This window comes from Hippopotamus amphibius, chromosome 7, assembly GCF_030028045.1.
Source record: "Hippopotamus amphibius kiboko isolate mHipAmp2 chromosome 7, mHipAmp2.hap2, whole genome shotgun sequence".
NCBI classification, from domain to species: Eukaryota; Metazoa; Chordata; class Mammalia; order Artiodactyla; family Hippopotamidae; genus Hippopotamus; species Hippopotamus amphibius.
In genome coordinates, this window is record NC_080192.1 from 79,539,348 (window position 1) to 79,683,526 (window position 144,179).

General features: G+C 40.9%; 1 protein-coding gene, 1 non-coding gene and 1 pseudogene across 8 annotated transcripts; 1 reads left to right on the forward strand and 2 right to left on the reverse strand.

Annotated features, from left to right (window-relative positions):
• Window positions 1-5,038: 5,038 nt before the first annotated feature.
• On the forward strand, window positions 5,039-87,951 carry IL1R1 (interleukin 1 receptor type 1). Of its 7 annotated transcripts, none has more exons than XM_057741465.1 (13): window positions 5,052-5,329; window positions 54,485-54,636; window positions 57,032-57,135; window positions 60,424-60,490; window positions 67,240-67,474; window positions 67,576-67,765; window positions 68,524-68,692; window positions 70,813-70,878; window positions 74,661-74,778; window positions 75,512-75,663; window positions 84,203-84,346; window positions 85,077-85,244; window positions 85,779-87,951. In XM_057741465.1, exons 4-13 carry the CDS (start codon window positions 60,430-60,432, stop codon window positions 86,195-86,197), a joined length of 1,722 nt encoding a protein of 573 aa, XP_057597448.1. In that variant the 5' UTR covers window positions 5,052-5,329; window positions 54,485-54,636; window positions 57,032-57,135; window positions 60,424-60,429; the 3' UTR covers window positions 86,198-87,951. The 7 variants fall into 7 exon arrangements, 5 of the variants coding, with proteins under 5 accessions (XP_057597448.1, XP_057597453.1, XP_057597451.1 ...); XM_057741468.1 differs by lacking the exon at window positions 5,052-5,329 and adding an exon at window positions 43,999-44,110; XM_057741467.1 differs by lacking the exon at window positions 5,052-5,329 and adding an exon at window positions 44,411-44,523.
• On the reverse strand, window positions 6,019-6,103 carry LOC130857936 (small nucleolar RNA SNORD86). Its single transcript, XR_009054930.1, has one exon. It is a non-coding gene; the product is annotated as a small nucleolar RNA SNORD86 (small nucleolar RNA).
• A 17,644-nt stretch (window positions 87,952-105,595) lies between the features above and the next one.
• LOC130857645 (elongation factor 1-alpha 1-like) lies at window positions 105,596-106,733 on the reverse strand (annotated as a pseudogene).
• Window positions 106,734-144,179: the final 37,446 nt, after the last annotated feature.

The following is a 144,179-nucleotide window of genomic DNA, read 5'->3' on the forward strand; positions in this document are numbered from 1 at the left end:
CTTAGTGATGCTAGTTAACTTGTGTCAAAGAATAACCAAAATCAGTGTTTTCATGTAAAATTTAATGACACAATAAGTCAGGCATATTTATTGGGTGTGACTCATATTTAGTACTTGACACATGGTAAATATATCATCTTACCTTATTAAAAACAACGACGACTTCCTTGCTCACTGGAAGAACTGAAAACGGCACCCAAAGTTCACAGAAATACACAGCGAGGCACTGTGGATGGGGTAATCAGGAAAGGTGTTGAGGTTTGCAGATCTGAATTCTAGTTTTGGATTTGTCCCTACTGGCCCTAGTTTCCTGTTTCAGCACGAGAAGAGTGAGAAAATGCGCTGCTCGGCATGTTGATTTGCCATTGGGGCAAAACAAAACAACACAAAACCCATAACCTGAATGCAAAATCAGAGGACCAAGTAGAGGTGGAAGGAGAGATGCCTGCTAGATGCTCATGTCCACCCAGGTGGCCTCTGTTTGAGCACTTCTGGGATGGGGCAACACACCCTCTGTGGATTTGACCTACTTCACTGCTGAGAAGAGGCAGGAGTTACAAAGATCTTTCTTAAATGGGCTTCCAGAACGTTCTATCCCATTGTCCTAGTTCCACCTCTGGGGTAGGGTCTGGGGTATGAAGAGTGAGCGCCCTCCCTTGTATGAGAAGTTAGGCTTCTACCAGAGCAGCTGAACATGCAGTGTCCCATCACACTTAGGGTTCACAGAGGACATCTTAGTCAATCAAGACCCTGACATTTGTTTTGTCTTGTCCTCCACCCAGGCTTTTGTTTTTTGTGTGCCTTGTCCTGTACTTACAAAATGAGGTTTGGGAATTGAGAACAGGACTTTAGATTTGTCTCTGCTGCCTTTCATATTGTTAGATTTGGCCCATGGTTCCATCTTCATGGGATCTTTTGGGATCCTGCTTTGCTCACTCTATGAATTCAAAGTCTGTTTTAAGTCTCGGTCTCCCATCACGTGGTGAGCTGTGCCCTTATGTTGTAAGAACTCGCTCTGCAGTTCCCCGTTCCCCTCCCAATCTCTGGCTTGGGTATGTGGCCCTCTCTTGTCCTGTATTCATGGCTCCTGGCAATATTATCAGGATCCACTTCCACACTCTCTGGTTATTTTTGCCAATGCTCACTTAGTAATTTTTTTTTTTTTGGCTTCAGATTTTCAGTTTTGCTTTTTAATCTTGAATTTGCTTTTTTGGCAAGGGAAAATATATTCCTTCCAAGCATCCCTACCTCCTCTGCTCTTGACTTGCTACAGCTGGAGGTTGACCATGAACTTGTCCGCACCCGGCCTAGCTTCCCCTTTCCTGGGAGGGACCAAGTATGGTGCCTCCACTGGTGACCCTTCTTCAGATGAACCCATTTGTCATGGAGTGTGGGTGTTTAGGCAAGTATCCAGCTCTACTGACTGCATCCTGCATCTGGCTCACAAGAAAGAGGTTTGACATGCTTTCATGAAGTCCTGATTCATCACGGTTGCATTCTTCTGCCTAATCTCCTCATCTGTAACCCCCTCAAACAGAAGACTCAGTGAGCTTCTCCAGAACTGGCTCACTCTCAGTCAATTCATGCTTCCTCTTAGCGATCATGGCTTCGTGAAGCGCTAAAGACGATCACTGTGATAATTCACCTGGAGTCCTTCCTGTTCACTGATCGGAGCTTGCACAACCCCCCAGACACAGTGATGGCTGTGGGAGCTGTCTGGAGGCAGGGAGCATTAGGAGTTAAGTATTAAGTATCGTCCTAAGAGGCTTGGTAGGAAGCTGGAAGACAGAGTGTGACTTAGTGGTATGGGAGAGTCATGGAGATGATCTGATCTGTTTACGTGTCATTGCCTGGAACAGGAGTGAAGTCAGTCAGATGCTCCCAGGGCATAACCACAAAGGTCACAGGCGGCCATTGGGCCTGGCGTGCTAACTCTCTAGCCGAGAGGACAAGGGTTAAACTAACAACATGTGTCCCTGGGAGGCACTTCAGAGAACATTCAGACCCGTGCTCCTCACACTGTACCGTGCACACGAGTCACATGGGGAATCTTATTAAAATGCTGATTCTGATTCAGTCGTTCTGGGGTGGGGCCTGAGATTCTGCATTTTTAGCACGTTTGCTGATGGTGCCCCTGCTGGCCTGTGGCCACACAGGGTATAGCAAAGATTTAGATGATACTGTATTTCTTTTCCAGATGTAGAAACTGAAGTCCAGAGAGGTGAAGTGATTTCCCCAAAGCCACATCCGTGAGGTTAGAGTAGCCTCTTTCACCCAGGTCTCCTGGGGCCCAGGTCAGTGTCTGTTTAATTACAAAATTAGGTATCAAATTGTTGGACCTAATAAAACAGGGTTTCTTAAGGACCCACAGTATGTGGCAGGAGAGGCAGGGTCAGATTCTAGGTGTGGACATGCTGCCTGAAAGCACACACGCATGCACATGCATGCACATGCACATTGTACATGTATCTTCACATCCTCCTTTCTCCTCAGTTATGACGTGTAGGAAACACATGGAGCCCACGGGTTACAGTCATATTAAAGATGTTCTTAAAAGTAGATCATTCTGCATGTGTAAACTTTTCCATAAAAATATTCTGGGAAAATATGAGTTATTTCTGACCTATTAATACAGGTCAGAAGTACAGATGTTCTGGAGTCCGGCAGAGACCATGTCATTGATAAACTCTTGTCATAATGACGTCTTCTGAGAGTTTTCATGGTAAAAGCTCCAGGCTTGGCTTAGTGAGTGCTGTGCTTCATCCTTTGCAAAGGACCCTGGAGTTTGGAGGTTTTCCATGAACTTCTGGTATTGAATTTTTATTGCCAACTATGACTATTTGTTTTCCCTGAACTCTGTTGGGGGGTACTAAGCAACTTAAAGCCCAGGCAGGAGAGTGTGTGTGTGTGTGTGTGTGTGTGTGTGTGTGTGTGTGTGTCTGTCTGTCTGTCTCCTTGCTGAGAAGCGGAAATGAGGAAGGGAGACGTTGTCTGGAGTAGAAAAGAGCATCAGAAAAATCCTGGAAACAAAACCTTTCCTCTCCGCTAAATGTTCAGTAAAGATAAACTGATTAGGGAAGATTTGGGTCACAAGCTCCTATTTTAGGAGGCGAATACCTACAGTGGGTTAAGGCTGTTAGTGTCTTGTCCTTGGCCTCCCCATCAACTGGGTAGTAACTTTCTTGGGGACAAAAGCTGGGTCTTCCTGATCTTTTTGTTGTTGTTCTTCCAAAGAGCATGGAGAGGGTCTTGCGCCCAGTGAGAACCAGAAGCATCTCTTCAGTGAAATATCATTCATCCTCCAGCATTAGTAGCAGCTGGCCAGCAGCATGGACAGTACTAGTGTGTTTCTAAGGATCTAACCGCTCAGACCCGCAGGGCTGCCCCTAGAGCTGGGAGTAGCCTCAGCTACTCCGCATTGGAGGAAGCGTGGAAAGCTCCCCCAACCCCGACCTTTGAGGGTATCTCAGCTGTTTCAGTGAGGTCATATTTTTACCAGTCCATTGATGCACCAAATGGCCTAGGTCTGGTGAATACTCACATGACAGGTAGGTTAAAAGTGTCATCAAAACCTCTACAGGAATGTTGCCTTAACCTCAAGACCATTCTGCTTATTCCTAATGGTGAAAGACCTGTCCACGGCTCAGGTGGAAACATTTGTTCTCTCAATTAAATCTCATTAGTCTACTAATTAATCACAGCTACTTGTAATTACCTAGCACAGGAAGGCATTCTGGAAGGCCTTCTGGAAAAACTAACGAGAAGGGTGAGGAAACTGTACTCTCCCCAAGTACATTCTTCCTGTTCCCAAATATTGAAAATAGCACTGGTCCCTGGAAAGACTCAAAGAGCAAGGCCAGGCTGGGCTCCACCCGGGCTCCACCTTGCCTGGCTGAGGGAATCTTGGGGAAAGTACTTACCTTTTCCATGCCTCAACTGCCTTCTCTGTAAAATGGGCTTAAATAATTTAAAGTTCCTAGAAAAACGCCTGACACATAATGAGTGACCATTCTCGCTGTCTCTGTTTTTATTATGGAGAAAAGACGAGGATTCAGAGCAGAGAGCATCACCCCAGGATGCAGTAGGGGGTAGGCGTGAGTGAACCGTGGTGAAGATCAGAAGGGCGGGGAGGCAGGAGAGGAGAGGGAGTGTTGTGCGTGTTGGGGCATCACATTCAAGAGGAGAAGGGAGATGGCAGGGTGGTGGCTGCAGAGCACTCGCCAGCACAGATTTGACTGTTGTCTTCTGGAGTCACTGGTGGCCCTTCCGGGTTGGTGCAGGGGGTTCTTTTAAAGGGCAGTGGGGACAAGACTGAAAGGTATGCGGAGGTAGCTGCCAGAGGGCCTTGGATGCCGGGGTAGAGCTTTGGCCATTTTGGTCCTTGTGCTGCAGACTTTGAGTAGGGCTCTGATAGGCGGGACCCCTGCTGTGTTGAGACCTTGAATCTGGATGTGGAACACAGGAGGGGCTGTGAGAGAGAAACAGAGGAGGGATTCGGCAGCACCTTCTCTTGTGGCTACGGCCCTGTCTCCCCAGATTCTCCCTGCCCTGCTGCATCTTGAACCCAGGGGTGACCACTGGGTCTCCTTGCCTCCAGAGTGCTGAGAAGAGATCCCTGCAGTGCCCCCAGGGCACATGGCAGGGGCAGTGGGCAAATTAGGAAGAGGCCCAGCATCTGAAATATGCAAAGATCTAAATGAAGGGTCCTGCAGCATCGCCAGGAGCTCACATCTGTGGATGGCGTTACAAGAAGGATCCAGAGCTTGGCAGAAGAGGGAGGAGGTGGAAGACCCCAGGCCTGACCTTGACTGGTGCAGACTTTGATGACAGGAACTGTGACAGACTGGACGTCTGTGGGCCAGCCTTGCCTGGGTTTACAGCTCAGTCATTTGAGAAGAGAGACACAGCCTGTGAACTGTTAGGAGTGAATGTTCAGTGGAGAGCATAGTATTTCGAAAGGGCTTGGCACGTTTTCTGAATGCTTCTGGCTGTCTGCCGGGCTCTGAGTTTCCTGTTCATAGTTCCCCACATGTGTCACAGCTGAGGATTAAAGTCCTAACAGGCATCACCAGAGCCCACTTTCTCCTTTCTCTCGGCCTCCTCACAGTTTGGTCTCCTGACAAGATATGAGACATCCCTCTCCTGTGCACGGACCAGACCCAAAGCTCATTGGAGAAAGAAAAGCACAATTAGCAGCTCCATCCAGGGCTGACTTTGAGATGCACTTTTGTTTTTAATAACCACCGTCAACTCAGCGGCCTCCAACCCTGGGAAAGAAACCCGTGGGGCCAGCCGTTCCCAAAGCCTCCAGCCATGAGGAAGGGAGACGGTAAGATGATTGATTTGCACTGTGGTTTTCGTTTCTGTATTTTTTTCCTCCTTTTCTCTTTGTTTACTTATACACTGATGAAGTATTTAGGAGGACAAGTGGAATCTGGTAAAAATGACAATGTCATGTTGTTTGTTGAAACAAAATTCGAAGGATTTCTTGGAGTTAAGTGGCTCTGTAGGCGTATTTAACCCTAAGTGTGTCTGTGAGCCCAAAAAATCACCTGTGATTACATATGTTTTATTCTATGGAAGATTCAGTATGAAATATGTGGGAGATATAATTTATTGACTATATACTACCCATAAGCCATCAATAGTTTTGTGGCTTTTGGTAAATCACGAGGTTTAAGTAAAGGATATCGTGAAGCCCTTTTAAAATGCTGTAGCTGATGTTAGAATGAAGACTTGTGACTTTCCTTTATGCTTCTACAGTTCTAGAAGGGCATAATCTGGGCCCGTGTTTGGCTGAAGGCCTTGCGTTACTGTAAACAGACATCACTGATTGCATTTAAAATAATAATATATTGTATTAGCAGCACTTGGGCATGCTTCCTTCCACAAGGGCTTACAATGGAAACTTAAAAGCTTGAGCATGTTTTTGTTGTTGTTGTTGTTGTTGTTGCTGCTGTTTGTTTGCTTTTATTTTTATTGGACTCTGGAAACTTGGTCCCTTTGCTGGCCCCATGGAGTTACTCAGACACCAGGACTGGCTATCACCCCTAGAGCCGAGGCCTATGTAAGTCAGGGAGCCTTGGTCAGCCATTAATGAATTAAGCATGCTTTTTCAGAGACTTTGCAAATGTTACACCTGGAGTTGTATGGGAAACTGTAGGCTCTCAGGGGATGGCCAACATTGCCTTGTATTTCTATTGGACACCCTTGACCTCCATACGTCCTATAATAGTGTCGTCATGTGAAAGAATAAGAAAATGGGACAGAATCTGAGATATTAAAGACAGGAAGGAAGAAAACAAAAATGAGGTTAACCATTCAATTCAATTCAACTTAAAACTCCCTCTTGCTCTTATGGCAGATGCGACTTTGCACTGTGGCTGTGAGGGTGTGAAGGGCTGGATGGTGGGAAGGACATTTCAAAAGGTGCGGCGAGGGACTAGCTGGTTTGATGAATCACTGTGTCTACCCACCGGCGACTGGAGGCCACCATGTGTGCTGGGAGGGTGGGGGGAAATCTGTGCTCACTGGAAATGTGTGGATAGTTGGGGAAAGGCAGGACACGTGCTGTGTGCAAGAGGTAGGGACACTTCTCGAGACGAATTTGATCTTCCTAATAGTGGTGATGAATTTTATTTTTATTTCTGTATTTACAAATGTATTTTTTTAGAGTTTCTTCAACATTTATTCCAATTTGGCTTTGTATTATTATACTTTTAATACTTTTTCACAGTCAAAAGTTCACTTATGTATTAGCATATTTTATTTTTAAAAAAATTTTTTGTTGGAGTATAGTTGATGTACATTTCTGCTGTACAGCAAAGTGAATCAGTTATACATAGGTATCCACTCTTTTTTAGATTCTTTTCCCATATGGGCCGTTATAGAGTATTAAGTACAGTTCCCTGTGCTTTACAGTAGGTTCTTATTATCAATTTTACATAGAGTGGTGTGTATATGTCAGTCTTAGTCTCCCAATTTATCCCTCCCCTCTTTGCCCCCTGGTAACCATAGGTTTGTTTTCTACATCTGTGACTCTACTTCTGTTTAGTAAATAAGTTCATTTGTACCTAACTATTTTTTTAGATTCCACATATAAGCAATGTCATATGATAAAGACGTATTTTTTACTGAAGTATAGTTGATTCACAAAGTTCAGGGGTACAGCAAAGTGATTCAATTATAGATAAAATATCTGTTCTTTTTAAGATTTTTTTTATTATTGATTATTATAAGATATTGAATATAGTTCCCTGTGCTATAAAATAGGTCTTTGTTGTTTATCTACTTTATATATAGTAATGTGTATACATTAGTCCCAAATTCCCAGTTCATCCCTCCCCCCTTTCCCCTTTGGTAGCCATAAATTTGTTTTCTATGTAAGTGAGTCTCTTTCTGTTTCATAAATAAGTTCCTTTGTATCATTTTTTAGATTCCACATGTCAGTGATATATGATATTTGTCTCTGTCTGACTTACTTCACATGGTGTGATAATCTCTAGGTCCATCCTTGTTGCTGCAAATGGCATTATTTCATTCTTTTTATGGCTGAGTAATATTCCATTGTATAAATATACCACATCATCTTTATCCATTCATCTGTTAGTGAGTAGTGATGAATTTTAAAAGATGGTTATGGCCTATATACTCAACATTCAGTTTTTAATCTTTAACGCACAAACCTTTTTGGGCACTGTTAACTTGCTGAGGAGAGAAACTCCACAGGTAAGGTCATGGAGTTGCTAAGATCTACTTCTAAAATATAACCTTTAAAAAGGTACACAGACAGCACATGCTCAAGGTCAAGAATAAAATAAAAAAAGAATACATAGAGATAAGTGAAAAAGATGAAACATAAAAACCTAACATTGTGAGATAAATACTGTTCGTATTTTGGTGGGGATGGTTTTCTCTGAACACACTTTCATTTTGGAAAAAGCATGCTTGGATTGTACATGCTGTTTTATCAGCTGCTCTTCCCTTTCAGCAATATGTTGTGAGCATCTTGCCGTGCTAATGAATTTCTTCCTACAAAAGCTTCTTAATTGCATTACGCAGATGATTTGTTAAATCATGTTGGTATACTTGATTTTTTTCTTTTCTATTATTAACATTCCCCAAACTATCATTCTTGTAGGGAAACTTATGCATCTCTTCCTGATTTTTTCCCTTGGAATAAATTCCCAGAGGTCAAAGGGCATGGGCGTGTCTGAAGCTCTTGATTCTGTTACTAAATTCATCTAGGAAAGTGCTCTTCATGTACACTCCCTCCAGCACTGTATGAACACCCTATTCTCACACTTTCACCAGCATTGGGTTTTGTACTTTTTTTTTTTTTTTAAGTGTACTCATCTGATAACTGGCAAAGAGTTATTTTGCTTAATTTACTTTAACGACACTTTTTGTGAAACCTTCCGGCTTCCCATTTTGCCCCTTTGGGTCCAGCTTCTTGTCTTTTTTTGGGTTACATTATCAAATCAGTCCTCTCTCACAGGAACTTGCCAACCTAATTTCTGAGGCCTTTGACCTCGTTTGATGTCTCTCAGAAAGTCCGCCCAGAGTGTGGGGGAGTCGAATGCTTTTGCTCTGACTCTTTACGGTTTGAACAACCGAGGGCAAACTTCAGTCTTTATGATTTTTATCTCCTTCTTCTCTATAAAATTTAGAGATAAGGACCAACTTTCTACCCCACCACATGATCGTACTGGGAACATAAAGAGAAGCGCTAGAGGAATGTTCTTTAAATAGAAATAAGGTAAAAATACCCAATGGTACGAGTACTATTGTTAATATGAGGTTTATTTATAGCCTTACCTTATACAGTATCTAGTTTTTGGAGAGCTGTGTGCTGACATTTTGACAAGGTCTTCTAATTGTAAACTTGGAAAGTTGTGTGTTACAGCATATTTCTTGGTTCTTAGAGTCAGTAGCACATGGACCTACTTTAGATTAAAAACGGGTTTTATTTTGTTTCTTATTTATCTCATCTGCACACGGGATAACATGCCATTCTTCTCATATCGCATTGTCACCATCCACTTGCTTTGCTCTGAGCCTCAGTGAGAGCCTCTGAAAGGCAGGGGCTAGTTTCATGCGTTTCTCTCTCCCCAGCGCCTGGTTTGGGGTCTGACACCCTGTAGGGGCTCCATAAACGTTTCTCTCATGAGTCAGCAGAAGGGAGCTAGGAACATTTCTACCCAACTCAGCAGGGAAATGAATATCCCCAAGGGAATGAAAGAGGGTTTAAAAATGGAGCTTTATTTGGGGCATGTTGATTGTTTTTTTGGTTAGTTTAGTGTGGTCTGGTTTCTGTTTCTATTGAGTAAAGCTTTAAAGCTCTTAATGGTTGTTAAGCAAATGAATACAAACCAGGGGTAGAACCAGGAAAACGGAGATCGCAGCTTTTGTAAGTGCAAGTCCCATGGAATTGGCATGAGTATGGAAAGCTTTACAGGGGGTCCAGAGTTTCACTCTGACCCTCAGCTCAGTGGTCGGCTGTTGAAATCGGGATCAGATGCACGTTTAGCAATGGTTTGAACCTGGTATTGGATAAGTAATGATGACGGCAAATGATTAATAGAGCCCATGTGGTTGTAAGTGCCCTGTGTATGAGGTAGTCCTTATTATTCTCTTACTTTGCAGATTAAGAAGACACAGTCTCAATTCTGGAGAAAATAAATGAATAAAACACAAACACATAGTTTGTGTGCTTTTGAATGGACAACACACAATTAAAAAGGCTTTAAGAAGGTTATTCAGGGAAGTCTTTCCCTCTTTCTCACCAATAGGTTGACAGTTTCTTCCACCTCTTTGACACTGTATTAGTCAGGGTTCTGTCTCTGAAGAACAAATAGGATACCGATATGTATGTAGATATATCAATATATAGGTACCGATATAGCTATAGCAATCTCCTATGGGTTATATATGTGTCTATCTATCTGTCTATCTAGGAAGAGACTTATTATAAGGTATGGATTGGCTCATGCTATGATGGAGGCTTGAGAAGTCCCAGGATCTGCTATCTATAAGCTGTAGACCTAGGAAAGCAGATGGTGTAGTTAGAAGGTGAGAGCCAGAGAGCAATGGTCCGGACCCCTCTCCAGTCTGAAGGCCTAAGAACCAGGAGTGCCAAGGGCAGGAGTAGGTTGACGTCCTAGCTCAAGTTGTCAGGCAGAGTTAATTCAACCTTCCTCTGCCTTTTTTGCTCTATTCAGGCCCCCAAAGGATTGGATGAAGCCCATCCACACCAGGGAGGGCCATTTGCTTTACTCAGTTCACAAGTTCAGGTGCTAGTCTCTTTCAGAAACACCCTCCCAGTCATCTGGGCATCCCACCACCCATTCCAGTTGACACACGAAATTAACCATCACACATGCCAACAATGTACACTCTTCTGTACCCGGTTCCAAATCTGCATCTAATGAGCTGCCTTTTAACCTTACGCTGACTTTTAAGTTGTTTGCAGTCTTTTGCTGTTACAACCAATGTTGCCTGCCATGAATAACAAACAGCCGTGCCTGTATCATTTTGCAGAGGTGCTAGCAAGCATATTTGTTGGCTGGATTCCTAGAAGTGGCGCTACTGGATTCAAGGGCGTGTGCATTTGTGATTTGATATGTATTTCAAAATTGTCCACTCACCTCCCCGTCAGGTTATAACAATTAACACCTCTGCCAGGAATGCTTGAGAGAATGTTTCCCCATGTGCCTGCCAACACAGTATACCAGCAAACTGTGGTTTCTTTTGTTTGTTTTGTTTTGTTTTTTAGCTTTGGTGATCCTTTTGGGGGAAAAGATTAACGCAGTGTGTTTTTGAATTTTTCATATATCATATCATAACTGAGACTTTATGACTGAGACTTTTTTAGATGATTTTTTTCTTGTTTTAAACATTTTTAGTAGAGTATAGTTGCTTTACAATGTTGTGTTAGTTTCAGGTGTACAGCAAAATGAATCAGTTATAGATATACTTATATCCACTCTTTTTTATATTCTATTCTCATATAGTTCATTACAGAGTATTGATAGAGTTTCCTGTGCTATACAGTAGGTCCTTTTTAGTTGTCTGTTTTATATATAGTATTCTGTGTATATCAGTCCCAATTTCCCAATTTATCCTCCCACCCCATCCCTGGTAATCATGTTTGTTTTCTACATCCATGATTCTACGTCTGTTTTGTAAATAAGTGCAATCGAAACACTTTTTTTTAAAAAAGATTCCACATATAAATGATATCATATGATATTTGTCTCTCTGTCTGACTTATTTCACTCAGTATGGCAATCTCTAGGTCCATCCGTGTTGCCGCAAATGGCATTATTTCATTCTTTTTTATGGCTGAGTCATATTCCATTGTTTGTATGTACCACGTTGTCTTTATCCATTCCTCTGTTGATGAGCATTTAGGTTGCTTCCATGTCCTGGCTATGGCAAATAGTGCTGCAATGACTATTGGGGTGCATACATCTTTTTGAATTAAGGTTTTCTCCACGTACATGCCCAGGAGTGGGATTGCTGGGTCATATGGTAGTTCTATTTAGACTTTATTGTTTAAGAGCAGTTTTAAGTTCACAGCAAAATTGAGGGGAAGGTACAGAGATTTCCCATATACGCCCTGCCCCTCACGTGGATAACCTGCTCCATTATCAACCCCCTCCCCAGAGGGGTACATTCGTTACAAATGGTGAACCTCACTGACGCACCATCACCCAAAGCCCATAGTTTACCTTGGGGTCCACTCGGTGTTGTGCATTCTGTGTTTTTAGGCAAATACAGAATGACATGTATCCATCATTATAGTCTCCTACAGAGTATTTTCACTGCCCTAAAAGTCCTCTGTGCTCTGCCTGTCCATCCCTCCTCCCACCCACCCCTGTCAACCACTGATCTTTTTACTGTCTCCATAGTTTCACCTCTTCAGAGTGTCATATGGTTGGAATCACACATTATGCAGCCTTTTCATATTGGCTTCTTTCACTTAAGATTATGCATTGAAGGTTTCTCCATGTCTCTTCATGGCTTGATAGTTCATTTCTCTTTAGCATATTCCATTGTCTGGATGGACGACAGTCGATTTATCCATTCACCTGCTGAATGGTATCTTGATTGCTTCCAAGTTGTGACAGTAATTAATAAAGCTTCTGTAAACATCCATGTGCAGGTTTTTGTGTGGATATAAGTTTTCAACTCTTTTGGGTAAATATCAAGCAGCGTGATTGCAGGATTGTATGGTAAGAGTATGTTTAGTTTTGTACGAAACTGTCAGACTGTCTTCCAAAGTGGCTGCACCTTTTTGCCTCCCCAACAGCAGTGACCGAAGGTTCCTGTCAGCTTTGTGGATTTTGGCCATTCTAATAGGTGTGTAGTAGCACCGAGATTGTTTTAAAACTGGCTGTGATCATAACGATTGGTTTTTGAGCCTTGTGGGTGTCCAGCCATGGGATGAGACAGTGGGGCAGGGCAGTCTGCCTACTGCTACTTTCAAGGGCCACACAGAGGGGCTGGGCAGTAGCACGAGCGGAGTGTGTGATTTGCATCGTGAAAGATACAGACAGCTGCTGAGATGGTGGCTAAGGGGCTGGGTCTACATCACCTGGTGATGCGGGGTGCTTGTTAGGAAGGGTGAGATCCGAGGCAGAGGGAACAGCAGCATTTGAGCCCTGTGGTGGGGCAGAAGGAGGTCTGTGCGTGGGGGCCGTGTGAGTGGGAGGGAGCTTGGAGATGGAGGTGGGGCCAGATCACGGTGGTGGAGACAGAGGTGGGGCCATGGTAAGGAGTGTGAGTTTTATTCTGGATTTCCCATTCGCAGTCTGGGGAGATGGTGCCAGTGTGTAGAGTCTTACCCCCCAGACCACGCGTGCTCGCCTGTGTGGTATTCGGGAGACCCAGTCCCTATGCCCAAGCACCAGGGGACGTTGTTGTATTTACTATAAGAGGTGGTGGCAGGGTGGACATTTCCACGGGGCTGGCACGCAGGACCCTGCTCTCTCTGGCCCAGCCCTGAATTCTTGGATGTGTGACAAGCGACAGGTGCTTTGCCAGAACATAGCCATGGAGACATTCCACAGAAACACACTCTAACTCTCCAGAACGAAACTTGGTGTACAAAGGGCGTTCTTGCTCATCGTATGCTCAGCTAAATTAACTGAGGGTTTTGAGAAATGGTTCTTGAGTGCCCTGTGGTGAGAGGAGGAGGAGGAGGAGAAGGAAGGGAAAACAGAGAGAGGAGGAAAGTGAGCAGCGGCTTACAGTCCAGTTTCGAGACAGACTCAAGTGTCTATGATCAAAAGGCAGGCAGGAGGGGGCAGTGAAGAGGTGCAGCCACTTCTGGTTCCAGATGAGAACTCGGGCCTTGCAGACCACCGCAGGGGCCTGCTTGGTGCTGGGAAGCCTGCAGGGGCTGGAGCTTCCTATACATCCTTCTCTGGAGGTGCAGGTAGGGTGTTCATTCTGTCTTTAGAGGTGAAGAATCAAGAGCTTTCCTCAAGGCCACGGGGTGGGCTAAGGGTGGGGCTGAGACTGGCCCCTGACTCTGAGCTATCTGGGCGCCCAAATGGGGCAAAATTCCTCAGACTCATCAACGGAGAAGGTCTGGAGAAGAGGCTGTCTCTCTACCCCACATCCTCTTTCACTCTGGCCCCTCTGGTTCTATTATTATGGGGCTGCTTGGCTTCCAAGCCTGTAGCATTGGCAGGGGCCTGCAGAAGGGCTGGACCACACCCTCAGGTGCCTGATGATAGGGCTCTAAGCCCAGAGATGCCTCCATCTTGTGAAGAAACCTAGGGGACAGAGGCCAAATATTGTTGGTCAGGCTCTCAGGCCCCTCTCTAGGGCACAAATGCTCATTTGTGGCCAGAGCAGAGTGGGGATTAGAACGCACGTGTGTGTGTGTGTGTGTGTGTCTAGGTGATGTGTCTGGGATGAAGGCTTCGGGAACTGCCAGCCCAGAAGATGTGTTCGAGCATGCGGGTTTTCATGGAGATAGGACCACCTGGGCTGGAAGTGTGATGGCTGGGACATCAGTTAACACCTCAGGGAGCTTTGCCTCCTGTTCCAGGGAGAAGAGGGCAGGGTTTGCTCCTGAGGAGAAGGGACTCCACAGGTGAGTTCCAGGTGCTCAACCCAGACAGAGTGGCCCAAACCAACCCAACATGGGGTGGGTTTGGGACTTGTCTAGAGAGAACAATAAAGAGGTAAAGGAGGCTGAAGGAATACTTACAAAGGAAGAGTCCAGAAATATACTTATAAAACTTGAACTGTATCTGTGCTAATCATAATTGAAATAAATATTTTAGGATTCATGGAGTTTTTAGGTTCTTGGATTTCCAATATCTGTGTTCAATCTGCCCATGACAGTGACTAAAATTTCAGTGAGAACATTAGCAAGTTTGATGTCTGAAGGCTTCAGACATTCACTGAATCAATGAAGAAATGAATGATGACATGCCTGTAGAACTAGGTGCTGGTGTGATTGTGTCTTTTGTGGAGGTTTGCGTTTTTTATCATTTGAGGGGAAATTATTAGAAGTGGACACACGTATACATTATCCTCTGTCTTTTTTCTAAAGATGCTGAACCTCTTGACAATGGCTGAGGTAAGCAGTGTTGCTTTTTTGACTGTATCCACTCAGTCACTTATGCCAACAATATATTCCAACATGGCTGCAAAACCCACACATTCCACAGCCATGAGTATGACCTCAATGACTGATGTGGTTTCCCTCATTCTATTCCTGGACTTAGTGAGAGGGTAGAACTTGACTGGAAATCATGGGACGACTTTCCTCAGACCTTTTATTACCTGGATTCCACTGGCAGACCCTTTGATCTCTTTGCTCTGGGCGGATTTGCTGCCGTCCTATCCCGGAGGGGCCAGCAGGGCTCTGCCTCCAGCTCCTGAATGACCAGGCTCAGCTGTCATCCAGCTCCTCTCGGCCACATCTGAGTGCTTTACAGGCATTACCTGTGCTCCGTACACAGGCTTTCCTGTTTTCAATGTGTCCCGAAGGAAGTTGGGGTGCAGAGCTAGCAGAGATGGCCGGGCACCATCTCCAGATGGTGGCAGATGAATGACAGAGTCCGGATTTGTACCTGGGTCAGTTGGGCCCCCAAACCTCTTCATGTATCATTGTGCTGAAATGATAACGGGATCCAAAGAAGGGAGATGCCAGTTGATGAACAGTTCTTTTTGAGGTGTATTATATTTGAACTCATATTTGTATGCGTGCTGAAGCTTTCAGAGTTCGTTCATATGAGGAACACGATTAAGGCTCCCTTCTACCATTTCTGATGGGAATTTATCATCCAAGCTGGCACACGTTACCATGTGCAAAGATTATTTTCTAGCCTTGGAAATGATCTGTAGATAATATTTAAGCTAAAACCAATATAATACATATAATAAAGTAAAAATTCAGCTATAATAGGAACTCAACAGATATTTCTCTGGAAGGATTAAACATGCCCTGCCTGAAAGAGGTGGGAGAAACCTGATTTCACAAATTGTGTTATCTATCTGTTAATGAATAATCTGTACATCAATAAGATAACAGATAACAAATGTTAATGAGTATGTGGAGAGAAGAGAACCCTTGTGCACTGTTGGTGGGAATGTAAATTGCTGTAGCCACTTTGGAAAACAGCATGGAGGTTCCTCAAAAAGTTAAAAACAGAACTACCATATGATCCAGCAATGCCACTTCTGGGTATATATTCAAAGGAAATGAAATCAGTATCTCAAAGATACTGCTTTGAGTATCTTCCATGCTCACTGCAGCGTTATTTATAATAGCCAAGATATGGAAACAGTCTAAGTGTTTGTCAACAGATGAATGGATAAAGATGTGGTATATACTGGACGTACAATAGAATATTATTCGGCCATGAGAAAGGAAATCCTGCCTTTTGCAAGAACATGGATGAAGCTTCAGGGTATTAAGCTAAGTGAGATAAACCAGACAGAGAAAGACAAGTACTATACGATATCACTTACATGTGGAATAAAAAATGAAAAGCTGAACTCAGAGAAACAGACAGTGAAGTGGTGTTTGCAGGGGCTGGGGAGTGAGAGAAATGGGGTCAAAACTTGTTATATATGTTTTCCATTTATAAGCTTAACAAACTTCTAGTTATAAGATGAGCAAGTTTGGGGATCAAATGTGCCGCATGGTGACTGTAGCTAATATATTGTACTACATACTTGAAAGTCGCTAAGAGAGTGGATCTTAAATGTTCTGACCACAAAAAAAGAAGTGGTAGTCTGTGATGGGATGGAGGTGTTAGCTAACACTATGGTGGTCATATCTGGCAGTATAAAAATGTATCAAATCAACACGCTGTCCACTTTACTTACACAATGTTGTATGTCAATTATATTTCAATGAAGCTGGGAAACAAACAAAATAATAACTTGTTAAACTGCATGCAAAAAATCACAGCATTTCTTTCCTGGAGAGAAAATATATGATTCTAGTCAGGGGTGATAGAATGGGTACTTTGACTTCTTGATTTAAAAAAATCTCATGTGATACTTGCCATGACAACCTTTTTTGAACAAATTTCCCTCAAGGTTTAATCACTTATCTAGATTAACACAGTGGGTTACTGAGCTGACTCATAAGGAGACAGAGAGGTTACATTTTTGCTACTGTGATAATGTGGGAAATTACACCCCACGTCCCTCACCACGCCTGACTATTTCTCATCAGCCTCGAACTCTGAGATTTATTTAACTGCAAGATTAGAGTTCTCAATTTTCTTTCCCAGTTGAAATGTTTAAGAAATGTAGGTAATGTGACATCGTATATAAAAACTAGGTTCATAGGAAAGAGAGAAAAGCTGAGGGTGGGGCAGAGGAGGGGTGGTGGAGACAGACACTTCCTTTAGTCTGGAACTGATGTCTGGATCATGAATTATTGCTTTAGGGAAAACTGCTGTGTGTGAATAAACCCCCGAAGCTGGACTGTCTTCCTCTGCCTGGACCTTGTCTGCCCAGTCAGTGTATAAAATGGTGTTGCTACATTAGGGGACCCACTCAGCTACATACAGGTAGAACAAACCTATGTGGAATATGATCACCCTCTATGATCTATGTCAGCGTTTGTCCATCTTGATTGCATGTTGGAGTCACCTGGGGAGCCTTAAGAACTACAGGTACCTGGGCCCCACCCCCAGAGGTTCTGATGGCATAGGTCTGAGATGCAGCCTGGGGAAAGGGATTTTTTTAAAAACCCAGATGCAGCTGGTATAATGCAGGCTGAGAACCACTGACCCGGGAAATAAACAGCCATAATTTCCGTAAATTGCCTAAGTCAACAAGAAGCTGGCTAGAGCAAAGCTGTCCTGAATGATTGCCAAATCCCTTTACTGGGGGAATTTAAGTCCATTTCCCAGAAAACTTTGTCCCTGAACGTGATCACAGGCTCTTTGTGTTGTCTGTGTGGTTTGAATTTTTTAAGGGATGGTAGGGGTAAGTAGTGTAAATGGAGCTGCTTTCATTTATTTGGCAAAGATCTAAACGTCTGCTCTGCTCAGGCCTTGGCCAGTCAGGGAAAGAGCTTACCTCTCAGCATCTGATGAATCTCAGGGAGAGAAGAACTCAGCCATACAGATTTTGGGGTGCTGGGGCCACCAGGGAGAAGGAGGTAAAGCTAAGGGCTCAGAGGAGGTGTAGATAGTCACCTGTTTCCCCTGGTTGGAGGGGTGAGAAAACCCTAGAACACCCTCTAAAAGGAGCGTACAGTATTGAGGATGGGCCTGGAAGGAGGAGGAGGAAGTCCTGAGCTTGAGGAGGAAGAAGGGTGACATTCTGGGCAGAAGGAACGAGGGAGCAATGGGGAAACTGGCAGGTCTGATTTTGTCTGATATTGTAGTAATGTGGGAAATTACACCCCACATCACTCACCACACTTGAATATGTCTCACGAACCTCGTATTCTGAGGTTTGAGTGCAAGGTCAGAGTTCTCAATTTTCCTTCCCAGTTGAAAAGTTTCAGAAATTTACTAAGACTGATTTTGAATTATCTCAGAGATAGGACAGATTGGTGGTTACCAGAGGCAGGGGGTGGGGAGGGATGAAATGGTTGAAGGGGTCAAAATGTACAAAGCGCCACTTATAAAATACATAAGTCCTGGGAAGTGATGTACAGTGTGATGACCATAGTTAAGAATATCTTCTTGTATATTTGAAAGTTGCTAAGAGATCTTACACATACTTATCACAGGAAAAGACATTTGTAACTGCGGGTAGGTTGGTTGTTCACTAGACTTATTGTGATCATTTTGAAATATACACAAATATTCAATCATTATGTGGTACCCCTGAAAGTAGACTGGTTTGTGATTTGACCTCAGCCGAGAAAAGCATCAAGGCGAGGAGGAGACCTTGTCAGAAAGATGGAGTTGAAGGAGGCAAGGTGGGTCTGGAATGAGAGCCCGTGGTCTGGGCTTCATCCAGGGGAGTGGGAGCCCTGTGGGGGTGGGTTCTGACTGCCAAAGCCTAAGCAAAGGGCAAGTAGGGGCTTGCCTAGCACTATTTATCCAGCTCACCTGTGTGCTTTAGAAGAAAAGTCTGCGTTGGTCTAACCATCTCATTTGACAAAGTGGGAAAAACACGCATGTAGGTTCCACACGTCAGTTTTGCATCCGCAAGGTGGGTGGGTGATTGCATTAGGGTGGTTCCCACTTTTCCTGGTTGCTGCCTTATTCATCTCTCCTTTTCTCTAGCTTTGAGCACTTCATTTATTCTTTCCCCAGTCCTCCTTCTGAGGGAGATACTGAAGAGCCTCCCACGTATATATCTTGCCATTTCCAGTGGTGACAGAGAAACTCTGAGTATAAAAAGATTCTCTGATCATTAAGAGCTTTGAAGGTTCTCACGGTATTTACTTCGTTTTTACCCACATTGGCACTTAAGTAATACGGTAACTGCTTGTTTAAAAATTCTTTCCACAATACAATAATAACATTGAAAGGTCAGCCAGGTTTCGGCACAAATGGCCAACATTCTTATGTCAAAGATGTTTCTGGATTAATTTTATTGCTTCTAAATGTTCTTCAGTGTTTTTTGAGAATTTTATTTATAGGAAAGTGCTGCTAGTGATTCCGTCTAAAAGGGGAGGAGAGAGAGAGAGCGATTTCCCTATAACTGAAATAGCTCTAAGTCCGATTTTGAATTATCTCAGAGGTAGAACAGATTGGTGGCTACCAGAGGCAGGGGGTGGGAAGGGGCGAAACGGGTGAAGGGGTCAAAATGTACAAAGTTCCAGTTATAAAATAAACAAGTCCCAGGATATCATATACAACATGGTAACCATAGTTAAGAATATTGTCTTGTATATTTGAAAGTTGCTAAGAGATCTTACACATTCTATCACAGGAAAAGACATTTGTAACTGCGGGTGGGATGGTTGTTCACCAGACTGATTGTGATCATTTCAAAATATATACAAATATTCAATCACTATGTTGTACACCTGAATCTAATATAACATGTCAATCACATTTCAATTTAAGATGTATTTATTTGCATTGTGTTGGACACAGAGGATCTCTCCCCTCCTCCCCCAACACACACACACACACACACACACGCACACAGGAGGATGTTCATTGTCCTGAAAACTCTTGGGTTCACTTTTTTTCCCACTGGAAGAAAAGGGTGAAATCACATTAGCAGACTTTCTATGCTTGGTCCTAGGTTTTCTATATGACAAGGCTAACATTTTTCTAGATAAAATTTGTGTATCTATGGTTTTTCAGTTCCGCTTCTTACTGTTCTCACATTAATTCATAATCCCATTGCAATATGTGTTTGACCTTGTTTGAAAAAATCTGATCATAAAGGAGAAAGGAAAAAAAAATCACTTTTTAAAGGCTTATTTGTGCATGAATCTTATCTCCTGACGTTGTCATGTATCTAAAATACTGAAAGGTCTTAATTTTACATATTGGGCAGTGTTGTCTCATATCTGCAGCTTTTCTCATCAAACCACAGGTCCAGTTTTGGACTGGGAAGGCATCCTTACTCCATGCTTGAAATCGTAACACCTTCCCTACCTATCTTTGGGAACCAAAAATAACAGCACAAAGCACCAACTATGTGCCCACTACAGCAATGAGCACTTTACCTGTATGTTCACCATCTTGGCCGGGGGGCTCTGGTTTCCCCACATGACAGATGGGGAACTGAGGCTGACGAAGCATAATTGGCATTCCATCGGTAGAGCTGGAGGCACCTTGAGCCTCTCCTGTCTATGATTTAATGCTGCTCATGGCATTCTCAGCACATACATAGTGACGCCCCCACCACGCACACTTATGGCACCCCAGCGCATATGTTAATCGCATCCTCAGCACATACATTAGTGGCATCCCCAGCACACGTTTGTGGCTTAGCTCTCCTGGTGACATCACAAAGTAAAGTGCCTGTGTATGTTACTGTTAATTACCTCCAACTTCTCAGATCTTTAAACAGCGGCCAGCGTTTCATTTCAGTCACTTCTACGCTCACAGAACCATCTTTGAGTATCCTAACTATCTTCTGGCATGTTCCCCGCTTCTTTCTTTGTTTAGGTGAATCTCACCTTGTTCCAAAAAGGACTTGAGGCAGCTTGTTGCTTGTTTAAATGTTTGTCCCAGTCTGTAGGGCCCCTTGGGGATGTGTGATACAGGTTTCTCAGAAAGAGCGCTTGTGTGTGGGAGACACTGCTGGGCAGAAAACATTTACTCTGAGCACTTGAGTTTCAAGAGTTACTCTCATTTATTCAGACCTTGAAAAAGTGCTAAAACTGCTACCTCCTGGGAGTTTTTCATCACAATCATGATAAAGAACGTGTTTGGAAAGTATCATGAAAAGAAACACATATATATATGTGTGTATATATACATACACACACACACACACACACACACACACACACACACACAATTCTTTTACAGTTGCTCAAAATAAGTATGCAGCTCAGCCAGCACCAAAGAACATTTGTCAGAGGGTGATGGTAAAAGCTGTAACTTCGTGCCATAGGTAGATTGGAATTTTCTTTCAATAATTCAAGCATACCTAGTTAAAACGTAAGCTCCTTATTGCACTTCAAAGATATGCCTTTGACCACAGAGGGTTTTTCCTCTCAAGACACTTTGTGCTGTCGTGCAAAGCTGGGATATTCACTATGGAAACCAAATTGCACTTCCTTTGATCCGCTAAAAGTTAGAAAACAAATTTCGCTCTGTCGGCAGGTTATTGTTTTAAATTTCACTGCATCAGACTAACTTCTGGAAAGGAAACCCCGATGACACAGTTGCATGATGTGATTGTAACATATACTGAAGCACCAGGTATTGAGAGAGACATGGGTACACGTGGTGCCAGGTGGCTCTCTCAGCCCTGCAAGGACAGAGTCTAGAGCATCTTAAAGAAATTACATAACGAGAGCAGACCCTGAGCTCTTGATTGTAGACAACTTTCGTGGTCATAAATTGCTCCTCAGAGCCTGTAGGGGCACCTGCAGGAACTCGGGACTCCCAGGGGTTGTCCTGAGGTAGCTCAGTAGGGACCCCCTCCCTCCGCCCAGGTCTCAAGGCTTTCGTTTTGTTCAGCACCTCCGTGCGGTCACCTTTCACCTGCCTGGTTGTCCTCACCAGCCTGCATCTCTGTCCTGGGGTCTTTTACATGAAGACATTTTAGCCCGGATAGTTGGATGTGTGTGTTGTGTGAGCATGTGTGTTGTGTGTGTCACGTGTGTGTTGTGTGTACGTGTATATTGTATACTGTGACTATTTTGTATATGTTGTGTGAGTGTGTGTTTTTTGTGCGTTGTGTGCATACGGTATGTTGTGTGACTGTCTTCTGTGTGTGTTGTGTGAGGGTGTATTATTTGTGTGTTGTGTTTGTTGTATGTGTATATGTTGTGTGTTATGCTTGTTGGGTGTGTGGTGTGAATGTGTGGCTGTTTGTGGTGTGCATGTTTTGTGTTTGCGCTGTGTGAATGTGTGTGTGAGTGACTATTCTGTGTGGTGTGCGGTGTGAGTGCAGGTTGTTTGTTGCGTGTGTTTTCTGTGTGGGTTGTGTGTGCTTTGTGAATGTCTTATGTGTTGTGTGTGTGAGTGTGTTGTGTGAGTATGCAGTGCCTGGCACACATTTCACTGGGTGTTTGGTAAACATTTGTTAAATGAAGGAAAGGACACAGTTTCAGCCCCGTGAAGCCCGTGGTGCATGCTCACAGGCTGGGCTGTCAGGTCCTCGAGGACACAGCCTGCCTTGTGTTCATCTTTCTGTCCTCAGGGTCCTTCAGAGAGAGGCAGCGCTGCACAAACAGGTGTAGGGGCGCCAGTGGGGATGGATAGCGTGTAGCTGGACATGGTTTTGCTCTCAGGCCCAGATTCCTTGAGGCAGACATTTATTTTCCAGGTTCGCATCTCACAATCCGTGTAAGTCCCTTCTTTACTGTCGTCACAGTTTACTGTATGTTCACCCCCTGCAGAACGTGGGCTCCACAGCAGGGCTTTTGTCTGATGGTTCAAGTACCTAGAATGCTGCCGGCAGGTAGTGTGGGCTCCATCAGGGTGTACTGGAGGAATACACACCGGGATCAATGTTTGGTCCTAGCATGCTTGGTCCAGGTCCAGGTTTTTAGCGCAGTGCAAGCATGACTATGTCTGTCACTGAGTCTATTTTAAGTCTCAGTAACTCTTGGGAAATGGCCTTTCAGGGCATCCCTCTCTGGCTCCCTCTGGTCCTCTCCCTCAGGTTGGTGCGGCGTCTGCAGGGGTTGTGGAGGGGGTCCCAGCCTGCCCCCTACCAGGGGAGATGTCTCTTCCTGCAGGCCGTGTGGTAGCCCCTGTCCTTGGGTCCTCGCAGCCTCCTGTGTGTCAGCTGTGGTGGGACAGGTCTCACCGAGTGTGGGCCATGAAGCTGTCGGTGCCAACAGCCACGGGCCTTGCCATTGCCCCAGGTGTGAGGCCCCCAGACTCCAGCCCCTTGGTCCCAGGGACACTCAAGTGGCTTCACTCACTCTGCTGGTGCCAGCTTCCAGGCTCTGGGATCCTCCTGTGCCCATTTGTCTGGGAGCTGGGTCTCACTTTATACCCACCTCTCTGGGGGAATCACCACCTCCTGGGATGCCCCAGGGGAGGAGGCCACCAGCCCAGTGACCATAGTTTCTATCCCTCCTTCCAGACTTGACCGTCAGAGCCTAGCTCTGCTTCCTCTTTTTCTCTTTCTGCAGACTCTTTGCATCAGCCACGGGCCGTTCCTCCCCAGGCTGGGTAGAAGGCCTCCCTGTCCTAGTCCAGCCAGGCTCAGTCTCTGGAGAGGGGGTCCACTTTTGCTCCACGACTCTTGAGAAGTAAAGCCCAGTTCGAGGAGTTCCAAATAAATCTCTCTTGTCTCTCGACAAAGACTGGCATATTTTCTGCCACATTTTAAGATACATCTTGCAATAGATGATAGGTCATAGTTACTTGTCAGCATTTTTTTTTTTCTTTCCTATTGCACCTGTTACAATTAAGGACACTTTAGCTTAAGCTATTGTCTGTCCATGTCCTTAAACTCTACTCTGGAGTTCAAAGATGAGCAATACCTCCTTTGTTCTAGGCTCCGTCTTTCTCTTCCCAAGGTAATGGATGCCTTTTTCTTCAAAGGTAGGAAGCTACCAGGCAACCAGGAACAATTGAAGGGTGACCCAGAAGGAATATACATAGTTTAATACATTCAAGAAATAGAATTCTCGGTATATAAGATCACCCTTTTAATCATTATAAATGGGATTAGACCATCTTCATGCAATAGGTTGGCTTCCAGGCTATACCCTGGAATACAGTTAAAGAAAATGTGTCCACCTCAAAGAGGCTGAGGCTGCCGTGGAGCAAGACATAGGAACTCCCGGACAAATGGGACAGTGCCCACCCCGGCTGAGGACAGGTCACAGCCACTGAGAGGTGCTGGTGCAGGGCAGGGACGGAGCCCCCCAAGACCGATGCCATTTAACCCTGGACTCACCCTCCTGTCTGATCCCTTGATTGCTAAGGACACTTCTGAGGCTATCTTGGTTTCCCAGTGTGTCCTTCCTGGACGAAGAAAACATGCTGTTCGTAAATAATAACACCTTGTCCCTTTGGAAGTTATAGATTTTATTTGAAGCTAAAAAATCAGAGTGTCCCTGTGGACTTACGCATCTGTCTCACAAGAACACTGTACATGTGATACACCACGAAACCTGAATTCCTGAGTCTGTGCAATGAGAGGCAGGCCCGAGGGCTAAGTGGATCCAGAGGTGAAGGCCATCTTGCAGGACACTTCGGGGTTCGCTGGACTTCCTTTCTAGAAACAGGTTGACCTCAAGCAATGCCTTTCTTTGAAAACGTCTGTGCTTGGGTCAGAGCTCTGTTCTCTCTCTGTCTCTCTCTGTCTCTCTCAAATACACAAACATACACACAGACAAACACACACACGATGATGAATGGATGGACGTAAAGTAGACAAGGGCCGAATTGTATGATAACAACCAAATCTGAGAAAAGAATTCACGGTGAAGTGTGAGATGCACTCAGATGTTGGTGATGACAAGTGATAGGATCTGGTCATGGCGAGCACCATGAGCTTGTTGAAATGAGCTACCTTTGCTCAAGCAAAAAAAAAAAAAAAGAGAGAAATTGTAGCCAGCATTCAGGGGTGCCTCCTGGCACCCAAAGGCAGGGGTGCCCACTTGGCTTCCGGAACAGCCTGGGAAGTTGCCTGGCAGAATCTGAAGGAACCTCTCTCTCTTCTTGTCTCTACCTCTTGCTTCCCTCTTTCTAAGAAAACTGGCTTTCTTTGTGTCTCTGGTGCACATGGAGGAAAACATAGTCACCCTGCATGTCCCAAATGAATTTCAAAGCAGAATAGCATCTTCTTTGTTTTGACTCCGTCCACGACTCATAGGATGTGTGTTTCAGGTTGGATGCAAACTTTTGGGGAGAAAGTGAATGCTCTAGCTTTGGGTCTAGCAAACACTCTTGGCCCAACCAGTCATGTCCAAGGGTATCATCCCTAGGCCCACATCTATAGACTGGAAGTGGGGGACAGGGAAGTTGGTTCCCTTTCCTGAGAAATACGGGTACACTATACTCTGAGTAGACACCAACCCAAAGACACCATATAAATGGAGAAAGACTGAATGCAGCCTGAGTTAAATATTCAAGTACATTCCGTCTGTTTCTTTAAGGTGAGATTGCATTCTAATCCAAGGCGTGCTTTTTTTTTCTTTAAGAACTTTTATTGAGATACAATTGACATACAATAAACTGCATATATTTAAAGTGTACAATTTGATTTTTTTTCTTGTTAGTAATGTATATATGGCAATCCTAATCTCCCAATTCATCTGCCCCCACTTTCCCCATTTGGTGTCCATATGTTTGTTCTCTACATCTGTGTCTGTATTTCTGCCTTGCAAACTGGTTGATTTGTACCATTTTTCTACAAGGTGTGTTGATTCAAAGAATTTACATAGTAAAATGCCAAATTTCATCAATCGAAGACTTTTACCCTCAGATGTTCCAATGCCATGCTATCCTTATTACATGTAAAATTGTGTTTATATCTTATGGGGAAAAGCTATTATTGGCCCAACTTTGAGAAGCAAGCTGAGTTTTCTTACAAATGCATTTAGCTTTTTTGGAATGACGTATTCCCAGAATTCTAGGCTTAAAACAAATTAGAGTAAACCAGAGCAGAATTTACCATAAATATTAATGGTAAGTGAAAAGGCTGGGGGGGAAGAGTTCTGAGTTATATCAATACTTTACGTATATACAACAATAAAATGTTACAGTTTAAAATACAGTACGTTGATACAATTCCAAGAAAATATAGAAATATGGGTAGTGTCTCTTATGGGTCTTTCTTGGTCGATGGAGAGCAAGGAAAGAGACTTGGAAGAGATTGCAGGGGGAGGTGAAGGATTAGAAGGACAGGAAGAGGGGGAAAAGGATGGAAGAGAAAGAGGGAGAGGAAAGGTCATCTAAGTAAAGCACTCAGATGCAACCCCACTATTGAGGCAGGAGAAGTTTAGCTGAGGATGGAGAGGAAGATGGTGGAGTGGCCACCCTCATATTTCTGGAGGATGACGGCTGGGAGAATCTCCTGCTGGCTCTTTCTCCTACTCCCGAACCATCTAGAACCCACTGATCATTCAGTGGGTACCATCTTTTCTCTGCAGAATAACTTGGTAGGAAAACTATGCTAGAGGATTTTCTCTTGCAAATTTCCTAATCATCGCTGCATGAAAAATAATTCTTAGCTGGGATCTAGTCTGGCACAAACAGTATCTCCTTTCCCCCTTGGTCATAGGTCTTGGTAACCATATTATTGTTTCTTGGACCAAGGGCTTCCCCAGGAAGTAAAGGGAAGAGTTTCTGACGTGCATTGGGAGCAGTCACCAAGGTGGGTTCAGAATTGTCACATTTAGCTGCCAGAGTGTACACTATGGCACACAGGTGATAGGTGGGAGTAAGGGAGATGTTTGAAAAGGAGAAGCACTAAACGTTAAGAGCTTCCAGCCACACTGCGACACTTGTTGCTTAGCAGCGTCAGCCAGTGTGGTTGTGTCAAGTCCTTCTTGTGGTCTTGGCTGTAAAAGATCAAAGCAGAGTTCACAGTAATAAAAACAAGTTCTAAAAAATAAGCTCATGCTATCTGTGCTTCAAAAGGAAAGCTGAGCAAAGCTGAGAGGGTCTCTTGGGGGCCTGTCCATGAAAAAAGACCTCTTTTGTAATGCTTGAGATGCTACAAGACTTGGCATTTGAACTTGTTCTACTGGAAGACTTATTACTAAAGCCTGGAGGAGGAATGGGATCAAGTCAAGGGTGAACAAGCCGGCAACAAGAATGAACCAAAGAAAATAGTGTTTTCTTCTCCAACTAGTAGCTTTGTTCTGAGGGAGGAGTTAGGAGGTTTATAACCATTTTTTTTTAAATTGAAATATCATTAATTTACAATGTTGTGTTAGTTTCAGGTGTACAGCAAAGTAATTCAGTTATACATATATACCTATTCATTTTTGGATTCTTTTCCATCATGTTATTACACAGTATTGAATATATTTCCCTGTGCTGTACAGTAGGACCTTGATGTTTATCTATTTTATGCATAGTAATGTGTATATTTTAATCCCAACCTCCTAATTTATCCCCCCACCCATTCCCACTATCCCCTTTGGTAACCATGAATTTGTTTTCTATGTTTGTGAGTTTGTTTCTGTTCTTTTTTTAAATTAATTAATTTATTTCTTGGCTGTGTTGGGTCTTCATTGCTGCGCATAGGTTTTCTCTAGTTGTGAGTGGGGGCTACTCTTCGTTGTGATGTGCGGGCTTCTCATTGCAGTGACTTCTCTTGTTGCAGAGCACAGGCTCTAGGTGCTCAGGCTTCAGTAGTTGCAGCGTGTGGGCTCGGTAGTTGAGGCTTGCGGGCTCTAGAGCACAGACTCAGTAGTTGTGGCGCATGGGCTTAGTTGCTCCGCGGAATGTGGCATATGGGATCTTCCCAGACCAGGGATCGAACCTGTGTCCCCTGCATTGGCAGGTGGATTCTTAACCACTGCACCACCAGGGAAGTCCCGTGTTTCTGTTTTGTAAATAAGTTCATTTGTATCATTTTTTTAGATTCCATAAGTAAGTGATATTATATGATGTTTGTCTTTATCTGACTTCACTTAGTATGATCATGTCTAGGTCAATCCATATTGCTGTAAATGGCATTATTTCATTGCTTTTTTTTTTAATGACTGAGTGGTGGCTTTGTTTGGATGGATGGGTTAAGAGGTTTAGATCAGTGGTTCTTGGCTTCAATAGACTTCATGCTCTTTTTCTTAATACGTATTTTATTTATTTATTTATTTTTAATCTTTATTGGAGTATAATTGCTTTACACTGTTGTGTCAGTTTTGGCTGCACAACAAAGTGAAGGAGCCACATGTTTACATATATCCCCATATCCCCTCCCTCTTGCCCCTCCCTCCCACCCTTCCCATCCCACCCCTTTAACTCTTTACAGAGCATCAAGCTGGTCTCCCTATGCTCTGTATTAGCTTTCCACTAGACATCTATTTTACACTTAATACATATTTTATAACATTCCTTTTACTATTGGGTAATGAAATTCATTGATAACGTAACCAACCTACACGTGATATCAAACATGCAACTATATTACACTAAGCATAATGTGAAGGAGAAATGAAAGATATTTCGTATTCAGTTCAACATGGACATTTGTGGGCACCACTGAACAAGGAGACAGAAGCCACCAGATGCACAGATACACACAGACAGTCTGTAACATGACAGCTGTGAATGCAGATGGAGACAGTCTGTCCCTCTGTGGAGATTCAGATATTGTGAGTGGTGGAGATTTCAGTGATTTTTCCTGTGGTGAAAAATCTTTTTTTAAATTTCAGAAAGAAAGGTTCTACTTCCCCTCAATTTTCATGGTAGCAACATTTCTGCAAAATTCAGTATGTAATAAAACTGCACAAAAATACTTCCTGTTTCTATGAAAAACAGAGTTTGGCCCCAGGCTTGGATTTTACCTACATTCAGGTCGTATGGGATGTTTGAAAGTTTGGTAGGATGGGGGGCAGTTTGTTGTGTGGTGCTGTCCTGGGTGTTGGAGAACCTCTAGAAGCTCCAACTTCTGTCCACTAAACAAGGCACCATCCCCAACACAGGCAAACCAAAGTATCTCCACCTACACTTAAAACTCCCCCGGGCCACTTCTCACCTCTCTGGAGGCCTCCGTGTCTCATTGTCATGGGTAGAAAGGGCCCTTAGTGGTCTTCTCGGCTTGTTGGTTACCAAGGGTTGGTCTGAGGAGCAGTTGGTAGCTCACGAGACATACAGATTCCCAGGCACCACCTATAGAGATTCTGCTCAGGTGGTAGGACTGTAGAATGTCTGGGATACTCTGGTGCACAGCCAGGTATGGGGCCTCTGACCCAGGTATCCCTCGCTCTGATTCACAAGGTCCCTTTTTCATATCTGGGGCCAGTGGCTGTCCAGCCTGGTTTTGAAGGCACCATGCTTCAGCAAATAGCGTCGACAGTGTCATTTCTCTTCCCAACCCACCTGTCAGCCCAGGAGGCAAGCCAGGCTTGGGAGCAGCTGGTCTGAGCTCCTGCACACATGCCTTCTCTGGGCCTTTGCCTGCAGCCCTGCTCTGCTCATACCCTCGCTGCATCAAGGGTGAGAAACACTTTGCTCCAGGTCTCCATCCTGTGAAGTCCCATTGGCTGAGTCAGCTCCCCGCCTGCCTTTAGAAGGATCCAGTACAGGACATTTATCCTAAAACTCAAGACCTGCACATTCATGGACGGTGCACGGTGAGATGAAACAAAGACAGCTGGAGAGTCCTATCAAGGGCTGTGAAAAAGAGTTGAGTAAAGAAGATGAAGTATTATTAAATGGAAGGGATGTAAAATGCTGAAACCAAGTACAAGAGCTTTCGATGTGCAGAGTTAAATGATTCATTTTACATAATGTAAAATGCGTCTACCACATATCAGGCTTTCTTCTAGATAATGATAATATGACAGTGGATAAAAGACCAAAATCCTATCCTCCTGGTGCACACATGCTAGTAGAAATAGATGGGTAATAAACAAGATCATGAACCTAGGGTCTATCATACAGAGTAAATTAAGTCAGAAAGAGAAAAACAAATACCGGATGCTAATGCATGTATCTATGGAATCTAAAAAAAACGGTACTGAGGAACCTAGTGGCAGGGCAAGAATAAAGACACAGAGGTACAGAACAGACTTGAGGACATGGGCGGGAGGGTGGGGGGAGGAGAAGCTGGGATGAACGGGGAGAGTAGCATTGACATATACACACTACCAAATGTAAAATAGATAGCTAGTGGGAAGCTGCTGCCTAGCACAGGGAGATCAACTCCATGTTTGGTGGTGACCTAGAGGGGTGGGTTAGGGAAGGTGGGAGGGAGGTTCAAGAGTGAGGGGATATGGGGATATATGTATACATATAGCTGATTCACTTTGTTGTACAGCAGAAACAAATACAACATTGTAAAGCAATTATACTCCAATAAAGACAAATAAAAAAATAAAATAAGATCATGAAGGAATATGTACAGTTAGGTGGTGACTCATGGTATGAAGTGCCAGTAGGGACTTCAGGAGTGTAGGAACCTGTGTGCAGGTGTGTGTGTTTGTGTGTACGTACATGTGCACATGACATCTCACAGCTTGGAACGCTTATTTGGCAATGAGGAGGGGAATTTCTTTGACAGTGGTAATTGGGAGTTTAGTTGTGTAGGAAGAACGGGAAAGAGAGATTGCAGTTGTTGAGACAGGAAATGATTCAAGTTTGGGTAAAGCTTTTTAACAATGAGAAATGAGAAACAGAACTCCTTTGGCATGGCAATAATTACATTTCTGAGTTTGCGTAAGGAATATTGAGAAACTTCTGGTTGCAAACCAACGTTCTGTTTCCTTGAAGCCCTTCACGATCTTTGAGGACTGTTTAGATTTCGGTTCCTGAGAGTTCTTCGTGATATTGACTAAATTCACTGTCCTATCACGTGGAGACCAAGGTATTTGTATACCTCACACCTGGTTACTTTAGACTGGAGTATTTGTGCAGAAAAACCCTGCTTCTTAGATGTGGTTTGGGTTGGTGTTTTGGGAATGAGGAACTTCCCACCTGTGGTGTATATACTAGTGTATATCGTCTTTTAGCCAGAAATATTGACCCACTCTTGACCAGAAATATCCCTGTTCCAAAATGATATCACGTTAGGAGTTTATGGCCAATAAAGCTTCAGTAATATTTGCTAATTTGTGTGATATTATTCAGTTAAAAACAGGCACATTCATTATCTGTAAGTTTTTCAGTAACTCTGTGGTTACCAGGGCAGGAACGTTACGTCCTTTGCACAGACTCAGAGAGGCTGAGCTAGTTACCCAGGTGTAAGTAACGTATGGCAAATAGTGATCCTCTCTGCTGTTGACTCCATGTCAGACAATGTTTAAATGTTTTTTACATATTAACTTATTCAGGCCTCACAACAACCCAGCAAAGTGGGGACTATTTATAACATCATTTTACCGTCAAGAAAACTGAGACACAGAGAAGCTGTGACTTGCTCAGCCCCACAAAGCTCGAATGTGATGGAGCTCTGAACCAACAGTCTGCACTCAGAACCACCAATGTCTACACTCAGAACCACCAGTGTCTACACTCAGAACCACCCATCTATCCTTCTTTTGTTCTGGAAAGCAGGTCTCCCAGCTCCTACCTATTTTGGGGTGTTTTTCTTTTTTCTTTTTACTTTACGAACAACACTCCCGCCACAGTGACAAGTGTTGGAGCACTAAAGGGCTGCAGTGTGGGTGGCAAAGGTCATCAGCTTTGGAGAGTGAGCTGAGTTCCCGTTCCGTTGTCTTACAGCTGGGTGAGTTCCTTAAGCTCCCCAGAAAGTCTGTTTCTGTCTATAAAACACGGGGGTCGTGATACTGTTCACAGCATGGTGAGCACTGAATGGCTGTCCTATGAAAGCACCTAACTCACTGTCGGACATGTAGTAGATGCTTGCTGCTTGTACATTTCCTTCTTACACAAAGGATCTGTCACCAGGCTTGGGTCAGATGAACACTTAGGGACGTGGTGGTGAAGCAAACTGTAAGTGGCACTGGCTATTTGCATAGCCTTTGAGAAACTCGGGGTGGGACTTGTGCAACCTAAGAGAGCAGTGAAGATCGCAGCGGTGAGCGAGGGCACAGTTCCCCGGGGGTGAGGCTTAGAGTGGCTGCTGTTCAGTGAAATTCCGTGTCAAAGTCTGGGTAACAGGTGAAGCAGCTGGTGTGGGGGCGATTCTCCCTTCTGACCTCTTTTTTTAAAAAAAAATATTTCTTTGGCTGCATTGGGTCTTTGTTGCTGTGCAGGGGCTGTCTCTAGTTGCAGAGAGTGGGGCTACTGTTTGTTGCAGTGTGCAGGCTTCTCATTGCACTGGCTTCTCTTGTTGTGGAGCATGGGTTCTAGGCACACAGGCTTCAGTAGTTGTGGCACATAGGCTCCGTAGTTGTGGCCCACGGGCTTAGTTGCTCCAGGGTCATGTGGGATCTTCTAGGACCAGGGATCGAACCTCTGTCCCCTGCACTGGCAGGGGCATTCTTAACCACTGCGCCACCAGGGAAGTCCCCCTTCTGACCTCTTGATCTGCCCTTGGTCCTTACTTCTGGGAAGATGCGTCCCTGAACTACATGGTGGTCTCCATAGGGCTGCCCAAGCTTTATATAGAACAGAAGTTCTCAGACTTTTGATTTAAGGATCCCTTTCACTCTTAAAAATTATTGCAGACTTTAAAGAGATTTGTTTCTGTTTATAACTATTGATATCAACCTTTTTAGAAATGAAAACAAATTTTAAAATGAATTTTTATTGATCATTTTAAAATAATAACTTCATTACTTGTTAACCTAAGTAACGTCTCTTTCATAAAAATGATTAGGTTTTTAAAACAAATGGAAAAAATAAACTTTTTTTCCTGGCATTGTTTACATTGTTCTGGAAATCTCTTTAATATCTGGCTCAACAGGAGACAGATGATTTCTATCTGCATCTACATTCAGTCTTTGAGATATTAGACATCACATAGTTTCTTGTGAGAGAATGTGTGTGGAAAAGGCACAGACCAACTTTGAATTAGTATCAAAGTAGTTTTTTAAAATAAATTTATTTATTTACTTATTTATTGCTGTGTTGGATCTTTTTTGCTGCACACAGGCTTTCTCTAGTTATAGCGAGCAGGGGCTACTCTTCATTGAAGTGTGTGGGCTCCTCATTGTGGTGGTTTCTCTTGTTGCGGAGGATGGGCTCTAGGCACATGGGCTTCAGTAGCTGCGACGCACAGGCTCAATAGTTGTGGCGCACAGGCTTAGTTGCTCTGTGGCATGTGGTATCTTCCTGGGACAGGGATCAAACCCATGTCCTCTGCATTGGCAGGCAGAGTCTTAACCACTGTGCCACCTAGGAAGTCCCTTAAAGTAGTTTTGACCTTGTGGGGCCCCTGGAAGGGTCTTAGGGACCTTTGAGAACCACTAATGTAGAATATATTTTTCTCTTTACCTTCTTTTTTTCAACATTTTTACAATTTCCTCTCAACATCTCCCTACTGATGCCTGTATTCAAGTGATCACGATTGCTAATAATTTTTCTTTCAGCATTCTTGGGCTTGGCAAGCCTGGAGATAGTGGATTAATAGGTCTCCCTCCTGCCTGGCCTGCCTCCCTCCCTCCCTCCTTCCTTCTCTCCCTCCTTTCTTCTCTCCCTCCCTCTTTCCCTCCCTCCCTCCCTCTCTCTCTCCTTCCCTCCCTCCTTTCCTCTTCTCTTCCCTTCTTACCCTCCTTCCTTCCTACCTTCACAACATGAGGAGCCTTTCTGGTGCCTCCTGACTGGTCTCTCTGCCTCTATGCCTCTAGAACCTGACAGTTGCCAGGCTGTCTTTTACTTGACATCATTCATAATGGACTTCCTTCCTCAAAAGTCTTGGTCTTGGCTGACATTTATTAATTCTGGCTTATGTTTTACAAATATTTCAAAAATGTTTCCAACAAAAATTAAAGAAAACTTTTTGAGATGTGTAAAGAATCTGAGGCATGTTCATGTCTGACTGTCATATCTGTGAACTTCAGAAACTATGTAGCAGAATTCTGCTGCCAGCCAAGATTGAGTCATTGTGCCTGGATTTATTTCCTCACTGGAGACAACAACAAAAAGAACTATATAAAATACATGAAACCAGGGTGTTTAAAATACTGGACAGCAGCCAATGAAGGACAGTGATCCCTGAGAGGCAGAAGACAAATGAAGTGGACCTTATGAATGCTCTTGGCCACTGGCTTGAGAGAGATTTCAGACCATGTGAGGGTGTCCAGCCAATTCCCCAGGAAAGGGGGATCCAGGCAGAGTTCAGCCAACTTCCTGATTGGATAAGATGGAGCTGAGAGCCAAGGGAGACCAAGGCGGCTACAGTTCACAGAAGGACGCCAGAGGAGAGGGAGTGGAACAAGAGAGAACTTCAGATCTGCAGAGGGCCCCCTTTAAGAAACCAGCAGAGTACCAATCTGCACGTGTATGTGAGGAAACTACCTGAGGCTAGAGAAGGTACCACCCTGAAAGGATTAGATGGTGCACAAGGCAAGGAATAATTTCTGTTCTTACCAGCCAGGCTGGAAGACCTCCTAATTTGCAGGCATTTGGTGGAGGACTAAGAAGGATGATGCTTCAGCAGTGGGACAAAATAAGCCCTAGACCCAGTGCTGTTGTGCTCCTGCCTAACAAGTCACAATGCAAGACCCTAAATCATAAAACATTTCCAAGAACTCAAATGCATCCCAGAACACAAAAATACCCAGCATCCAGCAAGTCAAAATCCACAATGTTTGGCATCCAATAAAAAAAATTACCAGGTATGCAAAGAATAGGAAGATAATGAGGAGAAAGATTAATCAATCAAAACCAACAAAGAACTAATACAGGTGTTAGAATTAGCAGGTGAGGACCATAAAAGTTTTTTTTTTTTTTTTTTTAAATCACTGTATTCCATATGTTCAAAGAAGTAAGTAGTGGAATGGAAGATGTGGAAAAATAAAAGACCCACCTCTAATTTCTAGAGATGAAAACTACCATGTCTGAGATGAAAATATACTGGATGAGACTAACTGCAGGTTAGATGCTGCAGAGAATAGATTAATGCATTTAAAGACGCAGCAGTAGAAACTGCTGTGTTTCTACTGGAACACAGTAAGGATAGGACACTGCATCAAGATGAAACAGAGGGGAAACAAACAAACAAAAGAACAGAGCATCAGTGAACTTGGGACAATTTCAAGCAGCCAAATACACATGTAATTGAAGTCCCCAAAAGAAGGAGAGGGGTGACGGATGAAATATTTGAAATTAATGACCAGAATGTTTCCAAATTAGATGAAAACCATAAAACCATAGATCCAAGAACCCCAACAAACACAAAGAAACATACACCAAGTTTTATCATAACCAAATCGCTTAAAGCCAGTGATAAAGAATAACGTCTTAAAACAGAGAATAAACACACCTGCAGAGGGACAAGGGTGACATGGATGGCAGATTTCTTATAGAAACAGTGCAGACTAGCAGACTTTGGAGCCTTATTTCTAAAGTACTGAAAGGAAAACAAACAAACAAACCCCGTCAACATAGAATTCTGTACATGATGAAAGTATTTTTCAGAAACCTGGCAATCCAGTGGTTATGACTCCATGCTTCCACCGCAGGGGGCAGAACTAAGATCTCACATGCTGTGTGGTATGGCAAAAACAACAACAGCAAACAAATAAACAAACAAACAAAAAACAAAAAAACCCAAAGGCAAACATAAACTGTTTCAAACATAAAAAGCTGAATTCATCACCAGAAGATCTGTAGTAGAAAAACATTAAAGGAGATCTTTTAGGCAGAAGGAAAATGATGATATATAGGGATCTGTATCTATCCAGAGGAATAAAGACCATGAGATATGGCAATGGCATTATGACTTAAACTTCTTTAAAAGAAAATTGACTATTTAAACAAAATAATAATAGTACAGTGCAAGGTTTATAACATACATAAAAGTAAAATGAATGACAAAAATAGCACAAAGGCCAGGCAGGGAGAAGTGGAAATGTTATTGTAAAGTTAATATACATGGAACGATATATCCCTGATGGAGAAATTTTCATCACAAAATGTCTATTTAAAAAAGCAGAGAAGTGTCAAATCAGTAACTTCAGCCTCCACTTTAAGTAACTAGAAAAAGAAGAAAAAATTATACCAGAAGCAAGCAGAAGACAAGAAATAATAAAGATCAAAGCAGAGAGCAATTAAATAGAAAACAGAAATGCAGTAGAGAAAATCAATGACACTAAAAGCTTTGAGACACTCAAATTCTTTGAGATCAATAAAATTGATAAACTGCTAGCCAGAATGATTAAGAATGAAAGATAGCAGACAAATATCAATAGCAGGAATTAGGTGGTGTCATTGCACTACAGGACAAATATTAAAAGGATAATAACAAAATATTAGGAACAAAATTATGCCAAAAAATATTGACACTTAGATGAAACGGTTAAATTCTTTGAAAGACACAAACTACCAGCCTCAGTCAAGAAGAGAGAGATAACTTGAATAGCCCACTATCTATTCAAGAAATTGAATTTGTAGTTAGAAATCTTCCCATGTAGGAAGCTTGAAGTCCAAATAATTTCCCTGGTAAATTCTATCAACATGTTGGTAAGAAATAATATCAGTTCTGTATAAACTCTTCCAGAGAATTGAAGAGCATTAAATATTTCCCAAAGCATGAGTTTGTCCCAACTCTAAGAAGCTAGCATTACTTGGGTATCAAAACCAGAGAGAACATTACAAGAAAAGAGAACTGTAGATCAGTATTCTTCACAAACACAGATATGAAAGTTCTAAGCAAAATAAAATCGAATCCAACAATGTATAAAAAGGCTAATATGTCATGGCCAAGCAGGCTTTACCCCAGGAATGCAAGGTTGGCTTAGGATTGGAAAATCAAAAAATGTAATTCATCTTATTAATAAAACTAAAAAAGAAAAACCATATATCATCTCAACAGATGCATAAAAAGCATTTAACAAAATCCAACATTGATTCCTGATAATAATTCTCAGAAAATTAGGAATACAGGTATACTTCCTCAATCTGATAAAGAGCATCTATGAAAGATCTATAGTTAACATCATACTTGATGGTAGAAGATGGAAAGCTTTCCCCTACGATCAGGAACAAGGCAAGAATATCCACTTCTCTCGCTTATATTCGGCATTGTACTAAAGGATCTAGCTGGTGTAAAAAGTCAAGAAAAAGAAATAAAAGGCATCCAGATTGGAAAAAAAGAAGTAAAACTGTCTTAATTTGCAGACAGCATGTTGGTCTATGTAGAAAATTCTATGGAATCTATTAAAAAAAACTATTAGAACTAATAAGTGAGTTTCGTGGGCCACAAGATCAATGTACAAGTATCAGTTGTACGTCTGTACACTAGTGATGAACATCCAGGAACTGAAATTTTAAAGTAATACCCTTTACAATAGGATCAATAGTATGAAAAACTTAGGGATAAATCAGATGAAAGATGTACAAGATCAGCATGTGAGGTGATAGCGATGGCGGGGGGGAGCTGTCCTACCCCTGAGCCCATGGTGGGCATGGCACTGCACGTGTCTGTGGTCTCGGATCCCTGCCCTCCCTGCCTTATGCTCCTCTCTCTGCAGAGGCTGTTTCAGGGTTTTTCCCAAATTTCTGGCTTTTACTGGGTCTGTCAGGTACCTACCTCACGTCTAAACATGGAGCAGAGAAAGTAGAAAAAAGCACTTCATCCTTTCTCAGCCATGACCAATGTATTCCTGAGATCCTTCCCTTTTCATGAAACAACATAGGGGAAAAACTCTCATCCCAGGAAACATAGGGCTTTCCTCTGCGTTCAAAACAGTAAGCACTGGGACCTGTTCCTCCTGCTCTTAGGAAAGCCTGGGTTCTAGGCGTGCACCTGCTCCCTTGCGCACCTGCTCTCTGAGGCTGTTTCTGTGTGTCATCATGGCCGGGTTTAGTTGGGCAACACCAAGTTACTTGATAAGCACATGGTTCACATGTCAAAGCAACAGAGCAAAGCACTATACGTGATTATTATTTCTTAGAAAATAACAAAAAGGAATGACAAAAATATAGAGTGTGGTAAGATCTTATGATTTCATTTATTAGCACAATTGTGTTTAAAATCTTTGGTCCTTTTTTTAAAGTTGAAAAGTCATAAATGTTCTGTTGCTGATTTTATGACCCTGTGACTAGGGACCACCGTGTTGCCTCTGCTAGAATTCATTGCAGGGCACTGGAAGTTCGGGGTGGTATTTGCTATAAAAACTCCTCTACACCCACCTCCTTGGCTGGTCTGTTGACTACTTCTTTACATTCAGGGTACTGATGTGGTTGATATGAGTGTTTTGGGACAGAGGGTGGAGAGATTCCCCACCCTCTCCCCAAAATACATGGTTCCTATCCCCAAAGATCTTATATTTACTAGAGAAATAAGAAATACAGACATGAAATGATTATGGGCAAAGTATGATATTGGTGAATGTAAAGTGATTATAACAGTGTACAAACTGAGGACATAAAATATAGAGGGAAAGTGTGAGCAGGTATGGTTGAGCTGAGCTGTGAAAAACAGACTGTATGATGACCTGGCTGATTGAAGGAAAAGAGGGAAGTGTGAAGAGGATTCTTGCTTAGGTGTGGATTTAAAATGAGCAGATGAAAACCAGCTTGCCAGAGAAGGACCCCTATTCCAGAAGCCCTGAATTGTTTAGGCTTTAGAGCAGCAATGTCCAATAGAACATTTTGCAGAGATGGGGACATTCTATGACTGTGCTGTTCAATGTGGCAACCACTAATGATGTGGCTAGTACAACTGGGGAACCGGATTTTTAATTTTATTCAATTTTTAATAATGAAAATGGCTTCGTGTTTCTAGAGGCTATACATATTGGATAGCACCGATCTAGAAGAATACAAGAGGGACTCTTTGGTCCTGAGATCCCATGTAGAAGTCACACTCAGGGCAACTTCTCCTGCCCAAAAGTGTTCCCAAGTCTGGATCTTGAGTCTTTTATGCAGTTATTGGGGAGTTGAGATCATAGGCTTTTACTGTTGTCACTCTCAGGAGGACTCAAGGCCCAGTGGCACTGGCCTTCTCTGAGGACAATACCAGCTACATTCTTGATCATAGGCTGAGCTCATCAGCGGGTCTAACCATCCCAGAGTTGGGACAGCTTAGCATCCACCATCGAGACTCTTAATTCAGTGACTTACTAGTAAGGATGCAAGAGGCAAAGAAGGAGTCAGTAGTACCACGGCCTCTTCTCCCAACCCTTGGACCCAGCTCTCCTCCTCGCTCGGGGCAGTCAAGGATAACAGTGATTACTGTTGGACAGCAGTTCACCAGCTGCTGAGTTGTTGCCAAATTGTTTGTTCTGAGGAAAGAGAGGAGAAAGGAACAGGTGAGTGTTAATATGATCTTTGGACATTAGGGAAATGATTCAACAGCCAGGCACTCCTGAGTCTGTCCAGATTTTCCTTCTGCTTCCACTGTCAGAAGTCGTGGTCTGCTCTTACTCTTCCAAGTACCTTTGCTGGCAGAGATTTACTTCCCATGGGTCGCACTATTTCTTGGAAAATCATTAAAGAACAACACTAGAAACTAAATCCTTGCAGTTAGCATTTGCAAAGTACAAGTTTACTTCTTTTGCTCAAAATAGTATACTTAAAGTTAAACCGATTTGACTATCTCAAAACTCTCATTTTTCCTTTATTTGCTGGTGAGATAGTCATAATCATAATCTTAAGGAATTCTGTAACTGGGCAGTGTTCAGAGGTGATGCTGGAGAAGGGAGATAGGCATCATTCTAATTCTTAGAGACTTTGCATGCTGGGTTCACTCTGTATGGTCCAGGACTGGCCATGGAGAATCATGACACATTCCTGAGTGTGGTCATTGCTTTGCTTGCCTGTTATTGTGCTACAAACTCAGTGACTTAAAACAACAGCGTGTTATTATCTCTTATGGTTCTGGGGTTGGTGGGACTTAGCTGTGTGGTTCTCCTTTGGGGTCTCTTCTGACTAGGATTGACTGGCTTAACATCCAAAATGGCGCTCCCATGGCTGGGGTAGGTTCTGGCTGTGGACTGGGGTGCATCCGTGCAGCCTTTATGGGGCTTAGGGTTTCTAATAGTGTGGCAGTCTGAGGAGAGTAATACTTCTTACTAGGTAGCTTTGGGCACCAAGAGTGAGTGCTCCAAGAGACCCAGGAAGAAGTTGAAGGTTTTTGAAGATCTTGCCTCAGAAGTCCCAGAAATTCAATTCCACCTCATCCTATTGGTTGGAATTGGTTGAGTAAGTCACCAATGCAGGTGGGGGGTGGGGGGCAGATTCAAGGGGAGGGAATCTGACTTTGCCTCTTAATTAGAGGAGGAGTGAAGCATTTGTAGCTGTCTTTAATGAACTATAGTGATCGTATTAAAAGGAAACCACTTAGAGAAATTAAATTGGCAGTTATATTCAGAAAGGATCCAAGAGTTAAGAGGCTGCAACATGAAAATCTGGATTTTGGAAGGTGCTTGGGGAAAAGGGAAAGTGACACAACTTAGGGACGAATTACAGAAACTTGCAGAGAACCAAAGGTGGTGGGGCAATATAGAATTACAAGGAAAGAATATTATATTTAAAACTGTGCTTAAGGAACGCAGCACTTTTTTTACGTGGCTTGCATATGACTAAGCACAAAGGTTTCAATCGGCCCTTCTTGGATGACGTGGGGAAGCTGGTCATGGCTGCCTTTTGGATGGTGATGGATGATTTGGTCATCAGTGCTTTCAGTATTGTGTTGAAGCAATCATCAAATCAAAGACAGCTGGTATAAAAGAGAAGGCCTGCCAGTCTGGTTCTGTTAGGTTAGTAACAGTTCTTGGAAGTTACTATATTGGCTTCTGGAACTTGCTGTACTCCTTCTGTGTTAACGTGGGAGAAACCAGGTACATGAAGCCTCTGTGGTCACTTGCCTTCACTGAACAAGATGAAAGCTGCAATTGGAACTAAGAGTTGGCAGGGCCATGTCTATCTTTTCTTCTTCATAAAGGAGGTTAAGAAATAGTTTACTGTCTGTGGAAGTCTTATGATATTTTATACTTTCTCCCCAGCTCTCCTCTCTAGTTCACACATGACTGTCTGATTGGTAAAGGTCTTACAAAATCAGAGGAACTTGAGTAGAAAGATGATCACAGAACCCACACATGACTGCTTAGAAAAAGGGAGCCTTCAGCCAACTAGAACTGCGAAGTTGTAGTGATGGGATGTAGACAGAGACATAGATTTAAAAAGTGATTATTTGGAGGTCAGTGGATGGAAAATGTGTGAAAGGAGTAAAAAACTAGGCCGTAGAAGGAAGTCCATCTAGGACAGTGGTTTTTAAATCTATCTCAGGGAACACTGTGGTTCTCTGAGCGCTTACTGGCAGTTCCATAAATAACCAAAAAATAGGCGTAGCCAGAATCACAGAAGCCCTGTGTGTGAAAATGTATTTTAAAAATTTTCCACAACTGAAGTCAACTCAGCTCATGAATCCTCATTTCCACCTGAGGCCAGAAAAAATCTTGCCAATGCAGAGTTGTTTAGTCTCCGCTGGGTCAAGTCTCGGTCGCTTTGGGGCAACAGCACAATCTATTCAGAATTCTTCCCTCTTCAAGCGGCTCTTTTTCTCTGGACAGTAACTGCGGTTCTTCGGAGGTGGTAGAGGTGGAGGTTTGGACTGCTTGAGGCTTGTCTTGGCATCCGGATAGGGCTTCTGCCTGTAGGTCAGTCCTCTGGACTTACAGCCCTCAGCTGAGATCCCGCTTGCTCTGTGGTCCCCAACTGCAATGGCTCACGTCAGCCCCTCTAAAGCCCCCTTGGAGGGTCTAGGACTCTGAACACTTGAGGATACATGCACTTAGTGAGGCAGCCTGGCCCCAGGTCCAGGCAGTTCTGCTGTCGGGCTGCCCCTCAGCACAGGCTATGCTGGACCCCAGACTTTGCTATGACATGGGTGGTGTCCAGGGCTACACCAAGCGGAGCCCAGGGATGCCCCTTATTTCCAGGGTCCCCTCAGTATCCTCTCTTGGGAGGAGGCTAGGGTGTCTCTTGTGTGGTGGTGGTGGAGAATAGGGGTGCTGGGCCACCTCTCAGAGACTTTCCAGTGTCAGTAAACAGCAGGCGCCACCCCTTTGCTTTCCTTCTCATCTGCCAGTTAACTCTGCTCCTCTAGGTGGGAAAAATACCTTTCATTCTTTACATGAACATACATCCTTCTGAACTGGATGGTTTGTGATATATCAACTCTGGGCTCAGGTTTCTCCAGCACTTTGGCTTTGGAGATTCAAGGAAACGAGCGAACAAATGCTCTTTACAGCTGTCAAGTCTGGTGTGAATGTTTATAATGGACAGTCCTTCAAAATGTTGTGCCTCAGGCCACGGGGAATGTCTCGTGTTTCAGATCCTCAGAGCATGCTGTACTGGTCCACAGGGTGTTGTTTCTAGTGCATTATTAGACATTCCTCCCAAAGAGGGTCATGTGATCTGAGCAGCTTGACAGGTGGGGGAGAGACTGAAAATCCTTAGGGGTTATGGTCTCTCCTAAGGAAGGTGGCCCAGGGGTGGCAGACAAGTAAGTCTTCCAAATAAGAGTTTCAGAGATGGGAGGGTAGTGAGGGAAACACACTCCAGGAGGTGTCCTGAGGCTCTGGATGTTATTTCTGTTTCTCATACACTTTTGTCAAACACACCTATCATCATTTTCATGAAGTAGTCTCTGCACTGAAGCACACGCCCACATCCAGAGTATTTGCACGGTGCTGAGACCAGAGCGGAGAGTGATGTAGAGTGACAGTCTCCATCTCGTGAAGCCTCCAACCCAGGGTGGAGCGAGACAGGTGGACACACCTGTTACCTAGGAGAGGAAACAAATGGAGGAGAATCCAGGGAAGATGGTCCGCATGGCTGAGTGAGGGAGGAGGTGAATTCAAGGTCCCAGTATAATGGTGGTTAAAGGTGAGAAGGGCAGGTCTTCAGATCCCATCCCCATAACGGGGGGTGTTTGAGGGTCCCACCTGGGTCTAGGGGCCCCAGTGTCTAGTGCAACAACTGGGGTAGGGGTAAGTGGGAAGCATCAGAACACAAAGAAAAATAAAAGGAAAGTGTAATTTTTTACTTATATTATTGCACAAATCAACTTTATTTTCTACCTGTAAATTATTCAAAAACCTTCATTGTATAAACAGTAAGACAGTTTATCACTTCTGGGATAGTTCTGCGGTGTCGAGCTGGGACCACCCATGTTAGCGTCTCTGACTGCTACTCGGACACACAAATTAAAGTAGTTTCTGGTGGAGGGTACAGAGGACAGGCATCGCTGTGGGAGCTTGGATGCACACTTGTTCGCAATCCTGCATGCACGTTGGAATCACCTGAGAGCTTTAAAACCCCTGATGTTTGGGCCTCAGCCGCAGAGTTTCTGATGGGACTGATCTGAATATCAGGCGGTCCAGATCTCCTTGGTGATTCTAAGATGCGGGCCAAATTTCGAGAACTGCCATCTAAATAGGAATATAATGAGATGGGACACGTGATGAGTTTTCATAATACTATGTCACCGGTCCCAGATTTGAGCCAGTTCCTCTGAGAAAGAGGAACCATAAATGCTCTGGAACCAGATAAAATAAAATATGAGAAAATGTCATCACTCGAGGAGCTATTGCTGCTGGATCCTTTATGCTTTCTTTCAGTTCAGAGTTATCTGGGGCAGCTGAGGCCCAGGTTATCTCAATTCTTGAGTTTCCGTTGTATATGAATATCAAGGGATGGGTTAGGGAAATGAGCGCCTGCCCAGCCTGGAAGGGATACAGGAAGGGGTGGTGTGTTCTATTGGGAAGGAAGCAATCATCATTTACTCCGTGTCTCCTGGGAGGGTGGCCCGTGAAGTCCTCAAAACAAGCTGGGGGCCAGTCACTTGCTGGAGGCACGGATTGGAAGGGGAAGGGCCGCTTGGAGCCAAGCCAGCTCCTCCAGGACGCCAGCGTCCTTCCCCCCACCCTCCCCACAGGGAGGTCTAGGTGTGATCCATTCATTGCATTCTTCTCAGTTCAAAACGAACTGGTGGGGGTACGTTGGTTTTAAGCTTAAAAGCACACGAGGTCTGGCCAGGAAGTTTGGTATCAAGGCTGTACCACTTGCACTGCTGCTTTTCCGTCCACGCGCATAAGAGTAACAATAAAAGCAGGTGATTCGTGGCGTATCAGCTCTGCGCCTGGCCCGGATTTACCACATTAGCTCCTTTAATCCTCCCAACCGCTCCACAAGGTGGGTGCTGTTACGATCCCTTTTCGCAGAAGAGGAAACGGAGGTTCACAGACGTTCCGACTCGTCCAAGTTGACAAAGCTCCGGAGGCTGGCCACCAGTCAGGCTCGGGGACAGAAGTGTGAGTGTCGCTGGAGCCTGGGAGCCTGGCGGGTCGGGAGCTCTGTTGGAAATCGTGCCCAGGGACCCCGCCGTGAGGGGCACCCGGGTGGCGAGGTCTCCGTGAGTCGCCCCATCTCAGTCCGGGGGGCGCATGCGCGGCAGCCGTCCAGGGTCCTCCGCGGGGATACCCAGGGAGAGTGGCGCCGGAAGGGGCTGGCGGTCTCCCGGGCTCCCGGGGTTGGGAGCCGCCCCCGCCCCCGCCCCCGCGGGGCCGAGCCGGAGCAGCTCTGGAGCCTGAGCCGCGCCCCGGGGGGTGGAGCCGCCTAGGAGCGCGCGCACCGGCCCAGAGCGCAGGGATGTGATGCCGGCTGGGCTCCCGGGGCGACCCCCGCCCTGTCGGCCTCCCCGCTCGGCAACCCACGGGGCGCCCAGGTAGGAGGACGCTGGGACGCGGGGCAGGGTCTCGGGCGGGTAGGGTGGGCGGTGGAGACTGTGGTTTTGGCACCTTTGCGGCGTCCCCTTTCCCTGTGCATTGCGCAGAAAGCGTCCTTTCTGTTAGGTTGTCAATTTGTTGTATAAGAAGGTGATGGCAGTTCAATCTGTGGGTTTTTTTTTTTTTTTTTTTTTGGAGGGGGGTGGCGGTGTTGTTTTTATTCCTGTGTGAAGCAGGAGTAAAAGTTGTTCAAATCTGTCTTTGGAGAATTGGGCAATCTTTCTGGAGGGTTGTTCTAGGGTGTGTCTGTAAATTGCTTCCAGGCGTTTTAATCTGGCCAAGTTCAACTGGTTTGGGAGTATCCCTCTTAGGGGCTTCAGCTCAAAAGGGTTGTCTCCTCCAGAAGATAAGGTATGAATGCCCTAAACACAGTGAGGAAGAGTGGCTTGTGGCCCCTCCAGCTGAAGGATGATGCTGGGTCGTTTAGCTACAGACACCGGGAAGACATTCACACAGGCATGCCAGCACTTTGCAGTATATAAGGCCCTTTACACTTACTGCTTTTTTATCCTCCCAGCAGTCTTGTGAAAGACATGCAATTATCAACCTCCTGTTACAGCGGAGGAAGCAGAAGCTTAGATAGGGTGGTTAACTTGTTGGAGGGCTGGCACCCAGGAGACAGAGACCTCTAGACTTCACACCCTGTGCCTTCTACTTTACGGCATGGCAGCTCCCAGTGGTCCTGGCTTCCAGGGCTTTCTCCTCTGCGCTGCCAGGGGGGTGTGCATATTCTTGCCGGGGGCAGCTGTCCGCACAGATTCGTGGAGGCTGGGGTACTCGTTTCCAGTGGTTTTAGCCTAGGAACCCAGGCAAGGGGAGTGTCTGGGCCAGTGGTGCCACGGAGGAAAGGTGAGTGGAGAGCCAGGCACTACTGGAGTGTGATGCCTGGGTCACCCTGACTGAGTGCCAAGCTTCTGGAAGGCAGATGCACAGAAGGGGACACCGGGACTGTTAAGGACCCAGGAGAACCACGGGTGGTGCTGGGGAAGGTGGCTACCCTTTCCCCACCCAATTTGCTATGCAGCTACGGACGTCTTTTTCTCTCTGGATTCCTTTTAATTTCTTATCTATTTTATGTGCTATTTAGTATTTCATTTAATATTCTGTATTTGTATCCTGCCTTAAGTTTTGTGCTAGACAGACATGTGGGGCCTTTGGGGTGGGATTTGATGGAGAAGGGGTGTGGGAGCCCTGATTTATTGTCTTATTTGGGCTGTCTGCCATGCTGCTGTGTGTGAAGCATCTGCACCTGATGTCCTCAGGGGGTCTCCCTGCAGTTCCAGAAAGGGCCCTTGACCTGAATTCTCACATGATCTTGGCAGAGGCAAGACCAAACCCTCCCCATTTCTAATAGGCTCTACGGGGCCCTTTGTGGTCTGGTGTGGCATGAAGGTTTTCTTTATGGCTCTGAAACATGTAGCATCTTGAGTAATTCCTTCACTGCTGGTGAAACACTATTTAATATTAGACTCACTTACCAAATGTTTATGGAATGTCTGCTGTGTGCCAGGCACTGTTCCAAGTACTGAGGAGAGAGCAGAGAACCAGATAGACGCAAATCCCTGTCCTCTAATGGACGGGAGTCCTCTTGGTGATGTCATAGGACATCGGAGGTCTCTCTGCGTAATGGGACTCTTGGAAGTTTGCCCCTTTGGACAAGGTGTGGGGACCCTGACTACCCACAGGCAGGACATCACTCGATGTGTCCTGGCTCAGCCATGCTCTTGGACCAGGACAGATGGAGAGCCTGTGACTGGGCTGCATCCGTGGGAGATGTGTCTACCTGGAAGTAGGTAGAGAGGTTCTGGAGAGAGCGTGTCACTGATCAAAGTGGCAGCGCTGGACAATTGCTGTGAAGCTACTATAGCATAGGGGGTAGGGAAGCACAGAGGTTATTTTTATTATGCTGTACGATAGGCTCAATGTGAACTTACCGCTTCGAAGGACAGAAGCCCTCAGGGGCTCTGCCCCCGAGTGCTGCCCGTCTGCTGCCGTCAGTGGGCACTTGTTTGTGTTTTTTTTGGCCGACAGGATCTGCAGTGTCAGCAGCTCCCCGCACTGCTGTTGCCTGCTGGGGCCCCAAGCGGCACTGCTGCAGCCTCCTGGCTGCGGCACTCGGGAGCTTGCAGAGTGATCGCACTCAGTGTGGGAAGGGGCTGGGTGGGTTCCTCAAGGCTGCAGGACACCAGCGTTCCTTTGGATGCAGCGCCGTCCCCTCTTTTCATGCCTGGGACAGAGTAATGGAGACAGCGTTTTCATTCCTACCTGTTCTGGAAAGGATTTGTAAGATGCTATGAATTAAAAGTAGGAAAAAAGCAAAACAAGGGTGGAGATAAAGTGGAGTCTAGAAATGTATCAGAGGTAAAAAGCTTGATGGACTATGTATATTTTTTTAATTGAAGTATAGTTGATTTACAATAATTCAGGTGTATAGCAAAGTGATTCAGTTAGTCACATACATATATTCTTTTTCATATTCTTTCTCATTATGGGTTATTATAAGATATTATAAGATATTGCTATACAGTACAGGGAACTGTACTGTATCTATTTTATGTGTAATAGTGTGTATCTTGTAAAGTGACCCCAGTGGGGCTGCAGGGCTGGAGGAAAGCACAGTGCTCAGCCCTGCTGGCTTCTCAGCACTGCCCAGGGCCCTCCCAGCACTGCTGGACCAGATGGCAGAGCAGACTCACGAACATCTCAGGGTGCGCCCGGGCACTGGTGTTCCTAAAGCCCCCAGGGTGGTTCTAATGAGTAGCCAAGGCCGGCAACACCAACACACTTTCCTGCAGGCAGTGGGAGAGAGGACACGAGGCAAAGCACAGTTACCCGTGTCTTCGAGATGGAAAGGAAGTACTCGGGAGAAGCATGGGCATTCCTGGTAGAGAGAAGGGGGAACGCTTTCCTGAAGGTCCCCATTTAAGAGGTACAAAGAGCAAATTTCAGGCCATCGCTTAAATGATCCCCGCTTAAGTGCAGTTTGGTAACAGCGATTCAGCAGGATGCAGGGCGCTGTCGGTGGGGGTGGGAGAGCATCTCAGCATTCTGAGCTCTGCATATCCAGCTTCCCAAACTGGAGAACTCATGGAGCTCTGACAACACAGCCAATGGCTCCTGACAGAGAATCAAATTAAGAGTTAGATGCTGTCACTTTAGACCAGTGCTTCTCACCTCATTCAAAACCCAGTATCCCCTTTTAATGCAAATATTTTAAACAGCCTTTTACAATTCTGAAACAATATAATAAAACTTACCTACAATGTAATTTCCAAATAATCAACATAATAGTAGATGTAAAGAATAAGTAAAGTCATTGGGGTTAAAATGGTGTATTTCGGTGTGTGAATGCTTGGGCAGAGCAAACCAGGACCTGATGAGGTCAGCAGTGCTTTATGCAGACCAAGTTCGGGGTGTGGGGCGCTGCCTGTGCAGCCTGGAGCAGATGCCTTCTGGTGGAGATCCGCAACCACTAGATGAGGACTGACTTCTGAGCCAGGTCTAAGTGGTGGTCGAAACCCAGTTTGTTTGCACAGTGGTTGCATCCCTGGAAAATTCAGTATCTGTGAAACTGGGCCAACAAAATATATTTTATCTAAGTGGATGATGGAGAGGGGTGCCAGGCTCCCAAAGAGATAAATGATGCTTCCGTGCGCATGAATGTCTGCAGGAGCCTGGGAGTCAAGCAGGACGAGGGACAGGTCTTCACTGGGTGGGCTGTTCCCGATGTGTAGCATCCGTGGTCTCTGCCACTAAATGCACCTCCACTGAATGACCACCCAGAGTGTCCCCTTCCCCACAGTTTCCAAAATGGTCCCTCAGGGGAAATGGTGACCCCATTGAGAACCAATGCTTTTGCTGCATCACTTGGCAGTAAGTGATGAAAGCGCTGATGCAGGTGTTAACTGTCAGAGGGTCACAGAGGAGGTGGTAGGGGCCGCGTGCAACAGGTGGGGGGTGGGGGTGGGGTGACTGCTCAGAGGCACCCAGGAACTTTGGCGGGGATAGAAATGGTCTGTATCCCAAGGGAGTTGTTCCAGGTGTATACAGTTGTCACAGTTTATGGAATTGTACACGTAAGATTCGTGTGTTTCACCGTATGCATGTTTTACTTCAGTGAAAAAAAAACCCCATAGGTGTGAAAACTGGAAGATTCTTGTAGAGACTGTCTCGTCCTCTGAGACTCGCCTGTAGACCCCACTCTGAAAAGTGGGACTGTGCTCAGCTGACCAGAAGGCAGTGCTCAGGGCATTCTCTCTCTTACCACCCACTTTTTGCAAGTCCTGTGTGGCTGCACTCAGTCTCAGAGCCTTTGGCAAGTGTCTGGGTTGGAGCTGTGCTGCAGGATGAGATTCTGGAAGGGGCAAGGCACTGTACTTGGAAGGCCACCAGGGATGGAGACCGGAGTCACTCCCATCACCGGGTCTAGTTTCTCTTGTCCAGGAGCCTGTGGAAGGCAAAGTGGAGACCGTGCCAAACTCCAGCCTAGCAGTCAAGCCCATTCCTGCCTGCAGCCTTCCTGTGACAGTAATCACTTCCTTCTGTGCCTCATTTTCTCCTTTGCCCTTAAAACCCACATGGCACCACCAATCTGGTGGCTTTGTGCCATGTAAGAGCTGAATAACTCAGATTTCCTAGCAAGACCGGAAACCTCTGTGGCTATTTTTACTTTATCTTCATGTCCTGTACATGATACCATTATGATAAAACAAAATAAAACAAAACCCCAAACCAAAAAACTTTCCTTGCCCTGTTTGTTTGAGTAAATAAGTCAGATAGTTCTGTGAGCTAGGCTTTTGGATCTCTGCTGATAGGAAGATCACCAATATTTCTGGGGAGTTTTTGGATTTTCTGAGAGGATGAGTGTTCCTTTTGTCTCTGTGGTAAGAGTGGTTTTGTTTGCTCTGAGTCGTAGAAAGCGTTTTCTTGGGGGAAGATCAGTGACAGCCATGCCGACCACATCGTCAGGGTTTAGGATGTCCGTGTGTTGTGCATCTCTGCAGGATGGGACAGTCGTGTCACATTGGGAGCACATCGTGGCGACCCCCGGGCAGTCATGTCCATGTTCCCCTTCCCTGTGTGTCCTGGGGCCCCCTCCATCCTTGGAGTTGGGCTGTTTTGCATGTCTGGCCTTGTGGGTGAGTCAGGGGGACTCTGTGCTTCTGTTTCTTGTGGTTGGGACTGAATAGAGATGACTGCGGTGCTTACACAGGACAGTGTCGCTCCGATTTTACCTCCAAAATCCTCCTCTTGTGTAATGAAGAGTAGATGCCCAACCCAGCACTCCACCATATCACCGTAAAGGATAGTTCTTTGCCTCATGTTTTATCTTTTAGAGACTTTTCTTTCCTCTTCATGGCATAGCCCTGTATCTTCTAATATAAAAATAACTCCCCCCCCAGAAAAGCTTCAGGGAGAATCCTTACCCCAGGAGGATAGACTCTCAGTTCCCTGTCTGTCTGCAGCTTCTCTGTGGGGGATTTGTGGCTCTAGTTTAAGAAACAAGAACTCGTGTAAACACAATTCGAAAGTATTTTCCACCATCGTGTAGTTCCCTGGCTTTATAAGTTCCTTTTTGCCTTGTCTTTAAAACTGATGTTTTTGGTCTTACCACTATCGGTGGTTTAATAGCTGGTTGAGTGCTTGTAACAGGTGAAGATCAAATTTATGGGCTTCATTTTAATATTGTAATCCATTTCCGCCCAGGTGCATGTGTCCACGGATTTTCAGTAGAACATGTGGATGGTGACATTTCAAGAGCTGAAGAACCTCTTTTATAGTCCTCGCTTTCTCCAGGGACTGTCCCTTCTGTCCCACTGTCCCTTCTTAGTTATAGGTGAATTAGTTGGACTGTCATTCCCTGAGTATTTTCCACTATATCCCATATACACGTAGGTCATGTTGGTTAATGTTTGGGACGAGAAGTTGTAGTAAGTGATGCCCTCCGTGTCTTTACGAGGCACTCAGTGTGGACAGTGAGTTGACCTGAGATGGAAACTTGGAAAGTACCGTTAGGATTTCCTTCTCTATTTAAGAGGCAGGGCTCTGCTACTTAAGGTCCCTGGAAGAGAGAGAGGCCCCTTAGTGTCTTCATCTCTCTCCTGGAGGGTTTCTGCAGAAACTTCCCTTAGAGCTGGGCAGGAGAGATCTCACCCACGTCCTGTACTTTAGAGGGTTCTATCCTGCTTCTCAGAGCTGGCCACAGGCCTCGGCATGGCCTGGAGTCTGTGGGGCCAAGAGGATGGTTCAGGGTCCCCGGAGCCCTGGAATTCCCTGCCCAGATAGCCTGGGCTCGGGTTCCGGGGTGTATGCAGGCCTCTTTCCTGGGTGGGCCACTGTGGACTCCAGTGCCTCAGGCCCTCCCTGGTCTACAGAGTGGCCAGGGCCATACAGGAGGAGGTCCGCCTGTGTGCACACTCAGGGCCGTCACCACAGGGGGTGGAGCTGGGGGTGGGCCGGGGCGTCAGGCTTGGCGGGTGCTGTGGATAGAAACCCCGGGGCGCTGTCCCCTGTAGACCCTGTGTGCCATGGTGCCGCCCGGACGCTGGGCCACGCAGCACGGGTGTCTTCACGCGTCTGCTGTGCGTCTGCTGTGTGCCGCCTCTATCCCGTGCCTGGCTTCTGTCCAGCAAGCGTCGCAATGAAGGGGAATGTCTCAGAAACAAAAAGGGAATTCCTCAGAAGAAGGAAATTCCTCAGGAATAAGAAGGCCTTAATAGATGTTTTGTGGCCACAAAGTAGGAGCAAATGTGTCGCCCCCCTGCACTGGGGCTCTGGGCCTTGAGGAAACCCCTTGAGTTCTCGTGCCAGCAGCCCTCCCCCCCATCACTTTTCCTTTGTCTGTGCTGGATGTGGAATTTCTCTCAGTCACAGGAAGGCTCTATGGATGAAGTCAGTCCTTCCCAGAAGGGGGCTTTTGTTGGGGCCAATACGTATGCTGTAAATGCTGGTACTTAATCTCTGTTCTTACAGTTTAGCTCATGTTGAAGTTTCTGGGTCTAGTGGGAAATTGCTTTATGCCTTAAATTTGCATTTCCACTTTGTCTTTAATACACCAGTAGCTTTGTATGTATGTTCTGTGTACTGCACAGTCATGCTGCCATGTGCATGTTTCCAGATGTTCTCACCAAAAAGCAATGGCAGCTGTGCCTGGGGAGTTCACAAGGGCTCGCTTTTTCAGTGAGTGTCACAGAAAGCAGGGCCTCCTGTTTTCACAGCGTGGTGCACTGCAGTGAATGGACCAGGCCGCTGGAGGTGGGATGAGTAGCCGAGGCTGGTCACCCCAGGTCCCCCATGACTGCCCTGGGTCAGGCAGCGAGGAACCTCGTGCACCCCTGCACGTCAGCTGGAAGCTGCTATGGAGAGGTTGTTGGCAAGTCTGGGAAATTTCATATATAATATAGACATCACTGCATCAAGGCAGGAAAGGGGAGTGGTGTGGCAGGGCTTGTTAATTTATTGGGGGATGTAGTCATCTTATTTTATGTGGAATATTCATCTGAAAAATAGTGGAATAATTCAGTGACTCTTTGTGTCGATGTTTTCTAAAAGGATATTTTGAATTTTATTACATATCAATTTCAGAATTCTCCATGGACTTTGCTAATTGCCTCTGGGTAAGGGGGGTGATGGGTACCCAGTATTCCTTCTGGCATTAAAGTGCTCCGTCTCTAGTCCTGCTCCTCTCTCCCTCAGAGCCAACCCCGCCTTCCAGCTGTGAACCTGTGTCCCACACCTTAAGTAGTGGTCCACCGTCTCCGGGATGAATCTTAGCTGTCTCCAGCCCCCACTGACGGCTTCCCTCGCATTTCTGTTCTCTGCCTCACATGCGGTACCCGTATCCCATCCTCCCCACCCTCGATTCCAGGCGGGTTTTAGTCCCTTTTTGGTCTAGTGCAAAGATGGTAGGTGCGTTCCTTCCTACCCTCCCTCCCTCTCTCCTTCCTTCCGCCCTTTCTCGCACAGGTATTTGTTGAGCTCTTCATATGTGCAGGATATGTAGGAGTGGGCCCTCCTCCCAGGAGTTTGGGAGACAAGTGGGTCTGCCCTGTACCTTTCTCCCCTGGCCAGGCAGGACAGTCCAGCGACCAGGGGAGCCGCCCAGCGTGGCTGGAGCCCTGTATCCCACCCCCCCCCCCCAGATGTCAGAGGCACCCGGTGCAGAGGCACCCCTGCAGAGCACCAGGGAGAAGCTGTGGACTTGGTGCCCTTGGCTGTGGAGGAAGGAGGGTGTGCAGGGGCCCCTGAGAGAGGCTGTTGATCAGAATCTGCTCAGAGCTAGGCAGAAGTCTCAGGAGAAGCTGGCCGACTAGGAAGGGTGGAGTTGAATGGCAGTCCTGGGAAGCACTGTATGGGCATTGCGGAGGCAGAGGGCACAGGGCCTACAGATGCGCCCGGAGAGGAGACGGCCAGGAAGGTGATGGAGGAGAGGGGGTGGGGCCCTCATCCCAGGGAGTGAGGAGAAGTGGTGGTTGGTGGGGCCACGTGCTGCAAAGCCTTCCAGTAAGATGGGGCCTGGGGGGACCCTTTGCATGGAGCAACCAGGAGCGTGTGGTGGCCTGGGAGACATGTTTCACAGGGGCCATGAGACTGAGGGTGCAGAGGGCAGGCTGTCCAGCGATGGATATGAAAATTCTTTTAAGAAGTTTCTGGGGCAAAGAGGAAGAGGGAAAGTGAAGTGGTTAAGGGGATGTGGGGTATCAACTTCCCTGCAGAAGGTTTCCTGGGCCTTCCAAATAAATCCATTCTGCGTGCCCATCTGCCCACTCCCCCACTCTGTTAATTTCTCCCCGAGTTCGTCCACAGGACTCCCATCAGCTGCGGTCATTCTGGGCCACACGACTGGAGGTGGGGAGGGCCCTGTGCTGGGCCTGGGGACAGGAAGACCTGGGAGGCTTGTCTTTGATCTTGTGTCCTGTTGTGATTCATTTTGACAAGCTCTGACACCTTGATGGGATGCCCTGTACTTTCTCATGAGTCCAAAGTGAATAACAAGGGTAGTATTTAGTACATTTAGTCTAAGCAGAATGTTTGGCGTTGAATTAGACTGTTTTATCCATTGGGCATTAAAAGGCCTTATGCTGAGGCCTTACAAGCTTCTCGGAGGCCTGAGGAAGTGATTCAGACCTAAGAAAAAATATTAGAATCCAAAACACTAAAAGGAAACTGTAAAACCAGGGAATGAATGGTGAAATGTCTACAGGATGTCACAGTAGGGCAATTTCAGCTCAGCTTTTTGGAAGTTATCTCAAATTATGTAACTTGGAATAAAGGTGTGCTAATATGCTTGGTGCAAAGGAGGAGTGAGGATTCTGAGAAGATGCCTGTTATTAAATAAGGCCTGGAAGTTTTTCCTGGCATCTGGTGTGTTTTGCCGAGCGTTACTCTCCAGCGTTAAGTGGTGGGCTCCCCGAGGTGGTTTGACACATCCCTGCATCCCTGTGTGCAGCAAAGTGCCAGGTGTGTACAGTTTAAACAAACAAGGGGTTGTCATATATACACTATTGATACTATGAATAAAATAGATAACAGAACCTACTGTACAGCACAGGGAACTCTACCCTATGCTCTGTGGTGACCTACATGGGAAGGAAATCCAAAAAAGAGGGGATATATGTATAGCTGATTCACTTTGCTGTCCAGTAGAGACTAACACAACATTGCCAATAAAAATTAATTAAAAAAAAACAGAACTAGGGGTTGTCATCCTCTGTATTCCTCACCCCTGACTTGATTTTATGAAACTGTTTTCTCAAAGGAATGTGGAACACATGCTCTTTAAACAGCTGGCTCACCTTTGTAAGCTTGTTTTGTTTTTTTTGGACACCTTGAGATCTGTGCAGGGGTGGGTGACTTAACCTTCATTCAAGCTCAAACTCATATGTGCGCTTCCTTCCCCAGGTAGGTACGCCTCTTGAAGATGGTGACTCCCTTCTGAGAAGCAGGACCACTTCCTACAAGAGAAGGCTTTCTCCACAGTGACTGGGCTGCTTCACCCCAGGGGCCCGCCGGCCTTTTCTGAGCCACAGCTGAAGGCCTCCACCCTGTTTCAGGTAGTTCTGGGCTTTCTCCTCTGGTACACAAAATATTTTGTTTCTGTTGGTACATTTTTCTTTGGGATGGCTCCGTGGTTTTATCTGATTTCTGAAGGGGTCAGTGACCCCATTAGCAAGCACCACTCACCCGCTTTCCCAGGGTCACCTCCCCTTCAGCTTCAGCTGTGACCATGTGACGAGGCTCGCCGTGCAGGTCTGAGCTGTCTCAATTCCAGATCATCCCAGTCCCATGTCCATTTCACTGAACTTTCACCTCACTCTCGAATTCTCAACTTCTGTCACGTGGTCCCAGGAGACCCCGGCTGGTCGTGCAGTGAGTGCCACCCCCTGGGCATCTCCTTGGCTGTGGGGTGCCAGAACCTGCCCTCCTCACCTGCCCTGCCCTTGGTGGTCCTACCTGGGGGAATCAGGGGTGGTGGGTCCCAGATCCACTCAGTCACCTTCCTCTGGCTTGCCTCTGAGTGGGTCTCAGATTTGCCCCCTTCTGTCTGTCTGTCTGTCACAACTGGCCATTCACGCCTGCATCCCAGCTCATCTGGACAGTCGCTCCCTGGCCGCCTGCTCTCCCCGCCTCCCCCCTGCACTCCCATTTATATCCCACATGGGTGCCAAAATCTCCATAAAAAATGAAAGTCTGATTGGACATCAATCTGTGGCTTAAAACCTTTAAGTGACTGTTTTGCCACCTACAAATGGCCGTCCCAACTCTTCAGCAAGGCTCTTCATGTCCTGGGCACTTTCCGTCTCTCCAGCTTTGCCACTTGGCACCTCACCTTTCTTTTTTGGCTGCACCCCACGGGGCATGTGGGATCTTAGTTCCCTGACCAGGAATCGAACCCATGCCCCTTGCATTGGAAGCGTGGAGTCTTAACCCCTGGAGCACCAGGGAAGGCCCGGCACCTCACCTTCGGCTTGTGCTCCGGGACACGATGACTCTCCTCCACGCTCTCCCCCCATCAGGCTAAGCTGGTCCAGGAGCTCTCCTCCAGGGTGTGCTAGGCCCTGTCTTCCTGCACGCCTGGGGCTTCTCTCTCCCCATGGGCAGTCACACATCGTGGTGTGACTCTGAGGACACACCCACTTTCCCCGCTGGCCGGTGAGCTCCTCGGGCTCCTAGGTCATTATTCAAGTTTTGTTCCCAGGACCAAGTGTAGCCACAGACATGTAGTAGATCTTCAATGTACAGTTGTTGATCCAGCAGTGAATGAGTAAAGAAATGAATAGCTATCTGAGAACATTTTACCAAAACGTATATCTGTCATCAGAGCATGGGGTGACTTATAATAGCTAATTCAGGGTGTGACCATTTGCCAGACAGTGTTCTCAGCCCTTCACGTGTGACAGACAGCTCATTTAATCCTCACAACATCCTTCAAGGACAAATACTGTTACCAGCATCCCCATTTTATCCAAAGGGGGAACTAAGAGACGGGCACTGAGCTTCTATCCAGTGTGCCATTGATGGGTATATGGGATGTGTCTCATGGTTACCTGTGGCCGATGTGTACGTTGTGACCATCCTAAAGAGCAAGTTCTCATTTTATATTTCACTTTACTTTGAATTTTTAAAATTATCTTTGTCTCTGGCACTCACACTCTGCCTGGCATCCAGCAGAGGACACATGTCATTGAGGAATTCCCTGATCTGGCCAGCCTTTCAAGGACTGGCAGGGTGAAGGCTAGTCAGGTTTGGCTTCACCCTTGCAATTTCTGTGTTGCTTGGGGCATAAGGGGCTTTTATTCACTTGTGTTGGGAGCGTGTTTAGTTTGGTCTTGGGTGGTGCCCCTGCCTCCTCTCCACTGTCCTCAGCCATGTGACTCAACCCCCATCCCTGGCCCGGAGCTGACCCCCTTGTCCTAGGGTTCTGCGGACTGACAGGGATTCAGAAAGTCCCCTGCTAATGGGAAGGGGCCTCTCCCACCCCCCTGCTTTTTCCCGGAGCAGTTCCAGAGTAGGTGAAGTAAAACCTGGACCCCTGGGGCCGGGCTCCTGTGTTTTATGAACTGTTACATAGGAAGGGGTCTGAAATCATCCAGCTCATTGCCACCTGTATAGATGAGGAAACTGAGGCCCAGGAGGAGTCATGTCCAAGATCACCCTGTCCTTGGACTTGTGATTGTTAAACATTGTTTGCGCACAGTTAATTTGGAATTACATCTCGAGACACACTCTGTATGAATTCAGCCTGGTGGTCTTCCTTGTTTTCTCCCCTGCCTACTCATCAAACAAGCCAGAGCTTGTGACTAAGTGAACTAACACCTGGTAGAGTTCAGTTGATTTCGTGGTGGCCTTATTTTTTTTTTTTTTTTTAATGAACTAATGTGAGTAATGGATTGGCCTGGAACAGGTAATTGGGAAATGTTTTAACCCTTTGTTTTCTTCCTCTCATAGAAAATTAAAACATACTTCCTCGGGGTTACAGAAAGAGTTAATAAGCCAGACTGCAAGACGTCAAAGCCTTCTATCTTATTTAATACTCTGAATACAGTTGCAAGGTAAACATGATCATAATACTATTAATCGAGACTAATTTGGGAGAAGGCTGATTTATGTGAGTGAAATGTCAGAATTACAGGATACTTAAGGAATGTGGTCTTACGGCTCTGAGGTAGGTTTCAAGGCTTTGAATCAGGTACAGGGATCCCTGTCCTCGTGCTTGGGGATAAACGGAGGAGAATGCGAATGGGAGTGTCTCTCGTGCTTAGATTGTTTTTTTTTTTTTCCCTGCATTTGCAGGCACACCTTGGAGATACTGGGTTTGGTTCCAGATTGCTGCAATAAAGCTTATATCGCGATAAAGCAAGTCACATGAAATTTTTGTTTCCTAGTACATATAAAAGTTATGTTTACACTATACTGTGGTCTATTACATGAATAACATTATATCTAAAAAGCAGTGTACATACCTTAACTAAAAAAATACTTTATGGCTAAAAAATGCTAACCGTCATCTGAGTCTTCAGCAAGTTATAAGCTTTTTGCGGGTGGAGGGTTTTGTCTCAGTGTTGATGCTGCTGACTGATCAGGGTGGTGGTTGCTGAAGACTGGGGTGACAGTGGCAATTTCTTAAAATAAGATAACAATGGATTTTGCCACATCAGTTGACTCTTCCTTTTGCTTGAACACGTAGAGGCCGTTGTAGGGTTATTAGTTGGCTGAATTTCATTATTGTTGTGTCTCAGGGAATAGGCCCAAGGAGAGAGTTGGGGGAACAGCCAGTTGGTAGAACAGTCAGAACACACAGAACATTTATCAGTTAAGCTTGCTGTCTTATATGGACGTGGTGCGTGGTGTCCCCAAAACAAATGACAATAGTAACATCAAAGATCACTCATCACAGATGAACATATAATAGTAATGAAAAAGTTTGAAATACTGTGAAAATTACCAAAATGTGACACAGAGACGTGAAGTGAGCAAATGCTGTTGGAAAAATGGTGCCTACAGACTTGCTTGATGCGGGGGTGCCACAAGTCTTCAGTTTGTTAAAAAACACAATATTTGCAAAGTGCAATAAAGCAAAGCGTAATACAACAAGGTATGCCTGGATTTAGAAAGCACATTGTAACATTTCTTTATACCTTCTAATACCACTTCTTAAACAGAACATTTTCCAGCTAATATTCAAATGACTGCATGTTATTAGAATCTGGAATTGTGATGTCTTAGTTAAAATATTTTGTGTTTGCAGTTAACTTATGGCTACAAAAGAATACAGGCAAATTTTATCTCCCGTAAAATGGAAAGGACAGCTTTTTTTCAAAGCATGAAATTAGATGGTCTGCCCTGGGCATTGCCCCTGAGTTAGGTAAGAGGGGATAGCTGTTTCTTTAGCTCATTTTTTCACTCATTCTGTGAGCACTTAGTAAGGGCTTCTGAGTTCCCAGCACAGTGTTGGATGCAGTGATAGGCGAGTCGTGGTTCCTGCCCCCATGAGGCTCCCTGTCCTGGGGTAACTGCGGTGAAATGTGCTAAGGCATTAGCACAGGTTGCTGTGGGGGCCCAGAGAAGGAAGGTCTAGCCAGGCAAGGGTTCTGGGGGCTCCCTGGGGCTGCTGGGAGGAGGGCTCCCCCAGCTGAGACCTGATGAATTGGGAAGTACCTTCACCACCAGGTGAAGGATGGAGGGAATAGCAAAGGCAGAGGCTCTAAGGTTGGAGAACAGGGCAAGGGGAGGGCCGATGTATGGACTGCGCGCAGGGAGAGGGAGGCAGAGGGTTGAGTCTGGAGGGAGCAGTCAGAGCCCCAGCACAGAGGACTTGTGTGCTTTGCTGAGGGATGTGGACTGTTTGGAGTGCACTGAGGAAACCGTAGAAGTGTTCTGAACCAATCACTTGGTAACTATGAGTTTATAGCTCTCTGGATTGAATGGAAGCAGTAGGTCTATAGACAGAGAGACTGATAAGGAGCCAGTTGGCACAATTAATCCAGACAGGCCAGTGATTGCTGAGCTGAAGAGGCATCGGCAGTGGGAGTGTGAACCGGGATGGTCTGGTGATTTCCGGAGCTGGGCAGGTGAGAGCAGCTCTGAGGATGGCGGGCGTCAGGGTCACTGAGCCTGGGTCTCTGGTTAGGTGGGTGGCTGTGTGGCAGTGCTGTTCCCGTCACTGAGGTGGAAGCAAGGTTGCTGGGGAGAATGAGTTTGGTTTGGGGCCTATGGAATATGAGGAATACATAGGTGGATGAATAGACTTGTGCATGAGTTCATTGGAAGCACGAGACTGGAATTCATTGCATGTAGCTGTAAAGTCCCCCTTCAGGAGTACCAGACAGGAATGTTCCAGAAGGAAAATGGGCCATGCTGAGCATTAACTTCATTTGGGCTTGAGAAGTTTAGAAAGGTAGGCAGAATGGCGTATTTTTTTCCTTTTTCAATTTCAGTTTCTGTTATTTTAGTGACTTTTATGGGTAAGGCCATGTGCGTGCTTTCCTTCCAGCATCAGTCAAATGCCTGGTCTGATTACACCCCTGTCACGTATATGGACAGAGTGTTATTAGGACTTTGAAATCGTAGTTTACCAGGACCTCAATTTAATGTGTAGCCCTGTGGCTGATCAATACCTGTTGTAGCTGCTGCTATGTTGGTGTGGCTTCTGAACTACTCAGAGGGGCTGTGGAGGTTTTGTTTTTATTTTTGTTTTTCTTTGTGGTAAGATTAATACATGCTTCTTGTAGAAATTTTAGATAGAGAGCCCCAGCAAGCCCCAAAGAAGAGGCCAACCAACCAACCACAAGAACCAACCCAATTTCAATATATTATTATTATTTCTTTTAGTCTTTTTGGTGCATTTCTGTGCAGCTGTACCACTTCATAGAAATGGTTTAGTGTCTGACCGTATAAAGTGAAGGTGTGACCTTTCGCAGGATCTGGAAGTATGGGGACACTTTGCAAGTGGTCCTGGCAATGGGTACAGTCCAGGTGGGGAACAGGTCCATGTAAGAAGAGGCAAGATGGTTCAGGGTCTAGTGGGTAGTCTACCTTGGGTGTAGCACAGATTAGATCTGGGGGAAATTTAAATGGAAGTCAGTATTGGAACAGATGATGGAAATTTTGTTAATCTTATGTTCTGTGAGTTTGTCCCCTATTCTGTTAAAAATCTTCAACCCTCCTTTTCCCCATTTTGCATCCGGAAGCATGATCACATAAATGATGTAGGCAGACTAACCCATCAGTGTGACTTGGGGGTGAAGGTGGGGCCAGGTGGGGAGTTAACGTATGTAGTTTTAGAGATATTTTGGGAATAGTAACATTTTAAATTTTTCTTTCATTCCTTTTTTCTCCAGGAGAATATGAAAATATTACTCAGGCTTCTTTGTTTCATAGCTCTACTGACTTCTTCTCTGGTGGCTGGTGAGTTAAGCATTTCCTTGTGTTGCAGATGCTAAGAAAGTCTGCTATTTAGAGTACATGAAGTACTGTGCTTCACGGAGTCAGTTTTCTCATGTGTGTCTGTGGACTCCCAGGCCACAGGATTGTGTTGCTGGATGTCCTTTCAAAATCTTTACTTTTCATTCTCTCATTTATATATTGGGACACTGAAGCCCAGTGAGGTTAAGAGCCCAAGGTCATGCAGCTCGTTTCAGAGCAAGAGCTGTAATCCACATCACCAATGTCTAGTCCAGGCCTCTTCCCACTTTGTTGCTGCTTGAGGGGTGTAATATGAGAAATCCTGGCTTTCATTCAGAAGAGCTGTTAAATGCAGTCGTTATGAACCCACAGCTGACAGTTCTTTGTTTTCTCCATTTATTCATTCTCTCTTCCCCTCTCCCTCTCCTGCTGCAAACGCATTTAGCTCCTGCTGTGCACCAGGCACTAGCTGCTTGTGAATAATCCGGGCAGAAATATCTGTCTGCATGGGGTTTACATGCCAGTAGGGGAAAGAGACTATACGTTAGATAATATACATTATGTCATATGGTGATAAGTGTAGAGGGGAAAAATAAAGCAGAAAAGAAAGGTGTAAACTTTTGGGATTGGGGTGGGCAGGAAGTTAAATTTTTTGATACTGTGGCCAGAAAAGGCCTCAGAGAAATTGACTTTTGAGTTGAACCTGAAGGAGGAGGTGGAGGGAGCTATATAGGTATCAGGTTGGGGGTGGGGAAATATTATAGGCAGCATGTGCCAAGGCCCTGAGGCCAAGAGTACCGGCATGTTCCAGGGACTGAAATCTGCTGTGACTGGAGCAGAGTGAAAGGTGAGGGATTGATAAGGGGTGAGGTCATTCAGGCAATGGAGGACAGGGGAGGGTTGACTGTTGAGAACCTTGTAGACTTTTCTAAGGATCTTGGCCTGTATGCTGAGATGGGAAGACTGTGTAGGTTCCCTGTTTAAAACCAGAGAGGTAATCTAACTTCTTTTTTTTTTTTTGGCCATGATGCATGGCTTGTGGGATCTAAGTTTCCCGACCAGGGATCGAACCTGGGCCCTTGGCAGTGAAAGTGTGCAGTCCCAACCACTGGACTGCCAGGACATTTGCATATTTTACAGGCTCATTCTGGTTCTTATACTGTGAACAGATCATAGGTAGGCAAAGGGAGAAACAGACTAGTTAGGAGGCCATTACAACAGTCCAGGCAAGCTATGATGGTAGTTTATTTGAGGGTGACAAGAAGTGAGTAGTCAAAGTTTGGATATACTTTGAGGACAGAGCCAACAGGATTCGCAGATAGATTGGATGTGGGTGTGAGAGACGAAGAATCAGCATGACTGATGGTTTCAGCCTGAGCACATGCAGGGTGGAGTTGCTGTTGATGGGAGGGGGAAGGTCATGTGTTCAGACTGGACATGTTAAGGTTAGCTGTCCATTAGATGTCTAATAGCGATGTTGACTAAGCAGTCTGGAGCTGGGGGTTGGAGGTATAAAATTGGAGACCTTGGCAGGCAGCTGGTATTAGGACCCTGAGACTAGACAGGTCCACCTGGGGAACAAGTGTGGTTAGAAAAGAACAGAGATTGAAGGAGTGAACCCTGCAGCCCTCCAAGGATGGGCAGTAGGGCTCACACCCATCCAAAAACCAGTGAAAGACTGGCCTGAGGTGTAAGAGGAGAACCAGATAAATGTCCTGAAAGCCAAGTGGAGAACGTGTTTCAAGGATGAGAATAACACGGGTCCGATGCAGATGTGCTAAGTAAGATGATGTCTGAGAGTTGTCAATTTGATTTAGCAACTTAAAGGTCATAAGTGACTTTGATCAGAACAGCTTTGGTGGAGTGGTGGGGCAAGCCCTAGATTAATAGGAGAGTGTGTTGAACTGAGACCTTAAGGTTTACTCTTTTATTACTGTTGTTGTTTCTACTGTTACTCCTAGGAGCTAAATACTTACCAGTCCTTGCTCAGTGCAGGTAACATGCTGAGCGCCGAGCCACTTTTATTTCCATTCTGTTCTTAAACAGCTTTATTGAGGTTATAATAGACATACAATAAACCACGTGTTTAAGGTATACAAGTTGATGTGTTGACATATTGGGTTGGCCAAAAAGTTCATTCTGGTTTCCGAATGAACTTTTTGGCCAACCCATGTCCACCCCTGAAACCATCATCACAATGAAGACAATATTGAATTGAATATAAATTGGTTTGGAGAGATCTGGATAACTCAACAGTATTGCGTCTTTTGATCAATGAATGAAGTATAGATGTCTTTATTTTTTTAGATCTCTTAAAATTTATTTAAATAAATTTAATCTTTATAAATTTATTTTGTAATTTTCATTGGATCGGGCTGATGCATTTTTGTCAGATTTAGCCTTAATTATTCATATTTTTTGATAGTATTATAAAAGGTATTTAAAAAAAATCCAGTTTCTAATTGTTCTTTGGTAATATATACAAACACATTCAAATTTGCATATTCATATTGTATCCTACAACTTACCCTTCTAGGTCTTTGGTAGATTTCATAGCATATTCTGCAGAGATAATCATGTTGTTTGAAAATAAAGACATTTTACTTTCCCCTTCAATCTGGACGCCATTTCTTTTTCTTGCCTTAATGCACTAATTAGATCTTCTAATACAATGTTGTCTAGAAGTGGTTAGAGGGACATTCTTACCTTGTTTCTAATCTTGTATATGACAGCTGTAAGTTTTCTATAGCCGTCCTTTGTTAGATTTAGGAAGTTCCCCTCTATTCCTAGTTTTGTTTTGGATATGCACCCAACTTTGCATTCCTAGGATGTTATGTACGTCATAATGCATTGTCCCTTTTTGATATATTGTAGCATTTAATTTGCTAAGATATTTTAAAGAGATTTTGCATCTGTGTTCATGATGAAGATTGCTTTGTGGTTTTCTTTTCTTGGAATGTCTTTGTTTGGTTTTGGAATTAGACTAATACTGACTTCATAGAGTGACTTGGGAAGTGTTACTCCAGTTTTCTGGTAGAGTTTGTGTAAAATTGGTGTTGGTCCTTCTATGAATATACCAATGAAGCCATCTAGGCCTGAAATTTTTTTGTTGTTGTTGGGAGGTTTTTAACTACACTTTCAGTTTCTTTAATATCTATAGGGCTCTTCAGGTTATCTCTTTCTTCTTCAGGCAGCTTTTATAGTCTACTTTCAAGGAATTTGCCCATTTCATTTAAGTTGTTGAGTTTATTGGCATTAGGCTGTTTGTAATATTTCCTCATTACTCTTTTAAAATCATTTTAATGAGTGATGTCACCTCTGTTTTTTTCCTGATCAGTCTGGCAAGAGATTTATCCATTTTATTGATTTTTCAGAAAGAACTAGCTTTTGATATCTTTGATTTTTTTTCTCTGTTGTTCTTGTTTTCCATTTCATTGATTTTTCTCCTGGATCTCTATAAATTTACTATCTTCTGCTTACTTAGAGTGTATTTTTTTTCTAATTTCTTAAATGGAATCTGAAGTCATAATTTGAGATTTTTTTTTCTTATACAGATGCTTAGTGCTATCAATTTTCCTTTAAGTATTGTTTCCTTTTCATGCCGTAAGTTTTGATATGTTGTGTTTCCCTTATCATTCAGGTCAAAAGACTTATCCCCTAATCTCCTCTTTTATTTCTTTGATGCATGGGTTATCTAAAAATTTTTCTTTGTTTTATTTATTTATTTTTTTAGCTTTTAAATACATGGGTGAATTACTAGATATTTTTCTGTTACTGATTTCTAATTTAATTTAATTAACACCAGAAAACATACTTTGAATTCTTTTAAATTTGTTGACTATTGGGTTATGAGCAAGAGTACGGTATATCTTGATAAGTTTTTGTGTGTGCAATTAAAAATAATGTGTATTCTGCTCTAGTTGAGTAGGGTTTTCTGTAAATATTGCTTATGCCAAATTGGTTGATGGTATTGTTCAAATCTTCTATATCATTCCTGATTTTCTGTCTAATTTTTCTACTTGTTCTACCAGTTATCGTGAGGAGAGTGTTGAAATCTCAGACTGTAATTGTGGGTTTCTCTATTTCTTTTTACAGTTCTATCAGTTTTTGCTTCATGTGTTTTGAAGCACTGTCAGTAGGTGAATAAACATCTAAGGTTACAGTGTACCTCTTGACAAATGACTCCTTTATCATAATTACATGACTCTTTTTATCCCTGGTAATATTTACTGTAAAATCTACTTTGATAACAATATAATAAACATTCAAACTTTCTTTTGATTAGTTTAAGATATTTCTCTCCCTTCCCCTGTTTTTACTTTTAACATATTTGTGTCTCTATACTTAAGTGTGTGTGTGTGTGTGTTTGCGTGTATGTTAGCATATAGTTGGATCCTTTTTCTTTATCCAGTCTATCTTTGCCTTTCAATTGGGTTGTTTAGACCATGAAAAAAATGTCATATGATTGTTAATATTTGGGTTTTATTTTCTCCTTGTACCATTAATGCTTTATCTTTTTTCTCTTTTATGCTGCCTTTTGGATTATTTTCATGATTTATTTTGTCTTCTGTGTTGGCTTATATTAATAACTTAAAAAATAATTACTCTAGTGCTTTATGGCATCCATCTATAATTTATCACTGTTTACCTTCAAGCGATACTATACCAATTCACAAATAGTATAAAAAAACTTAAAACAGTATATATCCACTTCTCCCTTCCTGAACTTTGCCGTATTGTTTCCATACATTTTACTTCCTTATATGTTATAAATCTCACAATACATTATTTTTGCTTTAAACAGTTATTTTTAAAGAGATTTAAGTAATAAAAATTATTTTATGATTACCTATGTAGTAAACATTTCTGGTGCTATGTATTCCTTTATGTAGATTCATTTTTCATCTGATATTATTTTCTTTCTTTCTAAAGGACTTCCTTACATTTTTTTGGCAGTACAAGTGTATTGGTGATAATTTTGATAGCTTTTATAAATATGAAAAAGTCTTTACTTTGCCTCTGTTTCTGAAAGGTACTTTCCCTGGATATAGAATTCTAGGTAGATGATTTTCTTTCAGTACTTATCTTTATTCTGCTTTCTTCTGCCATGTATTGTTTCTGGCAAGAAGGCTGCATCATTTTTGGTTTTGTTTGGTGTGCTGTTCTTCATGCTTCTTTTGCTTGGGGTTCTTGGTAATTTTGGGGTCTTGTGGCTACATCATTTTCATAGAATCTTAAAAAATTTCATCTTGTATTTCTTCAGATATTTTTCCTGTTCTACCTACTTCTCCTGTTCTTCAGGGATTCTTATTACATATTCTGAAGTTGTCCTGCAGCTAACTAGAATGCTGTTTATTTTGTTCTGTTATTTTTCTTTAATTTTGAAGAGTGTCTAATGCTATATCTTGGAATTCAATTAGCTTTTCTTCTGCAGTGTCAAATCTGCCGTTAATTACATGCAATTTTTTTTTTTAAGTCAACATTGTAGTTTTCATCTCTAGGAGTTTGACTTAGGTTTTTAAAAATAATCTCTTTCATTCTCTACTCAACATGCTTAATCTGGCCCCTTGAAAAAGTGGAACACAGTAATAATAACTATTTTAATTTTTCTATCGTATTATCTTTGTCATTTATGGGTCAGTTTGATAGCACTAATTTTTTTCTCTTGATTATTGGTTGTCTTATGCTGCCTCTTTGCATGCCTAGTAATCTTTGATTAAATGCTAGGTATTGTAGACTTTACCATGTTGGGTGTTGGATATTTTTTTATTACTAAAAATGTTCTCGAACTTTGTTCTTTTACAAGGTTGTTACTTGGAAATGGTTGGTCCTTTTAGGTCTTGCTTTTAAGCTTTGTAAATCAGGAGCAGAATAAGGTTTATTCTAGGCCTAACTTGCTCCATCTACTGAGTCAGAACCTTTCTGGGTTCTCTACCGGATGCCCCATGATTGATAAGGTTGTCCATTCTGGCTGCTGAGAACAGCCAGTATTCCCAGCATGTGTGTGCCCCGGGTATTATCCACTCTAATCCTTTTGGCAATTCTCACTCTGGTGTTGGGTAGTTTTCTTTCCTGCTTATGCTAATCGATGCTCAGCTGACAACTTGAGGGCGACTCTCTGTAGACCTCCAGAGTTGGTGCACTCTGTGCAGCTGCGACCTCGTTGGTACTCTGCCCTCCACGCTCTCGGTTTAGCTGGATTCCCAGCTCCAGCTCCTCAACTCAAGAGAGAACACTGGGTTTTGCCCACATTTCTTCCCTGCAATGTCATGGCCTAGAATCGCTTTTTACACAGTAATTTGGGAAAAACCCTAGGGCTCCCCTCCTTTGTGTCCTGTCTTTCTGGTATTTCTGTCCTTTGTTCCCTGATGTTTGATGTCTTGAACATTGTTGTTTCATATAATTTGTCCATTTTTTAGTTGTTCAGGTAGGAGGGTAAATTATGGTTATTCCATCTTTTTACTGAAGCAACTATCTTTCCTGCCACCTTATCCCTATATTTTAGCTGAATAAAGAGGGGATGAGAGAGGTTAAATAACTTGCTCAAGGCCACAGGTAGTAAGTGACATCCTGGATTTGACCAGAAATCTTTTAGACTTCTGAGACAGTTCTCTTAATCATAAGGCTATTAACACTCTCAAGTATAACAGAAATTAATGTATTTAATAATTGGTGTGTTTATATTTAGATATACATTAAGAAACATTGACAAATTTCTTATAGAAATGACTTTCGCTTTCTCCCTTTTAAAGACAAATGTGAGGAACGTGAAGAGAAAGTTATTTTAGTTTCATCTGCACATGAAATTGATGCTCGTTCGTGTCCTCTTACCCTAAGTGAACATAAAGGCCCTGTAATTTGGTATAAAAATGACAGCAAGACACCCATATCTATGGAAAGAGACTCTAGAATTCATCAGCACAAAGATAAACTTTGGTTTGTTCCTGCTAAAGTAGAGGATTCAGGATACTACTACTGTGCAGTGAGGTAAGAAAGGGATTATTAATCCGTACAAACATGCACTGTATGTACCTGCGGTAGTTAAGCACAGAAAAATCCTTTAATAAACCTGTTTTGATTTATTTTAGAAATTCAACTTACTGCCTCAAAACTAAAATAACTGCAGAGTTTGTACAGCATGAGCCTAACCTGTGTTACAATGCACAAGCTGTATTTACACAGAGACTACTGATTCCAGGAGATGGACAACTTGTATGTCCTTATTTGGATTTTTTCAAAGATGAAAACAATGAGTTACCCCAAATACAGTGGTATAAGGTAATTTTATATTACATATGACGTTACTCCTCTAGTAAATAGTTTTGTATCATAGACAATAGGATGAGTCTGCAAAGTACTTTTTCCTTTGGCATATTATTTGCTTTTGCATGGTATAACTTAATAGGATGTTTTTAAAGTGTTAAGACTGTACACATTTAATTTGCAGCTTAACTAAAAATCTGTTTTTTTTTGTTTAATTTAATAAGGTATAGTTGAGAAAAGTATAGTAGGCATAAAAGATGTTTAAAGATAAGGATGGTTATAAATTTAGGGTTTTTAAGAGATAACTTTGTTATAAAATATATTGTTTTGTGTGTTATTACAAATATTAAGCGGTCCTTAGATAACTTAGTGGTTTCTGTAACTGTCTGAAAAGTGATTGGCCAGCACTCCACGGATACATCATATCCTGGTATCTTTGGTCCACCTGGCTTGTTGAAGCTTACATGGAGAATCATCTTGTAGGGGTTAAAAAATACAAAGTAATATCAGTGAAGAATGAAAGTATAGAATTACTAAGAAATTATAGCATTAGCATTCTCTCAAATGTGTTTCTCTTGCAAAGTAAATTTGTCTTCACCTGTCTTCAAACTGCAAGGCTCATAGGCATAAAAATATAATACCCTGGGAATGTGATGATGACTTTGCAAAAAAATGCAGTATTAAAACTTGTATGCAAGGAACCTTTCTATTCATATATATATGAATATAAATACGAATAATTGGTTTTCCATACTTCCTCTCCCTCTGTCTAGGATTGCAAACCTCTACTTCTTGACAATATAAACTTTGTTGGAGTAATGAATAAGCTCATCATCACGAATGTGACTACGGCGCATAACGGGCACTATACGTGTCATGCATCCTACACACACTTGGGAGAGCAGTATCGTATCACCCGGGCGATAGAACTGATTACTCTAGGTGAGTCAGAGCTCCAATCCTAGGAGTTTAAATCCAGGAAGGCCCAGAGACCAGAATTCTAATATCACCTTCATTGCCTATGGAGGGACTAAATCCAAGAGAAGCTTGATGACTTGCCAGATGTCACCTGGCTTTAGTTTAGTTTTTGTTACTTTGTGCTACGTGTATGTTTTTCATTCCTACTTCAGATGCAGTGCTGATTAAATAGACGGGATGAGCTATGTTTACCAGCTGAACTAGGAGGCGTGTTCTTTGGTGTGGCCAGAGGTGGTTCTCCAGAGGGTTCTGGGGCTCCTCTGGCTGTTGTTGGAGGCAGGACAGTTCTGAGACCCCTCACGTGGGTGTCTGAGTGTCTAGCTGTCATTGGAGTGATGGATGGATGCTAATGGACTTTGGAATAAGTTGCACTCTTGTTAGATCTCTGTTAGCCTAGTCACTTAACTTCTCTAAGCCTGTTTCCTCCTCTGTAAGAAGATTCAAGCTTCTGAGGTTGTTGTAAAGGTGAGAGATCAGGTGTGCTCAGCTTGCAGTCCTGTGCCTAGTGCCAAACAGATGAGAAACGAGTAGGTGCATGATGACTATTCTTGGTAGTTTTCCTGAGGCTTCTGTTAGCCACATTTCATATTAAAAACTATTTTACAACAAAATAAAACAAATGCACTCCTACAAGTTACCCAGGGATGGGCAGAATGCTCAATCTTTCTGTAAATACCAGGGTTTTCTAAGCTTTCAGTAATAGAAGAATAGAGTTACTCTAACCAGGACTTTGAACATCAGAGTGGTCTCTATTAGTAATTATTTTGGGACAACAGGCATAAATAGGGACTGTCCCAGGTAAACCCAGATTATGATCACTTTTCAGATAGCTATGTTTTCTCAATTCTACAACAGTTTATCTTTTTTCAAAGGTTAATATTATTGTCTCAGAATCAATTCCTTGCCTACATCCTACAAGCATCAGTGACTCGTAAATTTCAAGAGTCCTTTAATTTATTTATTAATTAATCACAAGCATCCTGAGTTCCTAAGCAGCACCTCTCTGGTTGTTATGTAGCTCTGATTGATTTTTCCTGGGATACTGCAACCAGACTAGCAGACCAAATTTTAGGGAAAACAGGGCAGTACAGAATTTAAAAAATAGGTCAAATGGGTTTTAAATAGTTTCTGCCATCTTTTCTGTTCCCATATGTAGAAATAATATACTTAATCAGACATGAGGTTGTATTTTGTTTTCTTCTAAAGGTGTATTTATAAATATTTATTGAGCTTCTGCTATGTTCCAGGCACTGTTCTAGGTATACATTAGGGAACAAAAGAGACAATATCCTGCCCTGATGGAGCTAACTTTGTTGTTTTTTTTTTTTGACTGTATCAGAATGAATACTGGGCATTCAAATTCATAGTTTCTCAGGCTTGGCCCCAGATCAACCCTTGAAGCCAATCTTCTTGTAAATAAAAGTCAGATTAATTTCTGGAGCTTCTTAGCTCCTCTACTTATTTTAATAAATTATACCAAAATGTTTGGCATTCTTTAATAACTGTGGCTTTCACTCTTTTGTCCTTGTGAAAATGACTAAATACAAGCAGGTCTAGCACTAGATGGCCTTCTGGTTAATAGTGCTCCATCCAGGGACCTTGCTGGTGGTGCAGTGGTTAAGAATCCGCCTGCCAATCCAGGGGACACGGGTTCGAACCCTGGGATGGGAAGATCCCACATACCGGGGAGCAACTAAGCCCGTGTGCCACAATTATTGAGCCTGTATGCCATAACACAGCCAATAAGTAAATTTATTAAAAAAAAAATGATCCATCCAGGGAAGTCCCTTTCCACAAAGACTCATTTTTCTTGACTTGCATAAAGAGAGGCACTTGTCTGGAGATCCAGGGCCTGGTGATGTGTGTGTGTGTTTTGCAGCACCAAACTCTGTGGGTTCAGGAGGGCCAAGGTGTTATGGTTTTGCTGTAGTCTCTGTGTCTGCCTTCTGTCTCCTGCCGTATGTGCTTGGGCAGTGGAGGGAATATCGGGCAGGTGTCTTGTCGTTTGTATTTGGTGTATTTTGTCAAGTGTTATCACTTGAGATTCTGATCTCTAAGGGACCTTGTGGATGTTTTACTTTCAGTGAAAGCCAGGAACACGAGACCTGAGATTGTGCGTCCAGCTAATGAGACGTTGGAAGTGGTCTTGGGTAAGTGGGCTTCAATCAGGATATGCTGAAATCAGTATTTTTTGAACCTGAGATGAAGATAAAGTGTACCTTTACCGCACACAACCTAAGCTGCTTACTGGATATATCTAAAGTTAGAGGGAAAGTGGCACAGATTATGTCTTAAGTGTTTCTTTGGATTTCTTGCCTCTTTTGGCAAACATCTAGCCATGTCTGGTTGGCCCACCCGTACTTTGCTATGGACCTTATTAGTCTTGAAGACATCAGCCAAAGCCCACGTTCAGGGACTTCCCAGGTAGTCCACTGGTTGAGACTTCGCCTTCCAATGCAGGGGATGCTGGTTCAATCCCTAGTCGGGGAGCTAAGATCCCACATGCCTTGTGACTGAAAAACCAAAACATAAAACAGAAGCAATATTATAACAAATTCAATAAAGACTTTAAAAATGGTCCACATCAAAAAAATCTTAAGGAAACAACAAACAAAACAAAGACCAAGTTCAGTAGGCCTAGGAATAAGAAATGTAATTTATTTGGCACAGGATGGATTTCTTATGAGCAGAGGTAAGCTTTTAGGTAAGACTACAGGCCAAAAAGAGAATTATTCTATGAAATTATTTTTCCAAGTTAGTGATAATGTTTTATTTCAAGAATAAAGATGTAATACTATAAGCAATTCAGATCTAAGCTATGCAACACAGTAGCTGCTAGGCACGTGTGACTACATATGTGTAAATTTAAATGAAGTAAATTTAGTTTAATTAAAAATTAGTCCCTCAGTCAAGGGCTGAATAGTTACATGTGATTAGTGACTACGTATTAGCACAACTATAGAACATTTTTGCCAACAATGAAAGTTCTGTTGGAAACACTGGTCCAAACATAAAAACAGATTTTAGTATCAGAGGATCAAAAATCAGGCTGGAGTATAGAATTCTCTTCTGTAATAGTAACTGCATGAAGACAAAGAACAATTATACAGAGATTAGAAGGTAAAATTTGTGACCTTTGAATTCTGTACTTGGCCAAGTTATTCTTCAGGGTGGAAGGTAATATAAAGACATCCATAGATATAAACAAAGATGTGAACACTTTAAATATTGGCCAGTAGAATTCAGAGCAGTGTTTTCAACCTTTTTTCCCCATTATTCCTCCCCTGTAGTGCCTAACAAGACTTTTTTTTCCCCCTAATCCTCTTTACTTTCTCAGATATTTAATACCTGGATATATTATATATCTGTCGATGTACTGTGGTGCTTTTGGAGGGCCACAACCCATTGCAATAGCTAAGGTTTTCTTGCTCTCCTCGCCAAGAAACACATTTTGCCCTGTTGAGAAGGTACGTTCTAGGAATGTATACTTCAGAGTTCTAAAGCCTAGATTTGATCTACAAATCTAAAAATAACTTTACATTAGGAAACAATTATTTTAATATATCACGTTGATCAGAGCCCTGATCACTGTGGCATATGATTATCTTTTAATCAGACATTTACTTGATAAGATTTCATATGGATTACCAATAAAATGACTTAAAAAAATTGGAATTGAGGGATACTTTCTGTACTTAATAAACAACATCAATTCAAACCAATCCTCACCAACATTTTTAATGGTGAAACACTATATAGTGTTAAACCTTTAACAGGTCTCGACCTTCTCATTGAAGTCAAGAGCAAGGCAAGGATGCCCACATAACCAGTTTACTTCACATGTTCCAGAAGTACCCACTAATGCAAAGATAAAAGAACCAAGGCATGCCGACTGTAGGGGAGAAAAGAACTTTATTATTTTCAGATCATGTAATTACATACCTACAAATTTCAAGAGAATTACTGCGGAAAGTTAGAATAATTATTGTATCAATTGGCCAGATATAAAATTAATATTCTAAAATATTAGACTTGTTTAGCAAAAACCAGCAAGAAAACATAATGGGAAAAGAGATCCTATTTGCAACAGTAAATGCCATAGAGATGTCTATAAAATAGCTTAGCAAAATCTTTAAAAAATACGTTGGATTTATAAGGGAGAAAAAACCAACCAAACAAAACCCCACAAGCTCTCACTTACAAATCTCAAAAAATTGAGAGATTTAAAGCATACATCCTTAAAGGGATTTGGGGGTGGGGGGGGGATGTTGTCTGCAATGGGAAGAAAATTGCTTCTTAGGGGTGAAAAAATTTAAATCAATAGATATAGTGTATATCTGTGGTATTAAAAATTCATGGGGAGGTAGGCAACAGGGATTAAAAACATCCAAAAAAAACTCCAAAGGGAGCAATAATGAAAACAATCTTGAGAAACACCAGTTTAAGAAAAACTGTAATAAGGATATGTGTGTTTTTCCTATATGAAAAACTGGAAATTGTAAAGATATAGACTCTCAGTAGTAAGTTATAGGTTTAATGGAATTCCATTAAAAACATGAATGGACTTAAAAATTGGCAAGTGATACTGAAATTCACCTGGGAGAATAAAATGGTGAGATTACTAAGATAATATTGGGAAGAAAAGCGCTAAATGATCTGAATATTTGCCTTAAGACTGCAATAATTAAGAGTGTGGTACCCCTGCCGTCAGTATACACATTCATATGAACTGAGAAGGTCCCTAATAAATAAGAAATTATTTTATAATTCTTACATTACATTATGGATTAGCAAGGAAGAGATTTATTATTCAATAAGTGATCCTGAAATGATCAGTCAACTATTTGGATAAAAGCATTGTTAGAGCTTTCTCTCATACCATACCCAAATTATATTCCAGACAGATTAAAGAACTAAAACAGTCAAAACAATACAACAATGCAAACATCATATATACCTGAAAGAAAAAGTATATGGAATATTTTCCTGATTTAATGGTAGAGAGACCTTTTTGAAAAATAATAGTGAAAACAGATAAAACAATTATAAATTTGGCCAAATAAAAAATATATATACAATAAAGAATTTCCATAAACAACAAAATTAAAACTGAAAGATATTTGCAGTAGTTTTCCTGGATAGTTACTATACTTGATAAAGAGCTTCCACGCATCATAAGGTTAATAACATGAGAATGCAATTAAGTAATGACCATTAGGCATAATAAGCAGTTCTTAAAAGAAAGGCAAATGAATACTAAGTTTATGAAAAACATGTTAATTCACCATGAACTCAAGAAATGCAGATGAAAATTTAAATGGAATTTTTTTCTTCTTTCAATTGGCAATGACTAACCAAAAACACTTGGTTCTGGGGGTTTGGGGGATAAATGACTCTTGCATACTGCTGGACAGAGTGCAGAGAGGTACAGTCTCCCTTGGGAGAGGGCATTTGGCTTTTAAAAGTATGGATCTCTTTTAACTCATTTCTTCCAGATTTTTATTCAGAGTAATTCTTCAGAATATGTACAATGTTGATGTACAGGAATGTTCATTGGAATATTAATTGTAAGAATGAAAAATCAGAAACAAATTATGTTTAGCAATAGGAAAGGAATTCATCATAGTATGTCTGTATGATGGGATGCTAAAAGGTCATGAAATAGCCTATTTTGGAAGGCTAATAATGTGAGCCAAAATTATCAATGCACAATAATTACAAGTAGACAATAACACCTCATTTTTAAAAAAATTGCATATGTGCACAGAAAGGTAAGGAATGAGATATGTAAAGTTACTAATAGTGGTTATCTCTCAGTGGTGGATGCAAGGGCAATTTCTTTTTCTTTTTGCTTTCCTATAATTTAATAAATGACTGTTGAATAAAAATTTTAATCTAGATAGATCAGGTAAAAGTCCACTAATGTTTGCAGGATCCTGGCTCCAATTAATCTGCAATGTTACCGGCCCATCAAGTAACTTTGTCTACTGGAGGTGGAATGGGTCAGCAATTAAGGAATATGAGCCTGTGATGATGGAAGAGTTTACATAGTAAGTATGCTAAGAGCCAGGCATGCCATAGAGACATTTTGGTATTAAATTCCATGTCATACTTTATATAACCATTATGATTGAATCCAGTAGCAAGGCTTAGTTAGTCATTGATTGGTCCTTAACACTTTGCTGCCCATGTTGAGTTTTGTTAAGCTCAGCAGGATTCATAAGTTCTTGTCCAATGAAGGTGACAGTACATGTCATTATGGTACAAATTCCAGACCACTTGGAAGGCTTTCTCTTAAATTCAGTTTAAAATGTTGCAGCATTTCCATGAAGCAATTGTCCTGAACTATCCTTCATGTCATTCCATTTTTAAAGTAGTTTAGAAATGACTTGTTAAATGTGGCCAAGAATCAGGCACTCCCCTGCTGCAGTCTCTCATGGTGCCTTATTACCTCTTAGCATCACCTGCGAACCCTTTCCCATCTGTCCTGATCTACTCGTTTCATATATTCTTTGTACCCCGTGAAGACTGGAGTGCCTGTGTCCCCATTGCCTTCTTGGAAGCTGGTAATTTTATTTCTTTCTGCTACTGAGTCTTCTACTAACAGTGGTCTTAGGGCTATAAAATATCAGATCAGCGTTGCTTACAGCCTGATTCTTATACCTGGGCTTAGGGCTGGTGATTATTTCTGCTGCAGTTTATGTGACAGCGATAAACCAGGGATGCATGTCATATCTATAATTGATGCCATTTACACAATTTTATTTCCTCTCTTTTGAACAGTGTGCAGAATCCTGTCAACAGGAGAAGGAGTACAATCATTGCACAGCTTAATATTACAGTAGTGGAAAGTAAATTTTTGCTACATCCATTTATCTGTTTAGCCAAGAATGCAGAAGGAAAGAGTACAGCATATATCCAATTAATACATCCAGGTAAACAACACAGCTGTTTATTTGAAATGCAGTTTTGTTTTCCTGTGGTAAGGTTTCATGACCTTGAGGTTTACAAAGCTATTTCCTCTGCCCAGAATGCTCTTTTAACCTGGGGACTTCCATTCCTTGTTTACTTCTCAGCTGAACTATCTTCCTCTAGGAAGTTTTTCTGTCCTGCTACCTACACTTAACCCATCTCTCTGCCCAAACAGATGAGGTCTTAGGGCCTCTGCTATGCACTTCCATATCTATCTTAGTTTTCTTTGCTTGATTATAAAGTCTGTGATGCTGCAGACAGTTACTAATCATTCTATTTCCAGAGCTAGTAACAGCTTAAGTCTGGTCATCCTAGGTACCTAATGAATATTTTTAGGTAAATGACTACGTGATGAATGCACAGGGGAAGCCTAAATATCCACTTTCCATAGAGGATGTCAGAAGTTATTGGTTTTCATGAATTGTATAATCAAACACAATATTGCCAGTATTTGTGTTCCAGCTTACTGATTCATTTTTCTGCCTTGTTTATTCTGCTATTTTTATTCCTTCTAGTGTATTTTTCATTTCAGTTATGGTATCCTTCAACTCTGGTTGTCTGTTTTTTTTTAAACTCTGTTAAAAACTTCTTTTAGCTTCTTGCTGTGTGCATCCATCTTTTCCTGAGTTCTTGGATCATCTTTATGATAATTACACTGAACTCTTTCTTGGGTAGATTGCCTATCTCCACTTCACTTAGTTGTTGTTCTGGGGTTTTATCTTGTTCTTTCATATGGAATATATTCCTTTGCTGTCTCATTTTGTTAAATTTTTATTTGTATTCTTATGTATATGGAAGGGTAATTGTATTTCTTGACCTCGGAGAAGTGGCCCTCTGTAGGGAATATCCTATGTGTCCCATCAGTACATTCCCCTCTTGTTATCCAATGGCCAGGGACCAGCTGGTCCCAGGGTAGATTCTGACCTGTTTGTATACTCAGTTCCACAGGCTCTCGGATGATAGTTTTCTTGCTTCCGGTGTCTGCTCTTTGGTGGGAGGGGTCAGTGCCTGCCCACTGGTGGGTGGAGCTTGGTCTTGGCCCACTGTGGGGACAGGGCCATATCTAGAGCTGGCTGTGGGCTCAGGAAGTCTTTAGGCGGCCTGTCTGCTGATGGGAAGTCTTTAGGCAGCCTGTCTGCTGATGGGTGGGGCTGTGTTCCTGCCCTGTTGGTCTTTTGGCCTGATTCAGCTGAGCACTGGAGCCTACAGGCTGTTGGGGGGGTGGGGGCAGGTCTTGGTGGCAAAGATCCAAGCAAGATATCTGCCTCTAGCAACAATTCACATAGATGAACACTCACAGATATGTCTGCCACCAGCTTTTATGATCCCAGAGAGAGCCACAGCTGCCTCCCCAGGAGACCTTCCAAATGAGCAGGTAGCTCTGGCCCTAGGTCTTGATGCACTCTCCAAGAGTGGAATCTGTTTCCCTTAGTCCTGTGGAGCTCCTGTAGTCAAGCCCCATGTGCCTTCAAAGCCAAATGACCTGGGGACTCTTCCTCCTGATGCCAGACTCCTGGGTGGGGGAGCCTGACTTGGAGCTCAGAGGTCTCCTGTGGGAGAGCTTCTACAATGTAATTATTCTCCAGTTTGTGGAATTATTCTTGTGATTTCTTCTTTAATTACTTGGATGTACAATATCTTTTTTGGTAGGTTCCAGTCTTTTATTGATGGTGGTTCAGCAGTTAGTTGTGATTTTGGTGTGCTCATGAGAAGAGGTGAACTTAAGATCCTTCTACTTTGCTGTCTTGTATCTCTTGTTCTTAAAAGGCTTCAGTGATTCCTCATGGCCTACTGGATACTTCAAGCCTTTTACAGACTCTTTCAAGTGTTATTCAGCTTCCTCTCCCTCCTCATTTCACTGATACTCTGCAGCATTTGCCAACTCCCCTTAAAGTACAGGAAGCAAAGAGTAGAATTTTATCTTACTTCATTGTATCCTTTTCTTTTTCATTGCACAAAAATTATTATTTTCCTCAAAATTTTGCCATTAGTGTTCTTTATTTGCTCCATTAATAGTTTGTAAAATTGGTCTTGAGACCACTTATTTTCAGAATCATACAGGTTGCTTTTAAAAGTTCAGACTCATTGACCTACCATGAGGCTGCAGAATTAGATTAGGAAAACACAGTGGTGGAAGTCACTGCTATAGAACAGACTAAAGAAACAAGAATGAAAAAAATGAGGACAGTTTAGGAGACCTTGGGGACAATGTCAAATGCACCAATACTTGCATTTGAGGGGTGTCAGAAGGAGAAGAGAAAGAAAAAAGGACCTGAGAAAATAATTGAAGAAATAATAGCTGAAGTTTTCCTTAACATGGGAAAGGAAACAGTCACCCAAGTCCAGGAAGCACAGAGAGTCCCATACAGAAGTAAACCAAGGAGGAACATGCCGAGATACATAGTAATCAAACTGACAAAAAATAATGATAAAGAGAAAATATTAAAAGTGACAAGGGAAAAACAAAAAATAACATACAGGGGAATCCATGTAAGCTTATCAGTTGATTTTTCAGCAGAAATTCTGCAGGCCAGAAGAGAGTGGCACTATATATTTAAAATGATGAAATGGAAAAACCTATAACCAAGAATAATTTACCCAGCAAGGTTGTTCTTCAGATTTGATGGAGAAATCAAAGGCTTTGCAGATAAACAAAAGCTAAAAGAATTCAGTACCACCAAGCCAGCTTTACAAAAAATGCAAAAAGAACTTCTATAAGCAGAGAAGGAAAGGCCACAACTAGAAGCAAGAAAATTATGTAACAGGAAAGCTCACCAGTAAAGGCAAGAAATCATAGACCCACAAATATAAGAACCAGTAATCATGAGAAGAGGCAAGTACAAATGCAGGATATTTAAAATGCATTTGGAATTAAGAGATCAGCAACTTAATACAATACTGTATATATATAGGTTGCTATACCAAGACCTCATGTTAACCACAAACCAAAAATCTACAATAGATATACACACAAAAAAGGAAAAGGAAACTAACACTATAGATAGTCATGAAATCTCAAGAGAAAAGAACAGAAAGACCTACAAAAACAAGTCCAGAACAATTAACATAATGGCAGTAAGAATGTACATATTGATAATTACCTTAAATATAAATAGATTAAATGCTCCCACCAAGAGACATAGACTGGCTAAATGGATACAAAAACAAGACCCATATACATAGTCTACCAGAGACATGCACAGACTGAAAGTGAGGGGATGGAAAAATGTATTCCATGCAAATGGAAATCAAAAGAAAGCTGGAGTAGCAATACTTATATCAGACCAAACAGACTTTAAAATAGATTGTTACAAGAGACAAAGAGGGAAACTACATCATGATCAAGGGATCAATCCAAGAAGATTTAACAATTGTAAATATATATGTACCCAACGTATAATGAGAACCTCAATATATAAGGCAAATGTTGTCAGACATAAAAGGAGAAATTGACAGTAAGGCAATAAAAGTGGGGGACTTTAACACCCCACTTACATCAAAGGACAGATCATCCAGACTATCAATAAGGAAACTCAGGCCTTAAATGACACTGTAGACCAGATGGACTTAATAATTATATAGCATTCTGTCTAAAATCAGCAGAATACACATTCTTTTCAAGTGCGCATGGAATATTCTCCAGGATAGATCACATGTTGGGCCACAAAGCAAGGCTTGGTAAATTTAAGAAAATTGAAATAATAGCAAGCATCATTTCTGACCACAATGCTATAGGATTAGAAATCAACTCCAAGGAAAAAACTGCAAAAAACACAAACATGTGGAGGCTAAATAATATGCTACTGAACAACCAATGGATCACTAGAAAAAAATCAAAGAGTAAATAAATAAAAAAAAAACCGTAGAGACAAATGAAAAAAACATGTCCATCTGAAACCTTGGATGCAGCAAAGGCAGTTCTAAGATGGAAGTTTATAGTGATGCAGTCTTACCTCAGGAAAGAAGAAAAATCTCAAAGAAACTAAACTTATACCTAAAGTAACTAGAGAAAGAAGAACAAACAAAACCCAAAGTTAGTAGAAGGAAAGAAATAAAAGATCAGAGCAGAAATAAGTGAAATAGAAATGAAGAATAGAAAAGATCAATGAAGCTAAAAGCTGGTTCTTTGAAAAAATTTATCAATTTTGTTTACCTTTAGCCAGAGTCATCAAGAAGAAAAAGGAAGAGGGCCCAAATTAATAAAACTAGAAACGAAAAAGAAGTTAAAACTGACACTGCAGAAATACAAAGGATCATAAGAGACTACAACAATTAACTCTATATGCCAGTAAAATGGACAACCTAGAAAAAATGGACAAATTCTTAGAAAGGTACAGTCTCCCAAGACTGAAACAGGATGAAATAGAAAATATGAACAAACCAATTACAAGTACTGAAATTGAATTTGTGATGAAAAAACTCCCAACAAACAAAAGTTCAGGCGAATTCTACAAATACTTAGAGAAGAGTTATGCCTGTCCTTCTGAAACTATTCCAAAGAATTGCAGAGAAAGGAACACTTCCAAACTCATGCTATGAGGCCACCATTACCCTGATACCAAAACTGGACAAAGATACCACAAAAAAGAAAATTACAGGCCAATATCCCTGGTGAACATAGATGCAAACATCCTCAAAAAATACCAGCAAATTGAATCTAACAATACATTAAAAGGATCATACACCATGATTAAGTGGCATTTATCCCAGGGATGCAAGGATTTTTCAGTATCTGCAAATCAATCAGCATGATACACTACATTAACAAATTGAAGAATAAAAACCATATGATCATCTCAATAGATGCAGAAAAAACTGTTGACACAATTCAATACCCATTTATGATAAAAAAAAAAAAAAACTCTCCAGAAAGTGGGCACAGAGGGAACATACCTCAACATAATAAAGGCCATATATGACAAACCCACAGCTAACATCATAATCAACACTGAAAAGCTGAAAGCATTCCCTCTAAGATCAGGAACAAGACAAGGATGCCCACTCTTGCCACTTTTATTCAACATAGTTATGAATTCTTAGCCAGAGCAATCAGAATTCCTAGCCAGAGCAATCAGACTGAAAAAAGAAATAAAAGGAAACCAAATTGGAAAAGAAGTAAAACTGTCACTGTTTGCAGATGACATGATACTATACATAGAAAATCCTAAAGATGCTACCAGAAAGCTATTAGAGCTCATCAATGAATTTGGTAAAGTTGCAGGATAGAAAATTAATACATAGAAATCTATTGCATTTCTATATACCAACAACAGTAGATTAGAAACAGATATTAAGGAAACAATGCTGTTTATCATCACATCAAAAAAGAATAAAATACCTAGGAATATATGTACCTAAGGAGGCAAAAGACCTGTACCCTGAAAACTATCAGACACTGATGAAAGAATTTGAAGATGACACAAACAGAAAGATATACAATGTTCTTGGATTGGAAGAATCAACATTTTCAAACTGACTGTACTACCTAAGGTAATCTACAGATTCAATGCAATCTCTATCAAACTACCAATGACATTTTCCACAGAACTAGAACAACAAAAATTTTAAATCTGTATGGAAACACAAAAGACCCCAAACAGCCAGAGCAATCTTGAGAAAGAAAAACAGAGCTGGAGGAATCAGACTCCCTGACTTCAGACTGTAGTGCAAAGCTTCAGTCATCAAAACAGTATGGTACTGTCACAAAAACAGAAATATAGATCAATGGAACAGGATAGAAAGCCCAGAAATAAACCCACACATCTATGGTCAATTACACTACAACAAAGGAAACAATAATATACAATGGAGAAAAGACAGTCTCTTCAATAAGTGGCACTGGGAAAACTGGACAGCTACATGTAAAAGAATAAAATTAGAACATTCTCTAACATGCTATACAAAAATAAACTCAAAATGGATTAAAAACCTAAATGTAAGACCAGATACTATAAAATTCCTAGAGGAAATCATAGGCAGAACACTCTTTGACATAAATCATAGCAACATTTTTTTCAATCCATTTTCTAGATAATGGAAGTAAAAACAAAACCAAATGGGACCTGATTAAACTTAAAAGTTTTTGCATGGCAAATGAAACCATAAACAAAATAAGACTACCTATAGAATTGGAGAAAATGTTTGCAAATGATACAACCAACAAGGGATTAATCTCCAAAATAGTCATACAACTCAATAACAACAACAACAAAAACAACCCAATCAAAAAATGTGCAGAAGACCTAAATAGACATTTTTCCAAAGAAGACATACAGATGGCCAACAGGCACATTAAAAAATGCTCAATATCACTAATTACACTAATTATTAGAGGAATTCAAACCTAAACTACAAGAGGTATACCTCACCATGGTCGGAATGGTCATCACCAAAACATCTACAAATAATAAATGCTGGAGAGGGAATGGAGAAAAGGCAGCCCTCTTATGTTGTTGGTGAGAATGTAAATTGGTACAGCCACTATAGAGAACAGTATATGGCAGTTCCTTAAAAAACTAAAAATAGAGTTACCATATGACCCTGCAATCCCACTCCTGAGCACAGATCCAGAGAAAACTATAGTTCAAAAAGATACATGGACCCCAGTGCTCATAATGGCACTATTTTCAATGGAAGCAACCTGAATATCTATGGACAAATGAATGGATAAAGATGTGGTATATATGTGCAATGAAATGTTACTCTGCCATAAATAGAATAATTCCATTTGCAGCAACGTGGAGAGACCTAGAGATTATCATGCTAAGTGAAGTAAGCCAAACAGAGAAAGACAAATATATGATATCGCTTATATGTGGAATCTTAAAAGATACAAATGAACTTGTTTACAAAACAGAAATAGACTCACAGACATAGCAAACAAACCTATGGTTACCAAAGTAGAAAGGGATGGAGAGGGATAAATTATGTGGTTGGGATTAATATATATATACTACTATATATAAAATAGATAACCAACAAGCACTTACTATATAGCACAGGGAACTATACTCAATATTTTGTAATAACCTATAAGGGAAAAAATCTGAAAGAAACCTATATAACTGAATTTTATATATCTATATATCTATCTCTCTCTATATATAAAACTGAATCATTTTGCTATACACCTGAAACTAACATTACATTATAAATCAACTATACTTCAATAAAAATAAAATTAAAAAAAGTAAAATATCTTAAGATAATTTGTAGTTGAATGAAAATACGGTATTTATGAATGTGTACATGGAAGAAAATCTAAAAGAACCTATGGACAAACTATCAGTATTAGTAAATGAATTTAGCAAGATCACTAGTGTATATGTGTGTATATATATAGTATTTCTATGTATCTCTATAAATAACAATGAATAGAAATTAAGTTTAAAAAATAACATTTACAGCAGCATCAAAAACTATCAAATAGTCAATACTTAGGAATAAATCCAGCAACAGCTGTTCAAAATCTGTGATAGGAACTAAGTATATATTATTGAGATAAATTAAAGACCTAGTAGATGGAGGGATATACAATATTCATAGATTGAAAGACTGAAAGGCACGGTATTATAAATATGTTAGTTCCCTTCAAATTAATCTATAGATTCAAAAGAATTCCAATCAAAATCTCAGCAATATTTGTGCAGGTGTGGGTGGGTGTGTGTATGGGTGTGTTGTTATGAGCACATTTATTCTAAAAGTCATATTGGAAATGTAAAGGGCCAAGAATAGTCAACATGGTCTTAAATAAAAACAAGTCTGGAAGATTTACCCTTCAGATATCATGATCTCATACAGAGCTACAGTAATTAAGACTGGAAATGTGAACTATCAATTGGGCCACTCGGATACTGGTCTGTCTTGATTTCCACTTCATACCCAGTTCAACTGCAGGTGGATTAATGACCGAAATTGGAAAAGCAAAATAACAGAGCTTTTAAATTCTCTTTCCAGGATGCCTCTTTGGCCCCTGACATTTAGAAGGCTCCTTCTTTCTACACCCTCCTCCCCCTTACCTCTCCACCCACCTCCTCTGCAGTCATCAGATGAATAACTAACATGTGAAGCTGGGAGAATGTGGAAGTGTGAAACACTCTGGCATCTCTAAACCCTTCTTTCCTTTCCCTCAGTCTTCAATTTTCTCCACCTTTCTCCACCGGACTCTTCTACTTTTGTAGGCTTTTGGGTGACTTTGACTTTACTCATATTCCTATGGAGTGCTCTATCCTATGGCCTCTGGTATTTTTTCTGTTATTACATACTACTTAGGTGGAAATTTAATATGATGCACCTTAGATTTATACAGTATCCATTCTCAATGACTTTGTACATTAGTATCCGTTAATAAGAGATGATAACGAATGGGTGAATACTGTCTGGGATTTGGGATTACAGGCCAGTCCCAAGTATGGTCTCTCTGGGATGATAATGTTTAATTTGTTATGCTCAGTTTTTAAATTATTTGGGTTCTAATCTTTTTTCCCCTATTTTCTGCTATAGTCCCTGATTTCCAGACGCCCACGATTGGTATATTTGTCATGTTAACCTTGGTAATTACGTGCTCTGTTTTCATCTATAAAGTCTTCAAGGTTGACATTGTGCTTTGGTACAGAGATTCTTTCTATGGTTTTCTCCCGAGAAAAGGTATGATTTTGTATTCTATGCCGTATTTTCTTGTTGGAGATTGGGGATAGTTAAGAGATGTCAAAGCTAACTGAGATGGTTTTTATTTAAATTTAAAAATGAAAGGTGGCATATACAAAATAACATTTATACATAATTATAGTTTCATAACCAAATAGACTGAGTAGTAGTATTTTCTAAGTTACTGCTCTAGTGTTCATAATGGTGGGATATACAGGCATTTAGAGCATCTGCTTATAAATCCAGTTATTCAGAAGCTGTGGCTGAGGACTTGCTCTGTGCTGGGTAGAACAGACATCACCCCATGATCTGCTATTAAGTGGAGGAAATGATGCAATTTTCATGCACCAGGGGAGAACTCTTTTGTTTAAACCTTGGGAAAAGCTAATACAACACTAATGTATAAAAGGAAGAATAGATAGAATGCAGGGCTGAGACATTTGGGGAAGATGAGAACAAGGAGATAAAGATAGTTTCCATACTGAGGGGTAAAGAATCTTTGCATATGAGGGGACCATCGAATAATATAAGAACAACTTTGCAGTAAAACACAATAAATAGAAGCTTGTTAGAGATGAACACTTTACAAAGGCGTTATACTTTTGGTATTGTTGCTTCATACCATTTTACACAAAATTAATAATTCACTATAAAATGCATGCTTGCAATATTGACTCTACCAAATCTTCTTTTTCCTTTTCATTCTAAATGTATTGCATTTTTCCTTTAGCTTCAGATGGAAAGACGTATGATGCATACATACTGTGTCCAAAGACCCCTGAGGAAGGGTCCACCTCTAACTCAGATATTTTTGTGTTTAAAGTCTTGCCTGAGGTCTTAGAAAAACAGTGTGGATATAAACTGTTCATCTGTGGCAGAGATGACTTCGTTGGGGAAAGTATGTATGCAAAGGAAAAAAGTAAAAGTCTTGTAGAACTAATTACTAAAGTTGGGTTTCCTCTTTCTGGAAGGCTGGTGGCCTGGGTGTACATATTTGACAATTTTAAGAGCCTCTTAGGTGGTGCATGATGATGATTTTCATATCAAGTGCAAAGCGTATGCTTTTCTCATATTCTTTTGGGGCAATAATTAACTAAGTTTTATTTCATTTTGGAAAACTTAACTAGTTAAATCCAGTAGTTACTTTACAACTGATGGTAAAATAGGAGTGATGTAGATCCAATGGTTTAACAAGAAAGTTCATAAATTTCTACTTAAAGTACTCTCCTACATGAAATACTCACCTTTTGTGGGTCAGTTTTGAGCTGTTCTATAAAGTGAGAAACTCCTTCAATCTTAGGTAAGGCAAGAAAAAAAAAAGCATTAGGAGACTTAGGCAATGGGGTGGGAAGAACCTTGAGGGGTTTTGGTTTTGGAGAGAATAATTATAAATCGAAAATTTACTTACTATGCTGTGCTTCATGTTTTTCAGGCATTGTTGAGGTTGCTAATGAAAACATAAAGAAAAGCAGAAGACTGATTATCATTTTGGTCCAAGAAGTATCGGGATTCAGATGGCTGGGGAATTCATCTGAAGAGCAGATAGCCATGTACAATGCTCTCATTCAGGAAGGAATTAAAGTTGTCCTGCTGGAGCTGGAGAAAATCCCAGACTATGAGAAAATGCCAGAATCCATTAAATTCATTAAGCAGAAACAGGGGGCCATACGCTGGTCAGGGGACATTAGAGAGGGGTCGCAGTCTACAAACTCAAGGTTCTGGAAGAAGGTCAGGTACCACATGCCGGTCCAGCGCCAGCCACCTTCAGCCAAGGACCAGCTGCTGTCCCCAGCCACTCAGCCGGACTCCAAGGAAAAACAGCCACTGGAGACCCATGTGCCTCTTGGGTAGTGGAGAAGCTCGGCGGAGAGTTCTTTGGTGACTCCTGTCTTTGGGTATAGCAGGCTGGGCTGGGCCTCACTGACTTGTACAGTCATACCACACACCTGTATAGTCCCTTATCCCTGAGGTCACCTAGAATCAGATTGTTAAGGGAGCAGGATGTGGTGACAGTTGCCCTGTGGCCAGGGCAACTCAGAGCAGAGGGCTTGGGAAGTCCTTTAACAAGGCAACAGATGCCGTCTGAATGTTTGAACTGCTGAGAAAAGGCACTAGGCCAGCAGACGAGGAGTGAACATGCAGGAACTATTCACCATCTATAGATGGCTTTAGGAAGTCACCCATAGTCTGAGGGCAGGGCTGTGGCCCAGTCTGGGGACGGCAGGGTCACTGGTCCTTGAGTGGGTCTCCTGGACATTGCTGCAGGCACAATGCAACACATACTTCCCAGAGAAATTAGAAGCATTCTTGGAGAACTTTCCATTTGCCTTGCATTTCCCATACCCCTTAACACAGTCACTTTCCAAAGACAATTTCCTTTCACAGACCATTAAAACTGTCATTTCAATGAACAAAGGAATTCTCCAGGATTTGAAGGGTTTGAAATAACCTTAGCTTTTTGTAGAAGAGAGAGGATTTTGAGAACAAGAGTAGCAGAGAATTGGACCACCTCTTAATGCCTTCCCCCTGGAATAACCATTCGGTTCCACCTTATTCTTCTGCATTTTACTTGACTTATTTGGAAGGACAACTTCCAAGTCACCTCCTCCTTACACTCTGTCACACACACAGCCCACAGATGAAGCATCCTTCATACAATACTGCCCTAATCTCATCCTGCCCTTACCAGAACACCTTCATGGGCTCCTCCTGATTGAGGAGCTAAAGTCCACATTCCCCCACTAGCATCTCCCCACCACCCCACACAGCTGGGCTCCTCAGTTCTGCTGTGCGAATCCCCAAGTTGTGCACCTTTACACTTGTCCCCAGTGCTTCTCTATCTCTGCCTCTCATTCCTGTCTCCTCTGACTGGAAATCCTCCTTGCATTCTCTCCAGTGGACCAGAATTTTACTGAAGCTCAAAATTTACTCCTAGTCACTTCCCCCAAGAGATTGCCCCAAGAAACTGCCCTGAGGCACTTGCTCTCTTTTTCTCAGTTTGATAGTACTCCAGCTAGGAGCTCTGCTCTCTGCAGGAGAGGTGTGGGTCTGTCTTTTTTGTCAGTGCCTTTAAAAGTAATTTGCACATATAACATAGATTTGTGTAGTGCTTTATTGTTTAAAAATGTCCACAGATTATCTTATTTAATTTCTGAAAACCTCTTTTAAGGTTTCCTTTCATCTCTTCCTTTCAGGCCTTCCCCATTAATTAGATTTTACTGCATTATCTGATGGGTTTTGTTTGTTTGTTTGTTTGTTTTGGTCATCCTAAGTGTTTAAGAAAAGTTTGCAAATGCAATGATGTGTTTCATTTCTAGTTCTTAAAGCTGGCTTAATGGAATTTTTATTTTCTCCCTTCTGCTTCTATTTTAATTGCAGTAGAAGAAAGATTGAGCCATTTTTTAATGACATTTTTGATAAATTATGTTTATACTGGTTAATGATGAAGGTTTTTTTTCTTTAAACCTGTTTGTATAATTCTGCAGCAGATACCAAATATTTTTATATAGTAAGACACCAAATTCATGTACAGCACGCATCATTGATCAATGGACTGTACTTATTTTCCAGTAAAATTGTCAAAACTTGATATTGACTGTTCTTCAGATCTGTTTCTTTGCTGGCCCTCTCCTGAGTTTACCTGCACACTCCCAAGTCAGATAAAGACTGAGGGTCACCTTCTGCCTGGGGAGGTCAGAGATCATTAGCTAACCAGTGAGGGCTGAATCCCCTTTGTAAGCCTCAGCTGTATGCCATCTATTTGCTTGCTCCTAAAATGGATTAAAATGTGAATCTTCTTATTAACCCTTTACCAGTCCAAAAACTGATAAGGGCAACATTTGTATAGACTTTTACATTTTACAGAAGGTTTTATTTATTTTCTTCTTTGACCCAGGAGGCTAACAAAATTGACAGATTTGGTGTCCAAATGCAAGCTCTAATACTCACAAACTAAGGATCAGGGTGCCTTTCACACCCAGTCAGTGCTTCTTTCTTACCTATTCTAGCAAGCAGGTGGTTCTGTCAGTACCTGAGGAGAAGGACAGAGGTAGCAGGTCACCTTAAAGTACACGGGGCCAAGCAGATGGCAGGTCATCAGAGAATGGTAGCTTTCTCTCTAGTAATCTTGTGAAAAAACTTGGTTTTTCTCAAGTCATATTGAAATCTGCAAATAGAATGGATAGAGAATCATAAAAATGGCATTTGACACCAAGGGAGGAAGCAAAGCAATGTAAAAATAAGGACAAAGTACAGAACAGGCAGGTGATGTGTGGAGACCAGAAGCCCTGCTCACCCCTCAACCCAGATGTTTCTGAGTTGCTCAGGGCCAATGACTGTGTCCCTGTGACCCTCTGCCAGCCCCAAACTTTAAAGGATGTTCAGTGGTCTAAAGACAGATGGGGATTTGTTTAACATATTCTTGAGGGTTTTTTTTTTTTTAACAAAAATTAAAAATGCAAGAACTTAGGAAAATTGAGGAGTCAGCTATCCAGAAAACTTGCCTAGACAGACTATTTCAGTGAAAGAATTCAGAGAGATTTCACCATATTTTGGTTATTTTACCAGTTAATATATTTTTAGCAAACAAGAAAAAAAATCAGTTCTAAGAGCAATTGTCTTTTTTTTTTTGTCATGAGAATTTTTAGTCTTCTCTTTACCACATAAATTTTCCTCAGAATAGTTTTTTCACTTTTGTCTCTGGAATTATTTCTCAATAGAGTTGCCATTTGGTGGAAAGAGACCTGAGTATAAGTTTCTGTGCTGTCACAGTTTTGAAACGTGTACACAGCACATGGTTGTTTTGACCCTCTATTTTCTCATCTGTGAAAAAGGACTTCCTGTATCTCAAGGTTTTAATGTGTGGAAATATTACCAAGTCCAAGCTTGTACTGCTTTCCACATGACAGGCCAATAAATCAAGAGGCAAATTATTGGGAAAAAGAATAGCAAATTTATTCGGAAAGCCAGCAGACCAAGAAGATGGCAGACTCGTGTCCCAAGAAACCATCTTGTCTGAGTTAGAATTCAGGCTTCTTTTATACTAAAAGGGTGGGGAGTAAAGTTAAACATTTCCTGGTTCTGGTCAGACTCTGGAGGCAATGTGTTAATTTCTTTCTTCCTGCAGGCATTCACAGGTGGGCCTGGTCAGGAGGTTTCCTGTGAGCTAAACAAAGGTATTTTTAGCTTAATGCTCATTACCTGGAAGGCAGGTTTCCTAGAGATGGGCCTTTACGTATAATTTAAGCTTATAGGCAACTCCCTTTAGTGATTAACTTATAATAGAACACAAAGGTTTTTCCCTATTACAACTCACCACTGTCAATGACCACGTCACAATCTTGTGGGGAAAGGGATGAAGACTGCTCTGACTACTTCCTGCTGAATTGGGGTGATGAATATTCTTTAGAATCTTTAGTCAATAGTAAAATTCTCCTTTTTAAAAAATCTACAACTATTTGAACCTGAGGAAACCCCTTAGCACTTTGCTGTCTAATTTGTAATTGAACTTTTGTAATTGAACTTGGGGTTTTGTTTCCAGTTCCTGACACATACACCAAATCCCTGTGCTATTCATCTGAACAAAATTAAACAAATAGATTGAGACTTTTCCAGCTATAATTAAATTACCATTTACTTCAGTTGGCTAGGCAGATCTATTGGAGGCAACTGACAAACAGATGTTGTTATAGTCCCCAAAGTTTTAACATAATTAGCAACTGCTATGCCTTTCAGAGTATTTGTAGACTTCTGCCATCTGGGCAGATACTTGGAATGGCCTACCATATAATATTTCAAAGGGGCTTATTTTAAGCCAGCTTCTGGGAGCCACTGATCTGTAGCAGGGCAACAAGAAAGGCCTTATCCCAAGTTAAATTAATATTCATTTTCTTGTTTTTCCTGTTGATTGTGGTCTCTAAGATGAATGTAGTTCTAGTGCCTTAATCTGAAGGTTTTATGATGTATTGTTATCGTTAACCAATCTTTTACCAACTTAATTGGCCAACTAAGACAAACAGTTCTGAGACTGTTCTTCCACCACTGATGAAGACTGGGGTGGCAGAGGACATTTGGGACAAGATGGCAGAGTAGAAGAATCTTGAGCTCACCTCCTCTCACGAGTAAACCAAAATCACAACTAACTGCTGAACAACCATTGATAAAAAAGAGTGGTGCCTGCCAAAAAATATATTCTACATCCAAAGATACAACACAAGAAGAAACCACACAAGTAGGAGGGGTGCACACACAATAAAAATCAAATCCCATATCCCTCAGGTAGGAGAACCACAAAATGGAGAATAATTACACCACAGAAGTTCTCCCACAGGAGTGAGAGTTCTGAGTTCCACATCAGGCACCCTAGCCTGGGGGTATAGCATCAGGAGGAAGATTAGTATTTGGCTAATCAAAGCATTTGTCTTTGAAGGCCAGTCAGTCGTGATTGCAGGAGGTCCACAGAACTAGGGGAAACAGACACCAATCTTGGAGGGCACATGCAAGGTCTTGTGTGCACTGGGAGCCAGGGCACAAGCAGTGATGTCATAGGAGCCTGGGTCAGAGCTACCAGCTTGTTTGGAAGGTCTCCTAGGGAGTTGGGGTAGGGGACAGCTGTGGCTCACTCTGAGGACGAGGTCACTGGTGATGGAGCTATTGGGGAGTATTCATTGGTGTGAGCTCTCCTGGAGGCTGATATTTTGACAACAAAATCTGGCCCCACCCAACAACCTCTAGATTCCAGTGCTGGAACACTTCATGCCAAACAAGCAACAGGGTAGGAACACAGCCTCACCCATCAGCAGACAGGCTGCCTAAAAACTTCCTGAGCCAACAGCCACCTCTAGACACACCCCTAGATATGGCTCTGCTCACCAGAGGGCCAAGAACCAGCTCCACCCACCAGTCGGCAGACACTAGCCCCTCTCACCCAGAAGCATGCACAAGCCTCTAGAAGAGCCTGCTCACCCACCAGGCAGCAGACACCAGAAGCAAGAAAACTATAATCCTGAAGACTGTGGAAATGAGTCCCCAAGCACATGTTAGAATCTACCCAGGGATCAGCTGGTCCCTGGCCCTTAATGATGAGGGGGGAGTGCATTGATAGGACACATAGGACATTGCCTACAGAGGGCCACTTCTCCAAGGTTGAGAAACATAACTAACCTTCCACAAACATAAAAATGCAAACAGAAATTTAGATAAAACAAGATGGCAGAGAAATATGCTCCAGATGAAGGAAAAGATAAAACCCCAGAAGAACAGCTAAGTGAAGTGGAGATATGCAATGTACCCAAGAAATAGTTCAGAATACTGATCATAAAGATGATCCAAGAAGTCAGGAACAGAATGAGAAGCTACAGGAAGTTTTTAACAAAGAGAAAATATAAAGAAACAGAGTTGAAGAATACAATAACTGAAATGAAAAATACACTAGAAGAAATCTATAGCAGGATAAATGAGACAGAAGAACAGATAAGTGAGCTCAAAGGCAGAGGGGCAGAAATCACTGCCACAGAACAGGAAAAACAAGAAAGAAAAAAGAATGAAAAGAAATGAGGACAGTCTAAGAGACTGCTGGAACAAGGTCAAATGCACCAACATTTGCATTATAGGGGTCCCAGAAGAGGAGGGAGACAAAGGGCCTGAGAACACATGTGAAAATATAATAGCTAAAAACTGCCTTAACTTGGGAAAGGAAACAGTCACTCAAGTCCAGGAAGCACAGGGTTCCATATAGGATTAACCCAAGGAGGAACAAACCAAGACACATAGTAATCAATTTAACAAAAATTAAGGATAAAGGCAAAAAATTAAAAGCAACAAGAAAAAAGCAACAAACAACATACAAGGGAATCCCCATGAAACTATCAGCTGATTTTTCAGGAGAAACTCTATGCCAGAAATGTGTGGCATGATATATTTAAAATGATGAAAGGAAAAACATACAACAAAACTATTCTATCCAGCACGAATCTCATTCAGAATGATGGAGAAATCAAAAGATTTACAAACAAGCAAAAACTAAAAGAATTCAGCACCACCAAACCAGCTTTAAAACAAATGCTAAAGGAACCTTTGTAAGCAGAAAGGGCCACAACTAGAAACAGACAATTACGTAATGGGAAAATTGACTGGTAAAGGCAAACATACAGTAAAGGTAGGAAATCATCAAACACAAATATGATATGAAAAACAGTATTTGTGCAGAAGGAGACTACAAATGCTGGATATTTAAAATGCATTTGATACAAACTACTATATATAAAATAGATAACAAAAAAGGAAATAAGGACCTACTATACAGCACAGGGAACAATACTCAATATTCTGTAATGACCTATATGGGAAAAGAATCTAAAAAAAGACTATATGTATCTATATATCTGTATCTATAAAACTGATTCACTTTATTGTATAGCAGAAACACAGCATTGTAAATCAAGTATACTCCAATAAAAAGTTCTTAAAAAATAAAATGCATTTAAAATTAAGAGGTCAGAAACAAACCAATCATGTATATATACAGACTGCTATACTGAAACCTCATGGTAACTGCAAACCAAAAATCTATAACAGATATACACACAAAAAAGAAAAATGTATCCAAACACAATACTAAAGATAATCAAAAAATCACAAGAGAACAAGGAGGAAAGGAAAAATAAAACTTAAAAAAAATCTAAATTAATAAAATGGCAATAAAAACAAAGATTGATAATTACCTTAAACGTAAATTGATTAAATGCCATAAACAACCAAAATACTTAGGCTGGTTAAATGGATACAAAAATAAGATCTGTATTTATGCTGTATACAAGAGACCCACTTAACATCCAGAGACATATACAGACTGGAAGTGAGGGAATAGAAAAAGATATTCCAAGCAAATGGAAATCAGAAGAAAGCTGAGTAACAATACTCATATCAGGTAAAATAGACTTTAAAATAAAGACTGTAACAAGGGACAAAAAAAGGACACTACATAATGATCAAGGGATCAATCCAAGAAGATCTAACAATTGTAAATATATATGCACCCAATATAGGTGCACCTCAACATATATGGCGAATGTTATCTGACATAGAGAAGAAATTGACAGTAACACAGTAACAGTGGGGGATTTAAAACTCCACATACGTGAATGGACAAATCATCCAGACAGAAAATCAATTAGGAAACACAGTCCTTAACTGACACAGTAGACCAGATGGACTTAATTGACATTTATAGAATATTCCATCCGAAAACAACAGAATACACATTTTTTTCAAGTGTACATGGAACGTTCTCCAGGATAGATCATATGCTAGGCCAGAAATCAAGCCGTGGTAAATTTAAGAAAACTGAAATCATATCAAACATCTTTTCTGAGCAAAATGGTGTGAGATTAAAAATCAACTACAAGAAAAGAACTTCAAAAAAAGCAAACTCCTGGAGGCTAAACAATATGCTGCTAAACAACCAATGAATTACTGAAGAAATCAAAGAAGAAATTTAAAAAATACCTAGAGACAAAGCAAAAACATGAGAAACCAAAACCTCTGGGACACAGCAAAAGCAGTTTTAAGAGGGAAGTTCATAGCCATACAAGCTTATCTTAGGAAAGAAGAAAAATCTTTTTTTTTTTTAAAGCTATTTATTGGAATATAATGGCTTTACACTGTTGTGCCAGTTTTTGCTGTACAACAAAGTGAATCAGCTGTATTTATACATATATCACCATATACCCTCTCCCCCCCCGACTCCCTCGCACCCTCTCTATCCCTGCTAAGTCATCACCCATCATTTCAGTTGATTTCCCTGTGTTATGCAGCAGCTTCCCACTAGCTATCTAGTTTACATTTGGTAGTGTATATATGTCAATGCTACTCTCTCACTTCGTCCCTGCTTCCCCTTCCCCTCCCCTACCCCATGTCCCCAAGTCCATTCTCTACATCTGCATCTTTATTCTTGCCCTCTCACTGGGTTCATCAGTACCATTTTTTTTTAGATTCCATATATATGAGTTACCATACAGTATTTGTTTTTCTCTTTCTGGCTTGCTTCACTCTGTATGACATACTCTAGGTCCATCCACCTCACTACAAATAACTCAATTTCGTTCCTTTTTATGGCTGAGTAATATTCTACTGTATATATATATATATATATATATATATATATATATATATATGCAACATCTTCTTTATCCATTCATCTGTTGATGGACATTGAGGTTGCTTCCATGTCCTGGCTATTGTAAATAATGCTACAATGAACATTGTGGTTAATATTTCTTTTTGGATTATGGATTTCTCAGGGTATATGCCCAGTGGGGTCATATGATAGTTCTATTTTTAGTTTTTTAAGGAAGCTCCATACTGTTTTCCATAGTGGCTGTACCAATTTACATTCCCATCAACAGTGCAGGAGGGTTCCCTTTTCTCCACACCCTCTCCAGCATTTATTGTTTCTAGATTTTTTGATGATGGCCATTCTGACTGGCGTGAGGTGATACCTCATTGTGGCTTTGACTTGCATTTCTCTAATGATTAGTGATGTTGAGCATCTTTTCATGTATTTGTTAGCCATCTGCATGTCTTCTTTGGAGAACTGTCTATTTAGGTCTTTTGCCTACTTTTGGATTGGGTTATTTGCTTTTTTTCATATTAAGCTGCATGAGCTGCTTGTATATTTTGGAGATTAATCCCTTGTCCGTTGCTTCATTGGCAAATATTTTCTCTCTCATTCTGTGGGTTATATTCTGGTCTTCTTTATGGTTTCTTTTGCTGTGCAAAAGTTTTGAAGTTTCATGAGGTCCCACTTGTTTACTTTTAATTTTATTTCCATTGTTCTAGGAGATGGGTCAAAAAGGATCTTGCTTTGATGTATGTCACAGAGTGTTCTGCCTATGTTTTCCTCTAGGAGTTTTATAGTGTCTGGCCTTACATTTAGATCTTTAATCCATTTTGAGTTTATTTTTGTGTATGGTGTTAGGAAGTGTTCGAATTTCATTCTTTTACATGTTGCTGTCTAATTTTCCCAGCACCACTTATTGAAGAGGCTGTCTTTTTCCCATTGCATATCCTTGCCTCCTTTGTCAAAGATAAGATGCCCATGTGCGTGGGTTTATCTCTGGATTCTCTATCCTGTTCCATTGATCTATATTTCTGTTTCTGTGCCAGTACCATAGTGTTTTTTTTTTTTTTAAACTGCTGGGCCATCCACACCTGCTGCTGCAGGGGCCCCACCAATGCCATGAGCTGCCGCCACACCAGGGCTGGGCAGGCCGCCAGGCAAGGCCGTGTGGAGCAGGGCTCAGGACGGCAGCTGGGGGTGGAGGCGAAGGTGGGTGACTCCACCCCCACCCTCCCTCCTCTCCTGCCTCTCTCATGGCCTGCCCCCCCCACCCACTTGTGTCTCTCAAGCTGGAGCAGGCGGCAGAGGCAGCAGCAGCAGAGGCGGCTCCCAGGAGGCCTGTGGGTGTTGGTGTTTCTGGCCGGATATGGTCTGGCTCCTCCTCCCTCTACCACCTCCCCTGCCCGTGGAGCCACCATCTTGACCTTGCCCGCCTGCCTCTGCCATTGCCGCTGTTGCCAGGCCAATAGACTGTGGCTGTGGTTACATGAGACCATGGACCATACTGCCTTGATCACTGTAGCCTTGTATAGTTCGAAGTCAAGGATCCTGATTTCATCAACTCCATCCTTCCTTCTCAAGATTGCTTTGGCTATTTGGGGTCTTTCATGTTTCCATGCAAATCATAAAATTTCTTGTTCTAGTTCTGTGAAAAATGTCATTGGTAATTTGATAGGGCTTGTGTTGCATCTATAAATTGCTTTGGGTAAGATAGTTATTTTCACAATGTTGATTCTTCTAATCCAAGAACATGGTATATCCCCCCATCTGTTTGTATCATCTTTGATTTCTTTCATCAGTATCTTGGAGTTTTTTGCATACAGGTCTTTTGCCTCTTCAGGCAGGTTTATTCTTAGGTATTTTATTCTTTTTGTTGCAATGGTAAATGGGAGAGTTTCCTTAATTTCTCTTTCTGCTCTTCCGTTGTTAGTGTATAGGAATGCAAGAGATTTCTGTGCATTAATTTTGTATCCTGCTACTTTACTAAACTCATCAATTAGTGCTAGCAGTTTTCTGGTAGCATCTTTAGGGTTTTCTATGTGTAATATCATGTCATCTGCAAAGAGTGACAATTTTTACTTCTTTTCCAATTTGGATTCCTTTTCTTTCTTTTTCTTCTCTGATTGCTGTGGCAAGGACTTCCAAAACTATGTTTAATAATAGTGGGTGAGAGTGGGCACCTTTGTCTTGTTCCTGTTCTTAGAATGCTTTCAGTTTGTCACCATTGAGAATGATGTTGGTTGTTGGTTTGCCATATATGGCTATTATTATGCTGAGGTAATTTCCTTCTATGCCCATTTTCTGGAGAGTTTTTATCAAAAATGAATGTTGAATTTTGTCAAAAGCTTTTTCCACATCTATCGAGATTATCATATGGTTTTTATCCTTCAATTTGCTAATATGATGTATCACATTGATTGATTTGTGTATATTGAAGAATCCTTGCATCTCAGTGATAAACCCCACTTGATCATGGTGTATGATCTTTTTAATGTGCTGCTGGATTCTGTTAGCTAGTATTTTGTTGAGGATTTTTGCATCTATATTCATCATTGATATTGGCCTGTAATTTTCTTTTTTTGTAGTATCTTTGTCTGGTTTTGGTATGAGGGTGATGGTGGCCTTGTAGAATGAGTTTGGGATTGTTCCTCCTTCTGCTATATTTTGGAAGAGTTTGAGAAGGATAGGTGTTTGCTCTTCTCTAATATCACATCATCTCTAAATGTTTGATAGAATTCACCTGTGAATCCATCTGGCCTGGGGCTTTTGTTAGTTGGGAGACTTTTAATCACAGTCTCAATTTCCATACTTGTGATTGGTCTGTTCATATTTTCTATTTCTTCCTGGTTCAGTCTTGGAAGACTGTGCTTTTCTAAGAGCTTATCCATTTCTTCCAGGTTATCCACTTTATTGGCTTATGGTTGCTTGTAGTAGTCGCTCATGATCTTTGGTATTTCTGTGCTGTCAGTTGTTACTTCTTTTTCATTTCTAATCCTATTGATTTGTGTATTCCCCTTTTTTTCCTGATAAAACTGAGAAACCATTAGCCAGACTTATCTTCTCAAAGCTTTTAGTTTTATCAATTTTTGCTATTGTTTCCTTCATTTCTTTTCCATTTATTTCTGATCTGATCTTTATGATTTCTCTCCTTCTGCTCACTTTGGTTTTTTTTTTTTGTTGTTGTTGTTCTTTCTCTAATTGTTTTAGGTGAGGTTGTTTATTCAATATTTTTCTTGTTTCTTGAGGTAGGACTGTATTTCTATAAACTTCCCTCTTAGAACTGCTTTTGCTGTGTCCCATAGGTTTTGGGTCATTGTGTTTTCATTGTTATTAGTTTCTAGGTATTTTTTGATTTCCTCTTTGATTTCTTTAGTGATTTCTTGATTGTTTAATAACATATAGTTTAGCCTCCATGTGTTTGTATTTTTTACAGTTTTTTTCCTGTAATCGATATCTTGTCTCATGGCATTGTTGTTGGAGAATATGCTTGATATGATTTCAACTTTCTTGAATTTACCAAGGCTTGATTTGTGGCCCAAGATGTGATCTATCCTGGAGAATGTTCCATGTGCACTTGAGAAGAAAGTATATTCTGTAGTTTTTGGATGGAATGTCTTATAAATATCAATTAAGTAAAGATGGGCTAATGTGTCACTTAAAGCTTGTGTGTCCTTATTTATTTTCTGTTTGGATGATCTGTCCATTGATGTAAGTGGGGTGTTCAAGTCTCCTACTATTATTGTGTTACTATCAATTTCCCCCTTTATGGCTGTCGGCATTTGTCTTATGTATTGAGGTGCTCCTATGTTGGGTGCATAGATGTTTACAATTGTCATATCTTCTTCTTGGACGGATCCCTTGATCATTATGTAGTGTTCTTCCTTGTCTCTTGTAATAGTGTTTAAAATTTAATTTGTCTGATGTGAGTATTGCTTCTCCAGCTTTCTTTTGACTTCCATTTGCATAGAATATCTTTTTCCATGCCTTTACTTTCAGTCTATATGTATCCCTTGGTCTGAAGTGGGTTTCTTGTAGGCAGCATATAGAAGGGTCTTGTTTTTGTATCCATTCAGCCAGTCTGTGTCTTTTGGTTGGAGCATTTAATCCATTTACATTTAAGGTGATTATTGACATGTGTGTTTCTATTACCATTTTCTTAACTGTTTTGGGTGTTTTTTTGGTAGGTGTTTTCCTTCTCTTGTGTTTCCTGCTTAGAAAAGTTCCTCTAGCAATTGTTGTAAGGCCAGTTTAGTGGTGCTGAATTCTCTTAACTTTTGCTTGTTTGTAAAGCTTTTGATTTCTCCATCAAATCTAAATGAGATTCTTGCTGGGTAGAGTATTCTTGGCTGTAGGTTTTTCTCTTTCAGGACTTTCAGTATATCCTGCCACTCCCTTCTGGCCTGCAGAGTTTCTGCAGAAAGATCAGCTGTTATCCTTATGGGTTTTCCCTTATATGTTATTTGTTGCTTTTCTCTTGCTGCTTTTAATATTTCTTCTTTACATTTAATTTTCATTAGTTTGATTAATATGTGCCTCAGTGTGTTTCTCCTTGGGTTTATTCTGTGCTTCTTGGAGTTGATTAACTACTTCCTTTCCCATGTTGGGGATGTTTTCCACTATAACCTCTTCAAATATTTTCTCAGACCCTTCCTTTTTTTCTTCTTCTGGGATGCCTATGATTCAAATATTTGTGTGCTCAATGTTGTCCCCGAGGTCTCCGATACTCTCTTCCATTCTTTTTATTGCTTTTTCTTTTTCCTGCTCTGTGGCAGTTATTTCCACCATTCTATCTTCCATCTCACTCATTCTTCTGCCTCAGTTAATCTGCTGTTTATGCCATCAAGAGTATTGTTCATTTCAGTTATTGTGTTGTTCATTACTGTTTGTTTACTCTTTAGTTCTTCTAGGTCATTATTAAATGTTTCTTGTATTTTCTCTATTTTGTTTGAGATTTTGGATCATCTTTACTATCATTACTCTGAATTCTTTTTTAGGCAATTTGCCAATTTTCTCTTCATTTATTTTGTCTTGGGGTTTTATCTTGCTCTTTTGCCTACAAGGTGTTTCTTTGTTTTCTAATTTTGTCTAATTCATAATATTTGCTGTCTCCTTTCCCTATGCTTCCTAGTAGTATTTCCCCTTGTTTCTGTTCTCTGCCCCCTGTGGTGGGGTTTGTCCAGTGTCTTGAGTAGGCTTCCTGATGGGAGGGTCTGGTGCCTGCTTTCTGGTGGGATCTACGTCTTTTCCCTCTGATGAGCAGGGCCGTGTCATGTGGTGTGTTTTAGGGTATCTGTGAGCTTAATATGGCTTTAGGTATTCTGTGTGCTGATGGGTGGGTTTGTGTTCCTGCCTTGTTTCTAGTTTGGTGTGAGGTATCCAGTACTGGCAGTTGTAGGCAGTCAGTTGAAACCAGGTCTTAGACTCTGATAGAGGCCTCCATGAGAATTTTCCATGGTTAATCTTCCCTGTGGCTGAAGACTCTCTAGTAGTCTAGCATCCTGGACTTGGTGCTCCCTCCCCAGAGCCTCCGACTTGACTTCTGGTCAAAGAACCCAGACTCCAGAGGTCGCTCATCCCTGAACAAGTTCAACTTCAATTTGTGGTTCTTATTTCCCCTGTAGGAGCTACATGGTATTAAAGATACTGTGGGAGGAGTATATTTGTAGCTACCATGTCTTGGGTCCTGTGGATTACCTGTTCCTTCAGCGGCACCACCTTCCAGCAGGTTCTGAGGAGGCTGTGCTCCTGTCAGGGTACTGGACCTCACAATGTCCCAAAGCTGAAGCCCTGGTGGGTCCTGTGGACTTGGCCCTGGGTTGTCCCAAAGCCCAGGCCATCAGCATGGACTCACCCCATGTTCTGGAAGCCAAAGCCCCAGCAGGTCATCAGGAGATGGGCAACAAGAAAAATCTTAAATAAACAACCTAACTTTACACCTAAAGCAACTAGAGAAAGAAGAACAAACAAAATCCAAAGTTACTAGAAGAAAGAAATCATAAAGATCAGAACAAAAATAAATGAAATGGATACTAAGAAAACAATTGAAAATATCAATGAAACTAAAAGCTGGCTCTTTGAAAAGATAAAAAAAATGGAAAACCTTTAGCCAAACTCATCAGGAAAATAAGGGAGATGGCACAAATTAATAAAATTAGAACTGAAACAGGAGAAGTTACAACTGACACCACAGAAATTCAAAGGATAATAAAAGACTACAACAAACAACTATATGCCAATAAAATGGACAACCTAGAAGAAATGGATAAACTCTTAGACAGGTACTATCTCCCAAGACTGAACCAGGAAGAAGGAGAAAATATGAACAGACTAATTACAAGTACTGAAATTGAATCTGTGATTTAAATACCCCTAAGAAAAGTTTAGGACCAGATGGCTTCACAGGCAAATTCTACCAAATATTTAGAGAAGAATTAACATCTATCCTTCTGAAACTATTCCAAAAATTGCAGAGAAAGGAACACTTACTAAACTTATTCTATGAGGTCACAATCACCCTGATATCAAAACCAGACAAAGATCACAAAAAAAAAAGAAAAAGAAAAAGAAAAAAAAAATTTCAGGCCAATATCCCTGATGATTATAGACTCAAACATCCTCAAAAAATTCCTAGCAAACCAAATCCAACAATACATTAAAAAGATAATACACTGAGTAAGTGAGATTTATCCAAGGGATGCAAGGATTTTTCAATATCTACAAATCAATCAGTGTGATACACCACATTATCAAATTGAAGAATAAAACCACATGGTCATCTCAATAGATGCAGAAAAAGCTTTTCACAAAGTTCAACACCTATTTGTGACAAAAATCTTCCAGAAAGTGTGCATAGAGGGAGACTACTTCAACATAATAAAGGCCTTATATGACAAATCCACAGCTAACACCATACTCAGCACTGAAAATCTAAAAGCATTTCCTCCAAAATTAGGAACAAGACAAGGATGTTCACTCTCACCACTTTTATTCAACATAGTTGTGGAAGTCCTAGTCACAGAAATCAGAGAAGAAAAATAAAAGGGATCCAAATTGGAAAAGAAGAATTAAAACTTGTCACTGTTTACATATGACAGGATACTATACATAGAAAATCTTAATGATGCTACTGGAAAACTACTACAGCTCATCAATGAATTGAGCAAAATTTCAGGAGACAAAATTAATACACAGAAATCTGTTACATTTCTACACCTAATGACAAATGATCAGAAAGAGAAATTAAGGAAACAATCCCATTTACCATCACATCAAAAACAATAAAATCCCTAGGAATAATCATACCTAAAGAGGCAAAAGACCTGTACTCCAAAAACTATAAGACATTGGTAAAAAAATTTACAACACAAGCAGATGGAAATATATACCGTGCTATTGGATTGGAGGAATTAATATTGTCAAAATGACTAAACTACCCAAAGAAACCTACAGATTCAGTGCAATCCTTATCAAACTACCAATGGCATTTTACACAGAACCAGAATAAAAATTTGTATAGAAACACAAAGTACCCCAAATAGCAATAGCCAAAGCAATCTTGAGAATGTAAAACAGAGCTGAAGGAATCAGGCACCCTTACTTCAGACTATTCTACAAAGTTACAGTAATCAAAACAGTATGGTACTGGCAGAAAAACAAATATAGATTAATGGAACAGGAAAGCCTAGAAATAAACCCATGCACCTACTGTTAATTAATTTATGACACGTGAGGGAAGAATATACAATTCAGAAAATACACTCTCTTCAATAAGTGGTGCTGGGAAAACTGGACTGCTAGATATTAAAAATGAAATTAGAACATCATCTAACACCATATACAAAAATAATCTCAAAATGGATTAAAGACCTAGATGTAAAATTGGTTACTATAAAACTCCTAGAGGAAAACAAAGGCAGAACACCCTTCGACAAAAATTGCAGGAGTATCTTTTTGGATCTTTCTCTTAGAGTAATGGAAAGGAAACAAAAATAAATAAGTGGGAAAAATTAAACTTAAAAGCTTTTGCACAGCAACAGAAACCATAAACAAATTAAAATACAACCTATGGAATGGTAGAAAATACTTGCAATTGATGCAACCAACAAGCAATTAATCTCCAAAATATACCAACAACTCATATAACTCCATATCAAAAAAGCAAACAACCCAATCAAAATTAGGCAGAAGATCTAAGAAGTATCTCTCTAAAGAAAGCATACATATTCCAAAAGTTACATGAAAAGATGCTTAGCATTGCTAATTATTAGAGAAATGCAAATCCAAACTACAATGAGGTATAACCTCAACCAGTCACAATTTCCATAATTAAAGTGTCTGCAAATGATAAATGCAGGAGAGGGTGTGGAGAAAGAGAAACCCTCCTACACTGTTGGTGGAAATGTAAATTGGTGCAGCCACTATGGAGAACAATATGGAGATTCTTTAAAACTATAAATAGAGATATGGTGTGATCCTGCAATCCCACTCCTGGTTATTTATTTGGAGAAAACCATAATTTGAAAAGATACATACACCCCAAAAGTTCATAGCAGCATTATTTACAATAGCCAAGACATGGAATCAACCTAAATTTCCATCCATAGATGAATGAACAAAGACGACGTGGTGTATATATATACAATGAAATATTACTCAGCCATAAAAAAGAATGAAACAATGCCATTTTCAGCAACATGGATGGTTCTAGAGCTTATCATACTAAGTGAAGTAAGCCAAAGACAAATATCATATGATATCACTTATATGTGGAATCTAAAAAAAGATATAAATGAAATTATATACAAAACAAAAATAGACCCACAGACACAGAAAAACTTATGGTTACCAGGACTTCCTAGGTGGTGCAGTGGTAAAGAACCCACCTGCCAAAGCAGGGGACACAGGTTTGAGCCCTGCCCTGGGAGGATTCCACATGCTATGGAGCAACTAAGCCCATGTGCCACAACTATTGAGCCTGTGCTCTAGAGCCCATCAGCCACAACTACTGAGCCCATGTGCTGCAACTACTGAAGTGCGTGTGCCTAGGGCCCATGCACCACAACAAGAAAAGCCACCACAATGAGGAGACTGCATACCACAATGACGAGTAGCCCCCGCTTGCAGCAACTAGAGAAAGCCCGTGTGCAGCAGCGAAGACCCAATGCAGCCAATAAATAAATAAAATAATAATAAAAAAAACCCAAAAAACTTATGGTTACCAAAGGGGATGGGGGGGGAGAGGTATAAATTAGGAGTGGGGAATTAAGATATACACACTACTATATATAAAGTAAATAACCCACAAAGACTACTGTATGGAATATATAAATACATATATATGTGTGTGTATATATACATGTGAGTCAAAATTATCCACACTCTGAATATAGAATTTATTTTAATTAACTTTCAGAAAAGACAAATACACCATTTTTCAACTTAATTGCCTTGATTTTCAACACACTTTGTCCACCTGTCAACAAGCTTTCATATTCCTTCATTAAGAAAAGTTTTAGGCTGAACCGCAAGCCACAAATGCACAGCTGTCTTCACTTCTTCATCAGAAGTGAATTTTCATCCTTGTAGGGCTGCTTTCAGGGGACCAAACAGGTGAAAGTCTGATGCAGCAAGATCAGGACTATAGGGAGGATGCTTTAACACCCCAAAATGAAGTAATCCATGACAGACTTAGGTTTCAAAAAGTTTGTGAGATGAGTACTGAAACAACTCACAGAAGAGCATAAACAGAAGCATTTAGATATCTACAAACAAAATTTGGACCAATACTCTAAGGAAGGTGAAAGTTTCTTAAACAAAATCATTACTGGTGACGAGATATGGATTCATCACTATGAGCCTGAGAGTAAGTGGCAGAGTATGGAATGGAAACATCCTCAACTGCTTACCAAGAAAAAGTTCAAAAGTCAACCATCAGCTGGAAAATTGATGTTTATAGTTTTCTGGGATTCTCAAGGGCCAGTATTGGAATATTATCAGGAAAAAAGTTCAACAATCAACAGTGCTCATTACAGTGAGATGCTTATGGAAGAGCTGAAGCCTAAACTTCAGATTAAATGCAGAGGACTGCTATTCAAGGGTGTTGTGATCTTGCATGACAATGCACATCCACACACTTCTGCCCACACTGTCGACACTCTGTAAAAACTTCGTTTTGAGGTGTTAACACCTTTAAAGCATCCTCCCTGTAGTCCTAAGCTTGCTCCATTGGACTTTCACCTATTTGGTTCCCTGAAAGCAGCCCTACAAGGATGAAAATTCACTTCTGATGAAGAAGTGAAGACAGCTGTGCATTTGTGGCTTGCGGTTCAGCCTAAAACTTTTCTTAATGAGGGAATATGAAAGCTTGTTGACAGGTGGACAAAGTGTGTTGAAAATCAAGGCAATTAAGTTGAAAAATGGTGTATTTGTCTTTTCTGAAAGTTAATTAAAATAAATTCTATAGCCAGAGTGTGAATAATTGTTGACTCACCCACATATATCTGAATCAATTGACTGTATACCTAAAACTAATGAAAAATTGTTATTCAACTATGTTTTTTTTTTATTGGAATATAATTGCATTACACTCTTGTACCAGTTTTTGAGGTACACCAAGGTCAATCATCTGTATTTATACACATATCCCTGTATTCCCTCCCTCCCTTGACTCCCCCCCACCCTCCCCATCCCAGGCCTCTAAGGCATCATCCATCATTGAATTGAACTCCCTTTGTTATACAACAACTTCCCACTGGCTATCTATTTTACAGTTGGTAGTATATATATGTCTATGCTACTCTCTTATCAACTATGTTTTTTTTTTTTTTTTTATTTGGGGGAGGTACCCCAGGTTCAATCATCTGTTTTTACACACATATCCCCGTATTCCCTCCCTTCCTTGACTCCCCCCTCTTCGAGTCCCCCCCACCCTCCCCGCCCCAGTCCTCTAAGGCATCTTCCATCCTTGAGTTGGACTCCCTTTGTTATACAACAACTTCCCACTGACTATTTTACAGTTGGTAGTATATATATGTCTGTGCTACTCTCTTGCTTCATCTCAGTTTCCCCTTCACCCTCAACTATGTCTTAATTAAAAAAAATACCACTGGACTGGGAGGTATTGGAGATAATATTCATTTAGCCTTCTGAACTTTCTGGGCAAACTTGGTGGCCTTGTCAACTCCAGCTGCCTTCTTGTCCACTGCTTTGATGACAACCACAGCTACCGTCTATCTCATGTCATGAGCAGCAAAACAACCCAGAGAAGGATGGTCATAGAAGATCTCAACACACATAGGCTTTCCAAGAACCATATCAAAATGGAAACATCACCAGATTTCAAGAATTTGGGGACATCTTCCAGCATTTTTCCAGAATGATGATCAATCTCTTTCAGCTCAGCAAACTTGCAAGCAATGTGAGCTGCATGACAATCCAGCACATGTGAATATCCAATGCTGATTTGGCCTGGATGGCTCAAGATAATCACTTGAGCTGTGAAGCCAGCTGTTTCCACTGGTCGGTCATTTTTGCTGTCACAAGCCACATTGCCATAACGAACATATTTGACAGACATGTTCTTGACATTGAAGCCCACACTATCTCCAGGAAGGGTTTTACTTGAAGCTTCATGGCGCATTTCAACAGACTTTACTTCAGTTCTAACATTGACTGGAGCAAAGGTGACCATCATGCCAGGGTTGAGAACACCGATCTCCCCTTGACCCCCAGAGACAGTACCAATACCACCAATTTTGTAGACATCCTGGAGGGACAGATGCAAGAACTTGTCAGTTGAACAAGTTGGTGGCAAGGTGCGATCCAGAGCTTCAAGGGCATGATTCCACTGTCACTGCCATCTTTATGGGTGACTTTCCATCCCTTGAACCAAGGCATGCTAGCACTTGGCTCCAGCGTATTGTCACCATTCCAGCCAGAAATTTGCACAAATGCTACTACATCACAGTAGTAGCCAATTTTCTTAATGTAGGTGCTAACTTAATAATTTTCTTCTATCTCTTTTGGCTGTAAGATGGCTTAGTGGAGTCCACTTTAACTCCAACAATTAGTTCTTTCACACCCAGAGTGTTAGCCAGAAGGGCATATTCTTGGAGATACCTGCTTCAAATTCACAACACCAGCAGCAACAATCAGGACAGCACGGTCAGCCTGGGATGTGCCTGTAATCACATTTTTGAAAAAGTCTCTGGGTCCTGGGTCATCAATGATGGTCACATAGTACTTGCTGTTCTCAAATTCCCACCGGTACATGTCAATGGTGATAATGTGCTCACATTCAGCTTTCAGTTTGTCCAAGACCTAGGCATACTGTAAGCAGCTTTTGGCAGGAAATTCTCTGCAAGAGACACCTCTTGTCCTGTCATTAACCTTAAACCAGGCACCCCATATCCTACTCATCTCCAGCCCTAGCACACATTTCAGATCTTTGGGTCACATAATAACTTGCCTAATCTGTTGGCTCTTTCCATCAAAGAAGTAGAAATGAAGAATAAATAATTAACAGATGACCAGATATCTTCCCTAGCCTTCCCTTCAGTAACCTCCTGAAAAAGCTGTAGAAGCTGTGTGATAGCATCTAAAGAAAAATTTCAATAGGTCTACAAGCCTGCACACAGTGGGCGGTGGTAACCTCTCTGACCCCATATCTCAATGATTGAGATTACTTCCCTCTTTCCCTTTAAAAACTTTCATGGCTGAGCAGAATCTTTGGAGGTGGTTTCTGGGGGACACTGAGTCCACCATCTATCCAGACTGCTGGCATTCTGATAAAAAGCAACTTTCCTTTCTATCAACATCTTTGTCTCATGTATTAATTTTCAAGGGGCAAGCAGCTGGACCTGATTTGGTAACAGATTTTTTTGGCAACCAATGTGGGTCTGGAATCTCATGATGTTCAGGTCCTCCAGGCTTCCCAGAGTAAGGCCACCAGCCACAACAATGCACCAGGACAGTAGCTGTTCGTGGCTAGTTGGCCTTGGGGGGGAAATTTGTAGGGATGTCTCAGCAGCTGCTAAAGCCAATTTTTTTTGAGGACTCTCCTGGTCTCTTTCCTGCCTGACACTAGCTGCCTTTTCATTTCAGGTTGATTTAAATGAAACTTGAACCTTTGAGGGCTGATGGGCTCTAGGTCTGGGTGAGTCTGCTGGAGCTAGCAGCCATGCTCTCTTTCCTGTTCCGTGTCAGCTTGCCACTCTTTGACCCTGATGAGTGTCATACTTCCCCTCCATAGAGTGTCAGTTCTTTAAAGGAGCAGAAAAATTGAGATTCCAAACTGGTTTCTCCCTGGGCTTGAGGAGAATTTGGATTTGTGACCAGTCTGGCTTGTGAAGTTTTGTTTTGCATCTACCTTTTATCTTTTGAAATGGGAAAGATTTTTGCTATAAGACTATGACTGAGAAAGATGGTATTTTATTATAACATTGTGTGACCACAATACTCTTTAGACTCTAGAGAAAAATTGGTTAAGATGAAACTCTTTCGAAACTCCAAAACAGATTCTTTTTCTTGTATATGCAATTAGAAAAATCTAGCTTGGAAAAATATCTCTTTAAATTCTGACCCCTAGAGAAGGGTCTTTCTGGGAGAATTTGTTTTTCCCCCTCCTGTGCCTTTGAGATGTAGACGATCTACCTGGGCTCTTAGGAGCTGTGATTCTTGGGACTGAAGCCTCCATCAACCAAAATTTAGTTCAGAAGCCTTCTAAGGGTTTTTCAAGAACAGAAAATAAATGCTTGGTCATCTAAGCAAACAACTTTAATTTATTCCAACTGTTCTTTGTAAACTAGTGAGTTTATATTCTAACACCTGATTCATAACTGAGTTTTTTAAGTGAATCTATGACAGCTCTCATTTTGTCTATTTATATGTCTGTGTACACATTATACTTATGGAAAATATTATCAAAATTGAATTTATAAAGAGCTCTACTTGATTTAAAACTAAGCACTTACAAATTAAATATAAAAGAAGCTAGATAAAATGGCTTTTAGGTTCATGTGAACTGGAAAATATTCAATATTAAATTGATACCTGGTATTAAGGTTAGTTTAAGTTTGTTGATCTAATTGATATAGACATGTCTTTAGAATCATGAACATTAAGTAAAATAATTTTATTGTACCTGGGTTTAATAGAAGTCAAATAAGATCTTGTTATATCTGCTGCAAATTTGTCAGCAAGAAAATTAAATTGTTGTGATAAAATTCTTATAAGTAAATAGAATGCAAATGAGGTAAGAGCTTTTGGGTGAATTGTTTAGAAATGATCATGTTTTAGACATGTGTACTTGAACATAATTACTCCAGGCATTTGGTAGTTTGAAATCTTACAGTTATGCCAAATTGAGTTAAGTGATGGAATTTTAACAACTAGGTCATTCCCAAATGGAATAAAATATTAAAACATTAATTACCTGACATTTGCTTCTCTATGGAAAAACTAGAAGTGTTCAGAACTATTGATGGATATGTTTGGTGCTACCCTTAGATATTCTCTGTAAGAAAGCACATGTTTTTAGAAATTATTATTGGTATTTATGTTTGCCAATCTATAGAATGCTAATGTAGAAGACAGTTAATAATTGCCTATTTCTGGGACTTCCCTGGTGGCACAGTGTTTAAGAATCCATCTGCCAGTGGGGACATGGGTTTGAGCCCTGGTCTGGGAAGATCCCACATGCTGTGGAGCAACTAAGCCTGTGTGTCACAACTACTGAGCCCATGTGCCACAGCTACTGAAGCCCACATGCCAGAGCCTGTATTCTACAACAAGAGAAACCACCACAATGCAAAGACCACACACAATGAAGAGTAGCTCCTACTTGCCACAACTAGAGAAAGCCCATTCACAGCAACAAAGACCCAACACAGCCAATAAATAAATAAATAAATTTATACAAAAAATAATTGCCTGTTTCTTAGTTTTCACTGGAAACTAAGGTTTTAAGACTTGAGGACTCTATCTTAAACATGTAGCCAAGGCTACTGGAAATAATAAAGAAATACATTTCAGTATATAGTAGGAAAGTAAGATGTGTGTTGTAAAAAATAAGCTATAAAGGATGGAGTTACATTTTGTTAAGGGAAAAGTAGAGCTGGTTGTCTCTAGAAGGGAAAAATAAGGGACAAACTGTTTGGATACAGAAAGTGATGGAAGCTTCATGGAAAAGGAATCCTGAGAAAAGAGTTTATTGCATGGACAGAACTGACCAAATTTAGGTCTAGTTCAATTTAGCAAGTGGATTTTGTTGTTAAAGGTAAGCTGGTACAAGATTAGAGTTTAATTTTTTTTCTGTTAAGAGAACAAAGCTTTCTTGGAGTGTTATTTTTGATAATAGATTGTGTGAGTTTCTGTGCCTTTAAGTAATCTTTGTTTTTTTTTTGAAAACTTTTTTAAAGCCTTTAGTTAAGTGAATAAGTAATGTTTCACAGTGACCTCATGTGTTTTAAAACCTTTTTGATATATTTAACACACTCCCCAAATATCAAACTCTAACTAAAGTTCTTTTAACCTCCAGCTAACTCTGGGATGCTTGCTTCAAAGGAACCCTGAGACATATCAGAGAGAAATGTTAAATTAATTAGGCTTATTTGGTATGTCAAAATTACTTGAGAAATATTGACAAGTGATTGGAGATGAACCTCAGGTTATATGGTATGGATAAATGTCATTAATATACATATTCTAAAATTCATATGAAATTCCTAAAATCTGACATGCCCTGTTATGTTGTCATAATTCTAGTTGTTATCTTAAAATGTTATATGTCACAATGTCATGGTTAAGCTCCTTTAAAAAAAAAAACAAAAAACAACAACAAAAAACATTGTAATCTTTGACAAAGGAGGCACGAATATACAATGGAAAAAAGACAGTCTCTTCAATAAGTGGTGCTGGGAAAATTGGACAGCAACATGTAAAAGAATGAAATTGGAACACTTCCTAACACCATACACAAAAATAAACTCCAAATGGATTAAACACCTACATGTAAGGCCAGACACTATAAAACTCCTAGAGGAAAACATAGGTAGAACACTCTATGACATCCATCAAAGTAAGATCCTTTTGGACCCACCTCCTAGAATCATGGAAATAAAATCAAGAATAAACAAATGGGACCTCATGAAACTTAAAAGCTTTTGCACAGCAAAAGAAACCATAAACAAGACTAAAAGGCAACCCTCAGAATGGGAAAAAATAATTGCCTGTGAAACAACGGACAAAGAATTAACCTCCAAAATATACAAGCAGCTCATGCAGCTTAATACCAAAAAAGCAAATAACCCAATCCACAAATGGGCAGAAGACCTAAATAGACATTTCTCCAAAGAAGACATACAGATGGCCAACAAACACATGAAAAGATGCTCAACATCACTCATCATCAGAGAAATGCAAGTCAAAGCCACAATGAGGTATCACCTCACACCAATCAGAATGGCCATCATCACAAAATCTGGAAACAACAAACGTTGGAGAGGGTGTGGAGAAAAGGGAACTCTCCTGCACTGTTGGTGGGAATGTAAGTTGGTACAGCCACTATGGAAAACAATTTGGAGGTTCCTTAAAAAACTACAAATAGAACTACCATATGATCCAGTAATCCCACTACTGGGCATATACCCAAAGAAAACCATAATCCCAAAAGAAACTTGTACCATAATGTTTATTGCAGCACTCTTTACAATAGCCAGGACATGGAAGCAACCTAAATGCCCATCAACAAATGAATGGATACAGAAGATGTGGCATATATATACAATGGAATATTACTCAGCTATAAAAAGGGATGAGATGGAGCTATATGTCATGAGGTGGATAGACGTACAGTCTGTCATACAGAGTGAAGTAAGTCAGAAAGAGAAAGACAAATATTGTATGCTAACTCACATATACGGAATCTAAAAATGGTACTGATGAACTCAGTGACAAGAACAAGGACGCAGATACAGAGAATGGACTGAAGAACTCGAGGTTTGGGAGGGGGCAGGGGGTGAAGGGGAAGCTGAGACGAAGCGAGAGAGTAGCACAGACATATATATACTACCAACTGTAAAATAGATAGTCCGTGGGAAGTTGTTGTATAACAAAGGGAGTTCAACTCGAGGATGGAAGATGCCTTAGAGGACTGGGACGGGGAGGGCGGGGGGGACTCGAGGGGCACGGAGTCAAGGAAGGGAGGGAATATGGGGATATGTGTATAAAAACAGATGATTCAACTTGGTGTACTCCCCAAAAAATAATAAATAAATAAAATTAAAAAAAATTGTAATTTTAAGTCTAACCTTGCCCTTTTAAGCTGGTTGTCATTCATAGACAGTTAAGCTGATGCTTTGCAAAACATCTTCATCTTCAGGAAGATTCATGGAAAAGGACTTATTGACAAGTACAGGTTTCTGATAACTTTAAATCATAGTGCTAAAATGTACAGGAAATTTTAAAAAGCCTAATTGAAACTGATTTCATAAAACTTAGCAATGAAGATTACATAGAAGTAAAGTGATGAATGTGATTATAATTTTTTGGTTTTGTCTAAAATATTACTGACTTTTAATCTGTGTTTTTCCAGATAAAAAGAAAAAACTTTCCCCTTAAGGTAATTGTGATTTACAGGAATTCGGTAAATTATACCTCTGTAAGCAAAACTGAGGCATTTTTCTTTCTGCCTGATCCCTCCAGAAATTGGAAACTCTTAGGTTCCCAGCAGCTTTATCATGTAAATTAGGAAGGCCACCTCCTATCAGGTGAAGGAAACTCAAAGTATTTTGGGGACCTCAAAAATGAAGGAATTTATCCAAATTTGTAAGATTTGTAGGATAAAATCTGTGACTAGCCCTTGATGTGGTTTTCCTAAAGGCCTTTTAAAAGCTTCAATCTGAAGGTTTCTTATGGAAAGTTGCAGCACAATATGATCAATTAACCAGACTCATTTTGCAAACAATCTTAGTTTGGCTATATTTGGTAGAAATGAGGGTAACTATACAGAAAAGAAGATTATGTTTCAGTGGATATTAAATTCTTATTTTGTTAATTGTGGTTTGTATTTAATAAGCCTCACTTCCCAGATGGTTCTCAGATAGTTCCTTGCTATTAGTTTATATTGTTGCAAAATTTAATTGAATTATTAAAAGGACACTCTAAGTTTGTTTCTGGAGCTTATCTCAGTAATCTGTCTTTGGATGGAGATCAGATGCCCCATGACTGTCAACCAGATGATTATGCATAAGTTAAACTAGCTCCAACCTAGATGGGAGGACCTTTACCATATACTCTTAACTAGCTCACGCACAGCAAAACTGAAGGGAATTGACTCTTGGATTAATATTTCCACTTAGAAAGGGCCTCTGCACTGGACTGGCCTATAGAGAGAGGACTGCTGACCTCAAAATCACCTTAAAACAATGCTCAAACAGAGTAGAAACTATCAGACCAGGATAAGGAGATGATGACATCTGAAGTGGAGAACTGACCCAAGATGCAAGACCAGACCTGTATACCAATTATTTTGATAATTGCTCACAGTTTTGCTTATAAAAAATGTATTTCACAATCTTATGCAGAGTTAAAGTTAATCCAATTGTTAGGTTTATGGTCAATTATCTATACCCAGTAGTTCTTCGTTACCTTGGTGGAATTTCCCATTCCATGGCTCTTATTGGTCGGCCCTTAGAAAATTTATTCTAGGAGAAAGAATATATATTTTTATATAGGATCAATGATTGTAATAGTGTAACTCTAGATATGGGAAAAAGCTACAAGAGGTAATTTTTTCCTGGGCCATAACAGACTAGCAAGACAGGTGGTCCAGAGACTTTTGGCTAATGTTAATGTGGTCTAGTTCAGTAATAATAGCACAGTGAGTGACCTATTAACAAAATCCCCACCTGACCTAGGAATGAACATTCCTAGCACAATGGGATGAAATGGTCATAAAATATCTTTCAAACCATGGTTGAATTTGTGACCATGAGGGGCCCCTGCTAACCAAAACTTGACACTTGCCATCTTCCTCTATAAGGATTAAATCACAAGCCACTGCAGTCTCTGACCTTTAACACACCCTGAAAGGAGTTCAGGGTGGAGCTCAGCAATGAGGCACTCAGTAATCCGAGAAAAACAGGCAGAACAGGACTTCAGATAGTTAGATATTTTCAGGAGAAGATTTTAAGAGCCCAAATACTTGCATCTCCTCATAGCTAGAAAAGCACTAAAATAATTAATGGTAATATCTGCTTTGGTCATTAAGGAGAGAAATGCATTTGATAGTCAAAATGGAGTAGCTATGGTTCAGACGTGCAAAGTAAAACAGGGTGGCCACTGTGGATATCATTTCAGACACACGCCTATATTGCCAAGAACTTGAATTTTCTGAGTTACGTCAAACTCAGACACCCCCAGCCATTCTGAAAGCAGTGTCTGCTGGAGGAAGTGAGCAAGACACTGTGGGTTCCTCTGTCAAGTTTATGATTAACCTCTCTATCCAGAATGTTACCACTTTTCATGTTCTGTACCTGTGTCTCCTCAGGATTGAGGAGTATCAAAGCAAAGGGGAGATTGGAACTAAGCAGAACCATGCACCCCCTCCCCTGGGTACCAAGTCCCCTCAATGTCCCCTACCTCTTGTTTATAGAAAAGCTGAAGTCTCCCAGGCATCCCTGAGTCACAAAAGAGTAGTCTCAAGTGGTAAAGATTAGGATAACAGAGTCACAGACTCACTGTCTGATGCACTTTCCTGAGTTGTTTTACAGATACTGTAAATTCCACCAGAGGGAAAAAGCTGACTGCATGGTGACAGACTGCAGCCATGACATAAACTGCTCCATCTTGAGCAGTACTGAATCTAGGGCTTGCACAATTCCAAGAACTGGCCTTAAGAGAATGGGATTAACACTATTGTTGATAATAATCTATATCTTTATGGGCATCAAAATAATTGTAGCTTGTTCTGCCTGTATATGTAAGCAGGCAAATACAGCTGTCAGCAAAGAGATGCTACAGTCTAACATCAACATCCTCCACTCTAAGAATATGGTGCCCTATGTCAGTATGAAGAAGTTACAGAAGATGGACCTTTGCCCATAATCCCATAGCAATGGAATGATGTTGTGACAAGTGGGGATTTGTAAGCAGCTTTGGCAGGAAAGAGCTCTCTGCAAGAGACACCCTTTTGCCTTGTTACTAAAGTTAAACCAGGCACCTCCATGCTCTACTCATCTCCAGCTCGAGGACACCTTGCAAATCTTGTGAACACACAATACCTTACCTAACCTGTTGGTTCTTTCTGTAGAGATCAAAGTAGAAATGAAGAATAAGTAACAGATGACCAGATCTCCTCCCTAGCTTCCCTTTTAGTAATTGTGTGAACAAGATAGCGTATAAGAAAAATCACAAGAAGTTGACAAGTCTGCACGCCATGGGGAATGGTGACAGCTTTGATGCTCTATCTCAATGTTTAACTGATATTACTTCCCTTTTTCCCTTTAAAAACTTTCATGGCTCAGAATTTTCAGAGGTGGTTTTTGGCGGACACTGAATCCACCGTCTACCTAGATTGCTGGCATTCTGATGAAAAGCAACTTTCCTTTCTACCAAAATCTCCCTCTCATGTATTGATTTTCAAGTGTTCAGCAGCCAGATCTGATTTGGTAACAGTACTCTTCAGACCCTTTCTGTCTAGGTAGGATATGCTTCTACCCATCTTGAAAAAATATTTACAGACACTAGCAGGTATCTGAAATTTCTTGCAGCTCAAGGCATAGTCCAGTCCTTGGTGGCAAAGGTTCCTCTGGGGAGATTCAACAGCAGTCTTTGGGTTCTTTTTAGCACAAATCAAACAATTCTGAGTGACTCACTGGATTCCCTTTTGTAGATTAGGCCCCATTATATATTTTTGAACCCATTGTAAGGTGACAGCTCTGCCAAAATAGGTACAGCACAGTGTCCAAGAATGCCTCAGGAATCAAAACAATTGTGCGCTACATTGTCAGCCAGGTGAGGTGTGATCCAAGGGGAAACCCCATTTTTTGGCCCTCTCTTTGTCCCTTTCTGACTACACTGGCTGGTATTTTGACAAGTCCATCTGTGGGAGAAGCGATACCCTTGCCTCTGAGGATATTGTTTTAGATTAGGTGTCTCAGTGTCCCTCATATTGGCCATGTGTTTTTGGCCTTCCCCTGGGTGCTGTTAACACACATGTCTATTCTTACCTTTTCATAGACCTCAGGAGAAAGTGTTCTATCTCCTTTCTTGGGTTTTTTATAAGCACCTTTTGCAGGCTTAAAGCATGTTATGGTGGGACTCTGATGTCAAGCTGCTCTGGTGAAAAATCTCAGGGCAAGGTCTATCAAAAAGTTAATCAGCTCATTCCCTACTGTCAATTTTACCCTGGGCTCTTATGGGGAATTAGGCATCTCAAGTCCAAGGGAGTCCCTGGACCTCTTCACTCATCAGACTGTTTCCCTCTTTCTGCCATGTGAGAAGCCCTCATCTTTTATTAGTTTTCTTCTTATCATTTAGCCTAGGGCAATCTGTTTTCCAACATTCTTGCAGCAAGGAACAGGAAGTGTACTGCTTCTTCCCCAACAGTGGCTTACCTCTTTTCAGGTTACTCACCCTCTGGTAATCCAATGCTGCTGCCAAAAAAGTAGCGTTTTATTTTGCATCTTTTTTCTCCTGTTGTTATTCACTGTTGAACACTTTAAAAGCAACATCAATTGAGAAGGGTTCACTCCAAATACACCATCTAATTTTTGCAACTTTTCCCCTGATATCAGAGGCACTTTACTGTACCCACCCCCCAAAAGAAGGTCAAATTGACAATTCTAATATTTTCAGGGGCCTCAAGATCTGAATTAGTATAACGTCTGTAGTTTTGATAAAGCTTTTCCAAAAATGCAGAATTGCCTTTTTTTTTTGGCTGAGTTTCTTGAATTTTTTTAAAATGCTTTTGCTTTGGTTCCCCTTTTCAAAGTACTGCACTAATAAGTAGTATTCTAATAAGGGCATTCTTCCTTCACTGGAATCCCAATTTTGTTTGGCTGTCAAGTTGGCTTCAGGTATAGAGGATCTTCCCTATAAAGAAGGGTCACAATTTTTCCAATTAAACAAGTCTGAGAAACCCAGCCAGCTGGTCATTTGAATTTAGGCCCCCTATGAGATGACAGATACTGTACCTGCAAGATTATTATTTACAGTAGGAGAGATAAAGAATTTCTCAGATAAGCAAAAACTAAAAGAATACAGCAATACTAAACATATCCTGAAAGAAATATTGAAAGCTCTTCTTTAAACAGAAAAGAGGCAAGAATCTATAGGAAAGAGAAAAATCACAATTGGAAAGTAAATCACTTAAATAAGCCAGTACAAAGATTTAAAAGAAATTTTTGAAGTTCTGTGAAAGCAATGATAACCACAATAACAGCAAAAGGATAAACATGAAGATGCAAAAGAGAACATCAAAATCAAAAAATGTAGGGGAAGAGAGTAAGAAAGTGTAGATTTCTTTTCAGAATGTGTTTGAGCCTATATGACTACTGGTCTAAACAAGCAGACAGATCTTCTAGACAGAAAATAAAGCAATAGAGTTCTTAAATGATACAACAGAACAGTAAGACTTGATATTTTTAGGATATTACATTAAAAAAAAAAAAAACCCAGAATACATATTCTTTTCAAGTGTACATGGAACATTCTCTAGGATTGACCACATATGAGGGCACAAAATAAGGTTCAACACATTTAAAAATATGGAAATTATTTCAAGCATCTTTTCTGACCACAAAAGCAAAAAACTAGAAATCAACCACAGAAAAAGAAATGAGAAAAAAATGATTACACAGAGAAATAAATCAGGAGATAGATCAAGATGGCAGAGTGGAGGACATGCACTCACTCCCTCTTGCAAGAGCACTGGAATTACAATTAGCTGCTGAACAATCATCAACAGAAAGACACTGGAACTCATGAAAAAAGACACCCCACATCCAGAGACAAAGGAGAAGCTGCAATGAGATTGTAGGAGGGGCACAATCATGATAAAATCAAATCCCGTAACTGCTGGGTGGATGACACACAAACTGGAGAACAGTTATACCACAGAAGTCCACCGACTAGAGTGAGGGTTCTGAGCCCTACATCAGGCTTCCCAACCTGGGGGTCCAGCAATGCGAGGTGGAATCTCCAGAGAATCAGACTTTGAAAGCCAGCAGAATTTGATTTCAGGACCTCCAAAGGACTGGAGGAAACAGAGACTCCATTCTTGGAGGGCACACAAAAAGTAGTGTGCGCACCAGTACCCAGGGGAAGGAGCAGTGACCCCATAGGAGACTGAACAAGACCTACCTGCTGGTGTTGGAGGGTTGCCTGCAGAGGTGGGGGGAAGCTGTGGCTCACTGTGGGGACAGGGACACTGGTGGCAGAGGTTCTGGGAAGTTCTTATTGGCTTGAGCCCTCCCAGAGGCCAGAGCCTGCCATTAGCCCTGCCAAAGAGCCTGTAAGCTCCAGTGCTGGGTAGCCTCAGGCCAAACAGCCAACAGGGTGAGAATGCAGCACCACCCATTGGCAGACAAGCAGATTAAAGTCTTACTGAGCTCTGCCCATCCAGCCCTACCCACCATCAGTACCCCCCATTAGGAAGCACAGCACAAACCTCCTAGATAGTTTCCTCCACAATAGGGCAGACATCAGTATCAAGCAGTATCAGCAGTATTTCATTCTGTGGAACTGAAAACCACAGCCACAGAAAGAGAAAATGAAAAAGCAGAGGACTTTGTACCAGATGAAGGGACAAGATAAAACCCAAGAAAAACAACTAAATGAAGTGGAGACAGGCACCCTTCCAGAAAAAGAATTCAGAATAATGATGGTGAAAATAATCCAGGACTTTGAAAAAAGACTGGATGCAAAGATAAAAAGATGCAGGAAAAGTTTACCAAAGACCTAGAAGAATGAAAGAACAAACAGAGATCAGCAACACAATAACTGAAATGAAAAACACACTAGCAGATTAACTGAGGCAGAAGGGCCAATAAGTGACCTGGAAGACAGAATGATGACAATCACTGATGCAGAAAAGAATAAAGAAAAAGAATGAAAAGAAATTAAGACAACCTAACAGACCTCTGGGACAATGTTAAATGCACCAGCATTCGCATTATTGGGGACCCAGGAGAAGAGAGAGAGAAAGGACCCAAGAAAATATTGCAAGAGATTATAGTTGAAAACTTCCACAACATGGGAAAGGAAATAGCCACCCAAGTCCAGGAAGCACAGAGTCCCAAGCAGGACAAACCCAAGGAGAAACATGCCAAGACACATAGTAGTCAAATTGAAAAAAATTAAAGACAGAGAAAAATTATTAAAAGCAACATGGGAAATATGACAAATATCATATAAGAGAATTCCCATAAGGTTAATGGCTGATTTCTCAGCAGAAACTCTGCAAGCCAGAAGGGAGTGGCACAATATATTTAAGGTGATGAAAGGGAAGAACCTACAACCAAGAATACTCTACCCAGCAAGGATCTCATTCAGATTCGATGGAGAAATCAAAAGCTTTACTGACAAGCAACACCTAAGAGAATTCAGCATCACCAAACTAGCCCTACAACAAATGCTAAAGGAACTTCTCTAAGTGGGAAACAAAGAGAAGGACCTACAAAAACAAAACAAAACAAAAACAAAACAATTAAGAAAATGTTAATAGGAACATACATATCGATAATTACCTTGAATGTAAATGGACTAAATGCACCAACCAAAAGACACAGACTGGCTGAATGGATACAGAAACAAGACCCATATAAATGTTGTCTCCAAGAGACTCACTTCAGACCTAGGGACACATTCAGACTGAAAGTGAGGGGATGGGAAAAGATATTCCATGCAAATGGAAATCAAAAGAAAGCTGGAGTAGTGATACTCATTTCAGATAAAATAGACTTTCAAATAACAAATGTTACAAGAGACAAGAAAGGACACTACATAATGATCAAGGGATCAATCCAGGAAGAGGAGATAACAATTATAAATGTATATGTGCCCAATATAGGAGCACCTCAATACATTGCAAATGCTAACAACTATGAAAGAAGAAATCGACAGTAACAATAATAGTGGGGGACTTTAACACCCCACTTACACCAATGGACAGATCATCCACACAGAAAATTAATGAGGAAACAAGCTTTAAATGACACAATAAACCAGCTAGACTTAATAGATATCTATAGGACATTACATTCAAAACAAGCAGATTACACTTTCTTCTCAAGTGCACATGGAACATTCTCCAGGATAGATCACGTTTTGGGTCATGAATCAAGCCTTGGTAAATTTAAGAAAATTCAAATCGTATCAAGCATCTTTTCTGACCACAATGCTATGATATTAGAAATCAATTACTGCCGAGACCAGCTCGGCGACTCGAGGTGAGTGACGGGTGCCGCAAGCTTGAAGAAGACACAGACACAGACTGAAGAGAAAAGTGGGACCGGGGGGCTCAAGACCTCTCGGATCAAGAGCCCCACTGACTCATCCCAGGCTGCTTTTATTGAGTTCGTGGGCTAACATTCTCAGGTTACACTCATAAACAGTCAAAGGCCTCACATGATTGAGGCAATTATCTTTGTTTACTTCCTGGGTCCGAGTTGAGCAGGTGTGGATTTGAGCTGGGGGTGGAGAGCAAAACAGCCCTGGGGGCAGGAGACCTCTCTCAGATATTAGGGGTCTGTGCCCCACTCGTGTTGGCCCCTCTGCGACTGTGCCTGTCTTAGGTTGTTCCTCCCTTGAGGAATCTTACCCGTCTCTGGCTAACCAGTCATCCTCGAGGGCCAAACACGGTGATATAAGGAAGGTTCTATGTACCACCCCTGTTGGCCCCTCTGCGGCTGTGCCTGTCTTAGGTTGTTCCTCCTCTGAGGAATCTTACCCGTCTTTGGCTAACCAGCCATCCCTCAGGACCAAACAGGGTGATATTAGTCTCCATGCCCCACACCCTCAGCTCCTCCACTGCTCAAGCAGGACATTATGAATCCCATCGCTCGGCCCACATACTTCAACACTTTCAATGCTTCAAAAAGGTTCCAGAATGTCTTCCCACATCTCCCCCTTTTTGTTTTCGTAGGAGAAGATAAACCTGTAGGAGAAGATAAGCCTATTCGAGTTATTTCTTTTTCAGTCAATCCTTGGAGCGTTCTTCCTGTGCACCTGAGAACTTAAACATAGGATAATTAAAAGATAACAAAAAGTATCAAAATGCTTAGGAGACTGCTATTCATGCCTTTTATCCAATCCAATGGATGCAATGCTTTTAATCCATCAGCTATACTTTGTAAAGTAGCACTTTGGTGTAGAGATTGCAAAGATGCATATTGCATGCCAGTTATTTTAGTTTGTAATTGTTGTATGTCCAGTGTGAGACCATCCGCTCCATATCCCAGCAGATGTGTCACTGGCATCATGGCCATTCCAGATTTGTAATGTTCTTAAACTTAAGGGAAGTTTCCATATTTCTGTTTGAGCTTGGCCATTCTCTAATTGAGGCCAAGGAAGTATTAATCCAATCCTAAGCCATAAGATGGGATAGGGCGAGTGCATGGCAATATTGGTATATGCCATCACAACCTTTTATAGGGATTGCAGGAGGAGTTGTTTTGGTGTAAACCATCAGAGACTGCATACCCCTTAGGGGACCAGTTTCATACTGTTCCATAGGAACCATTAAGTAGTATCACACCCTCCGTCCCACGGCAAAAATCCCAAAGAATCTGATCTTGTCTGTCAGCCCATATCCATTTTATTTTACACAAAGGTCTATCAGGGATGGCATAATTAGTAAACTTAGTATCCAAAGCTCAAACCTGAAAACAAATGTACAAAGTTCATCTCTGGAGATTCTACATCCCATTCAAAATGGCGTTTCTTTGGAACGCTCATGATATGGCTTAATTCTCCGAGATGGAATCCACACAGGTTCCAGGCCTTGTCCTGGTGACACACAAGCAAACCCTCTTCCCCATGTGATTAACCTTCCTGATGACCAGATATTAGTCAATGGGTCCTGCCACCATATCAGAAAAATTATAGAAGCATCTGGTATAGGAATCCATTGAGTTCTCTTAAGAAACTGCAAAATGGGATTTTTCGGATAGTGATTATCAATTTTCCCAATATAATCAGCAAAGGCAATTTGCCAACTTACACAATTTTGGAAACAAGCCTGAATTTCTTTAGTAATTAAATTAATAATTATATGTGAAGGGTCAGTTCCAATTAAATGCTTACTTCGAGTTCTTCCCTTCAGAACCAACTGAGTTAATAATTCTAAATAAGGTGACAAGGATTTTACCACAGTATTTGCTAAAAATAACCATTCCACAATTCCTTCATTTTGCATTAATATCCCCGTAGGTGAATGAGGAGAAGGTAATATAATTAATTGCAATGGCTGATTAACAGTTACTCTCTGTAATTGAGAAGAATGAATTTTATTTTCTACAAGTTTTAGTTCCTCTAAAGCAGCTGATGTTAAAGTTCTTGGGCTATTTAATTTTGAATCTCCTTTTAACAAAGCAAATAGGTTAGACAATGCATAGGTGGGGATCCCTATGCATGGGCGAAGCCAATTAATATCTCCTAGGAGTTTTTGCAAATCATTAAGAGTTTGGATTTGATCTGTCCTCAGTTCCACCTTTTGTGGTCTAATAGTTGTTCTATCAACTATTGTGCCCAAATATTGATATGGGCTATGCATTTGTACCTTTTCTGGAGCTATTTTAAGTCCTGCTCTATCAAGGCAAAGCTGCATGCTAATATACGCAGAAGTAAGTAAATCTTGATTAGGAGCAGCACATAAGATATCATCCATGTAATGGATAAGATAACAACTAGGAAATTCTAGTCGCACTGGTTCAAGGGCTTTAGCAACAAAATTCTGGCAAATAGTAGGACTATTCAACATGCCTTGAGGTAACACCTTCCACTGAAACCTTTTTCGAGGTTCTTTATTATTTAGTGCAGGCACAGAAAAAGCAAATTTTTCTTTATCTTTGGGATGTAATGGAATGGTGAAAAAGCAGTCTTTCAGATCAATAACTATTAAAGGCCAATTAGCAGGGATCATATTAGGTGATGGGAGGCCTGGTTGTAAGGCCCCCATTGGTTGTATAACTGCATTGACTGCTCTAAGATCTGTTAATAAACGCCATTTACCAGTTTTTTTCTTTATTGGAAATACTGGAGAGTTCCACGGGCTAAAAGATTCTTCAATATGTCCTTTTTCTAACTGTTCAGTCACTAATTCTGTTAGAGCTTCTAACTTTTCTATGGTTAAAGGCCACTGCTCAACCCATACAGATGTATCAGTTTTCCAGGTCAATGGGATTGGTGCTGGGGGAAGCAGTAAGCTTTTACGAACAGTGGCCACTAGTGAAAAGACTGAAATCGAAGACCTTCTCTATTTGCATTACCTTCAGCTGGAATGGGAAATAGTTTCCCTTCATGATATTTACCAAAACCTAACCCTGGCTGATATCCTTGATTTATTAGCATTTCTTGACTTTGCATACTATAAGTATCTATCGTTGGAATGTGGATTTCAGCCTTCCATTGTTGCAATAAATCCCTTCCCCATAAATTAATGGGAAGGTCTGCTATATAGGGTTGTAAGTGGGCTGGCTGCCCATCTGGGCCAATACAAGGTAATATTTTAGCACTTTGCTGCAAGCCATGAGCTCTACCTAAACCTACCACTGTAATGTCTGCAGGACAAGTAGGCCAACGAAAAGGCCAATGATTACTGCTTATAATTGAAACATCTGCACCTGTATCTATTAATCCTCTAAAAGCTTTTCCACTTATAGTTACTGAGCACGTTGGGCATGTTTCTAAAATTTTTTCAGAGAGGAAAACTCCGGCCTCTCCTGTGCTTCCAAAGCCTTTCGTTCTCCTTACTTTTGTACTATTGCCAATCTTATAATATGGCAGAATAAGCAACTGTGCTATTCTATCACCTGGATGGGCTTTCCATGGAACCGAAGTTGATATCATCACTTTAATTTCTCCAGTATAATCATTATCAATCACTCCAGTATGAATTCTAATTCCTTTTGATGTTAAACCAGACCTTCCTAGTATTAAGCCAATGGTTTCTTTTGGCAAAGGTCCAGTAATTCCTGTCCTGACCAATGTTGGAGTTTCTGCAGGCAATATAATAATAGATTCTGCACAAGGAAGGTCTAAGGCTGTGCTGCCTGCTGTGGCTGGTGATAATTCCATGGCACTGTGGAGTATTGGGCCATTTCTGCCTGTTTCTAGATCTGATAGGCTCCCTTTGGTTGCGGGGCTAGGAGTGAGCCCCGTTGTTAGTTTCCCGACAAAGGGGTTCCATCCTTATGGAAGTTAGATTTACACTGGCTTGACCCGTGAAATCCTTTTCCACATCTTGGACAAAGTCCAGGCTGTTTTTGCCCTTTGATTACATTATCTTGAAAATTAACAGCCCTTCTATCCACTCTCTTCCTACATTGTTTCTTTGTATGTCCTTGTTTACCACAGTTAAAGCATTTCCCTGGAAATTGGCTATTTATTTTCAGTCCAGCCATAGCTTGTGCCATCATTGTTGCTTTAAAGCTCTCAGTTCCCACTCCCTGACACATTCTAATATAGTCATTTAATGTTCCCTTTCCTTTCATAGGTCCAATGGCCTTCTTACAATCTGTATTCGCATTTTCAAAGGCCAATAATTGCAAAATAGTATCAGCAGCCTCAGCATTAGTGATCTGCCGCTTGATAGTCTCCTGTAATCTGGCAATAAATTCAGTATAGGGCTCTTTTGCCCCCTGCATGATCTTTTGAAAAGAGACAGGAGCTTGCCCTTTAGCTTCTATTTTCTCCCAGGCTCTTAAGCAACAACGTCTCACCTGTTCTATGGCCTGATCTTCCATCAGAATCTGGTCTTGAACTCTGCCCCAATTTCCACTACCTATCAATTGATCCAAGGAGATAGGAATCTGCCTTGCTCGATTGTGGTTTGCCATAGTTTCAGCATGATCACACCACCAGGTTTTGAATTGTAAAAATTCTCCCGGGGCTAGTACTGCACGAGCCAACGTTGCCCAATCAGCTGGAATCAAACGAGAGCCTTCGGCTACTCCCTGTATGATACCTATGGTGAATGGAGAATTTACTCCATAATTTTGTACTGCTTGTTTTAATTCTTTCAATATTTTGAAGGGTATCGGCTCATGTACTGCCTCATAAATTCCATTAGGATTATTAGGATCCACTCCAGGTGCCACCCTTTCATGAATAGTCACTGGAAATGCCATTTGCCTAGCTTCCAGATCTCCCTCTTGTCTAGCCTGCAAAATGCCCTTCTGTAAGGGTGATAAAACTGAGTGTCCTATAGACACAGGAAAGGCATAAGCTCCCCCAGGCGGCATTAAAGAGGGTGGAGGAGGGGGCAGTATAGGAAGTTTGCCCTCCTCCACAAGTAAGGGAGCCGATGGTCTTAATCCCTCAGCCATTTGTATTCCCTTCTGTTTTTCAGTTTTGTTTGGCACCGCACATGCCCATCGGTCCTCTGACGGACGGGCTTCTTCATCAAAGCTATCATTTGAGCCTTCAGGAGCCCATAGAGGCGCTAATAGAGGCTTTAATACTGACTTAATCAGAGACCACATTTGACCAAACAGAACCTGGTACCGGAGTCCCTTTAGAATGCAGTTTTTTAAGTTCGTTCCCAACCTTATCCCTAAGTACATAAACCCAGTGTTAGCCTAAAGAAGGAAACTATATACAATATTCTCAACTATTTACAGAATTTCTAACAATCAACCTTCACTTGCTTTTTACAAGACCTTCACTTGCTTTTTACTCCACCTGCCCTTAGGAGCTGCCGTAACAGGCATACATCTGGTCGATATTAATCTAAACTTTTATTTCCCATATTTTACCCCGAACATAGACTACCCAAGAGATTTACTTACTGGCAGGATTTTCTCAGAGGCCTCTTACTCTCCTCTTGGGGGCTTCACGGCACTTCCCAATTCTTTACTTTTATCAATTTCACTTTCCGTGAACCTTCGTCACTCAAGCCTTTCGAGCCCCACGTTGGGCGCCACTTGCCGAGACCAGCTCGGCGACTCGAGGTGAGTGACGGGTGCCGCAAGCTTGAAGAAGACACAGACACAGACTGAAGAGAAAAGTGGGACCGGGGGGCTCAAGACCTCTCGGATCAAGAGCCCCACTGACTCATCCCAGGCTGCTTTTATTGAGTTCGTGGGCTAACATTCTCAGGTTACACTCATAAACAGTCAAAGGCCTCACATGATTGAGGCAATTATCTTTGTTTACTTCCTGGGTCCGAGTTGAGCAGGTGTGGATTTGAGCTGGGGGTGGAGAGCAAAACAGCCCTGGGGGCAGGAGACCTCTCTCAGATATTAGGGGTCTGTGCCCCACCCGTGTTGGCCCCTCTGCGACTGTGCCTGTCTTAGGTTGTTCCTCCCTTGAGGAATCTTACCCGTCTCTGGCTAACCAGTCATCCTCGAGGGCCAAACACGGTGATATAAGGAAGGTTCTATGTACCACCCCTGTTGGCCCCTCTGCGGCTGTGCCTGTCTTAGGTTGTTCCTCCTCTGAGGAATCTTACCCGTCTTTGGCTAACCAGCCATCCCTCAGGACCAAACAGGGTGATATTAGTCTCCATGCCCCACACCCTCAGCTCCTCCACTGCTCAAGCAGGACATTATGAATCCCATCGCTCGGCCCACATACTTCAACACTTTCAATGCTTCAAAAAGGTTCCAGAATGTCTTCCCACAAATTACAGGAAAAAAAACCGTAAAAAACACAAACACATGGAGACTAAACAATATGCTACTAAATAACCAAGAGATTACTGAAGAAATCAAAGAGGAAATAAAAAAATACCTAGAGACAAATGAAAAAAAAAAAAAAAAGGATCCAAAACCTATGGGATGCATCAAAAGCAGTTCTAAGATGGAAGTTTATAGCAATACACTCCTACCTCAAGAAGCAAGAAAAACCCCAAATAAACAATCTAACCTTACACCTAAAGAAACTAGAGAAAGAAGAGCAAACAAAACCCAAAGTTAGTAGAAGGAGAGAAATCATAAACAGCAGAGCAGAAATAAATGAAATAGAAACAAAACAAGAGCAAAAATAAAACTAAAAGCTGGTTCTTTGAGAAGATACTAGCAAGACTCATCAAGAAAAAGAGGGAGAAGACTCAAATCAATAAAATTAGAAAGGAAACAGGAGAAGTTACAAAGGACACCACAGAAATAAAAAGCACTGTAAGAGACTACTATAAACTACTATATGCCAATAAAATGGACAACCTGGATGAAATGCACAGATTCTTAGAGAGGTATAATCTTCCAAGACTGAATCAGGAAGAAATAGGAAATATGAACAGACCGATCCCACGTAATGAAATTGAAACTGTGATTAAAAATCTTCCAGCAAACAAAAGTCCAGGACCAGATGGAGTCACAGGTGAATTTTATCAAACATTTAGAAAAGAGCTAACACCTATCCTTCTCAAACTCTTCCAAAACATTGCAGAGGAAGGAACACTCCCAAACTCATTTTATGAGGCCACCATCACCCTGATACCAAAACCAGACAAAGATACTACAAAAAAAGACAATTACAGACCAATATCACTGATGAATTTAGATGCAAAAATCCTCAACAAAATACCAGCCAACAGAATCCAACAACACATTAAAAGGATCATACACCATGATCAAGTGGGGTTTATCTCTGGAATGCAAGGATTCTTCAATATACGCAATTCAATCAATGTGATACACCATATTAACAAACTGAAGAATAAAAACCACATGATCATCTCAATAGATGCAGAAAAAGCTTTTGACAAAATTCAACATCCATTTATGATAAAAACTCTTCAAAAGGTGGGCACAGAGGGAACCTACCTCAACATAATAAGGGCCACATACAACAAACCCACAGCAAACATCATTCACAATGGTGAAAAATTGAAAGCATTCCCCCTAAGATCAGAAACAAGACAAGGATGTCCACTCTATCCACTACTATTCAACATAGTTTTGGAAGTTTTTGCCACAGCAATCAGAGAAGAAAAAGAAATAAAAGGAATCCAAATTGGAAAAGAAGAAGTCAAACTGTCACTGTTCACAGATGATATGATACTATACATAGAAAATCCTAAAGAGCCACCAGAAAACTACTTGAACTAATCAACAAATTTGGTAAAGTTGCAGGATACAAAATTAACACACAGAAATCTCTTGCATTTCTATACACTAACAATGAAAGATCAGAAAAAGAAATTAAGGAAACAATCCCATTCACCACTGCAACAAAAAGAATAAAATACCTAGGAATAAACCTAACTAAAGAGGTAAAAGACCTGTAGGAAGAAAAGTATGAGACACTAACGAAAGAAATCAAAGATGACACAAGCAGATGGAGAGATATACCATGTCCTTGGATTGGAAGAATCAAGATTGTGAAAATGACTATATTACCCAAAGCAATCTGCAGATGCAATGCAAGCCCTATCAAATTACCAATGGCATTTTTTACAGAACTAGGACAAAAAATCCTAAAATTTGTATGGAGACACAAAAGACCCTGAATAGCCAAAGCAATCTTGAGGGGAAAAAATGGAGCTGGAGGAATCAGACTCCCTGACTTCAGGCTATACTACAAAGCTACAGTAATCAAGATAGTATGGTACTGGCACAATAACAGAAATATAGATCAATGGAACAGGACAGAAAGCCCAGAGATAAACTATGGTCAACTAATCTATGACAAAGGAGCCCAGGATATACAATGAAAAGGTAGCCTCTTCAATAAGTGGTGCTGGGAAAACTGGACAGCTACATGTAAAAGAATGAAATTAGAACACTCCCTAACACCATATACAAAAATAAACTCGAAATTGATTAAAGACCTAAATGTAAGGCCAGACACTATAAAACTCCTAGAGGAAAACATAGGAAGAACACTCTTTGACATAGATCACAGCAAGATCTTTTTTGACCCACTTCCTAAAGTAATGGAAATAAAAACAAAAATAAATAAGTGGGACCTAATGAAACTTATATGCTTTTGCACAGCAAAGGAAACTATAAGCTAGACGAAACAACAACCCTCGGAATGGGAGAAAATATTTGCAAATGAATCAACAGACAAAAGATTAATCTTCAACATACATAAACAGTTTATGCAGCTCAATATCAAAAAAACAAGCGACCCAATCAAAAAGTGGGCAGAGACCTAAATAGACATTTCTCCAAAGAAGACATGCAGATGGCCAAGAGGCACATGAAAAGCTGCTCAACATCACTAATTATTAGAGAAACGCAAATCAAAACTACAACGAGGTATCATCTCACACCAGTTAGAATGGGCATCATCAGAAAATCTACAAACAGTAAATGCTGGAGAGGGTGTGGAGAAAAGGGAACTCTCTTGCACTGTTGGTCAGAATGCAAACTGATACAACCACTATGGAGAACAGTATGGAGGTTCCTTCAAAAACTAAAAATAGAGTTACCATATGACCCAGCAATCCCACTGCTGGGCATATACCCAGAGAACACCATAATTCAAAAAGACACATGCACTCCAGTGTTCATTGCAGCACTATTTACAATAGCCAGGACATGGAAGCAACCTAGATGTCCATCAACAGATGAATGGATAAAGAAGATGTGGCACATATATACAATGGAATAGTACTCAAATGTAAAAAGGAATGAAATCGGGACATTTGTAGAGTCATGGATGGACCTAGAGACTATCATACAGAGTGAAGTGAGTCAGAAAGAAAAACAAATATCGTATATTAACACATATATGCGGAACATGGAAAAATGATACAAATCAACCAGTTTGCAAGGCAGAAATAGAGACACGGATGTAGAGAACAAACATATGGACACCAAGTGGGGAAAGCAGTGTGTGTTGGGGTGGGATGAATTGGGAGATTGGGATTGCCATACTTACATTACTAATAAGAAAAAAAATCAAATTGTATGCTTTAAACATATGCAGTTTACTGTATGTCAATTGTATCTCAATAAAAGTTCTTAAAGAAAAAAATGTTTACATAGAGACTAAACAACATGCTACTAAAAAAACAATGGATGAAGAATGAAATCAAAGAAGAAATTTAAAAATATCTTGAGACAAACAACAATGAAACACCACCATATAACAGCTATGGGATGCACCAAAAGTAGTTCTTAGAGGGAAGTTCATAGCAATATAAGCCTTCTTCAAGAAACAAGAGAAATCTCAAATAAGACAACCTAACCTACCACCTAAAAGAAGTGGAAAAAAAGAAAACCTAAAGTCAGCAGAAGAAAGGCAATAATAAAATCAGAGGAAATAAATAAAATAGAGATTAAAAGATAATAGGAAAAAATTCAATAAAACCAAGGGCTGGTTCTTTGAAAGGGTAAAGAAAGTTGAAAATTGAAAGACTTCTGGCCAGGCTCACCAAGAAGAAAATAGAGAGGACCCAAATTAGCAAAATAAAAAATGAAAGAGGTGAAATTATAAATGATACCGTAGGGGAAAAAACCCACTAGAATACTATGATCAATTATAGGCCAACAAAGTGGACAATATAGAAGAAATATATGGACAAGTTTTTAGAAACACACAGCCCACCAAAACTGGACCAAGAAAAATGGACAATTTGAACATACCAGTTACTAGAAGTGAAACAGAATCTGTTAAAAAACAAAAAACAAAACTCCCTACAAACAAAAGCCCATGAGCAGATGGCTTCACTGGGGAATGCTACCAAACATACAAAGAACTTATACCAATCCTTCTGAAACTCTTCCCAAAGTTTGCAGAAGATGGAACACTGTCAATGACATTCTATAAAACCACCATCACCCTGATACCAACACCAGACAAAGAGCAAAAAAGAAAAAATACAGGCTACTATCATTCACAAATATAGATGCAAAATTTTTCAGCAAAATATTAGCAAATCAAATCTAATAACACGTAAAAAAGATCATACACCAAGACAAAGTTGGGCTCATCCCAGGGTTACAAAGATGGTTGAACATAGGCAAATCAATCAATGTGATACACCACATCAACAAAAGAAAACACAAAATCCACATGATCATCTCAATAGATATAGAAAAAAATCATTCGATAAAATTCAACATTCATTCATGATAAAAACTCTTACCAAAGTTGGTATAGAGGGAACATATCTCAACATAATAAAAACTATTTATGACAAACCCACAGCCAACAAACCCACAGCTCAATGGCGAAAGGCTGAAAGCCTTCCTGCTAAAATTTGGAAGAAAAATGCCCAATCCTGACAGTTCTATTCAACATATTACTGGATGTCCTAGCCACAGCTATTGTACAAGAAATAAAAGGTATCCAAACTGGTGGGGAAGAGGTAAAATTGTCATTATATACAGAGGACATGATACTAAGTATAGAAAATCCTAAAGACTCCACACAGAAACTACTAGAAATTTCACCAATGTAGCAGGATACAAGAGTAGTGTACAGAAATTGGTTGCATCTGTTTAGACTAACAATGAAATATCAGAAAGGGAATGCAAAAAAAGAATCCCTTTAAAAAACAGCATTAAGAAAGATGTCCAAGGACAAGATGGCAGAGTAGAAGGACCTGAGCTTACCTCCTCTCATGAAAACACCAAAATCACAACTAACTGATGAACCACCATCAACAATAACAAAAAAAAGGCTAGAACCTGCCAAAAATGTTATTCTTCTTCCAAAGAAAAAGAAACCACAATGAGACAGTAGGAGGAGCACATTTGCAGTACCATCAAATCCCATACCTGCCAGGAGGGTGGCCCATAAACTGGAAGATAATTGTATCACAAGCTTCACCCACAGGAGTGAGAATTCTGAGCCCCACGTCAGGCTCCCCAGTCTGGAGGCTTGGCGTGGAGAGGAGACACAGAGCATCTGGCTTTTGAAGGCCAGCAGAGCTTGATCATAGGAATTCCACAGGACTGAGGGAAATAGAGACTGCACTCTTAGAGGGCATGCTCAAGGTATAGTGCACATGAGGACCCAGGGGAAAAAGTAGTGACTTCTTGGGAACCTGGACCAGACATACCTGCTGGTATGTCTGTGCATTGTGGGCACAAAGACAGTGCTGGCAGAGGTATAGGGGAGTACTAATTGGCATGAGCTGTCCTGGAGGCTGCCATTTTGATGCCAAGACCTGATCCCAACCAAGAGCCTGTAGGCTCCAGTGTGGGAACGCTTGAGGCCAAGCAACCAACAGAGCAAGAACACCCACCCACCCATCAGTGAACAGGATGCTTAAAGTCTTCCTGAGTCCCCAGCTACCTCTAAACACACCTCTTGACATGGCATTGCCAACCAGAAGGATAGGACCCAGCTCCACCCACCAGTGGGCAACACAAGTCCCTCCCACCAGGAAGTCTTCACAAGCTTCTTAGACCAGCTTCACCCACCAGGGTGTGACACTAGAAGCAAGAGGAACTACAATTCTGCAGCCCGTGGGACTGCAAACATAGAAAGTTAGACAAGATGAGATGGCAGAGGAATATGCTCCAAATGAAGAAAAAAGATAAAACCCCAGAAGAACAACTTAGTGAAGTGGCAATAGGCAATCTACCTGAAAAAGGATTCATAGTAATGATAGTAAAGATAATCCAAGATCTTGGAAAAAGAATGGAGGCCCAGACTTAGAAGATACATGAAATGTTTAACAAAGAGGGAGAAGATATAAAGAACAGAGTTGAAGAATATGAGGGTGAGTCAAAAATTATCTGCACTCTGGCTGTAGAATTTACAGAAATTTTAATATAACTGGAGTGCAAATAATTTTTGACTCACCCTCATACAATAACTGAAATGAAAATACACTAGAAGGAATAAAAAGCAGAATACATGAGGCAGAAGAACAGGTACATTAGTGAGAAGACAGAATGGTGGAAATTACTGCCATGGAACAGAAGAAAAAAGAATGAAAATAAATGACAACAGTTTAAAAAACTTCTAGGACAACATTAAATGCACCAACATTTGCATTATATACGTCCCAGAAGGAGCAGAGATAGAGAAAGCTATGAGAAAATAATTGGATAATAGCTGAAAACTTGCCTAACATGGAAAGGAAACAGACACCCAAGTCCAAGAAGCACAAAGAGTCCATACAGGGTGAACCTGAGGAGGAACACACCAAGACACATAGTAATCAAACTGACAGAAATTAAAGACAAAGTATTAAGAGCAACAATGGAAAAGAAACAATAACACATAAGGGAATCCAAATAAGGTTACCAACTGATTTTTCAGCAGAAACTCTGCAGGCAAGAAGGGAGTGGAATGATACATTTAAAGTGATAAAAGGGAAAAACTTACAACCAAGAATACTCTGCCCAGTAAGGCTCTCATTCTGATTTGACAGAGAAATCAAAAGCTTTACAGACAAGCAAAAGCTAAAAGAATTCAGCACCACCAAAGCAGCTTCACAACAAATGCTAAAAAGAACTTCTTTAGGAGGAATAGAAAAGGCACAACTAGAAACAAGACAATTACAAAAGGGGAAAGCTCACAGGTAAAGACAAATGTACAGTAAAGGTAGAAAATCATCCACACACATATAGCTCAAAACTAGCAATCCTGAGAAAAGGAGAGTACAAATGAAGAATATTAGAAATGCATTTGAAATTAAGAGACAAGCAACTTAAAAATTCTTGTATATACATAGACTGCTATATCAAAACCACATTAACTGCAAACCAAAAATCTACAATAGATATACAATTATGTATATTCACACACACACAAAAAAGGAATCCAAACACACAAAAAAAGTCATCAAATCACAAGAGGACGAAAGGGGAAGGGAAGAAAAAAATTCTACAAAAACAAGTCCAAAACAATGAACAAAATGGCAATGAAAACATACTTATGAGTAATTACCTTAAATATGAATGGATTAAATGTGCAAACAAAAAGCCACAGACTGGCTGAATGGATACAAAAACAAGACATATATATCCTGTCTATAAGAACCCACTTCAGATCTAGGGAAACATACAGAGTGAAAGTTTGTGGATGGGATAAGCTGTTCTATGAAAGTGGAAATCAAAGAAAGATGAAGAAACAATGCTCATATTAGACAAAATAGACTTTAAAATAAAGACTGTTACAAGAGACGAAGAAGGACATTACATAATGATCAAGGGATCAATCCAAGAAGAAGGTTTAACAATTGTAAATATATATGCATCCCACATAGGAACACCTCAATATATAAGGCAAATGCTAACAGATGTAAAAGATAAAACTGACAGTAATACAATAGTGGGGGACTAACAGCCCACTTACATCAAAGAACAGATCATCCAGACAGATAATCAATAAGGAAACACAGGCCTCAAATGACACATTAGACCAGATGCACTTAATTGTTATTCAGAGAGCATCTGATCTGAAAGCAGCTGGATTCACAGTCTTTTCAAGTGCACATGGACAATTCTCCAAGGATAGATCACATATATGCTGGGTCACAAAGCAAGCCTACATAAAATTTTAAAAAATTGAAATCATATAAAGCATCATTTCTAACCACAAAGCTATGAGGTTAGATATCAAACACAAGAAATAAACCACAAAAACACAAACACATGGGGCCTAAACAATATAATACTAGAAAACAAATGGATCACTAAAGAAATCAAAGAGGAAATTAAAAAATATCTAGAGGCTAATGAAAATTAAAATACATCAATCAAAAATCTATGGGACACAGCAAAAGCAGTTCTAAGAAGAAAATTCATAGCAATACAAGTTTAGCTCATGAAGCAAGAAAAATCTAACCTTACACCAAAAGAAACTAGAGAAAGAAAACAAACAAAAGTCAAATTTAGTAGAAGGAAAGAAACCATAAATACTAGAGCAGAAATAAATGAAATAGAGACTAAGAAAGCAACAGAAAAGATCAATGAAACTAAAAGCTGGTTCTTTGAAAAGATAAAGAAAATTGATAAACCTTTAGGCAGACTCATTAAGAACAAAAAGGAGAGGGCCCAAATCAGTAAAATTAGAACTGAGAAAGAAGTTACAACTGACACCATAGAAATTAAAGGATCATAAAAGACTACTACAAGCAACTATATGCCAATAAAATGGACAAACTAGAAAAAAATAGACAAATTTGTAGAAAGGTACAATCTCCCAAATTCAACTGGGAAGAAATAGAAAATATGAGCAGACCAATCACAAGTACTGAAATTGAATCTGTGATTTAAATACTCCCAACAAACAAAAGTTCAGGATCAGATGACTTCACAAGTAAATTCTACCAAACATTCAGAGAAAAGTTAAAACCTATCCTTCTGAAACTATTCCGAAAACTTGCAGAGGAAGGAACACTTTCACCAAATTCATTCTATGAGGCCACCATCACCCTGATACCCAAATCAGACAAAGATACACACACACACACACAAATTATAGGCCAATATCACTGATGAACACAGATGTAAAAATCCTCAATGAAATACTAGCAAAATGAATCCAATAATACATTAAAAGGATTATACACCATGATTAAGTGGCATTTACTACAGGGATATAGGAATTTTTCAATATCCACAAATCAACCAGTGTGGTACACCACATTAACAAATTGAATAAAAACCATATGATCATCTCAATAGATGCAGAAAAAGCTTCTGACAAAATTCATCATCTATTTCTGATTAACAACTCTCCAGAAAGTGAGCATAGAGGGAACATACCTCAACATAAAGGCCATATATGACACACCCACAGCTAACATCATACTCAATGGTGAAAAGTTGAAAGCATTTCCTCTAAGATCAGGAAATAGACAAGGATGTCCACTCTTGCCACTGTTATTCAACATAATTTAAAAGTCCTAGCCATGACAATCAGAGAAGAAAAATAAATAAATAATAAATAAATGGAATCCAAATTGGAAAAGAAGTGAAAATGTCACTCTTTGCATATGACATAATACTATACACAGAAAATCCTAAAGATGCCACCAGAAGACTACTAGAGCTAATCAACGAATTTGGAAATGTTGCAGAAGACAAAATTAATGCACAGAATTTTCTTGCATATCTATACACTCACAATGAAGGCTCAGAAAGAGAAATTAAAGAAACAATCACACATACCATCACATCATAAAGAATAGAATACCTAGGAATAAGTGTACCTAAGGAGGCAAAAGACATGTACTCCAAAAATTATATAAGATGCAGATAAAAGAAATCACATGTGACACTAATAGATTTAAAGATATACCATGTTCTTGGATTGGAAGAATAAATATTGTCAAAACAACTATACTAGCCAAGGCAATCAAAGGACTCAATGAAATCCCTGTCAAATTATCAAGGCATTTTTTGCAGATCAAGAACAAAAAACTTTAAAATTTGTATGGAGACCCAAAAAAACCCAAATAGCCAAAGGAATCTTGAGAAAGAAAAACAGAGGTGGAGGAATCAGGCTCTGTGATTTCAGACTATGCTATAAGGTTAAAGTGATCAAAAGAGTATGGTACTGGCACAAAAACAGAATTATAGACCAATGCAACAGGACGGAAAGCCCAGAAATTAATGTATGCACCTATGGTCAATAAATCCATGCAAAGGAGGCAAGAATATACAATGGAGAAAACATTCTCTTCAATAAGCAGTCTGGGACCCTGAAGAGCTACATGCAAAAATATGAAATTAGAACATTCTCTAACACCCTATAAAAAATAATCTCAAAATGTATTAAAAACCTATGTAAGACCAGTTATTATAAAACTGCTAGAGGAAAACATAGGCAGAATATTCTCTAACATAAATCATACTATCGTTTTCTTAGTTCAGTCTCCCAAGCAATAGAAATAAAAGCAAAAATAAACAAATAAGACCTAATCAAATATGAAATTTTGCACAGCAAAGAAAACATAAACAAAATGAAAGACAAGCTATGGATTGAGAGAAAATATTTGAAAATGAGGAGACTGGAAAGGGATTAATGTGAAAAATTATACAAACAGCTCATTCACTTCCATATCAAAACACTAACAACACAATAAAAATTGGGCAGAAGATCTACATAGACATTTCTCCAAAGAAGACATACAGATGGCCCAAAAGCACATAAAAAGATGTTCAAAATCAATAATTATTAGAGAAATGCAAATCACATCTACAATGTGGAATCACCTCACAATGATCAGAATTTCCATAATTAAAATGTCTACAAATAACAAATGCTGGAGAGGGTGTGGAGAAAAAGGAACCCTTCAACATTGTTGCTGGGAATGTACTTGGTACAGCTAATATGGAGAACAGTATGGGTGTTCCTTAAAAATTACAAGAATTTTATTTACAAAAAATAAACAGACTCACAGACTCAAAACTGAGAAAACAAACTTATGGTTACCAATGGAGAAAGGTGGAGGGTAGGGATAACTAAGGAGTTTGGGATTAACATATACACACCACTATATACAAAATAGAAAATGAAGAAGGATGTACTGTATACCACAGGGACTCAACTAAATACTCTGTACTAATCTATATGGAAAAAGATCCTGAAAAAGAATAGATGTATGTTTATGTATAAGTAAGTCACTCTGCTGTACAACTGAAAATAAAACACTGTAACTCAACTCTACTCCAATATAAAATAAAAGTTTAAAAAATTAGAAAATAAATGTTACATTATGCATATTTTACAATACAGAAATCTGAAAAAAATCACATAAAAATAAATACTTCAAAAATAAACATGAACACATAGGTGAAAGACGTGCTGAGAAACTATGAAATATTAATAAAGGAAATTGAAGATAATTCAAAGTGGAGAGATATCTCATGCTCTATGATTGGAAGCATTAATATGGTTAAAATGGTCATACTGGCAAAAGCAATCTAAAGATTTATTGTGATCCCTATCAAATTACCCATGACATTTTTCATAGAACTAAAACCAATAATCCTAAGATTTATACAGAAACATAAATGATCCAGAATTGCCCAAGCAATCCTGAGGACAAAGAACAAAGCAGAAGGCATAACCCTCCCCGACTCCAGACATCACTATAAAGCAACAGTATTCAAAACAATGAGGTTCTGGCACAAAAACAGACCTATGGATTAATGGAATAGAATAGAGAGCCCAGTAACAAAACCACACAGCTACAGTCAATTAATCTTCAACAAAGAAAGCAAGAATATACAAAGGGGAAATGACAGTCTCTTCAGCAACAGGTGTTGGGAAAGTTGGACAGCCACATGTAAATCACTGAAATTAGAACCCACTCACACACCATACAAAAAAAGGAACTCAGAATGGCTTAAGAACTTAAATAGGAGACATCACACCATAAAACTCCTAGAGAAAAATGTAGGCAAAACATTCTGACAGAAATTGTACAACTGTTTTCTGAGGTCAGTTCCACAAGGCAATAGAAACAGAACCAAACATAAACAAATGGGGCCTAATCAAACTTATGACCTTTCCCACAGCAAAGGAAACCATTAACAAAATGAAAAGACAACTCATGGAATGGGAGAAAACATTTGCAAATGACGTGAACGACAAAACCCTAATCTCCAAAATATACAAGCACCACATTCACATCAATATCAAAAACACTAACAACCCAATCACAGAATGGACAGAAGACCTATACAGACATTTCTTCAAAGATGACAGATGGCCAAAAAGCACATGAAAAGGTGCTTAACATCAATAATTGTTAATGAAATGAAAATTGAATTTACAATGAGATATCACCATAATCATCAGAATTTCTGTAAACTGTTTACAAATAAGTAATGGACAGGGTGTGGAGAAAAAGAAACGCTCCTACATTGTTAATGGGAATATAAAATGGTACAGCCACTATAGAGAACTGTAAGGAGCTTCCTTAAAAATTAAATGAACTTTACAAAAACAGAAACAGACTCAGAGACTGAGAAAACAAACATGGTTATGGAAGGGGACAGGTCAGGGGAGGGGTAAATTAGGAGGCTGGGGTTAATATATACATACTACTGTATACACAATACATATTCAACAAGTATCTAATGTATAGCATAGGGAGCTCAACTCAATACTCTGTATAAACTATATGGGAAAAGAATCGGGAAAAGAATATATATATATGTAAATCACTTTGCTGTACAACTGAATCTAACACAATACTGTAAATCAACTCTACTTCAATATAAAATAAAAATTAAAAAAATTAAGATCATAAATGTTATTTTGTGCGTATGGTACCACAATAAAGAAATTTGAAAAAAGTAAAATATTAAAATATTGCATCAAAACAAATAAAATACTTAGGAATTAACCTGACTAGGAGGTGAAAAGTTTATGTGCTGAGAACCATAAAACATTAATAAAGGAAACTGCAGATGATTCAAAGAAATGGAGATATCCCATGCTTTTGAATTGATAGCATTAATATTATATTTTAATTTTTTAATTTTTTTAATATTATATTTTTTAAATGGCCATACTACCCAAAGCAACCTGCAGATTTAATGCAATCCTTATCAAATTACCAATGACATTTTTCACATATCACAAATAATTTTCAAATTTATATGGAACCATAAATGACCCAGAATTGCCAAAGCAATCCTGAGGACAAAGAACAAAGCAGGAGGCATAACCCTCCCAGACTTCAGACAATGCTATAAAGCAACAGTATGCAAAACAACGAGGTACTGGCACAAAAACAGACCTCTGGAACAGAACAGTGGAAGAGAATAGAGAGACCAGTAACAAACTCACACAGCTATGGTCAATTAATCTTCGACAAATGAGGCAAGAATATACAATGGGGCAAAGACAGTCTCTTCAGCAAGTGGTGTTGGGAAAGTTGGACAGCCACGTACTTAGAACACACCTGTCCAACATGTACAAAAGGCAACTCAAATTGGGATAAGGTCTTAAACAGGACACCTCATACCATAGAACTCCTAGAGAAAAAGATAGGCAAAACATTCTTTGACAGAAATCATACTATGATTTTCTTAGGTCATTCTCCAAAGGAAATAGAAAAGAAAAAAAAAAAAAAAGGTGGGGAGACATAATCAAACTTCTGAACCCTTGCACAACAAAAGAAATCACAAAATGAAAAGACAAACCATGAAATGGCAGATAATATTTGCTAACAATGCAATTGACAAGGCACAAATCCAAAATATACAAACAGCTCACTCACATCAATATCAAAAACACTAAAAACCCAATTAAAAAATGGACATAAAATCTTAATAGACATTTCTCCAAAGAAGACATACAGATGGCCCAAAAGCACATGAAAAGATGCTCAACACTGATCATTATTAGAGAAGTGCAAATCAAATCTACAATGAGGTATCACCTCACAATGATCAGAATTTCCATAATTAAAATGTCTACAAATAAGCAATGCTGGACAGGGTATGGAGAAAAAGGAATCCTCCTACACTTTTGGTGGCAATGTAAAGTGATACAGCCACTGTGGAGAGCAGTAAAGAGGTTCCTTAAAAACTAAATGAACTTATTTACAAAACAGAAACAGACTCACAGATTCAGAAACTGAGAAAACAAACTTATGGTTACCAAAGGGGAAAGCTGCTGGGTAGGGATGAATTAGGAGTTTGAGATTAACATATATACACTACTATATACAAAATAGGTAATTAACAAGGACCTACAGCATACCACAGGGAACTCCACTCAACACTCTGTATAACCTATATAGGAAAAGTATGTGAAAAAGAATAGATTTATGTATAAGCGTTATCACTAGGCTGTACAACCGAAACTAACAAATCATTGTAAATTACTCCAATATGAAATTTAAAATTTCTTAAAATAATTAAGATGATAAATGTTATCTTATGCATGTCGTAGCATAATACAGAAATTTGGAAAAATGTAAATTAATGTAAAATAAAATCACGTCAAAATAAACAAAATATTGGGTTGGAAAAAAGTTCATTCAGGTTTTTCCACAAGATGTTACAGAAAAACCTAAACTTTTTGGCCAACTCAATATTTAGGAATAAACCTGACCAAAGAGGTAAAAGACTTATGTGCTGAGAACCATAAAACATCAATAAAGGAAATAGAAGATGATGCAAAGAAATGGAAAGATATCCCACGTTCTTGGATTGGAATTATTAATACTGTTAAAATGACCATTCTACCCAAAGCAGTCTACAGATTTAATGCAATCCCTATCAAATTACCCATGATATTTTTCATAGAACTAAAACCAATAATCCTAAGATATTTACAGAAACATACATGACCCAGAAACCTACATTGCCCAAGCAATCCTGAGGACAAAGAACAAAGCAGGAGGCATAATCCTCCCTGACTTCAGACAATACCACAAAGCTACAGTAATTAAAATAACGTGGTATTGGCATAAAAAATAGACCTATGGATCGATGGAACAGAACAAAGAACCCAGCAATAACCCCACACACCTATGGCCAATTAATTTTCGACAAAGAAAGCAAGTGTATACAATGGGGAAAAGACAGTCTCTTCGGCAGCTGGTTTTGGGAAAGTTGGCCAGCCACATGTACATTACCGAAATTAGAAACCCCCTCTCTGCCCCCCACCATCACACACCATACCAAAAAAGGAACTCAAAATTGTTTAAGTACTTAAATCAGAAACATCACTCCAAAAAGCTCCTAGAGGAAAACATAAGGTAAAACATTCTTTGACAGAAATTGTACCTTTGTTTTCTTAGGTCAGTCTCCCAAGGCAATAAAAATAAAAGCAAAATTAAACAAATGTGATCTAATCAACTCATGAGCTTTTGCACAGCAAAGGAAACCATAAACAAAATGAAAAGAGAACCCATGGAATGGCAGAAAATACTTGCAAACAATGCCATAGACAAGGCACTAATCTCCAGCTCATTTAGTTCAAATGCAAAAGCACAAACAACTGAATCAAAAAATGGGCGGAAGATCTAATAGTTATTTCTCCAGAGAAGACATACACACGGCCACAATGCACATGAAAGGATGCTCAACATTGATGAGTATGAGAAATGCAAATCAAAATTCCAATGAGGTAACACAACATTCAGAATTTCCATAATTAAAATTTCTACAAATAATATATGCTGGAGAGGGTGTGGATAAAAAGAAACCCACTACACTATTAGTGGGAATGTACTTGGTACAGCCACTATGGAGAACTGTATGGAAGTTCCTTAAAAATTTTTTACCGAGTCTAAACTTGTACTACTCGCAGCACGACAGGACAATAAATAAAGCTATGAATTATTTGGGCAAGGAACAGAGACTATCTGGAAAGCCAGCCGACTGAGAAGATGGTGGACTGGTACCCCAAAGAACCTCCTTGCCCGAGTTATAACTCAGGCTTCTTTATACAAAAAGGGGCAGGAGTAAAGTCAAACACTTCTGCATTCACAGGTGGGCCTTCCCCTGACCTGCAGGTATTCACAGGTGAGACTGGTCAGGATGTCTCCTGTGAGATAATTAAGCTAAAAATACTGCTGTTTATCATTACCTGGGAGGCCATTAAGTATAATTAAAGCTTATAGGCAACATCCCTTTAATGATTAACTTATTATACAAAGGCTTTTCCCTATTACAGAAAGTCTATGTCCAGTATCTGAGATAGAATGTCAAAATATATTTCTTAATTTTCACCTCTAGATCACTAGAAAGAAAAGAACAAATTCATTTAATCCAGAATGAATCTTTTTCAAATTCTGGGGTTCGTGGAGTGAAGGAAGAGGAGGGCAGATAGTCTAGGTGTCAACTTCTAAAAATGATAAGAGCTTCTATTTAATCCAATTTTAGCAAGTCGAAATCTGGCTTGGAGTTTTATGATACAGTAGGTTTCCCAAACATTATTTGAAGGACTAAGTATAAATAGCATATAGTTAGAAAATCAGAGATTTTCATAAGCTAATTTGTCAGAAGGAAAGTTTTTAACCTTTGAAGCAAGAGTGTGGTGAGTGGGGCTTAATATGGAGGCCACAGAGAGGGTAGCAGGTGGGGAAGAGAATGATCTGGGGGTACAAGGGGAGAAGTCCTTTCTTACTAAAATAAAATGCACAAGTGAATCATGACAGTAGCAAGAATTCAAAAACAGGGAAAAAAATAGACAACTCCTAAAAAATATACATGGGGAGACAGCTGGGAGGGACTATTTTTCATGTACTAACATTTTATAACCAATGTATATGTATATGTGCGTGTGTGTGTGTGTCTGTTAGTTTCAGGGAGAGGAAGAGTTACAGGAAACAGATGACAATATTTAAAATGAGTATTCATCTTTTAAATCCCAAACATGCTCATCTTAACATGCAGGGCTCAGAGTTCTTCTTGGGAAGGCTTGGCTGATAACAGTTCATGCATCCTGTATGTTCACCTTAAATCTGTGGCCCAAACACAGAGGCAGCAGTCACTAAAAGCTGCAGCTGTCCCACCAGTTGAGCCTGGACCACCTGAATCATCAAGCCTCACAGAATCCTGATGACTTGCACAGGGCTCAACCAGTGGGGAGATTAATTTACTCAGGATGAAAGTCAAGGAAGCTTGTATTTTTCAGAGACTTTGACCCAGAAGTGATCCCAAGTGTCACTTCATTCCTGCTTCTGGGTCTGGGATAAGCTGCACTGTTACCAGTCCAAAGTGTTCACAGGTTTTCCTTTCCTTAAACACATCCTGGAATGAGATTCCTCACATCTTCAGTGAGAGGGTGTTGCATATTTAACAGCTGTGGTGCAAATCCATTTCTGTCTTTGCTCACGTGGTGAATCCTGTCTGGCTACTGCTACGTTTTCCCTCCTCAGCTGTCTCACATCATGTATCCCGCTTAGCCTGAGACACAGCCCTGCTTCCCATTTGCCTCTGTAGCTGTGGGCAGTGACCCTCTGTTGAAATACTTCATTGTTACGTGATATTCCATGATCCTACCTTCCACTCTACACTTAATTGCTTCTGAATTCTTAAGTTTCCTAAAACTGGAACTCAAGTCCTCCCTTAGATTCCAAGACAGGGGAATATTTTTGCTCTCGAGTTTACTTTTGATTGCTTTAAGTGTTAACTATATGCCTAACATAGTAGACACTGAGAAAATGACAAAGTTGGAAAACACTTCATCTCTCTAGTCATAGAGGGTAGTGTAGAGAGAAAGTAGTTCAGGAAACCAACTCATTATGAGAGAGGGTCTTAAATCCCTGGCTGAAATATTTGAGTTTTATTATTTGGTACATGGAAGCTCTTGGAGATTTCTGAATGGGAGAACACTAAGGTATAAAGTGTTGACAGAGGGGCGGGCATTATTATGCAGGCAAATTAAAAGGGAGTAAGGGTCAGGGAGGGAGGTTGTTAGGAAGTTAGTATAATAATCCCTCTTTGAGTTGTGTATTAAAAACATATTTCTTAAATAAATTTGAAAAAACCTTTTTGTATTGCAGAAGAAATACTGATTTGAAAGTAGAAATTTCTGAATATTTGAGGAAGAAAAATTCACCTATAACCTCACTACCTAAAGATAATTATGAGGATCTCATTATCTCTCTGTGGATGTAATTGAGATCATATAATATATGCATTTTAATCCCTAACTTTTTAAAAA

Bases quoted from the DNA above. Each gene is read 5' to 3' on its own strand.
- IL1R1 (XM_057741465.1), top strand. From the start codon at position 60,430: ATGAAAATATTACTCAGGCTTCTTTGTTTCATAGCTCTACTGACTTCT. The intron at 68,693-70,812 runs GTGAGTCAGAGC...TTTTACTTTCAG, and splicing joins GATAGAACTGATTACTCTAG to TGAAAGCCAGGAACACGAGA. The intron at 70,879-74,660 runs GTAAGTGGGCTT...TAATGTTTGCAG, and splicing joins GACGTTGGAAGTGGTCTTGG to GATCCTGGCTCCAATTAATC.